This window comes from Bos mutus, chromosome 6, assembly GCF_027580195.1.
Source record: "Bos mutus isolate GX-2022 chromosome 6, NWIPB_WYAK_1.1, whole genome shotgun sequence".
Classification (NCBI taxonomy): domain Eukaryota; kingdom Metazoa; phylum Chordata; class Mammalia; order Artiodactyla; family Bovidae; genus Bos; species Bos mutus.
Genome location: NC_091622.1, coordinates 42250618 through 42394796, shown reverse-complemented (window position 1 = coordinate 42394796; position 144179 = coordinate 42250618). Strand labels below are relative to the sequence as shown.

The 144179-nt window shown below is 39.8% G+C and overlaps 1 protein-coding gene across 1 annotated transcript; it reads right to left on the bottom strand.

Moving 5' to 3' along the window:
• Positions 1 to 31929: 31929 nt before the first annotated feature.
• On the bottom strand, positions 31930 to 116149 carry LOC102274865 (cytosolic beta-glucosidase). The gene is made up of 5 exons (XM_070371887.1): positions 116095 to 116149; positions 115496 to 115723; positions 100512 to 101308; positions 99147 to 99270; positions 31930 to 32132 (listed from the first exon to the last, which is right to left on the bottom strand). Exons 1-5 carry the CDS (start codon positions 116147 to 116149, stop codon positions 31930 to 31932), a joined length of 1407 nt encoding a protein of 468 aa, XP_070227988.1.
• Between the last annotated feature and the right edge of the window lie 28030 nt (positions 116150 to 144179).

The following is a 144179-nucleotide window of genomic DNA, read 5'->3' as shown; positions in this document are numbered from 1 at the left end:
CTTCCCACTCCTTGGGATTCTCCAGGAAAGAACACTTTGCCATTTCCTTCTCTAATACATGAAAGTGAAAAGTGAAAGTGAAGTCGCTTAGTCATGTCCGACTCTTAGTGACCCCATGGACTGCAGCCTACCAGTCTCCTCCATCCATGGGATTTTCCAGGCAAGAGTACTGGAGTAGGGTGCCATTGCCTTCTCCGTTGAAAAGCCTGAACAAACACAAATGTAGTTTGGAGGAATCCAACTATTACTTAGGCCTCAAGAAATTCTCACAGATAAAGTGCCAAGGGAAATGAGCAGACCACAGCCCAAAATCACAAAATGCAAAAGTGACAGCCAGCAGGAACAAAGAGATGGCAAATTAGAACTGGAAGTCTTCAGTAATTCTAATATCAGATGCCGAGTATAAAATATACAAATTCAGTATGTTTAAAGAAATAAAAGAGAAGCTTGAAAGTAAAACAGAAGGAGATTATAAAGAGCAACTAAATCGATTTGGAAAGACCTAAATTACACTCCTAGACATGAAAATAAATTAATTAAAATTAAAAATACAATGGGTAAATTCAACAGCAAATTGGAGACAACTGACATGAGTGTTAATGAGCTGAAAGACAGATCCAAATAAGTTATCTAGAATACATCCAGAGAGAAAAATGATTGGAAACATAAAAAGGGCTAAGAGTCATAGAGAATAGAGGGGAAATGTCCAGTATAAACCTAATTAGTGGTCCAGATAGAGGATGCATTTGTCAAAATAGGCTAGTCTATGACATAGCCACCTTTTAGTGGCTTAACAAACAAGTGTATGTCTCATTCACATAAAGTCCAGTGTGAATCAGGCAGCTGTTCAGGGAAGCATTCTCCCCTGCAGAGCCCCAGGGGTACTGTGGATATTCCATCTCCATGAGTGGTCTCCACAGTTTCTGCCAAAGCAGAAGAGAAAGCTAGAAGGTCACAAAATAATCAACAGTTATAAGGTAAATGCACAGCATTATCTCTGCCTCTGTTTCCCCTTTAGTCATCAAACCATTCCATTCTTCTACCCACACAGAGAACACACTCAGCCTCAACCCAAAGTCCCATCTAGTTACTATCTTTACCTCAAAATCCTTGGATTTTGATAATCATATTAATCTCTTTAAACCTGGCCTCTGTTTTCATGACATCTGTGAACTAAAAAGTAAGCATTATGTTCCATCCAAAAAAAATCAATAATGGTGAAAGAGGAAAAAATAATGGCAATAAATATTCCCGTTCTGAAAGGAAATGAAGAGAAGACATATAATGTAATATAACATAATATAATATTCACTGAAGTCCAATGGGCAGACCGCATGCATGCTCCTTACTCGAGAGATTTTCCTCAATAAAGCCCTGATTTTTTCTTTTGGAAGAATCCTTTTCCACAGGTTTTATGCCCCGCTGGTGTTACTCTATAAAGTTATTCCTTTTTACTTACTATCCTTTGCCAAGTCTAATGGAGAAGGAAATGGCAACCCACTCCAGTACTCTTGCCTGGAAAATTCCATGGACGGAGGAGCCTGGTAGGCTGCAGTCCATTGGGTCGCTAAGGGTCGGACACGACTGAGCGACTTTACTTTTCACTTTCACACATTGGAGAAGGCAATGGCAACCCACTCCAGTGTTCTTTCCTGGAGAATCCCAGGGACTGGGAAGCCTCGTGGGCTGCCGTCTATGGGGTCGCACAGAGTTGAACATGACTAAAGTGACTTAGCAGCAGCAGCCACATCTAAAGTGGGTTTTTGGAGTCAATAACTCTTTGAAGTCAATAACAGATTTCACAACCCATTTTCTGTTCATGGAAAGTTGGAACCCAAATGTTGATTTAAATTGGAAAAGTCATATGCTTTCTAAAAAAACAAGCTAATAGTTTCTTTGTCCAAATAGGTTTCCTAAAAAATGATTAAGTTTCTGATCTACCTGCTTTCAGTCAGTTACACATGTCAGTAATGATATCAGAGGTAACCTTAGAGACATTTTTTCAGATATGATTTATCTCTTTGTTTTCTTGTCCCATATGTCCCATATACTTCTTTTTCCCTCTCAGTTTAATGACAGATATTTTAAGGCTTTTGTAATAAGCAGTGAAAGGAAAAAAAGTTATATATAATGTGTATTTATCCTGGGTCATTTTATCTGTTGATAGGTTTTGCTAGTTGCCACTTTTAGATATTTTGGCTTTCCCAACTCTGCAAGTTTTTGAATAGATTCTTGATGTTCTCTTCTACTGTGCTTGTAAACTGACCATATCTCTCTTGAACAAATCCCATTTTTATAACATTGTCACAGGTTGGGTTCTCTAGAAAGGAATTTCAATGGGAGTTTAATACACAAGATGATTATTGAGGAATGTTCTTTGAATCGACAATTGTGGGAAAAAAAGGAAAGACAGGAGAGTTAAACAGAGGGAAAAACTGAGATATGATGGAGTCCCATGAAAGCCTCAGTCTATCCCACATGGAACTCTGGAACTAAAATGGCCCAAGAAAATGTTCACATGCTGGGCTAAAATGATTGGATGTTCATATATCTGTTTTAATCGGTCATTGGATATAAGCTAGGTGGCCAAGGACAACCAGCTAAGTCAGTACCTCTTTCATGGAGGATAGTCTATTACCTATTGTATGCACCAACAGTGCATTACGTTAATGTCTTATAAAGATCTTTACACTTAGCATCGATTCCCATGTATTAACCTATGTGTCTCTCTATGCCGGATCACTTCATCACTAGTTTTCTAATCCTTTTCCTTCCAGAAGTCTGATCACCTGTTAAGAATATTCACATCTTCCCATGAATCCATATACATATTTTATCCTGAGGAGGTCACTCCTCCGGCCACACAAGTTGATAACCAGGTGTACCACTTGTATGCTTGCCAAACTTGAGAGGAACCAGCATCCCTTCCACCCACATTCCACTGTCCACATCTCCACCATATAGTCTTTACTAGATTTAAAGAAAGCTAGACAAGCTAAGTGGCACCCCACTCCAGTACTCTTACCTGGAAAATCCCATGGATGGAGGAGCCTGGTGGGCTGCAGTCCATGGGGTTGCTGAGGGTCGGACACGACTGAGCGACTTCACCTCACTTTTCACTTTCATGCATTGGAGAAGGAAATGGCAACCCACTCCAGTGTTCTTGCCTGGAGAATCCCAGGGACAGGGGACCCTGGTGGGCTGCCGTCTATGGGGTTGCACAGAGTCAGACACGACTTAGCAGCAGCAGCAGCAGACAAGCTAAGAGTATTCTGTCTGGAATGTTCAAAGCTTTGTCTCTGCCACAGAGATAATAGAAAATAAAGAAAAGTCAATGTTCAAAAATTGTTGAGAATTTTCCAGAACTATTTAAAGATATCAACATTCAGGACTAGGAGCTACAATAAATCCCAAGGGGAATAAGTAAAAAAGAAATAGATACCTCAATCATAATAATAATCCTGAAGAACACAAAAAATGAAAAGAGCACATCTTAAAACATAAATTACCTACCAAGAAATGGATATTAGACCAATTTATGATTTATTGACAACAATGAAAGCCAGATAGTATTGGAATAATATCTTTAATATTATGAGAAAAAAATTGAACTATTGTTCAAGAAAGAAGGTAATGACATTCTCAGACAAATAATATATGAGAAGCTCAGCCTAGCTTCTCCTTGGAGTTAAATCTATGGCATATAGTTTAAAGAGAAGAAAAACAATCACAGATAGAGTATCTGAGACAAAAAGATTTTAAAAAGATGAGAAATGTGGGTAAATTTTAATCAACACTGCCCATCCAGAAAAGTTTAAGAAATGTTAAATGTTGGGGGAAAATAGGAGAGAATTAAAATACAGAATAATATTAAGATTTAAATTGGAAAAAGAGGTGATTAAATTTAAAATATTTAAGGCCCTTGAATATCTTGTAGGACAATCAAGTGGTGGGGGTGGTTAAATAAATGTGTTAAGAGTGTTTGGGTAACAAAACAAAAAATACATTGAGCACATAGCATCCAAACATACAAAAGGAAAAAAAATAAAACAACGGAAAGGAAATAATATTTAGCCAAATAAGTATGTCACAGAAGATATATCAATATAGAATCATAGTATTTTACTTACATATAAATAAAAATAAAATAATATATTTTCAGGGGTACGTATAAAATCACAGAGGAAATTTAGAGCGTAATTTAGAGAAAATCTGAAGGTTGACTACTGTTTAGAGAGTGCAAAGGGAAGAAGAGTAGTAGAGGGACGCTGTGAGGGAGGGGCACATACATTCTGGTTTTTTAACCTAGAGGATGGGTACCCAGGAATTTATCTTATTATCCTTTTTCAAAAGAGTCATAAGTGTTTCAAATATTCTTCTACATGTATATTTCATCAAAAATTAAATATACGTTAGAAAATGTGGACTACTGACTCTGAGTATTCAAAGTGCCATGAGCTTTTAGTCAGTATGAGTTGTCAGCACATATGTTTTAGAGAAGGAAGGGAGAGTGCCAATTAAAGCAATAAATCAATCCAGAAAAGCTCTAAGCCAGCAGTGTGATTAAGTAGAGATCAGATAAGAGTGATTCCACTCTGGGTAAATACAACTGTTTGGATGTGCGCTCCCAGGGGAGAAGAGAAGAGGAGGGAAAACCTAGCAGAATTCATTGCTCCTGGTTTGATTTCTTGGAAATTGCTCTGCATCTTGGATGTGGATTTAACTGACTGTGATGCTTGCTTTGGTAAGACTCTATATGTGTTAACTGAATTTTATCATATGTACAGACTGAATGTCACTTCTTTCTATATCTTTCTATACTGCATATTTTTCCTCCATGAAAAGCACAACAATAGGTTACTGTTCAACAACAACAAAAAGATGATAGTTAATAAGCTTTGTATTTCTTATAAAGTTGCTTAAATAATGCCTGCTCAGCTTCCTGAAGAAACTGGGATGAAATAATAAAATGCATTTTAATAAAATATGCAGGGAGTTTGAACATTAAAACTGTCATTATCAGTATTACCATTATCAGTAGAGAAGTTGTATACCTAATTCTCCATACATTATACCAAAAAATTAAAGCATTATATCTAATACAATGTCAAAGACAACGTTAATGCAAAAATTAACTACAGGAAAGCACAAAAGCGAAAGAACAGAATTCTAAATGAACAGATTAAAGAGATGGTAGCATTAAGATGTCTCAGCTTCTAGAATTAAGACATAAAGTTTTCTAATGTAGCTCTCTGAAAAAAATTATTTCTGGAAGTTCTACCTACAGTCATTTACATTTTCATAAATGGTATGTAAAATGACTAGTTGTTAAAATGTAATATTGACTTTGGCTTGATAAAGAATCAACAACCAAGAAATGCCAGAAAATGATTTCATTCAAACTGTCATCATTGGCCAGAGACTGTGCTTTGTTCGAAACACAAAGCCAAAGTTAAAAATACAAAGCCAAAACAATCAGGATTCCTGCCTAAGGGGATGAATGAAGTGAACCAAGTCAAGAAATTCCATGCTCACATGATGAGTCTCTGGCTCCCTGTTCTCCATCTCTTAGTAGGTGCTTACTGAAATATTATTTGAATGATGGCTATGTGCTTTCAGAATACCAAAGAGTAGGTGAGGTTGGAGCTGAATCTTTAAGAAAGGACAGGGCATTTCTAAGAAGAGAAATATTCAGATGGAAGAGCCCAGTGGAAAGAAAGATTGCTTTTTTCATGCAAAATGTAAGTAATGCAGGGGTAAATGGACATGTAAGCCCTGAAAGATTCAGAGGAAGCCTGGAACAGAAGTATAAAGGTACAGATGAGATAGGGAGGTAGGCTGAGCCATATAAAAAAATGACATTTAAAAAGCTTGTACTTTCTGCTACAAAAAAGGAGACTTTAGAGGCTTTTCTGCAGGGGAGTGTACATGCAGACTTGTCCCTAGAGATCTCCTAATGCAGAACAGAGGATGGGTCAGGAGAGGAATGCCATGTCCTAGGCCCTGTGTTAGTGACCACATGAAGATAAAGATGCTGTCATTGCCTACCAGGTGGTGGATGCCTGGTGGACAAGGGAAGTGAAATCAGGGGACAAGATAATTGTTATTCAAAGGCTAAGCGCTATGATGAATTTATCCACAGTGGTGCTTTGGAATATCCAGGACTACCTAACTCATGGTGAAGTCAGGGAAGGCTTCCAGGAGGAAGTGTCAGCTGAGCTGAGGCTAGAAAATCAGGAAATAAAGGCACATAAGCTATACTTTAACTCACTGCTCAGCATACCATAAGGTTAAGACACCATAACTGATTCTTATCCCATTGTGTGTATTTTGGGGAACATGGCACAGTATAAATATAAAAGAAATTAATGTAATAAATCAATAAAATAATAAGGGTACTATTTAATCTTATTAAGCACAAAGAATGTTTCATTGATTAATCATGTGCAGAGAGTGTTTATCAAGAGTTAGGCACTAAAAAAGCTTCAGGAGAATTTTCAGAAGTACCAGAACTGTGACTAATGGGATTCTCACAATGGGAAAAACTAGATCACATTTAGAATGTGACCTTAGAATAGGTCACATTTCACGAAGTCCTTTTGAATACTGAGGTTCCATTTCTGCCACCATGAAGTTTATAACCTAATTGATGAAGCAGATTTTTTTCATGCCAGAAAAAATAAAAGTCTAAAACAAAGCTTACAAAAATGTAAGAAGAAGTGGTATAGTACAAACTGAAGCTTTCATGGGGATTTTAAGAGATGAACTGAGAAATTCCACACAGGGAGTATTCTAAACACAATGCCTGGGAATAAACAAAAACGTGGCTGTCTCTTTTTTCTTTCTTCCTTCCTTCCTTTTCTTCTTTCTTTCCTTCCCCACTTTCTTTCCTCCCACCCTTTATTCCCCCTCACTCTTTTCTCCTTTCTTTCTTTCCTTCTTCCAATAGATATTTATCTATCTAGAATTATTTTAAAAATCAAATTTTAAAAATTTCCAGTATTGCTTTGCTGTAAATTGCTTACAGTTCAGTGAAAGGACATGCAAAAAAAAGAGAAGATAGCCTGCCTTCCTTCCCCTCCTAAATCTAATTCCACCTTCCAAAGTCAGGAATAAGGGGTTGATAGGGAATACATCCCCAAAGAGGTGATGCCCAAACTAAATCACAAAGAGCCCAGAAGGTACCCAAAGCAGAAAAACAGTTCACATGGAGCAAAAGACAGAGCGTGGCATGTTCAAGGAAATACAAGGATTTCAATACAGCCAAAGGTTGGGATGTGCTGGAGAGTGATGAGGGGTGGGATCTGAGGAGCCATGCAACGATGACTCACAACACAGGACACTGACCTGGCTGGTGGTGAGGAACAGTAGGAGATGAAGATGAAGAGGTCAAATAAGGTCCTGCCAGCTAGAGAGCAGATGGACTTCACATAAAAATGCTTCTTAATAGTCCTGCAGCACTGTGTTGGTTAAGCAATTTTGCACACTTGAAAGCAATCTGGGTCCATTTAGACCTTCCAACTATAGTTTGTGTTACCTGTAATTATTATTAATTAAGGCAGAAACTGGTGTATATGAAAGGAGTGTGGAAATCTGCAGGGTTCATTTTTGTATTTGTCAACTTTTATTTGAAAACAGCAGGTGAAATTCTGATTTGAGCAACGTTTAGCCTCAAACTATCATGCAGATTGTTTTGGTATCTATGTAATTGCAAAAGACTGCTTTGGTCGAAGCTCCCAAACACTTTTTATTGCTAATTTTGGCAATAAACCTGTTAATTAGTTAATTGTAAAACATTAGTGAATCAAGCAAAAAGAATCCATCTGTTTATAAATTTCAAAGATCTCTCTGGGCATAACGTTTAAAAAGAAGAGCTGGCTTGCACTCTATTGCCTACCAACTATAGACCCTGTCTTTGGAATATTTGTACAGTCTCCTCTTAGGGCTAAGAGGGGTTATTTTAATGGAACCAATTGCTGTATTGGAAGGTAATTCTGTAGGTACATGGTACTGCATACCATTTTCTTCAGGAAAACTGGAAAATCTGGTGAAATATATATGACTTTTTCCTCTATATCCCAAACCGAACATAGAAATAATTAGCCAGACAGGAAAAAAGCAGAAGGGCATTTCACACAGAGACACGGTTATAAAAGTGGGGTGGTGGGGAGGACTGCAAAAATCCCTAAACAAAGAAAATCTTTTGTGCATTCTATGAGAAGGACCAGAGAGAAGGCTAGTGAGAAATGCAGGGACCAGACTATAAAAATATTTCCTATTGTTCAAGGTTCTGATTTGCTCATGAAGTCTTCACTTAAATATTAATCAAAGTTGATGAAGTATGATATGATGAAGTATACAGAACCAAACTAACGAAGTCAGTTATGTCAGGGACAAAATGGAGATGGTCAGTGCAGGTGTACAATGGAAGCTTAAGCTAACCCTGTGTGTTGTTCTTAGCCACTCAGTTGGGTCCAACTCTATGCGACCTCATGAACCGTAGCCTACCAGGCTCCTCTGTCCATGGGCATTCTCCAGACAAGAATACTGGAGTGGGTTGCCATGCCCTCCTCCAGGGGATCTTCCCAACCCAGGGATAGAACCCAGGTATCCCACATTGCAGGAGGATTCTTTACTGTCAAAAGGGCTTCCCAGGTGGCTCAGTGGTAAAGAATCTGCCTGCCAAATGCAGGAGACACAGGAGACCTGGGTTTGATCCCTGGGTAGGGAAGATCCTCTGTAGTAGGAAATGGCAACTCACTCCAGTATTCTTGCCTCGAAAATTCCAGACACAGAGAAGCCTGGTGAGATACAGTTCATGGGGTCTCAACTGAGGACACATGCACAGGAACTTACAGCTCTTCTCAAAATCAGCAGAGGATGTCAGCCACTCTCCAAAAGCCAAGTATGTCCATGTCATCTCAGTAGATTTCCTTGTTCCCCTGACTCAGAGTCCTTGATCCAATAGGGAAGAAGACCTCTAGGCAGCCAATATACTGAAAAAAAAAAATGACTTCTGCATTTACCCCATAAAAATCCCCCAGTCTGTGAGCAACTTGGAAGACATTGCTCCTTTCATCTTAAGTTTTCTGACTTGCTGATGGAAAGTTTTGCAACAAACTCACCATTTTGCTTTGTTTTAGTCAATGTGCAGAGTGTAGAAAGAGCACTGAGTTGGGAGCCACAAAACTTGGCCTCCAGTCTAGTCTTGAGAATTATGTGACCTTTAATAATACATGTAATTTCCTTTAGCTTCCTCAACTGTATTTCCTCCCAGCTTCCTCAACTATAAAAACAGAGTTGGATCAGGTATAATTTTAGATTACTTCCAGTTAAAACATTATGAAATTTGATTTCCCAGGCTAATTTGAGGGGCATCCATTTGCTTCCAGCCCAGCAACAAAGGCCAATGCTATTATAACCTGACAGCTGGAGAGATAGGCAAAGAATAAAAGTTTCCCTAAATGCTCCTGATCCTCCTTTTCTTATTTTTTGGTAAATAAATGAAAAAACTTTATTTTCCAGAGCAAATCTTGAGTTGCAAATGCCATTTTTTTTCCTTCATGGGGAAGTAAAAAATTAGCATTTAAAATATGCCAGCATGTAACATTCCGTTTGTTTCCCTAATGTCTGATTTAAGGATAAAGATCTTTTTTCAACACTGAAAGCAAAACCTCCTAATTTATCTGGCTTAGAGGATCATTTACATACCCAATGGAACATTTATTTTATCTGACCAGAATTGAAGATGATACAATATTCTTGACTGAGATTAAAAATATATAAGGATGGAATATTGATGGCAATATGCAGGATAGAGAAGAACAGCCCAGATGATGCACTGTGGATGATAAGAATGAAATGGTTCCTAGCTAAAGTGGAATGATAACCTCAAAAGATATAGATTAATGACAGTAGTTTCTAAGGTTGAAATGGGAGAGGCAAGGATAAAGAGGCATAAATTTAAGCATATCGACAAAGGATAGAGAAATTTAAAGGATAATGTTAATTGAATTATGTGTTGTAACCAGATAATACTCTATTATACAAAGATGAAAGCCACAGTCGTATCAAACCATCTAGTAGAAAAGACGTCAACTGAATCTGCAAGAGTTATTTTTAAAGTGGCAGTTTCTAATATGAATCCAAATTTCTGGAGTCCAAGTTTCCTTTAAGCATCTTAATTTATAATGGTAATAAACATAGTTTGATTGTTCAGGAACATATATGGCAGGTGTATGGCAACATCAAAATAACTGAATGCACTGTTATTTTTCAACCAGAATTCATTGATTAATTTCGTATACATTTATTGAGTTTTTCTATGTCCATAATCCCAGATGGCTCAAAAGATTTTATTCAATCTTCATCCATTGAACAAACCTTCCGAAGTAGCTTCTGTGTGAAAAGCACTGTGCTAAAGTTCAGAGCTTAGAAGAAATTAATGTTTTTTGAGGACAAGAGCTATGCTATTTTTACCTTTCCATGCCTAACAAGAGGACCAGGCCTGATATAAGGAGTTGATAAATGTTAAAATGACCTAAACCTTTTAGGAAGACAGATATACATAAAACTATAAGCTACAAAAAAAAAATCTTAACAATGTATATAATCATGAACTAAAAAAGTTGGAGGAAGATATGAGAGCAACCTAAGTGTGCATCAACAGATGAATGGATAGAGAAGATGTGGTACATATATAGACAGATAGATATCAATAGAGATACACACACACACAATGGAATACTACTAAACTATAAAAAAGAATGAAATTTTGTCACTTGCAGCAACATGGATGGACTTGGAAAACATTATGCTAAGTGAAATAAGTCAAATAAATGAGACAGAAATAAGACAGATAAAGACTAACATTGTATAATATCACTTACATGCAACATCTAAGACATACAAAACTAGCAAATATAGTGAATATAATAAAACTGGCGAATGTACCTAGTGAATATAACAGAAAAGAAGCAGATTCACAGATATAGAATAAACTAGTAGCAACCAGTGGGGAGAAGGAAGAGAGGAGGAGCAATGTGGGGGTAGGGAATTAAGAAGTACAAACTATCGGGTATAAAATAAGCTATAAGACTATATTATATGATGTTTATTTATAATAGCCAATATTTTATAATAACTATAAATGTAATAAAACCTATAAAAATTGTGAATCACTACATAGTATACCTGTAATATATACAATATTGTACATCAACTATACTTCAATAAAAAATAAAGATAAATGAAAATTTAAAAATAAAATTAAAAAGTTGGAAGAGATAGTATAAGTCATTTAATCTTATGTTTCCTAGGTTTGTTCTATGGAATAAAAGTAACAAATATTATTAAAATTAAAGGGGATAGGGGATTCTTGGGTCAAATAATTTCAAAGGAAACAGAAAAACACAAGTTTCTTTACTTCCCAGAGACTTTGACGTGCTAAAACTTTGTATTTCTCTCAAAATTGTAAAGACTACATATCATTTCCAACTTTATTCAATCAGGAGCTCTTTTATTGTTAAACTAATGTTCTGACTTTTGTAAGGGCTGAACTGATCCATTTTCCTTGCTTTCCCTCCCAATCCCTACCTCTCTTAACCTAGTGAGAGACAACTGTTTAACTCTGTCTAAAGAACTCAGTGAGTATGTGATTCATCCAATTTTTTGAGCAAAACCTTTCTATAATTCAGTTCAGTTCAGTTCAGTCACTCAGTCATGTCTGACTCTTTGTGAGCCCATCAACTCTTTGTGACCCCATGGACTGCAGCACGCCAGGCTTTCCTGTCCATCTATTATTGGATAGCTTTAATTATTAGAAATCTTGAGTTTTGAGCCAAAATCTATCTCAAAGTCTACTAGAGTACATCCTAGCAAACAATAGTCAGAAGGAATAATCTGCTTCATGGTCTACTTTTGTATGACCCTCAAGCTAAGAAAAATTTTATATTTTTAAAGAGTAAAAAGATGAATATACAGTGCTGATCATATTTGGCTGATGCCACCTAAACTGTTTGCAACTTGAATTTTTACAAAAGAATCTACAGACCTGTATTCTACAAAAAGGCTCCAGAATTTTTTATCACGTGCTCTGTGGTAAGTAGTCTCTAAGGCAGTTCCCCCAAATCTCTACCTCCTTGTATGTAAATCCTTATATAACAACCCACTCCAGTGCTTTTGCTGGGGAAATCCCATGGACAGATGAGCCTGGTGGGCTACAGTCCATGGGGTTGCAAAGAGTCAGATACAACTGAAGTAAAGCAAGCAAGCAAGCAAATAACCTGCTCCTGTTGAGTTGCTAGATACAGCAACTCATTTCTGTTTGACTTGATTCTATCATATTTTATTCTACTGAACAGTGGTAAAGAACAACCTGCCAGTGCAGGAGATACAGGAGACACACGTTCGATCCCTGGGTTGGTAAGATCCCCTGCAGGAAGGCATGGCAACCCACTCCAGTTTTCTTGCCTGAAGAATCCCATGAACAGAGGAGCCTGGCGGGTTACAGTCGAAAGAGTCACAAAGAGTCAGATATGACTCAGTAGTAAACTAAGCACAGAACACTGAATAGAACTTGGAATTTCAGTAAACAGAATATGGAAAAATTGATAGAATGCCTCCTCTCAGATTAAGTTGTAAAAGAGCCTGGCTTCTGACTTGGATACTTTCTCTACCTCTCTCATTCGTCTTCTCTAAGGAAAGTCAGCTGACGTTCTGTGAGCTACCCTATTAAAAGGCAAGGAAAGGAGAAAGGCCTCCAGCTAACATCCGATGAAGGACTTAAGCCTTCAAACAGTCTGACAGGGACTGAATTTTACCAATAAAATAGGTGAGTGAACCTAAAACAGAATCTCCTCTAGTTCAACCTAAAATGTGACCACAGCCCTAGTTAACAGCTTTATTTCAAATTCATAAGAGACCTTGAGCTACAGGCAGCCAGCTAAATTACACCCAGATTCCTGACCCATAAAAACTGTGAGATTGTAAATGCTTGCTGTTTTAAGATGTTATGTTATGGAATAATTGTTATACACCAATATAGATAACTAACACACTCCCATTAGTAAAAATTTTCAGAGCATGCAATCACAATATATCTATTTATGAACTATAAACATGTCCTACTGCAATTTTCTTTTTCCTACTGCAAATTTTTACTTTAAATACTAACAAAGACATTTTTTTTTAATTTTTAGATAAAAATATAGAAGAAAGTCTTAATAACTCGTTATGAGTATGGACCCTATTGGGTTGATTTATCCATCCTTTGATATGCTCACTTTTTATATTGACTTTGGAGAACACTGTTAAAAGTAAAATATAATACCATAATAACACAAACACTTCCCAAAATTATGAACTAGAAATTTATTTGTCTGATCACTACATCCTTTCGGGAGAATCAGATAATTCTCTCTAAAATACTTTATTTGTTCAGAAATGTTAGCTCTTCATTCATGTTAATCAATGGACAGCTGGGCACAGAAGTCACCTTGGAAACCTGTACTTCAGTTTGTAGGAAATTTTCAGACGTCTAAAAGAGTTTGTTCCTGTCTTAAGGGTTGCTTGGCCACTGAAGAGGAATGTTAACAGCTGTGGGAGAAGCAATTAGTGTCCATTCTATCCTGATTGACAATTCTGTAAAATGCCTGGTAGCATTTTCTATGGTTTTACAAAATGGCGACCTTCTGTTTCAGAGTGCTTGGGTAGATTGAGTTCTCAGTACAGTTATCATCATGTGGATGCCCCATGTAGCTTCCAATTAGGAAATCACAACTAATTTTACTCTCCAACCAGACTGAAATATAAAAGAGACAGATAAGACCTTCATAGTGAGGTGTGAACAGAGATTTCGGGAAAGCAGAATTCATGAATATCAACTTTGAGAAGCGTTCAATTAAAAATGCAAAGGCAGAGCTCTCTGAAAAACGGGAAGGCTCGGATGAAAGGAGAGAGATTAGTGAGAACCCCTGCAACGAATGCACTGTTTTCATACAATGTCCTAATCAAGAGACAAGAGGCAGTTGTGAAGCAGTGAGCTGGGAACAATGCCTTTCCCAGGGAAGTAGTCACTACGAAACAAGGGCTGCGGTAGTACGATACTGACTCGTATGCATGAAAAAGAATAATTACTTTCAGACATTGTGTTTGACATCTGGTGAGCTTCCTTGGTCCAAAACAAAAAACCCTAGAAACTGGAAAGTAGTGGGTTATTTTTCCCTTGGCTTTCAAAATTCCTATTTTTCTCACTGCACATTTCATATTATCCCAATTATCTAAGTTGGTGCATTAATATAGAAATACTATGATCTTCCATTTTCCCTAATTAAGACTATTAGGAAGACATTTTATGCTCTTATTTTTTTAATGAAATTCAATTTAAAGTCACTGTATCAGATCTTATTGGCTGCTACATTATAACATATAATATTTCATTGGGGGCAAAATGCCTAAATCAAAAATTAGATCCAAACTTCAAGAATACAAACTATGATAGTAACATAGTCATGGTCTTTTGCATATATTTCATCCTGTACAAGAAAAAAAAAAAAAAAACTTCCCTTGTGTCAAATTTTAATCAAGCATGTCCCTAGGAAAAAGTATGACATGGGAGACTGTGAAGACTTTTTATCATTCCATCTTTTTAATAATAGGTTGTCTAAATTAAAAGTCCCATTATTTTAAGGAGGGTGTGAGAGGTGAAGAAAGGTTGAGTCACACTAAGTAGGTCACTTTTATTCAATAAATTTATTGAAAGTATATTCAAGTATATACTTAAGAAAGTATATTTAAGTGTTAACTGCATTGTGAACATGAAGCTGACCACAGTGGGATGGGGTAACACACTGGAGAAAGACGTGACCAGCATACACTAGCTGCTCATACAGGATTTTTAAACTAGCTCTGTAAAGTCCTTATTCTTTTACCTAAAGAAACATACAATCTAATTGGGATTAACAAACATTCTCTCAACTAATGTTCAAATTATCTGTAAGGAAGGAAATATTTTTCAGCTAATTTTTTAAATGAGGAAACTGAGGTTCTGAAAAGTTAATTTGCCCAGCCAAGCTCAGAGAACTAGAAAGTGTGGAGCAAGGAATTCAGCCCTGTCTGTCTGGCTCTGGAAGCCAGGCTATCAACTAGGATCTGCATCTTTCAGCTGCTGATGTTTCACTCTTCTGAGAACTAAAGAACGCCCTCAGTGATCTCCTGCTAGTCCTTCAGTCTTGGCCTCTTTTTAGTATGCTTTCTTCCCTTATCTATGATTCTCCCTTAGAAGCATTATAGAAGGACAATTCAGCCTCATAAGGGAAATCTTCCAATATTAATTATTAAAACACAAGTAAACCCATACCCCAAAAACTTTAGGGAAAATCATTTTCAAGTAAAACCTTAGGGCTGCCTGGCAAGCCACTTTGCATGTGCCCAGAGCTCAGAACAACCACCACCAGGACAATTGATACTCCAGGATGTTTTCTTTGTCATTGCTGGACAGGAAGGAGCTTTCTCAATGATTTTCTGTCACCACTTGAAAGTGATAAGCTCTATGAACAGTTTAACGGCCAAATAAAGGATTTCTGGATACCCCACATTGGGGATTCTCAATTTTGCTGTGCTCTCAGTATATCTCATAGGTATGCTTCGAGGACACATCGACGTTCAAATTTTCACCAGGGCTCAGCATAGTCTATTTCTTTTAGAACAGCTCACACTGGTGGAGCTCAGATGAGACTAAAGATAAAGCATCTTAGGAAGTGAACAATCAATATAATACACGTCCTCAGTTTTAAGCTTATGGGAACAGAAAGGTTTTTTTTTTGTTTAAGGTCTACATTTTTTAAGCCTTAATAAATTTGAATAATAAGGACTGTACAGTGGGGAAATATGCCAGAAAATAAAAATGATGAGTGGGATTCCCTAACAGGAATGGGTTGCTTCATAGGAAGATATCTGGTTTCCTGTTTTTCTTTTGTTTACAGAATTAAATACTTAAACTATAGCATTTTTTCCTGAGACTCTATTACTCTTGAAGGAGTACAGCCACTCTTGACCGAAAGACTTCATCCATCCAGCCAGAATTGGAACTGAGAAAACCGGCAGCTCTGATTCCCCTCCAAAAATGACAGGTTACCAAAAGCCACAGAAACTGGAACTTCCAGAAACACCACAGAATTGCTCTCACCCAATTTTTCTGTAAAGTCTGATTTGTAGCCTATCAATAGACTGCACTGCGTTCTTCCTATGATTCCCATACAATTTTCCATCAGACATCGTAAGGACCATATAACATGTTCCTGCTGCTGCTGCTGCTAAGTCGCTTCAGTCGTGTCTGACTCTGTGCGACCCCATAGACAGCAGCCCACCAGGCTCCCCAGTCCCTGAGATTCTCCAGGCAAGAACACTGGAGTGGGTTGCCATTTCCTTCTCCAATGCGTGAAAGTGAAAAGTGAAAGTGAAGTCGCTCAGTCGTGTCTGACTCTTAGCGACCCCATGGACTGCAGCCTACCAGGCTCCTCTGTCTGTGGGATTCTCCAGGCAAGAGTACTGGAATGGGGTGCCATTGCCTTCTCCCTACTTCCAGTTTATTGTAAAGCCACCCCAGGAATTAGTCTTTATGTCAACAGATTTTCTATTATGCCTCCAAAAGACCTCAAAGCCACGAGGAGCAGAATGTTTAAAGTTTATCCATGCAATGCCAGTGATGCGTCCTTTACCTTTTTCCTTACCATTTGGAGATAAAGAAAATGATTTTTACTTTTTGAAGTCAAGTCCTTCAACCATTCAGTTTTGTCAGGGTAAAAAATCTTGTCCTAGCCCTGCAAATCCTTTCTCAAGGGTCTTCAATACCTTCTTAGTCTGCCCAGAACTGTGCTTTTATCCAATTCATAGGCAGTCAGTAAGAGTGATTACTTCTCTCCACCCCTTACCCACTGCAGGCGCACTGTAAACATAAACCTCAAAGGCTTGATGCCATTGTAGTTTGAAATGTGCATGTCTTAGATTTCATCAAGAAAATAGAAGGGAGGTTAGGCCCCCCGTCACATGCTCCATAGCACTCTGTGCTTCTCCTTTACCGTCCTCATCACACTTCTAATTACTTGTTCAATGTCACTATCTAATTACTTGTTCCCCACATGTTCTCAATTAAGACTTTTAGAGGCCCTAAGCTCTGACAGGATAATGGTGTCTCTTCCAACACCATATGGATTTTGAAATTAAGAAGAAAATCAAAACTTTTAAATAAGTTTAAGATGTCCAGCAAGATTTTATTTCCCATGATGACTGCTCCAACACGTTACCCCAAGTATCATATACCAAGCTTAATTTTTAAATAGGAGGGGGAGGGCACATCTCTGGTGGGTGCCTAAGCAGTAGGTCTTTCTTTGGGGAATCCAGAACCATTTCTACACAAATTGTAAGCTTCATGAGGACCAAAGCTGTATGTGTCTTGATCGAAATGTAGTCATACCATGCCTGAGCTAAAATAGGTTCTTAATACATGTCTCATGAAAGGATAAGAGAAGGACTAAGTGAACAAGTGGGTGAGTGAATAAGTGAGTAGATGATGGAGAGTTAAGAAGAGAATGAGATAGGAAAAAAATGTGAAAGGGAGAAAAGGAGGGAAGGAAAAAAGGGAGGTCGGGAGGAGGAAGAGAATGAAAGGAGACAGAAGGGCAGGAGTGAGTAAAACCAGTTGGTTACTATCTTAATTTTGCAATAATTTAGGGGAAAGATGTACCAGGAGTAGATACTGTAGTCCATTGCGAGAGCTCAAAGAATTATCTGTTTTGTTATAGGTTAATTCCAGAATAAATGTTGCCTTCATCCTTTTATAGAATTATGAACTGTGTATTTACTTACATGACATAATTTTCAAAAATGTGACAGTCTGTTGCTCACATTGTCTTTGTCATAGAATTAGAGAAATGTAGCATAAACTTTAAATCTGCAGCTGTCATCCAATCAGTGAGGAGGGCCTGCCGTGCAGACAACCCTGTGATACATGGAGTTAGCTATTCAACTGCTATAGTCCTTTGGACTTTCAATTTCTGTCACCCTGGAAAAGGAACAGCATTTGTGCTGACAGCTTTTTCTTTTTCCCAATTCACCCCTTCGTAATGAAGCTATTCCAAACAGAGGTGTGCATTTAAATAAATTTTACAAGCCATATCAAAACAGAAATATTAACAATACTCCTTGCCAAAAAAAAAAAAAAAAATCCCATGCAAATTACAGGGAACTTACAGACACAAAACATTTAGCCAAAATAGGGCTTTTAGATGACATACATCTTATAAGTGTCAACAACCAGCAATAATATTCAGAGATTTCTGTTCTTCCTTTTTCTTGATAAGAACAAAAGTACGCTTTGGCATAGCATTCAAATTTGTCAAATAAGCACCCAAGAATGGATGTATTGTCCAATCTAAAGTTTAGTAGAGAAGGCCCATATGTTGTTTAAAAAAAGCTCCTGTATCTTTAGGTCCCCAACTCCGAATGTGACAAGGATATTATTATCCACTAGAGTTATAAAGCCTTTTATAGAGATATTTCCCCCCTTAGCCCAGTTATTTTAATTTGTGCACAGATTTTAGCACAGGCAATTTCCCCCTGCAAGGGCCTTTCACTAATAGAATTATACTATCTTAGCACAAAATGGCCTTTGGTTCTTAGTCCACTGGGCTCAAAAGATTATGGTGGAGAGTTTTCCACACCACCCAGGAACCCACCATTATCGGTACTGAACACCCCAATCCACTACATCCTTCAAGAGGCTACACAGCTGGGCCCAGCATGAAAATGACAAGCATTAGGAAACTCCAAGAGTTTATTTTCCTCTAGCTGGGCATCTTGGCTTCTGGACTCCCGTCAATGCCATCACAATGCATGCCTTTCAATAAAAAGTGATCCTAACAGGATTAAATGTAATTGAGAGTCAATAAGGAGAAGTTTGCCATCGGGCAGAATTATAATAGACAGTGTGATCAGAAGGAAGAGAATCTGGAAGGTGTTCAGAGCCCATTCTACTGTAAAATGAAATACAGAAAATAGAAAAAAAAATTATTCTCAGTCAAACCCCTTCACTAATTCCATCTTGCACACGAATCAATTCACAGTCTATTAAAGTGCTAAGAGCCATGTATTGTCATTTATGGGGAGGAAAAAGAGAGAGAGAGTGGAAAACAAGTATGATTTCTACACCAGTCTTCTCTGTGGCTATGCAGATAAAATGTTTTCGGTTCTGCCTGACATGTGAACACTACCCACAAAAGGGTCATGGAGCCCAATAAAGAATCATATTTGAAGCAGTGAAAGTGTTAATTGCTCAGTTGTGTCTGACTCTTTCTGACGCCATGGATTGTAGCCCACGAGGCTCTTCCATCTATGGCATTCTCCAGGTCTATTGGAGTGGATAGCTGTTCCTTTCTCCAGGACCCAAGGACCAAACCCAGGTCTCCCATATTGCAGGCGGATTCTTTACTAGCTGAGCCACCTGGGAAGCAGTTCAGTTCAGTTCAGTTGCTCAGTTGTGTCCAACTCTTTGTGACCCAATGAACCACAGTGCATCAGGCCTTCCTGTCCATCACCAACTCCCGGAGTCCACCCAAACCCGTGTCCATCGAGTCAATGATGCCATCCAACCATCTCATCCTCTGTCGTCCCCTTCTCCTCCTGCCCTCAATCTTTCCCAGCATCGGGGTCTTTTCCAATGAGTCAGCTCTTCACATCAGGTGGCCAAAGTGTTGGAGTTTCAGCTTCAACATCAGTCCTTCCAATGAACACCTAGGACTGATCTCCCTTAGGATGGACTAGTTGGATCTCCTTGCAGTCCAAGGGACTCTCAAGAGTCTTCTCCAACACCATAGTTCAAAAGCATCAATTCTTCAGCACTCAGCTTTCTTTATAGTCCAACTCTCACATCCATACGTGACGAATGGAAAAACCATAGCCTTGACTAGATGGACCTTTGTTGGCAATGTAATGTCTCTGCTTTTTAATATGCTGTCTAGGTTGGTCATAACTTTCCTTCCAAGGAGTAAGCATCTTTTAATTTCATGGCTGCAATCACCATCTGCAGTGATTCTGGGAAGCAGGATGGTTCCCAAATCTTCACTCAGCGGGCAGCAGCTTTAGAAAGGCAAGTCATTCTCTGGAAGGCAGCCCTCCATCCCCTGGGCAGGGTGGATCTGGAAAATTAATGGAGGAATGGAGTACTGGATTGGAACTCTAGTCCAGAAAAAAATAACCCTCCATAGCCAAAGGGACGAGCTGCTGCTTTCTTAGATCTGCCAATGGATGCCCTTCACCAAATCACTGCTTTAGTACCAATGAAAGGGATAAGGAAGCAAAGTGAGCATGTAGCAAGAGGTGACTGCCTGAAATTAATTCCCTAATTTTCGAGTCTTTGCACTAATATTAATAGAAAAAAACGGTAATATCTACCCTTTAAAGGACACTGTAATTATCACTGAGTGGAGAGTGTTCTAAGTTATGTTAACTGTACGATTTCATCTAAATTTTCACTATGAGGATTTCCCTGGCAGCCCAGTGGTTAAGACTGAGCACTTGCAATATGAAGGATACAAGTTCAATCCCTGGTCAGGGAATTAAAATCCCACATACCTTGCAGGGTGGCAAAATAAATAAATAAATAAATTCTCACTATAGTCCTATAAAGTAGGACTTTTTTGTGTTAGTTTTATGGTGGGTTTTTTGTGCTTGGGATCTTGGTTCCTCTACCAGAGATAGAAACAGTGCCCCCTGAAGTAGACTCTTGAAGTCCTAACCACTGGACTGCCAGGGAATTCCCAATAGGTAGTTTTATTTTAATTCTTAAATACAGATGAGGGAAAGAAAAAATCAGAGGTCAAATGTTTAATACACAGTTATAAGTTGCTTAGTTATGCCAGATATCACACTACATACTAGAAATATTAAGACCTCAAAGTTGATTGCCATCAAGAAGGGCAAACAAAAACATTATTGTGACAGAGATAATGAATCGGTCCCAATCTGCCCACCTGTTCTCCTAAGAAGAACTGGCCTAGACCCTGCCTCCTACCCCCAGCAAAATTTATGCTTTCCACTTTCATATTTTTAATATATTATTTTTATATTACATTATTTTCCCTTGCCTATGGAGTCATACTGTTCTTTTCATACTGTTCATGGGGTTCTCAAGGCAAGAATACTGTAGTGGTTTGCCATTCCCTTCTCCAGTGGACCACATTCTGTCAAATCTCTCACCATGACCCGCACGTCTTGGGTTGCCCCACGGGCATGGCTTAGTTTCATTGAGTTAGACAAGGCTGTGGTCCTAGTGTGATTAGATTGACTAGTGAGTATGGTTTCAGTGTGTTTGCCCTCTGATGCCCTCTTGCAACACCTACCATCTTACTTGGGTTTCTCTTACCTTGGGCGTGGGGTATCTCTTCACAGCTGCTCCAGCAAAGCGCAGGCATTGCTCCTTACCTTGGACGAGGGGTATCTCCTCACCGCCGCCCTTCCTGACCTTCAATGTGGGATAGCTCCTCTAGGCCCTCCTGCGCCCTCGCAGCCATGGCTCCTTGGACATGGGGTTGCTCCTCCCCACCACCGCCCTTGGCCTCGGGCTTAGGGGTGTGGGGTAGCTCCTCCAGACCTACAAGACCTTTTAGAACTAACACCCAAAAAAGACGTCCTTTTCATTATAGGGGACTGGAATGCAAAAGTAGGAAGTCAAGAAACACCTGGAGTAACAGGCAAATTTGGCCTTGGAATACGGAATGAAGCAGGGCAAAGGCTAATAGAGTTTTGCCAAGAAAATGCACTGGTCATAACAAACACCCTCTTCCAACAACACAAGAGAAGACTCTACACATGGACATCACCAGATGGTCAACACCAAAATCAGATTGATTATATATTCTTTGCAGCCAAAGATGGAGAAGTTCTATACAATCAGCGAAAACAAGACCAGGAGCTGACTGTGGCTCAGACCATGAACTCCTTATTGTCAAATTCAGACTTAAATTGAAGAAAGTAGGGAAAACCACTAGACCATTCAGGTATGACCTAAATCAAATCCCTTATGATTATACAGTGGAAGTGAGAAATAGATTTAAGGGCCTAGATCTGATAGATAGAGTGCCTGATGAGCTATGGAATGAGGTTTGTGACATTGTACAGGAGACAGGCCCATTCCCATAGAAAAGAAATGCAAAAAAGCAAAATGGTTGTCTGGGGAGGCCTTACAAATAGCTGTGAAAAGAAGAGAAGCAAAAAGCAAAGGAGAAAAGGAAAGATATAAGCATCTGAATGCAGAGTTCCAAAGAATAGCGAGATAAGAAAGCCTTCTTCAGCGATCAATGCAAAGAAATAGAGGAAAACAACGGAATGGGAAAGACTAGGGATCTCTTCAAGAAAATCAGAGATACCAAAGGAACATTTCATGCAAAGATGAGCTTGATAAAGGACAGAAATGGTATGAACCTAACAGAAGCAGAAGATATTAAGAAGAGATGGCAAGAATACACAGAAGAACTGTACAAAAAAGATCTTCACGACCCAGATAATCACGATGGTGTGATCACGGACCTAGAGCCAGACATCCTGGAATGTGAAGTCAAGTGGGCCTTAGAAAGCATCACTATGAACAAAGCTAGTGGAGGTGATGGAATTCCAGTTGAGCTATTCCAAATCCTGAAAGATGATGCTGTGAAAGTGCTGCACTCAATATGCCAGCAAATTTGGAAAACTCAGCAGTGGCCACAGGACTGGAAAAGGTCAGTTTTCATTCCAATCCCAAAGAAAGGCAATGCCAAAAAATGCTCAAACTACCGCACAATTGCACTCATCTCACACGCTAGTAAAGTAATGCTCAAAATTCTCCAAGCCAGGCTTCAGCAATATGTGAACCATGAACTTCCTGATGTTCAAGCTGGTTTTAGAAAAGGCAGAGGAACCAGAGATCAAATTGCCAACATCCGCTGGATCATGGAAAAAGCAAGAGAGTTCCAGAAAAACATCTATTTCTACTTTATTGACTATGCCAAAGCCTTTGTGTGGATCACAATAAACTGTGGAAAATTCTGAAAGAGATGGGAATACCAGAACACCTGATCTGCCTCTTGAGAAATTTGTATGCAGGTCAGAAAGCAACAGTTAGAACTGGACATGGAACAACAGACTGGTTCCAAATAGAAAAAGGAGTTCGTCAAGGCTGTATATTGTCACCCTGTTTATTTAACTTATATGCAGAGTACATCATGAGAAATGCTGGGCTGGAAGAAACACAAGCTGGAATCAAGATTGCTGGGAGAAATATCAATAACCTCAGATATGCAGATGACACCACCCTTATGGCAGAAAGTGAAGAGGAACTCAAAAGCCTCTTGATGAAAGTCAAAGTGGAGAGTGAAAAAGTTGGCTTAAAGTTCAACATTCAGAAAACGAAGATCATGGCATCCGGTCCCACCACTTCATGGGAAATAGATGGAGAAACAGTGGAAACAGTGTCAGACTTTATTTGGGGGGGCTCCAAAATCACTGCAGATGGTGACTGCAGCCATGAAATTAAAAGATGCTTACTCCTTGGAAGAAAAGTTATGACCAACCTAGATAGCATATTCAAAAGCAGAGACATTACTTTGCCAACAAAGGTTCGTCTAGTCAAGGCTATGGTTTTTCCAGTGGTCATGTATGGATGTGAGAGTTGGATTGTGAAGAAGGCTGAGCGCCGAAGAATTGATGCTTTTGAACTGTGGTGTTGGAGAAGACTCTTGAGAGTCCCTTGGACTGCAAGGAGATCCAACCAGTCCATTCTGAAGGAGATCAGCCCTGGGATTTCTTTGGAAGGAATGATGCTAAAGCTGAAACTCCAGTACTTTGGCCACCTCATGCGAAGAGTTGACTCATTGGAAAAGACTCTGATGCTGGGAGGGATTGGGGGCAGGAGGAGAAGGGGACGACAGAGGATGAGATGGCTAGATGGCATCGCTGACTCGATGGATGTGAGTCTGAGTGAACTCCGGGAGTTGGTGATGGACAGGGAGGCCTGGCATGCTGTGATTCATGGGGTCACAAAGAGTCAGACACAACTGAGCGACTGATCTGATCTGATGGAGTCATATCTGACCACCCTACCTAGCAGAGAACTCTCTCCCCTCTTTGGTGGTGGTGTTATTCAGTCGCTCAGTCATGTCCAACTCTTTGCGACCCCATAGACTGCAGCATGCCAGGCTTCCCTGCCCTTCACTATCTCCCAGAGTTTGTTCAAACTCATGTCCATTGAGTTGATGATGCCGTCCAATCATCTCATCCTCTGTTACCCCCTTCTCCTCCTGCCCTCAATCATGCCTAGCATCAGAGTCTTTTCCAATGAGTCAGCTCTTTGCATCAGGTGGCTAAAGTATCGGAGCTTCAGCTTAAGCATCAGTCCTTCCAATGAATACTCAGGGTTGATTTCCTCCCCCTCTTAGCATCTGGAAAATTCACCCAGCATCATTTGTCATCATTTCATGTCTCTCTTCTAGTTCCCAAACCAGACCATGAGTTTCTGAGTCTTGCATCTCTACAATGCATTGCACAGTTTAGTTTGATAAATATGTACTGATTAGGCTGCTGGAAACCACTTCTAATTACTATAAAAGTAATGGCAACTTTCAGTTGCCAGTCCAATGTGTAAGGAGCTTGTAAGTCGTTGCTCCGGTTCTAAGGACAAGAAGAAAGCCAAACAAACTGAAAATGAACAATTCTTCATAGTTCTGTCAGAGAATTGAGGTCACAGGAGAAAAATGCTGTCACAAAAATTGGTGAGACAATGAATCACAAGTTTCCAGAGTAAAAACCTTTGCAGAAACCAGGAAAGGTTCCTGCAAAGAGGAAGTAAACATAATGGCTCACACTCATCATGTCCAACATCTCTGAACATGTGACATCTATCAGTTTAACCTTCACAACAGCCTTAGGATGAGCCCATTTTACAGATAGGGAAACTGAGGCTCAGGGACACTCAGTAACGTACTTCATGTCACATATCAGAAACTGAAAGTGCTAGTCACTCAGTCGTGTCTGACTCTTCACAACAATATGGACTGTAGCCCACCAGGCTCCTTTGTCTGTAGAATTTTTCAGACAGGAATACTAGAGTGAGTTGTCATCCCCTTCTTCAGGGGATCTTCCCTATGTAGGGATTGAACCCAGGTCTCCCATGTCAGAGATAGGATTTAAATGCAGGTGAATTGGTTCTTAAAGATTCTTAATGATTACACTCTATTGACCCGGTGTTTCTGTGTGTGCTCACTCTCTAAGTTATGTTTGACTTTTTGTGACCCCATGGACAGTAGCCTGCCAGGCTTCTCTGTCCATGGAATTTTCTAGGCAAGAATATTGGAGCAGGTTGCGATTTCCTACTCTAGGGTATCTTCCCAATCTAGGGGTCAAACTCACGTCTCTTGCATTGGCAGGTGAGTTCTTTACCACTGAGCCACCCGAGAAGCCCATATTGGCCTGGTATCAGGGACCAATACCACCACTCAAGCAAGGTCACATAAACCAGTTATGGGTCAGGTGTTACCTAGAGACCTTGGGAAATCCTGGAAAACTGGGCTCCATTTACTCTCCACAAGAGACATTAACTCTCACAATTGGGAATCTAACCCAGAGCTTCTGCCGTCTCCCCATCTCACCTACTCAGTTCAGTTCAGTTCAATTGCTCAGTCATGTCCTACTTTTTGTGATCACATGGACTGCAGCACGTCACACTTCCCTATCACCAACTACCGCAGCCTACACAAACTCTTGACCATTGTGTCGATAATGCGATGGTCAAGAGTTTGTGTAGGCTCCGGTAGACATCCCCCTCTCCTTCTGCCTTCAATCTTTCCCAGCATCAGGCTCTTTTCCAATGAATTGGTTCTTCGCATCAGGTGGCCAAAGTATTGGAGTTTCAGCTTCAGCATCAGTCCTTCCAGTGAATATTCAGGACTAATTGCCTTTAGGACAGACTGGTGGATCTCCTTGCAGTCCTTCTCCAACACCATAGTTCAAAAGCATCAATTCTTCAGCACTCAGCTTTCTTTATAGTTCCAACTCTTGCATCCATACATGACTATTGGAAAAAACATAGCTTTGACTAGATGGACCTTTTTTGGTAAAGTAAAGTCTCTGTTTTTTAATATGCTGCCTAGGTTGGTCATAGCTTTTCATCCAAGGAGCAAGTGTCTTTTAATTTCATGGCTGCAGTCACCATCTGCAGTGATTTTGGAGCCCCCCAAAATAAAGTCTCTCACTGTTTCCACTGTTTCCCCATCTATTTGCCATGAAATGATGGGATTGGATGCCATGATCTTAGTTTTTTGAATATTTAGCTTTACGCTAATTTTTTCACTCTCCTTTCACTTTCATCAAGAGGCTCTTTAGTTCCTCTTAGCTTTCTGCCATAAGGGTAGTGTCATCTGCCTATCTGAGGTTATTGATATTTCTCCCTGCAATCTTGATTCCAGCTTGTGCTTCCTCCAGCCCAGCATTTTGCATGATTTACGTTGCATATAAGTTAAGTAAGCAGGGTGACAATATACAGCCTTGACATACTCCTTTCCCTATTTAGAACCAGTCTGTTGTTCCATGTCCAGTTTTAACTGTTGCTTCTTGACCTGTATACAGATTTCTCAGGAGGCAGGTCAGGTGGTCTGGTATTCTCATCTCTTTCAGAATTTTCCACAGTTTGTAGTATTCCACAGTCAAAGGCTTTGGCATAGTCAATAAAGCAAAAGTAGATGTTTTTCTAGAACTCTCTTGCTTTTTCAATGAACCAGTGGATTTGGCAATTTGATCTCTGGTTCCTCTGCCTTAAATCCAGCTTGAACATCTGGAAATTCACGGTTCACATACTGTTAAAGCCTGGCTTGGAAAATTCGGAGCATTGCTTTGCCAGCATGTGAGATGAGTGCAATTATGCAGTAGTTTGTGCCAAAGAATGCTCGAACTACTGCACAGTTGCACTCATCTCACACGCTAGCAAAGCAATGCTCTCACCTATTGCCACCATCTATAAGGTTTCTTCTCCCTTCCTGCTGCCACAACCCATAACTATAAGGCCACCATGAGTGCCTCTACACCAAAACGTCTTCTAATTTCATTCTTTGCGGCTCATCATGCTTTGTGCTCTGTACTGTATCCCTCCCAGGACAACTAGAGCCTAAAATATCATGATCAGTGATGAGTATGTGTTCTCCAGGTAGGGAACACTGCTAGTAATTAAACAGTATTAATTCCATCAGCTTTGATTTATTCTGCTCTCTCAATAATGAAGCTCAATCTTCTGTTTTCTTTCTGCCTAGCACTGAGCAATAGAGTTGGTGTTTAAGGATTACCATATAAATCTACTTTTTGGTCAGCTAGTGCTGGGGAATTTTTTCAATATATTACAAATGTATTCATTATTCTCTCATTCACAAAAATAATTAAAACCTACAGGCCAAATACAAATTCCCAGACCACAAAAGCCTGACTGGCACTCTGCTGCCAAATACCAAGGTTGCAAGTGTCTTAGTTTATGGGTTTCTTAATGAGAACTTGTACTGCTCATTCAATAAAGGACTTAAGTGGACATTTCCTGGTGTTCACAGGAATGTTAAAACAAGCCCCATATAACAAAATGAAAAGGACATACTAAAACTTTCTGCATGTTTTTAGGAACTCAGAAATGAATTACCCTAAAACTATCAAAAAAAAAAAAAAACTCTAAAAGTGATCCCCAGGATGCTAATAATGTGTTCACAATCTCTTTAAAAAAAAATCAAAAAAGGAGGGTAAAGAGAAATACAAGTGGATCCAATCCATCATTGTGATATTCAAGTTTCTCCTTAGATAAAACAGACATAAAACATGTGCTTAACAAGCCTCAGATGACCTTCAAGACATCTGAAGTCCAGTATCTATGGATTTGTAAGTATAATTAACAACTCCTGTTTTTCCATCTAAAGAATCCAAGTTCTGTTTCTCTGACAGGCAAAAGCCAATCAATTTTGTTCCCAAATGCTAATACAAGCAATTTTAAAATAACATTAATTAAAATATTACCAAGGCTGTTAGGGTTTGTGCTGGGGGATTTTTTTTCCCCTCTCTTTAACCTATTGTAATTTTTATTTACAGGGCTAATGAGGGAAACACTGGTTGATCCATCTCTGGGACAAAGAGCTGGCCTTTCAAATACAGCAGAAATCTGTGGAGGCTACCACACAGCCAGGCTACATGGCCATGGCAGCTAGATTGTTTGTTTCACCTGGCAGACCAAAAGTAACAGATCATTTTATCACAGTGCGAGGAACAATTTTCTGGTTTTGGTAACGAAAATACAATGCTCATCTGTATTGTTGTAAAACTTATAAATATGTCCTGTAGGATAAGTAATATTCAAAGCAACGTCCTAATTAAAAGGAAAGCTCAGTTATCTTGCAAGATAATATAAGGAAGGCACATAAATTGTAAATAAGATACATGGTAAAAATGAAAAAGACAGGCTGGATAGGAGAGGAATAAAATAAGATTTGGAAACCTGCTGTCTAAATGAACACAAATTGTGAGATTATGTCTCATTGAACAATAAAAATAACAAACCAGTGGCAAAGATGTAATAGAATTTCCTATGTAAACCATTTTAATCTTAATATAATTTTCCCTAGCGCATCCACATTTATTGAACTACTACGACCATTTCTTTCTCGCTCTGACCAAAGTTACTGAGAGAATGTACTTTGATATAAATAATTTCCTGATTATGAACATGAAAACAGTCCAGAAATTGACCACAGTGTTTTGTTGTTATTAACTTTTTATTTTGTATTGGAGTATAGCCACTTAACAATGCTGTGGTAGTTTCAGATGAACAGCAAAGGGACTCAGCCATACATACACATGTATCCATTCTCCCCCAAACCCCTCCTTGCATGCAGGCTACCGCATAACGTAGAGCAGAGTTCCATGTGGTTATACAGTAGTAGGTCCTTGTTGGTTATACATTTTAAATATAGCAGTGACCATAGTGTTTTTTAAAAATGACAGGACATCTGTTCAGGCCTCAAGCCCTAGGAGAATCACAAAATATCTGCCATTTCCTCAAGGAAGCAGATGGAGAGTACAGAAAACCAACTTTCCCATTTCTTCCTGCATAAAGTAACTCCACACATTTGTTTCTTTTTTACTTTTTTTTTAAAAAAAATGCAGAGACGACTTCTATGATACCCTGATCTAGAGTGATGGCCACCTGATGCAAAGAACTGACTCATTGGAAAAGACCCTGATGCTGGAAGGATTGAAGGCGGGAGGAGAAGGGGACGACAGAGGATGAGATGGTTGGATGGCATCACCAGCTCAATGGACATGAGTTTGAGTAAACTCCGGGAATTGGTGATGGACAGGGAAGCCTGGCGTGCTGCAGTTCATCGGGTCGCAAAGAGTTGGACACGACTGAGCAACTGAACTGAACTGATCTAGACTGTGCTGGACAGAAACAGAGCTGATGCCAGGGAAGAGCCAGGGCCAGTAAACATTGATGTGGCTTAAGGAAGAGGACCATTGGTGTGGCCTCAGTTTCTCAGTCTGCAAAATGGGATGATAATACTTATCTCACCACTTCAGGCCTGATACATGAATGTTTAGTAAGTATTACTTGAACATGGATATGAAGGCACAAACTGTACATATGTAAAAGATTCACTGGAGTAAAGCCATGAAGTCCAGAGGGGGCCCTACATCTCCTTCAGGCTTTACTGAGGAAGCTGAGTAAAATATCCAAGTCCAACCAACCTCACATATATCTCAGACAATTCAAACACCAAGGCAACAAACTATACCCTCCTTTGCTTATGCTCATGTTAGTCAGTTAACTCATATTTATTTTCTGGTTGTCATCAATGTTCTAATGGATCCTCAATTTTTAAAAATACCCAGAAGTAGAGACCATACCCTGCTCATTCTTTTGTTTTTAATGTGGTGTCACTATTATGCCAAAGTCTTTGACAATGTAGATCAGGACAAACTGTGGAAAAATATTCAAGAGCTAGGAATACCAGACCATGTTACCTGCCTCCTGAGAAATCTGTATGCAGGTGAAGAAGCAACAGTTAGAACTGGACATGGAACAATAGACTGGTTCCAAATTGGGAAAGGAGTACTTCAAGGCTATATATTGTCACCCTGCTTATTTAACTTATATTCAGAGTACATCATGCATAATACCAGGCTGGATGAAGCACAAGTTGGAATCAAGATTACTGGGAGAAATATCAATAACCTCAGATATGCAGATGACACCACCCTTATGGCAGAAAGCTAAGAGGAACTAAAGAGCCTCTTGATGAAAGTGAAAGAAGAGAGTGAAAAAACTGGCTTAAAACTCAGCATTCAAAAAACTCAGATCATGGCATCCAGTCCCATCACTTCATGGCAAACATATGGGGAGCAATGGAAACAGTGAGAGCCTTATTTTGGGGGGCTCCAAAATCACTGCAGATGGTGACTGTAGCCATGAAATTAAAAGACGCTTGCTCCTTGGAACAAAAGCTATGACCAACCTAGACAGCATATGAAAAAGCAGAGACATTACTTTACCAAAAAAGGTCCATCTAGTCAAAGCCATGGTTTTTCCAGTAGTCATGTATGTATTTGAGAGTTGGACTATAAAGAAAGCTGAATGCCGACAAATTGACGCTTTTTAACTGTCGTGATGGAGAAGACTTTTGAGAGTATTTTGGACTGAAAAGAGATCAAACCAGTCAATCATAAAGGAAATTAGTCCTAAATATTCATTGGAAGGACTGATGCTGAAACTGAAACTCGAATACTTTGGCCACTTGATGTGAAGAACTGACTTATTGGGAAAGACCCTGATGCTAAGATAGATTGAAGGCAGGAGGAGAAGGGGACAACAGAGGATGAGATGGTTGGATGGCATCACCGACTCGATGGACATGAGTTTGAGCAAGCTCCGGGAGTTGGTGATATACAGGGAAGTCCATGGCATCGCAGAGTCGGACATGACTGAGCGACTGAACTAACTAATAGTGTAGGAATACAATTGCTATTAAATGACAATGCTCAAATACTTCTTTTGCTATTCACATTCTGGTCTGTGTTATTCATTTATTATTTTCCAAAAGTTTATCAGGCATGAGAGACATGTACTTGCTCATGTATAGCTATATGCCAAACATGAACCAATCAACTTTATTAAGTAGGTTATTAATTAATTCTTTTGGTGAACAGAATGTATAAAGATATAATGTGACTTTTTTCATGTGCCCTTTATTAATTTTTTAAAATGCTTCATCAGCTCTATCAAGTCATCTATTCATAAGTTTTCCAAATCTTCAAATACAATTTCAAGTACTCTGCCAGTTCTTTTTCTTTTCAGCTGCAGAACTCTCTCCTGAAGTTCTCTGATAATGTGACTAACTTTTAATTTTGATATCTATACTAGATTAAACAGCAGAAAGTTATGGACAGTGGACCTGCTAAGGCAAATAACAGTTTATGTAAACAAAAAAAAATAGTTTCATAAACAAGCCTTCTTAAATTAAGCGATCTGTTCTTAGAGTTGCAAATCATGAGCACACCCTATTTATTAATTTTGCATTACTTTTTCTAGAAAAAAAAATCTAAGGATTTAAATTGAAACTACCAAGTCCATCTGATTTCTTAATACAAAAATCAATTACAGTGGTTTTCTACTTATTCAAAAGCCTCATTGATCAAATACAAACAGAGTAAAAGCCATCATTAAATAATTTCCAGGCACTACATATTCAGACTTCATGATCACAGATCAGCTGGTAGGACACAGTGATTACCAAGGCAACTTGAGGATGTCTGCAGGATCACCAAAGCAGATTCCGTTTCCGAGGGCAGAGTCCTTCTCCAGGTGAAATTACCCAGCTATGTTTTCTATGGAAGCCCCTCTAGGCCATTGTTTCGGATGATCTTAGCATACTCCTTGGCTGATGTGTAAGGGACTCGGGGTCTTGCTGGATCTTCAAAATCAACATGGAAGAGACCAAACCGGCTGCTGTATCCCTGGTTCCACTCAAAGTTATCCAGGAGAGACCAGGCACAGTATACTTGAAGATTGACTTTGTCAAGTTGGATAGCTAAAATTACAAAAACAAAAATTTATCAATTACTCAAAGATTTTATGGAAACATAGACAAAATCATTGATGACTAGTATGAGTTGGTAGCCTTCTCCTGCTGAAGATCACAGTGGAAACAGAAGAAGCCTTGTTTCAATCCTCTTTTCCAATTTCCTATTTTAAACAAGCACGGGCTTCATTTAGGATGTTAGATTACACGCCTTGTTATTTGTCAGCCCCCCTGCATCATATGGGGGTGCTCTTTAATCTCTGAATTTCAGCCAAGTCCAAGTATATAAAAGACCCAATTTTTATTAAAAGTGTAAATAAATGAATAAAGAAATTATGACACTAAAAAAAGTTAAATTACATAATTCTAAACATTTGGGGACTTCCCTGGTAGCACAGTGGATAGGAGACCACCTGCAGGGTGGTGCAATGCAGGGGGTGCAGGTTCGATCCCTGGCCCAGGAGGATTCCACATGCTGGAAAGCAACGATTAATAAGCCCATGTGCCACAACTACCGAGCCTGGACTCTTGAGCCTGCTTGCTGAAGCTGGGAGGGCCTGGGTAAAGCAACAAAGACCCAGTGCAGCCAAAAATAAGTAAATAAATAAAATTAAATATTTTTTTAAATATAGTAACTTTTAAAAATTAAAAATTAAAATAAATAATTGGTTATTCACTCATTTTGAAATGCATTTTATTCATTCATCCATTTACTCAATAAATGTCTTTTCAATAACTACTATTTTTTAGATATGAAATACACATATACAGAGTTTCTCCTTAGTACCCTAGAACTGCACTCAGTAAAAACACTACTAGCTTCTAAATTCACCTCCAAGATAATCTAGAAAGCTCATTGATAAACTGGAAAAGAGTGATATCATAGCTGAGGAGGCCCCAGCTCTTACTTTGTGTCCTTATGACCAAATTAATATATATTTTATAATTCTGGAAGTAGAACCTCCAAAATGAAAAGGACCAGCACAGGGTTCTGGCCATGCTTTTACCCCAGACTAAGAAGATACAGACGAAGAAGGCAATGGCACCCCACTCCAGTACTCCTGCCTGGAAAATCCCATGGACAGAGGAGCCTGGTGGGCTGTAGTCCATGGAATCGCTGAGGGTCGGACACGACTCAGTGACTTCACTTTCACTTTTCACTTTCATGCATTGGAGAAGGAAATGGCAACCCATTCGTGTTCTTGCCTGGAGAATCCCAGGGACGGGGGACCCTGGTGGGCTGCCGTCTATGGGATCGCATAGAGTCGGGCAAGACTGAGTGACTTCACTTTCACTTTTCACTTTCATGCATTGGAGAAGGAAATGGCAACCCACTCGTGTTCTTGCCTGGAGAATCCCAGGGACAGGGGACCCTGGTGGGCTGCCGTCTATGGGGTCTCATAGAGTCGGGCAAGACTGAGCGACTTCACTTTCACTTTTCACTTTCATGCATTGGAGAAGGAAATGGCAACCCACTCCAGTGTTCTTGCCTGGAGAATCCCAGGGACGGGGGAGCCTGGTGGGCTGCCGTCTATGGGGTCACACAGAGTCGGACACGACTGAAGCGACTTAGCAGCAGCAGCAGGAAGAAGGTACAGAAATGTTAGGGCATTCTCTCTGCCCCATGTCTAAACTCAGAGTGGTGCCAAAGAACTAGACCACCTCCGCTCCAAATGCACATATGTACAAGCAAAATATCCTATATAATTTCATCTGTGGATGCTCCAGAGCCCATCTACGGACTCCATAGTAAGATACCAAAGGGTGGAGAATTCTTTAAGTACACTAATTTCTATCTTTTAGTCAGGGAATTAAGTTCATTTTTAATTGGCATCTTAAGTTTGGAAAACTCTTAGGTTATATGAATCTTTTTTTTTTTTTTTTGGTTATATGAATCTTTGCATTGAGCATTTTCTTTTCTTAAAACAATAGCAACCAAACCTTATCTGTGGGATTCACTAATATTTGTTTTATTGTGCAGAAATTAAAGGGCAGGTTTTCTTTATAAGATAGACGTATTCCTAAATAAGTTTGGAGAAGGAAATGGCAACCCACTCCAGTATTCTTGCCTGGAGAATCCCACAGACAGAGGAGCCTGGTGGGCTACAGTCCATAGGGTTGCAACAGGTTGGACACGATTGAGCTACTAACACAATTTCTTCCTAAATAAGTCAGATGAAAATGAGCATTTATATAATAAATCAAATTTTAATTTTACCAGGGATTGCTTTCTTTTTTTTTTTTTTTTTCAGTTAAGAACTAAGTAATTGTTCAGATTTTTATTTTGATGCAAAATGACAGTCAACCCAAATGACTCTTCTAACTTCAGCAAAGTAAGATCTACCTTTAATTTTTCCTGTTATGTTTCTGTATTTTTCTGGTCTCTCGAAAGTATTATACCCATGAACACGTGTTGATCTCCAAATCTTGGAATTTTTTTTTCACTGTGGATATTCCATAGACAAATGAAATTGTTTTTACTATAGATATTCCTTTGACAAAAATTTTCCGACAGGTTAACTGATGCATAACCCCTTGACCTTTATGCATGGAGGAATGCAAGGGGCTTTACCTAGAAAGCGCCCTGTGAATGTTCTCAAGGCAGGAATTAAACCAAACTGGACAGATTCCTTTGCAACGAAGTATTGTTGGAAAATGAAATATATACCATTCAAGCACAGCAAGCTTTACAGGAATTAAAACATTTACTAGGTATTCCTTTTCCTTCTACCTGTCCACCTTGCCACATGTGTCTCCTCCCCTATCAACCACAATCTGCAAATACCAAATTTTTAAATAATCTTTTTATATTTAATTTCTGGATGGAGTATATCTAAGAATGAAAATGACCAAAACCAAACACCAGGCAAGAATATAGCAATCTTTTTTGACTACTTTATAATTCAATGTGGGGACATATGAAAATCAGCACTTTTTCTTTCTCATTTGTAGAACTACTGCTCAACAAGCCAGTCTGCCAGGTATGAAGCCAGACAGTTTCTGAAAGCATGCACAGTCCCACCAATCAAGTACGAAAGGATTGATTCATGTACTAAACTGGGGGATAAAAACGATGCCCTGCCTGCTTGGAAGGGAACAAAAAGGAAATCTTGACAATTTCATCGTTATCTGCCAGGAGTTCCGCAGCAGGCACTAAACGGCCCAAGTGACACTGGTGGATATCTCTGCGTTTTCATTGCAGGAACGCTCAAGTAGAGAATTACCTAGTTAGGGCTGAGGAGCTACCCTGCTGGAATCCTTCTCATGGTGCTACCACTGGGAAAAATTACAAAACCGTACTGGAACCTACATGCCTCTCCTGTTCCAATCTCCTCAAGAACAGAAAGAAACCATCGTCGCATTTCTTGGCACTGTGATTTATGAAGTCCCAAATCTATGCAGGAAAAAAACACTCCTGTGAATCCACTCTCTTTCTTTAAGCAGAGTTTCAGGCCAAGTAAACACAGACTGACAAGAACTGCAGATGAGTACCGAGTACATGGGGATGTGAACAAGACACCCATCCCAGAATAACCAGAGTTTGATTTTGAACTAAAAGACCAGTAGGAAAGGTGTCACAGTCAGCAGGTTGAATATAAAGATGAAAGGATTTCTTATCTCATAGCATTGGGATGACGTTGAGTTATTTACAGAGATGGGGATGGACTGAGAGTGTGTCGTACAGAGTGAAGGAAGTCAGGAAAAGAAAAACAAATACCATATATTAACACACATATGCTGCTGCTGCTAAGTCGCTTCAGTCGTGTCCGACTCTGTGCAACCCCACAGACGGCAGTCCACCAGGCGCTCCCGTCCCTGGGATTCTCCAGGCAAGAACACTTATATATATAGAAGCTGAAAAATGGTATAGGTGAACCTATTTGCAGGGCAGGAATAGAGACACGGATGTAGAGAATGATGGGTGGACACCAGTGAGGCGGGGATGAGTTGGGAGACTGGGATTGATGTATATGCACTGCCATGTATAAAACAGATAGCTAATGGAAACCTGCTGCATAGTGCAGGGAGCTCAGCTCAATGCTCTGTGATGACCCAGATGGGTGGGATGTAGGGGAGGCTCAAAAGGGAAGGGACATATGTATACATGTAGCTGATTCACTGCATTGTACAGCAGAAACTAACACAATATTGTAAAATAACTATACCCCAATTTAAAAAAGAGGCAAGGAGAAAAATATCTAAGGTTTATTAATATATTATAGCCTCTGGCTGTTCTCATTATAACTCCAGTGTTATAATATGCACACACACACACACACACACATGCATGCACACACACACTCACTGCCCAGTGTTGACCAAAATGAAAAGGTTGAGGAGGCAGTCCTTCACCAGACTGCTCTCTCTGCTGACACAACTTCAAGTTCAAAGTGTTCCAAAACCACGCTCAGGTTCAGTAAGTTGCTACAAGAACTCTCCAGAACTCACACAAACCTCTTATAGTCAAGGCTGTGGTTTATTCAGCAAAGGATACATATTAATATAAGCCAAAGGAAGAGGCACACAGAGCAGAAACCGATGGGCTTCAAACAGAAAGTTTTCATTGTCTTTTTCCCTAGGAGTCAGGACAACTTGTCCTCTTGGTGCTGACATGTGACAACACACACGGAGGGCTGCCAACCAGAGAGGCTCACCTGAGCGGCAGTGTCCAGAGTTTTCACTGTAACTGTGTTATTAACATACTGGCATGACCGACTGATTGTTCATGGGAATGAACTTAGTCCCTAGGTCAAGTGACACCGTGTGACCCCCAAAGCCCCCCACTCAGGCACACAGTCGGTCTTCTAGTGAGACTAGCCCTCACCCTAAACAAAGACATTCTGTCATATAGCAATAGATTTTTCACCCAGAAGCTGAGGACAAAGTGCAATCTACTCTTTGGGCAAAATCAAATTCTTTACTACACACACACACCTATTTTAGAAGCTGATCATTTTATGGTATTGTGCAGATTCTTCTCAATTTACTGACCTAAGTGGTGCCAATATTATGCCTGTGTACTGCTGCTGTACACAGCAGAGAGAATAGAAAGGAGAGATAAAAAATTCTTCCTCAGTGATCAATGCAAAGAAATAGAGGAAAACAATAGAATGGGAAAGTCTGGAGATCTCATCAAGAAAATTAGAGATACCAAGGGAACATTTCATGCAAAGATGGGCTCGATAAAGGACAGAAATGGTATGGCCCTAACAGAAGCAGAAGATATTAAGAAGAGGTGGCAAGAATACACAGAACAACTGTACAAAAAAGATCTTCATGACCCAGATAATCACGATGGTGTGGTCACCAACCTAGAGCCAGACATTCTGGAATGCAAAGTCAAGTGGGCCTTAGGAAGCATCCTACCAATAAAGCTAGTGGAGGTGATGTAATTCCAGTTTAGCTATTTCAAATCCTAAATGATGATGCTGGTAAAGTGCTGCACTCAATATGCCAGCAAATTTGGAAAACACAGCCATGGCCACAGGACTGGAAAAGGTCAGTTTTATTTCCAATGCCAAAGAAAGGCAATGCCAAAGAATGCTCAAACTACTGCACAATTGCACTCATCTCATATGCTAGTAAAGCATGTATAGATGTGAGAGTTGGACTATAAAAAAAAGCTGAGTGCCGAAGAATTGATGCTTTTGAACTGTGGTGTTGGAGAAGACTCTTGAGAGTCCTTTGGACTGCAAGGAGATCCAACCAGTCCATTCTAAAGGAGATCAGTCCTGCGTGTTCATTGGAAGGACTGATGTTGAAGCTGAAACTCCAGTACTTTGGCCACCTGATGTGAAGAGCTGACTCATTGGAAAAGACCTGATGCTGGGAAAGATTGAGGGCAGGAGGAGAAGGGGATGACAGAGGATGAGATGGTTGGATGGCGTCACTGACTTGATAGACATGGGTTTGGGTGGGCTCCAGGAGTTGGTGGTGGACAGGGAGGCCTGGCATGCTGTGGTTCATGGGGTCACAAAGAGTCGAACATGACTGAGCGACTGAACTGGACTGAAGTGAACTGAACTGAAAGTAATGCTCAAAATTTTCCAAGCCAGGCTTCAGCAGTACATGAACCATGAACTTCCAGTTGTTCAAGCTAGATTTAGAAAAGGCAGAGGAACCAGAGATTAAATTGCCAACATCCATTGGATCATCAAAAAAGCAAGAGAGTTTGAGAAAAACATCTACTGCTTTATTGACTACACCAAAGCCTTTGACTATGTGGATCACAACAAACTGTGGAAAATTCTGAAAGAGACGGGAATACCAGACCACCTGACCTGCCTCTTGAGAAACCTGTATGCAGGTCAGGAAGCAACAGTTAGAACTGGACATGGAACAACAAACCAGTTCCAAATCAGGAAAGGAGTACGTCGAGGCTATATACTGTCACCCTGCTTATTTAACTTATATGCAGAGTACATCATGAGAAATGCTGGGCTGGATGAAATACAAGCTGGAATCAAGATTGCTGGGAGAAATATCAATAACCTCACATGTGCAGATGACATCACCCTTATGGCAGAAAGCAAAGAAGAACTAAAGAGATTCTTGATGAAAGTGGATGAGGAGAGTGAAAAAGTAGGCTTAAAACTCAACATTCAAAAAACTAAGATCATGGCATCTGGTCCCATCACTTCATGGGAAATAGATGGGGAAACCATGGAAACAGTGACAGACTTTATTTTGGGGGGCTCCAAAATCACTGCAGATGGTGATTGCAGCCATGAAATTAAAAGACCCTTGCTCCTTGGAAGAAAAATATGACCAACCTAGACAGCATATTAAAAAGCAGAGACATTATTTTGCCAACAAAGGTCCATCAGACAAAGCTACGGTTTTTCCAACAGTCATGTATGGATGTGAGAGTTGGACTATGAAGAAAGCTGAGTGCCAAAGAATTGATGCTTTTGAACTGTGGTGTTGGAGAAGACTCTTGAGAGTCCCTTGGACTGCAAGGAGATCCAACCAGTCCATCCTAAAAGAAATCAGTCCTGAATATTCATTGGAAGGACTGATGCTAAAGCTGAAACTCCAACACTTTGGCCACCTGATGGGAAGAACTGACTTACTGAAAAAGACCCTAATCCTGAGAAAGATTGAAGGCAAAAAGAGAAGGGGATGACAGAGGATGAGATGGTTGGATGGCACCACAGGTTCAAGGGACATGAGTTTGAGTAAGCTCCGGGAGTTGGCGATGGGCCAGGAGGCCTGGCATGCTGCAGTCCATGGGGTCACAAAGAGTCAGACTTGCCTGAGCGACTGAACTGAACTGCTGCTGTTGCTGTTTATTTGCTAAGTCGTGTTCAACTCTTTGTGACCCCATGGACTGTAGCTCGCCAGGCTCCTCTGTCCAGGGGATTTCCCAGGCAAGAATACTGGAGTGGGTTGCCATTTCCTTCTCCAGAGGATCTTCCCAATCCAGGGATAGAACCCGGGTCTCCTGAATTGGCCAGGCAGATTCTTCTACCTGCTGAGCCACCTGGGAAGCCCATGCCTGTGTTTCTCATGTTACAAAGGGCTAGAAATCGGGCACTCAGAATCAATGGGATTTATTTCCCCACAGTTTATAAAGAGATAATCTTTGTTTTCAAGATTGCCTAGGACTTCTATAAGACATCCATGAATGTGACACAGCTTTTAAGCTACAAAACAAACTAATCCACAGAATGAAGCTGCTAGGAAAAGAATCAGTGGACAGGTCCACAGCAGTGCAAAAGACAGCAACGTCACAGGGGAAAAAAAAAAAAAAAAGAGATAAAGCCCAAGAATGGATGAGGAGAAAAATTATAGGCTTCTAGATTTTCATGTGTCAAGTAATGGTAGACTACGCTACCCAAGAAAGTAGTGAAAATAAGTAAACATGCTGGATAAATTTTTTTTAACAAATCTTCAAAACAATTGAAAGCTGACAGTTTCATAGGGACTTACCAGGACAAAGCAGGAAGTGAGAACTGAGATTGGTGGGCATGGCAGCTACTTTTGCATGATGAAATTTTCCAATGTTAGAAAATCAGAAACTTTTTCTCTTTTCTGGAGTAAGAATAGGTGTCAAAGAATTGTAGTTTGAGAACTCACACACAGAAAGCTAAGATCCCAAAAGACTAAAACTTCAGGGTAAGGGTGAGCCAGAAGGAAACCGTCACTGAAAAATCACAAGTCACCTGGTGGTTCAGAAAATGTCAAGCAATATGACTGATGTCCTTATAAGAAGAGAGAGAGTCACCAGGGGTGCATGACCACAAAGGAAAAGCCAGAGAGGACACAGTGAGAAAGCACTTATCCAAAAGCCAAACAGAGACCTCAGGAGAAGTCATACCTGCTTATATCTGAACTTTGGACTTCCAACTTCCAGAATTGTGAGAAAACAAATTTCTGTTGTTCAAGGTGCCCAGTCTGTAGCATTTTGTTACAGCAGCTCTTAGCAAACTAATATAGGTTGAGGATGGAAAATTTCTGTTCTTAATAAATTCCCTGAGTGAATTTTTATATTTAATCAAGTTTGAGGCTCATAAACCTAGGATAAGCTCTGGTGGGCAACTACAATTTTTGAAACCCAGCTTCCAACCCCAGAGCCATCCTCTACAGGCATATGTTAGACAATCTTCATCGGCCCCTCTCCTCAACAGTCATAGCTGGAGGAGCTCTTTGCAGAGACACAGCCATGCGTGGGCCATAGCTTTCAGACATGGAGGACCATTGTGAGACAGGGGAAAATGCTGCATGCTTAGGAGCGTCAAATGCCTATTCATCCCACTGCTTAGTCCATACCTAGCCTTATCCCAGCAGACTGTGGGAAACCATCTCAATTCACCACATGGGATGGGTTGATTGTATGCTCATACAAAAAGATGTGTGCATCCAAAGCCCATGAGTGTGTCCTTATTTGGAAAAAAGGGCCTTTGCAAATGTAAATGAAGGAGCTCAAGATGAGATCATCATGCATAATGTGTCTGTGCATGCTCAGACATGTTCGACTCTGCGATCCCATGGACTGTGCCCCACCAGGTGCCTCTGTCCATGGAATTTTCCAGGCAAGAATACTGGCGTGGGTTGCCACTTCCTATTCCAGGAGATCTTCCCAACTCAGGGATTGAAGCCATGTCTCCTGGCTCTCCTGTATTTGCAGGTGGATCCCTTCCACTGAGCCACCTGGGAAGCCTCTATCATGCATAATGGTGAGTCCTAAATACAGTGACAAGTGCCCTTAAAAGAGAAACAGAGAAGTTATACAAGGAAAAAGGCAATGTGAAGAGAAGCAGAGACTCGAGGGATCTCCTGCAAGCCAAGGAACGCCAAGGCAGCCACCAGTAGAGAAGCTGGTAGAGTGGCTTGTACCCAGGGGTTTCCCAGGTGTCGCTAGTGGTAATGAATCTGCCTGCCAATGCAAGAGAGGCACAGTCCTTCACCAGACTGCTCTCTCTGCTGACACAACTTCAAGTTCAAAGTGTTCCAAAACCACGCTCAGGTTCAGTAAGTTGCTAAAGAACTCTCCAGAACTCACAAAACCTCTTATAGTCAAGGCTGTGGTTTATTCAGCAAAGGATACATATTAATATAAGCCAAAGGAAGAGGCACACAGAGCAGAAACCGATGGGCTTCAAACAGAAAGTTTTCATTGTCTTTTTCCCTAGGAGTCAGGACAACTTGTCCTCTTGGTGCTGACATGTGACAACACACACGGAGGGCTGCCAACCAGAGAGGCTCACCTGAGCGGCAGTGTCCAGAGTTTTCACTGTAACTGTGTTATTAACATACTGGCATGACCGACTGATTGTTCATGGGAATGAACTTAGTCCCTAGGTCAAGTGACACGCAGTGACCCCCAAAGCCCCACTCAGGCACACAGTCGGTCTTCTAGTGAGACTAGCCCTCACCCTAAACAAAGACATTCTGTCATATAGCAATAGATTTTTCACCCAGAAGCTGAGGACAAAGTGCAATCTACTCTTTGGGCAAAATCAAATTCTTTACTACACACACACACCTATTTTAGAAGCTGATCATTTTATGGTATTGTGCAGATTCTTCTCAATTTACTGACCTAAGTGGTGCCAATATTATGCCTGTGTACTGCTGCTGTACACAGCAGAGAGAATAGAAAGGAGAGATAAAAAATTCTTCCTCAGTGATCAATGCAAAGAAATAGAGGAAAACAATAGAATGGGAAAGTCTGGAGATCTCATCAAGAAAATTAGAGATACCAAGGGAACATTTCATGCAAAGATGGGCTCGATAAAGGACAGAAATGGTATGGCCCTAACAGAAGCAGAAGATATTAAGAAGAGGTGGCAAGAATACACAGAACAACTGTACAAAAAGATCTTCATGACCCAGATAATCACGATGGTGTGGTCACCAACCTAGAGCCAGACATTCTGGAATGCAAAGTCAAGTGGGCCTTAGGAAGCATCCTACCAATAAAGCTAGTGGAGGTGATGTAATTCCAGTTTAGCTATTTCAAATCCTAAATGATGATGCTGGTAAAGTGCTGCACTCAATATGCCAGCAAATTTGGAAAACACAGCCATGGCCACAGGACTGGAAAAGGTCAGTTTTATTTCCAATGCCAAAGAAAGGCAATGCCAAAGAATGCTCAAACTACTGCACAATTGCACTCATCTCATATGCTAGTAAAGCATGTATAGATGTGAGAGTTGGACTATAAAAAAAAGCTGAGTGCCGAAGAATTGATGCTTTTGAACTGTGGTGTTGGAGAAGACTCTTGAGAGTCCTTTGGACTGCAAGGAGATCCAACCAGTCCATTCTAAAGGAGATCAGTCCTGCGTGTTCATTGGAAGGACTGATGTTGAAGCTGAAACTCCAGTACTTTGGCCACCTGATGTGAAGAGCTGACTCATTGGAAAAGACCCTGATGCTGGGAAAGATTGAGGGCAGGAGGAGAAGGGGATGACAGAGGATGAGATGGTTGGATGGCGTCACTGACTTGATAGACATGGGTTTGGGTGGGCTCCAGGAGTTGGTGGTGGACAGGGAGGCCTGGCATGCTGTGGTTCATGGGGTCACAAAGAGTCGAACATGACTGAGCGACTGAACTGGACTGAAGTGAACTGAACTGAAAGTAATGCTCAAAATTTTCCAAGCCAGGCTTCAGCAGTACATGAACCATGAACTTCCAGTTGTTCAAGCTAGATTTAGAAAAGGCAGAGGAACCAGAGATTAAATTGCCAACATCCATTGGATCATCAAAAAAGCAAGAGAGTTTGAGAAAAACATCTACTGCTTTATTGACTACACCAAAGCCTTTGACTATGTGGATCACAACAAACTGTGGAAAATTCTGAAAAGACGGAATACCAGACCACCTGACCTGCCTCTTGAGAAACCTGTATGCAGGTCAGGAAGCAACAGTTAGAACTGGACATGGAACAACAAACCAGTTCCAAATCAGGAAAGGAGTACGTCAGGCTATATACTGTCACCCTGCTTATTTAACTTATATGCAGAGTACATCATGAGAAATGCTGGGCTGGATGAAATACAAGCTGGAATCAAGATTGCTGGGAGAAATATCAATAACCTCACATGTGCAGATGACATCACCCTTATGGCAGAAAGCAAAGAAGAACTAAAGAGATTCTTGATGAAAGTGGATGAGGAGAGTGAAAAGTAGGCTTAAAACTCAACATTCAAAAACTAAGATCATGGCATCTGGTCCCATCACTTCATGGGAAATAGATGGGGAAACCATGGAAACAGTGACAGACTTTATTTTGGGGGGCTCCAAAATCACTGCAGATGGTGATTGCAGCCATGAAATTAAAAGACCCTTGCTCCTTGGAAGAAAAATATGACCAACCTAGACAGCATATTAAAAAGCAGAGACATTATTTTGCCAACAAAGGTCCATCAGACAAAGCTACAGTTTTCCAACAGTCATGTATGGATGTGAGAGTTGGACTATGAAGAAAGCTGAGTGCCAAAGAATTGATGCTTTTGAACTGTGGTGTTGGAGAAGACTCTTGAGAGTCCCTTGGACTGCAAGGAGATCCAACCAGTCCATCCTAAAAGAAATCAGTCCTGAATATTCATTGGAAGGACTGATGCTAAAGCTGAAACTCCAACACTTTGGCCACCTGATGGGAAGAACTGACTTACTGAAAAGACCCTAATCCTGAGAAAGATTGAAGGCAAAAAGAGAAGGGGATGACAGAGGATGAGATGGTTGGATGGCACCACAGGTTCAAGGGACATGAGTTTGAGTAAGCTCCGGGAGTTGGCGATGGGCCAGGAGGCCTGGCATGCTGCAGTCCATGGGGTCACAAAGAGTCAGACTTGCCTGAGCGACTGAACTGAACTGCTGCTGTTGCTGTTTATTTGCTAAGTCGTGTTCAACTCTTTGTGACCCCATGGACTGTAGCTCGCCAGGCTCCTCTGTCCAGGGATTTCCCAGGCAAGAATACTGGAGTGGGTTGCCATTTCCTTCTCAGAGGATCTTCCCAATCCAGGATAGAACCGGGTCTCCTGAATTGGCCAGGCAGATTCTTCTACCTGCTGAGCCACCTGGGAAGCCCATGCCTGTGTTTCTCATGTTACAAAGGGCTAGAAATCGGGCACTCAGAATCAATGGGATTTATTTCCCCACAGTTTATAAAGAGATAATCTTTGTTTTCAAGATTGCCTAGGACTTCTATAAGACATCCATGAATGTGACACAGCTTTTAAGCTACAAAACAAACTAATCCACAGAATGAAGCTGCTAGGAAAAGAATCAGTGGACAGGTCCACAGCAGTGCAAAAGACAGCAACGTCACAGGGGAAAAAAAAAAAGAGAGATAAAGCCCAAGAATGGATGAGGAGAAAAATTATAGGCTTCTAGATTTTCATGTGTCAAGTAATGGTAGACTACGCTACCCAAGAAAGTAGTGAAAATAAGTAAACATGCTGGATAAATTTTTTTTAACAAATCTTCAAAACAATTGAAAGCTGACAGTTTCATAGGGACTTACCAGGACAAAGCAGGAAGTGAGAACTGAGATTGGTGGGCATGGCAGCTACTTTTGCATGATGAAATTTTCCAATGTTAGAAAATCAGAAACTTTTTCTCTTTTCTGGAGTAAGAATAGGTGTCAAAGAATTGTAGTTTGAGAACTCACACACAGAAAGCTAAGATCCCAAAAGACTAAAACTTCAGGGTAAGGGTGAGCCAGAAGGAAACCGGTCACTCGAAAATCACAAGTCACCTGGTGGTTCAGAAAATGTCAAGCAATATGACTGATGTCCTTATAAGAAGAGAGAGAGTCACCAGGGGTGCATGACCACAAAGGAAAAGCCAGAGAGGACACAGTGAGAAAGCACTTATCCAAAAGCCAAACAGAGACCTCAGGAGAAGTCATACCTGCTTATATCTGAACTTTGGACTTCCAACTTCCAGAATTGTGAGAAAACAAATTTCTGTTGTTCAAGGTGCCCAGTCTGTAGCATTTTGTTACAGCAGCTCTTAGCAAACTAATATAGGTTGAGGATGGAAAATTTCTGTTCTTAATAAATTCCCTGAGTGAATTTTTATATTTAATCAAGTTTGAGGCTCATAAACCTAGGATAAGCTCTGGTGGGCAACTACAATTTTTGAAACCCAGCTTCCAACCCCAGAGCCATCCTCTACAGGCATATGTTAGACAATCTTCATCGGCCCCTCTCCTCAACAGTCATAGCTGGAGGAGCTCTTTGCAGAGACACAGCCATGCGTGGGCCATAGCTTTCAGACATGGAGGACCATTGTGAGACAGGGGAAAATGCTGCATGCTTAGGAGCGTCAAATGCCTATTCATCCCACTGCTTAGTCCATACCTAGCCTTATCCCAGCAGACTGTGGGAAACCATCTCAATTCACCACATGGGATGGGTTGATTGTATGCTCATACAAAAAGATGTGTGCATCCAAAGCCCATGAGTGTGTCCTTATTTGGAAAAAAGGGCCTTTGCAAATGTAAATGAAGGAGCTCAAGATGAGATCATCATGCATAATGTGTCTGTGCATGCTCAGACATGTTCGACTCTGCGATCCCATGGACTGTGCCCCACCAGGTGCCTCTGTCCATGGAATTTTCCAGGCAAGAATACTGGCGTGGGTTGCCACTTCCTATTCCAGGAGATCTTCCCAACTCAGGGATTGAAGCCATGTCTCCTGGCTCTCCTGTATTTGCAGGTGGATCCCTTCCACTGAGCCACCTGGGAAGCCTCTATCATGCATAATGGTGAGTCCTAAATACAGTGACAAGTGCCCTTAAAAGAGAAACAGAGAAGTTATACAAGGAAAAAGGCAATGTGAAGAGAAGCAGAGACTCGAGGGATCTCCTGCAAGCCAAGGAACGCCAAGGCAGCCACCAGTAGAGAAGCTGGTAGAGTGGCTTGTACCCAGGGGTTTCCCAGGTGTCGCTAGTGGTAATGAATCTGCCTGCCAATGCAAGAGAGGCATGGTACCGATTCTCCCTCAGAACCTCCAGAAGTTGCTGACGTTAGTGATAAACCTTCATTTCAGACTTCTGGCCTCCAGACCTCTACTACTGCGGCTGCTGCTGCTGCTGCTGCTGCTAAGTCACTTCGGTCGTGTCCAACTCTATGCGACCCCATAGACGGCAGCCCACCAGGCTCCCCCGTCCCTGGGATTCTCCAGGCAAGAACACTGGAGTGGGTTGCCATTTCCTTCTCCAATGCATGAAAGTGAAAAGTGAAAGTGAAGTCGCTCAGTCGTGTCCGATTCCTAGCGACCCCGTGGACTGAAGCCCACCAGGCCCCTCCATCCATGGGATTTTCCAGGCAAGAGTACTGGAGTGGGGTGCCATTGACTTCTCCGTCCAGACCTCTAAGAGAAGACATTTATGCTGTTTAAGCCACCAAGTTTGTAGTAATTTGTTTCAGCAGGGACAGGAAACAGACACACCAGACTCTCTGGGGTAGATGCCAACTGGGTTCCAAGTCCCAAACCACCCACCTGATTCTGCTGAGTGCTTATGAGAATCCCTCTCAAGGCCCACAAAACTGGAAAGAGTAAGCCTTCCCGGGACACAATTCAAAGCAGATTTTCTGGCATTCGTCCCACACGCTAACTTTGAAAATGTGTCTCTCAGAGTGTGGTGGATGTGCACAAGAGCACTACAACTGGAGGACAGTTTTAGCTGTTAAACAGTTCCTGAGAGAACTGGCACACCAGCCGCTTCCCCTTTCTTCAAAAAAATAAAATAAAACAACATCAGGAAGATCTAAACATAGAAAATGCATAATAAGCCATCCCCTCCCACCCCCAACAACTCCAGGTGAGTATCAGTGGCCGGACAGCATCTGTGAAAATGCCCAAATAATCCTGAAGCTGGAGGCCCCACCTGCACACGGGAACTCTTCAAAGCAAAAACTATGACTTTCTGAAAAAACAGTCTTTGAAAAGCAAAGGCTGATTTATAAATATTTTATAGGAAAATGACAATTAACCAGAAATGAGCTTAAAGATTTCTTAATTATCGCATTTTTCCTATTACTTAGATTAGATTGGGGGGGGTGGAAGTAAATAGCAAGCAGATAAAAGGTATCATTTCAAGCTGTATTTTTATTTATTTATAAAGTTGATGGGTGGACAGGTACACGTTTGGAGTCACCTTCTGTAGCTTCTCCATCAATATTACCTTTACAGTTACCTCCGCTACAGTACGTAAATTGTAAGAACCAAAGTTCTCAGCACATAAAATTGTCTTCTATTAGAAAAGCTGCCTTCCATGTCCCACTCCCTCACTTTCTCTCTTCCTTCCTTCTTTTCTTTCTTTCTGGGATCTACTTTCCCTTTCTGTAAAATGAGGATTATAGCATCTTCTTCCAAGGATTGTGGTGGGTATTAAATCAATATAAAGCTGTATGCATAATGCCTAGTTTATAGTAAATATTCAATATACACTACTTGTTGGTACTGTTATTCTTGTTATTTTTCTCAGAGTCTGGAAGGGCAATGAATGAAATCTGTTTTTTCTCTTCCTCCCACCTGGCTCCAAACAGCTTTCAGAGCATATAGAGTCAGCACAAAACTGTTCAATGCTGAGAACCAGAGAAAGCAGGGCATCAAGGGAAGTGCAGCATCTGGGGCCGGGTTTGTGCCTGGTGGAAAGGGTCAGTTGTGGGTCACGAAAAATAAATCACTAAAGACAGGGGCCTTAGGGTGAGGCTTCCAGAAACACTAGATGTTGCTGAAGCCTCCCTGCATCAGTACACTTGGAGGTAGGAACAGCATCACTTTAGGTTTCAGGGATCCATATCCATCCTTGGGGCTTTCTCAGTTGCTCAGTGGTAAACAACCCACCTGCCAAAGCAGGAGCCGCAGGAGATGCAGGTTTGATCCTGGGTTGGGAAGATCCCGTGGAGTAGGAAATGGCAACCCACTCCAGTATTCTTGCCTGGACAATCCCATGGACAGAGGAGCCTACCGGGCTGCAGTCTGACCCGACTTAGTGATTAGATAGCAACAACACATCCATCCCACATTTATTCAATAAATATATATTGTGTTAGGAATTGGGACCATAAGAGTGAACAAAATAATCAGCCTCTCTTTTTAAAGAGCTTAACAGGCTATATGGAAGACATATCTTAATCAAATTACCACCCTGTGAGCCTTTAATTACAATCTGTGAAAAGCATTATGAAAGGAAAGACATGGGAACTATGGGAAAGACCAGCACATTAGCTAACATTTATTGAGCACTTGGGTACCACTGTAAGGGTTTCAGGTATGCATTAATTCACTTAATCTTTACAGTAAACCTGTGAGTTAGATGGATATCACCATTGTCTTCATTTTACAGAGAAGGGAAGTGATGCACAGAGAAGTTTGGTAACCTTTGCAAAATTCAAATATCAAGTAACTAGGGGAGTTGAGATTGGGACTCAGGCAAGATACCAATGGAACTATGACACTATACTGAGTCTGTGCTTGTTTTGTTTAAAATGCCAAGTTTCTTTTTTTTTTAATTTTTAAATTTGTGTATACTTTTTAAAGGATACTTTCCATTTACAGATGTTACAAAATACTGGCTCTATTTCCCGCGTTGTACAATACATCCTGGAGCCGATCTTACACCCAGTAGTTTGTACCTCCCACTCCCCCACTCTTACACTGCCCCTCCCTCACCACTGCTAACCGATAATTTGTTCCCTGTATGTCTGTGAGTCTTGTTTCTTTTTTGTTATATTCACTGGCTTGTTGTACTATTAGATTCCACATATAAATATATTATATATTTGTCTCTGTCTGAATTATTTCACTTAGTATAATGCCCTCCGAGTCCATCCATGTTGCTATAAATGGCAAAATTTCCTTCTTTCTTATGGCTAAGTAGTATTCCATTGTGTGTGTGTGTGTGTGTGTGTTATATACCACATCTTCTCCTTCCATTCATCAATTAATGGACACTAGATTGATTCCATACTTTGGTAATTCTTTGGCAATTATAAATAATGTTGCTATGACCACTGGGGTGCATGTATCTTTCCAAATTAGTGGTTTTCGTTTTTTTCTGATATATACCCAGGAGTGGAATTGCTGGGTCATATGGCAGTAAGAATGTGGATAAAAGGGAACACTCTTTCATTGTTTGTGGGAACGTATCTTGGTGCAGCCACTGTGGAAAACAGTATGGAGGCTTCTCAGAAAACTAAAAATAGAACTACTGTCCTAAGTCTTGACAATAAGCTATAGTGCAAGATCTGTCTTAGTCAGGAAGGGTGGGAGAACAGGACAGAGGGAGATGGAAACAGTTTCTTGGAATGAACCAGAGCTGAGAGCTCAAAGACTAGCCAGACTTATCAAATGCTACCAGTCACATTCTTTCTTGCTGCTGCTGCTGCTGCTAAGTCGCTTCAGTCGTGTCCGACTCTGTGCGACCCCACAGACGGCAGCCCACCAGGCTCCTCCGTCCCCGGGATTCTCCAGGCAAGAACACAGAAATGAGTTGCCATTGCCTTCTCCGAGGTTCTTTCTTACTTGTAAGCAATAGAAGCTGACCTTGACTGACAAAGCAATAAAGAGGTGAAGCGGCAGTTGAGCGGCACGGGAGGGGCGGCCGAGAGGACATACCCCACGTCCAAGGTAAGGAGCAGCGGCTGCGCTTTACTGGAGCAGCTGTGAAGAGGTGTCCACGGTAAGAGAAACCCGAAAAAAAAAAAAAAAAAGAGAAACCCGAGTTAGATGGTAGGCACTGAGAGAGGGCATCAGAGGGCAGACAGACTGAAACCACAGTCACAGACAACTAGCCAATCTGATCACATGGATCACAGCCTTGTCTAACTCAATAAAACTAAGCCATGCCATGTGGGGCCACCCAAGATGGGCGGGTCATGGTGGAGAGGTCTGACAGAATGTGGTCCACTGGAGAAGGGAATGGCAAACCACTTCAGTATTCTTGCCTTGAGAACCCCATGAACAGTATGAAAAGGCAAAAAGACAGGACACTGAAAGATGAACTCCCCAAGTTGATAGGTGTCCAATATGCTACTGGAGATCAGTGGAGAAATAACTCCAGAAAGAATGAAGATATGGAGCCAAAGCAAAAATAACAGCCAGTTGTGGATGTGACTGGTGATAGAAGCAAAGTCCGATGCTATAAAGAGCAATATTGCATAGGAACCTGGAATGTTAGGTCCATGAATCAAGGCAAATTGGAAGTGGTCAAACAGGAGATGGCAAGAGTGAATGTGGACATTGTAGGAATCACAAACTAAAATGGACTGGAATGGGTGAATTTAACTCAGATGACATTTTATCTACTACTGTGGGCAGGAATCCCTTAGAAGAAATGGAGTAGCCATTATAGTCAAGAAAAGAGTCCGAAATGCAGTACTTAGATGTAATCTAAAAAAATGACAGGATGATCTCTGTTTGTTTCCAAGGCAAACCTGTGGCTCTAGAGGTAGAAAAATAGGTAAATAAAAAATGATAAAACTGACTGTGACAGCAAAAGAAAAAAAATGTATAGTTTTGCTCTAAAACTGATTCGGGGCTTTAGAATTGTAATTTGTCAATCCTTTCTTAAATCCACAAAATATACTGTAGAGCATCTACTCTATACAAGTTACTATTTTAGGCAGAGTGATTCTCACTGGGGGTTGGGAGGAGGAATCTAATGCAGACCTTTGCCCTGGAGGTGAAGTAGAAGAGCAAAGACCTCATTAATCTCTCTGCTATGTGCATTCACTCAACACCATTCATTTCCCTTTTGTAACATGAATAAGACATGGATATAACTATTTGTTCAGTGCTATCTTCTACTCCAGACTCAGAGCTCCAAGAGGGCAGGCAGCACATAGATTTTATATTTCCAAAACCTAGCACAGTGGCTGGAGAAGGATAATTTTCTAGCGAATATCACTTAAATGAGTGAATGACTACAAATAGATAAAGAACACTGAACAAAACGTTTGCAAGGTACGAGTAGACAAAAGGTCATTCTCAAGAGGGCAAGAGTATCTTCTTGACCAAGATGGCAAATTTCAACTCCAAGTTCAGCTTATCCAAATAAAAAGGAAGAAATATCTCCTTACAATCTGATCAACTCATTTGGCATTTTGTATGCTGAAATATTTTCCTATGATCACTTGACTTCAGGAACATGTCTCTTGTCAGTTACTGGTATTCCTATACCTATACAATATATATTGAACAAATTATACTAAGTACCCCTTAAAAGGGCTTCCCTGGGGCTCAGTTGTAAATAATCCACCTGCCAATGCAAGAGATGCGATTTCAATCCCCGGGTCAGGAACATCCTCTGGAGGAGGAAATGGCAAGTCATTCCAATATTCTTGTCTGAAGAACTCCATGGACAGAGGAGTTCTTCTCTAGCACGCTATAGTCCATGGGGTCGCTAAAGAGTCAAATACAACTTAGCAACTAAACAACAACAACCCCTTAAAATGCCACTCTCAGAGGAGTTAATATCTCCTTTTGTTAATGGCAAAGGAAAAGAAAGTAAGCATTAGCCTTCTCCTCACCACAATAATACCAGAAAAACATTTCAAGTGCTTGCATTTGATGACCACTGTAATTGCACAGAGTTCAAAGATACAGGAAAGTGAGCAACAGAGAGTTGGGAAGACAAGACAGTGACATGTCTTTAAAATGCTACCATGTACGTTTTCATATCGGCACCAAGTTCAAGCTCAGGTGGGTACACCCAGACTGCCTGTCGTGGCCTACTGCACAAGTCTCGCTAGTCTGCTTTTTAAGGACAAGGAAGGACACTGCTTGGTGATGTGGCCACAAGCTGTTCAGGGAAGAGACTTTGCTCAGCACATTTCAGCTCCTGAGCAAGGCTGGGTTCATTTCAGAGAGCCACATAAAATAAATAATCATGCAAAAGCAGATTCGTTCTGATAGGGCTCTGACAGCTGCTCCGAGAGGTGGGTGCTTGCGAGCCCATCTTTCAACAATGAACTGACCCAAAGATCCAGGAAAGCTCCAGACAGGACCATATGGCCTGGAATAAAAACATATTTCAAACTCTGTTTATTATGCATATCTTTCAAAGGTTCACTACTCTGTGATGAAACATTGCACCTGCAAGGCTTTAATAAGCTTCCCTAGCAAGTACAATTATAAAACCCAGGAACCTGAAGAATTTGTCTTCTCTTACACCTAGCCATGTACTGCCCACCAATGACTGGTCTCATTCTTTTTAATTATATAGGTTTGCAGTATTTTATAAGCTGTGATCGATACTTATTCAGAAAATAAAACTTCTTATAGACCTCACAGTGAAAGCCATGAAATAGCTCTCAAAATTTTGGGGACTCTGACATTACTGTCCATAGAACCCTCTAGTCTGTCTGAAAAGAAAAGCAGCAGTTTAATCATGCACAGAAGAGCATATGACATGAATTGAGGTAGGGCTTCCTTCATCAGCAATGGCCAGGGCAGAGGAGACATGAACAGTTTCCCTTCACAAAGTGAGTCCTGTGATTCCACATTTGATCCAAACATTTGAGAAGTCCAGCTTGTTCATTATTCACTCAACAAATACGGACTGAGCAGCTCTTATGTGTCAGAATCCAGGTCAGGTATAGAGATTCAAAGATCAACAGTACATAGTTTCTGCCCTCAAGAAATAACAGGGCTTCCCTGGTGGTCCCGTGATTAAGAATCTGCCTGCCAATGCATGGGACACAGGTTCGATCCCTGGTCTGGGAAGATTCCACATGCCATTGAGAGACTAAGCCCATGTGCCATAACTACCGAGCCTGTACTCCAGAGCCCAAGCTCTGCAACAAGAGAAGCCACTGCAATGAGAAGCCCAAGCACCGCAAGACAGTAGCCCTTGCTCATCACAACTGGAGAAAGCCCACGCTCAGCAACGAAGGCCCAGCACAGCCAGAAATAAATAAATTAAAAAAAAAAGAAATGATGGTATCATTGGGAAGACAGATCCAAAAAGAACTGGCCGGAGAATATGAAGAAACACTGGTAGGACAAACCAAAAGTCTACATGAAATTCAAAACTCTTATTCCTCTACCCTAAAATAGTACACTTGAGACATTTTAGGCTTTTAGAAATGGATTTCATGTAAGATGGCTTAGCCTAATCACTTTGCAGAGTGTTAGCACGGTCGCATCTTTCTAAGATCGTATCTTATTCCCCTTGAACCCATGGGGAATGATATCATTGGATTTACATCATAGAAGTATTATATCATACAAACATCAATGTGAAGAATGTAGGACCGACAGTGGTAGCTGATACAAATACTTCACTATGCGATTATGTGGTAAACCTGGAGACATATGAAAAAAAGTAATTGTGTCTTCCTAGAGGTGTGATGATGCCATCAGTATATGAGCTTCTTGGACCAGGTGTTGTTACTTCATGGACTTCCCTCATAGCTCAGTTGGTAAAGAATCCACCTGCAATGCAGGAGATCCTGGTGAGAGAAATACACAAAAGGAGGAAGGGAGGGAGAATGAGAATAAAGGATAGAGGAGGCAAAGAAAAAAGGAAGAGGCAAGAGAAAGGGAGGGAAAGAGGGAAGGAGTCAGGAGGGCAGGAATAAACATTTACTTTCTACAATCAGTGGCATCTCTAAACTGCTTTTATCTCCAGACTCTCAAGAACGATTCACAAATATGTAGTCAGGACATTAGCTTTCAAGCCTTTTCAGAATCCAGAAGAGCAAAGGATTACCAAAGATGACACCTGATACTGTCTAGACACATAGGAAAAGGAACAGCTATGATTTATTGCTAAAAACCATGCTGTTCACAACAATTCTTAAAGACGGATGCTATTCTGTCCATTATATAGACACAGGAAATGAATCTCAAAGAAAGTAAACATGTTTAAGGTGATCAAGACAACAAGTAACAGAGAAAGGATTAAAACCCAGCTATCTACCTCCAAAACTCATGTTCTTCCCAAGATCCTATCCTGCCTTTTTCCTGATTCATCTTAATGAACATTTACATTCCTGCTTAGGAAAGTATCCATTTTTTCTCCATTTTACTTATGCTTTGAAAGACTGCTGATCAAAGCCGTGTAGGTGGCCATAACAGACAGGTGCCTGATACCAAGCATGTGACTGGCAAGGACCAGTCTAACCAGTATCTCTTCATTTGACCTTGCTATCTCTTGAGTATCAGTTAACCTTCTCTGGTTCTGAGTATTAAAAAAAAAAAAAGTCCTAAGAGACATCAGCAGAAACAGAGAAAGAGTAGAGCATGTGCATTGGGAATGGAAAACCTTTTACTGTGAACTGCATGGCAAAGAAAATCATCAAACCAAGAGAGAATGGGGTCAACAGATTTTTGTTTTTCTCATGCTTATGCCAGAATTCTACAAGTTTTTTAACTCCATTGTTTCTTTTGATGGTGTTTTTGTTTAGATGATAATAAGTCCACTCTTATTTTAGCTACTTCACTGAGGTCAAGAAAACCTATGGACCACCTCTTTCACCTAAACTTTCTTTGACTACCTCTAAGAGCAACTTTCTTGAATGAAGGATGGGGTGAATTCACTTGCATTTGGAGCTAATAAGATAGTAGTAATTCCCGTTTACTGAATACCAAGCACACTTTTAAAGTTTTATATGCATATTTAATTTACTCTTTCCAACAATACCATTATATAAGGTAGATACTCATCATTCCCACTTTACAAAATGAGAAAAATGACTTAGAGATGCTGTGTCATTTGCCCCAAGGTCATGCATCTAATAATACACATCAAGGATGATCTTTGTAAATCTCTGGTAGAGTCAAGTGGATAGCAACTTGGAGATGATTCTTAAAGGACAATTACATTATCTTATCTGCATTGGGCATAATATTTATTCTTTCATTCAAATTCTATCTTTCAATTCATTGGGTTTTTTTTTTTTTTCAAGCCAATGGGAATACAGAAACAAATATGATGAGATACTAATCCTCAAGTGTTTCTCTTTCTTTTAAGGAAGAGAAATACATAAAGGAGTAATTGGGATAGACGCAATCAGGGAAAACACTGGGCATGGTGGGGGCATAAAAGAGGAACTGTTAACACAAGGCATCAGCAAAACGATGTCAGATAAGGTTTCTTTAGACTAGCTGATGCTAGAATGAATAACCTTGAAGGGCAGATAGAATATAATGGGGAGGAAAAGGCCAGAAAGCACAAGAAAAAGACATGGACATGTTCTGGGGAGCTATATCTAATTTGATGTGACACAAGGCATCAATAAAGACAAAAGGGCAAGAGTGACCCGGGGGAGTATGTAAAAAGTATGTAAAAAGCCATGTCATGAGAACCCTTGCTCGCCATGCTAATAAATTGGAATTTTATGCTGAAGGCAATGAGAAACCACTAGGGATTTTAAAGTAGGAGAATGGGAAGAATGAATTGCACTTTAGGACAATCATTTTGGTAGTAGACCAAAGACTGGAGTCTGGGAGGCCAGGGAGGTGGCTGCTAAAGCCTTCTATTTGAGGAAATTGCAATGGCTCAGAGGGAGGGGCATGATACTAGAGATATTAAGAAAGAATCAAATCTTACAGTCAGTTCATTGAAATGAAGGGTTTAATATGACTCCCAGTTCTATAGCTGTGTCAATTGGATTTAAAAAAGAAAGAGAATTTGGGACTTCCCTGGTGGTCCAGCTGTTAAGACTCCTTGCTTCCAATGCGGGGGGGATGGATTCAATCCCTGGTCGGGGAACTAAGATTCCATATGCACTGGACTGTGCATGTAAAGCAAGTGAACTGTATGGTATACGAATTATAAATCAATTTTCTAAAAAAGAAGAATTTAAAGGAAGAATCACGTTTGGAGAATTAAACATTATAATGCACCTGAGGCTTTACAGTATAAAATAAAACTGACAATAGTGTTTTATCATTTCTTTAAACAATCCTATCAGGTTGGTCTTATCCATCCTCATCTCAGATGAGAGCCCTGAACAGAGAGATCAAGTGATTTGCTCAAGCTCCCACAATAGCAGAGGGAAGAACTAGAAGTCAAACCCTTTCTAAGTCTCATTTTCTCTCCACTGCAAAGTCTGATCCATGCAATAATAGTAGCAAAATAATAATGACGATAGGGAATGTATGTCGAATGCCCAGGCCCTCTTCTGAAAACTTCATATTTAATTTTTTAATGTTTTTAACTTCATATTTAATATTTAACTTCATAACTCATTTAATTCTCATGACAATTCCACCCAGTAGGTATTATTGTTAGCTCCATTTTTTTTTCAATTTTTACTTTGTATTGGGGTATAACCAATAATTCACAATGCTGTGATAGTTTCAGGTCAACAGCGAAGGGACTCAAGTCATACATACGCATTCTCCCTAAACTCCCCACCCACCCAGACTGCCACATAACATTGAGCAGAGTTCCATGTGCTAGCTCCATTTTATAGCTGAAGCAAATGAGGCATGAAGAAGTGTCAGTAATAAGTGGTATCAATTTGGACACAAATCTACCTGTTGCCATCTCCCCTATGAACGGGTCTTGTGCCACAGCGAACAGAACTACACAGCAGTAAGTCAGGGACCATCTTCATGTTCCTCAACAGAAACCATGGTTTTTTCAAAGCCTGTGAACTAGGAGAAAATCCAGACACAGGTCCTCATTGTTTCAATCCACATAGGAAAGTTGACAGCCATTGCTCCACTCCCTCTGCCACCAATTTCTTGAGTCTACCAGCACAAATATCCAGGCCTTCCTTGCCAGGTTGCCAGTATTGACTTTCAGAAGCCAGAGCCAGGCTCTGTTGATCCAATTTGCATCTTCAGTAGGGAACAATTTTCCAGCAGCTTTAGTGCACTGGGCTGTGCTGTCCTGGAGCGGGATTAACAACCCCAGGCTTGACTGCCCCATGCATCAAGCTGTGGAAACAGTCCTCTGGAGGACCCTGCTCACCAAAAACCCATTAGCCAATTACTCAGAGCCGGTTTCATAAATGAGCTTTCTGTGGATTAACTGGAGTGCCGTGAAAGTGAACCTGCAAGGAGAAGCTAGCTCTCTGTAGCAAGATCTCTCTCCGTGCACCCCAGATTCAGGGGTCCTAGAGAGCAGATGGTGCAGTGCCGCAGCCACACACTCTCAGCCTGGGCTGTGCTGTGTGCTCAGTTGCTTAGTCATGTCCAACTCTTTGCAACCCCATGGTCTGTAGCCCACCAATCCCTCATGGGATTCTCCAGGCAAGAGTACTGGAGTGGGTTGCTATTTCCTCCTGCAGGGGAATCTTTCCAACCCAGGGATTGAACCCTCATTTCCTGTGTCGCCTGCATTGCAGGCAGCTTCTTTACTGCTGAGCTATTGGGGAAGCAGCTCAGCCTGGGTTTCAGTTCAGTTCAGTCGCTCAGTCGTGTCCGACTCTTTGCGACCCCATGAATCTCAGCATGCCAGGCCTCCCTGTCCATCACCAACTCCCGGAGTTCACCCAGACTAACGTCCATTGAGTCAGTGATGCCATCCAGCTATCTCATCCTCTGTCGTTCCCTTCTCCTCCTGCCCACAATCCCTCCCAGCATCAGAGTCTTTTCCAATGAGTCAACTCTTCGCATGAGGTGGCCAAAATACTGGAGTTTCAGCTTCAGCATCATTCCTTCCAAAAATATCCCAGGGCTGATCTCCTTCAGAATGGACTGGTTGGATCTCCTTGCAGTCCAGGGACTCTCAAGAGTCTTCTCCAACACATTTCAAAAGCATCAATTCTTCGGCGCTCAGCCTTCTTCACAGTCCAACTCTCACATCCATACGTGACTACTGGAAAAACCATAGCCTTGACTAGACAGACCTTTGTTGGCAAAGCAATGTCTCTGCTTTTGAATATGCTATCTAGGTTGGTCATAACCTTTCTTCCAAGGAGTAAGCGTCTTTTAATTTCATGGCTGCAGTCACCATCTGCAGTGATTTTGGAGCCCAGAAAAATAAAGTCTGACACTGTTTCCACTGTTTCCCCATCTATTTCCCATGAAGTGATGGGACCAGATGCCATGATCTTAGTTTTCTGAATGTTGAGCTTTAAGCCAACTTTTTCACTCTCCACTTTGACTTTCATCAAGAGGCTTTTGAGTTCCTCTTCACTTTCTGCCATAAGGGTGGTATCATCTGCATATCTGAGGTTACTGATATTTCTCCCGGCAATCTTGATTCCAGCTTGTGCTTCTTCCAGCCCAGCGTTTCTCATGATGTACTCTGCATAGAAGTTAAATAAGCAGGGTGACAATATACAGCCTTGACGTACTCCTTTTCCTATTTGCAACCAGTCTGTTGTTCCATGTCCAGTTCTAACTGTTGCTTCCTGGCTGCTCAGAGTCAAATCCCAGGTCTGACCCAGCTGTGCCCTCCAGGAAGGTGTTCTGGTCTCAGTTTCCCCATTTGTAAAATGAGGATCTTGGGACCCATTTCAGTGGATCTGGAGCTCTCAAATGTGATGACGCCCTTGTGCTCAACACATAAAAACCATTTCAATCAATGTCAGCTGGTATTATTTATTGCACTTGTTTACTCGTGTGGGAAAAGCCCACTTTATTCCAAAGGATGCAATATTAAAAAGTGATAGGAGAGAGGATAAATTCATTTCAGTTTGATTACTCAGGTTTGAGTAACATTACTAAGGCAAAATGTGGTGTTTGCTATAGCCCTCATTTGGCAGTAAAATCTACTTGATTATTAGTTTGTATCACTGTGTTGCTAAGTGACTTTTCTTCTACCTATGTATTAATTATCTCATCAATTTGATTTTATGCTCCTTGAAGACAGGTTCTATATACTTTCATATCTGCCAGTATCATTCAAATATTCAATAGATATTTGCTTGCTGATTTATGTTCTTGAGTAAATTTCTGTCATTCCTTATGAAAAATCGAATACTGGTATGTTTGCTTTATTACCATGAATATTTAATTCTTTAAGATTGAAAGATTCCAATCAATTTAACCTCTATTCTATTTAGCCAAACCATCGTGTTTTGGTGTCAAATTAGACATGCATATAATAAGGCCCAAAGAATAAAATGGTAATAAAATAAGCCAGGGCAAGAACTTATATTTCTGAGTCACAGGTAGTTTATTTTATGAAGACTTCATATTAAAGTTCAAGTAGATGAATGCAAAAGTCTTCATGATCTTAATGCCACTGGAGCTGGACAACTGTTAGCCTAAGAAGTAGAAGACTAAAAAGTAAATTGAAGTTCTGCATGAATTAACTGTAATCGTCACTGAAGCTGTGCAAACCTGATCAAATAATTTTATTGTCTGCAAAATCTGAAGTCCATTTTAGTATACATGAAAATAATATGCTTGGTACTATTGAAACAACATTAACCCAGTAACCATTTTATGGCTTGAATACCCGATTATTACTTATTGAAAATTATAGTTGTCAAGGTAAGCATTAAAAATAATAACTTCATAATGTGGTAAAAGCCAATTATTGGTATTCAATGTCTTTTATGTTTTTAATTTAATCTCTTTTAAAAGTATACAAATACTATGCTGATTTGTTTAAAGGAAAAATAAGAAAAAGTATGTCACATCTTTTGATACATATAAGCAGCTGCTGAGTGGAAAAGTAAGAACTGTTTACCTGCAAATTTGTCATTCAGACTTAGGTAAAGAGTTAAATTACTCTTAATTATCAAGTTTCTTCGGAAATAACTTTGTACTCTAAAAAAGAGAAGAAAACCCTGAAATAGCTTCTTTTCTGTAGTACGGTCATTTTCCTGATCCCACAGCAGAAGCAAATACAATGTGACCAGCTAATTCCCAGCTGTATAGAGCTTTAAATCCATGTCTGAACATTGGACAATCAAATTATGTAGTAGCACAGTAGCCAGAAATAAACCCAACACATAAATACAGTCTATTCAACATTATTAACACAAATAAAATTTACACCTACGGTCCTGTGCATTAAAAATAACTTCTCTCATGTCAAATAGCAATATTTTGTTATGCCAATCAAATTAAACCACCAGAAACATATGGAAAGAAATCAATTCTGTAACAAACTGTTGTAAAGTATGGCATTCATCATGTTCAAGACAGGTTAATTCCAGTTCTAAACAAACTTTCTCCTTCCAAGTTGGGCTTTTGTTTTACATTCTTTTCTTTGCTGGGAATGTACACAACACGTTCTGTCAATCTCGCCACAAAATCCTCTCTCCCACCTGCATGAATTAAAAGGAGAAAACACACACACACACACACACACACACACATAGACATTAACCAAAAAAATGTAACTGTATTGATTTCAGGCAAAAGTGGGACTCAAATCCTATGCCAAGAATGAATTTGAAAATTCTGGTGAGAAGTGTTTATAGAAAAAGAAATGTTTCTTGTCAACAGCTTCAGAAACTAAGTATAAAATCACACCAGCAAATCTACCTGACTAACGAGAGAGAAGCCATTTTTAATGGCCTTTAAAATGCTGCACTCTACATAGCTCTACAGTTGGAAATGGATAGCCTCAAGCAGAGCCCTACTCCGAACAATAACTGCATATCCACATCACCTGAATAATATTCCTAAATTAGCATCCTTCACAGCCACTGATGAGCTCACATTTGAAAGACAGTCAAGACCCATCTTCCAAATCATGGACCAGAACAGCCTTACTTGCAAGCTATGAGTGGAGGAACAGCAGCCACTCTAAAGTGCAAGCAGAATGGAAAAGAAGGGAAAGAAAGGCAAAAGGTGTATATTTTAGAGCAGAAAGAGACCTTCCCAATTACCTAGTCTGGTCTTATAACTTCTATCACATGAGAGTGTGGGAATGAAAATGTGGGATGCAAAAACTTTCCCCACTGGCAAAGAAGAAATGAACATACAGTGCCAAATGCCCATAGGGCTTCTCTACATTTGTACAGGTACCTAGTTATTCTTCACGAAAATGGATACAGTCAAAACTATCGTGTCAAAATTAAGAGAGGAGTTGGCTTTTCAGCTAGGGATTTGAAATTTGCATTTAGTTAAAACCAGTCAGCTGAAACATCAAAGTACATTTCTTTATTTTGTCTCAATCTTATCTTATACATCCTAATTAATTCATTAGGCATTCACTTATTAAGTCAACAAATATTTACTGAGAGCTCCCTCACTGCCCTGGCTGCAGGGGTGGAACAATGAACCAAGCAGAGAGAGTCCCTGGGAGAGAGCTGTCAATAAACTGGTACAGGCATGTATACATCAACTGGTGATAGGTGATATAAGGAAAATGATATCAGGGTAAGACCTGAGACTGTCAGAAGACTCTATTTTATATAGAATGGTCAAGGAAAACCTCACTAATAAGGTGATATTTGAGACAAGATTTACAAAAGAAAGGAACAAATCTGAGAGTATGTAATAAGAGCATTCCAGACTAATGAAACAGCAAGTACAAGGTTCTTAGGTGAAAGCATCGACACATAAAGGAACAAGAAGACCAGGCTAGACTGGAATGTGCAGAGGGAGAGTGGAGCAGGAGGGAGAGAAGTGAAGACTGTCAGGTAGGGTCTTAGAGGCCACAATAAGGACACTGGGTCTAATCCTAAGTGAGATGGGAAGTCATCAGTGTTTTGAGGAAAGAAATGACATTATATGACTTGGCTGTTATGTGAAACTTGAACTACTAGAAAGCTAGGACAGAGCAGTTTAAAGATGCCTGTAAGCATTATCAGCCCCTTCCCCACGGAGCTGGCTTCATTCAAGGCTTCAGTTCATCACCCATGATCACAATCACTACCATCACTCCACCAGACCCAGTAGATACGAGTAGAACCAAAAGGGAAAGATGTCATCTTATTACAGTTCACAGAAAAGCAAGCATCCTCTCTTCTTAGACCTATCATCCCTTTGTATGATACTGATGGGATCCAAATGTTCTCCCTCACCCCTGGTAAGTCAGGAACTGATGACTCTTTCTTTGCTTGGGACTAAAGGCAAAGGCAAGAGCAGGATGGTAGAGGTAAGAAAGACAAGGCTGCTGGTTGGGGAGCAGCCTGCATCACCACAGTTTACCAAAGCAAAGATATAGAAAATTCCTATGGGTAGACCAGATGCCAGAAGATAGAGGAATTTAAGCACTTCTGAAAGGGCCATTCATTAAATGAGGGCACCCTGTGCAAGAGTTAATGGGGTGAGTGGCCTGTCCATGGTCTGGACTGAAGCCGGCAGGAAGACATCAAAACTAAGAAAGGTCTCCTGGGCCAGGTGACTGTATAGAGTATGACAAGTATGACAAGAGCTCTCCCATGAGCACCCGAACGAGGTAACTCTTGGGGAAACTGTCACACAGAAGACTGAAAGCCAGTTGATAAAGGAAAGCGGACTAAAGGGCTCTAAGGAAGCCTGAAAAGCCCCTTGCCCTCAAACTGTTGCCTTTTGTGTGATAATAATGTAATTCTGGTGATAACTCATTGAGGAATTTGCAAACGCATACAGTTTAAATTTTGGAAACACTCCAGTGAAAATTTTCCATATTAAAAAAATTCTATCACAAGAGACTGATTAAATAGAGCTTATACATATAGTCTCCTTTTATAGTATTAAATTCAAAACAATTCAACACAGAAAAGTTTAATAGTTCTCTCCTAAAGTGGTATTCACTAGCTCTTGAGTTTTCCAAAGTTTTGAAATTAAGTAAAAAAATCATTTGCAAAATCTGACTTTTAAAATCATGTATATGATTAAGAAGTAGCCTGGTCTGCAGGTAGAGCATTAGAATGGTGTCAGCCTGACTCTACCTTTTAAACTGTGATTCTATGGTAAGTCACTTCCTTTTGCAGAGATGACATCCTCTTTAAAGAGTTGGTATATATAAAGTGTTCTGATTGTGTACATTTTCAGCCCTTTGGAGAGGGTTCCTCCTGATATCTCTTACCTCCCATCCTGTTCTTACTGCAAGGTAGCCAGGAATCCACCATGAACTTCTTACAGTATCTGTTAGTTTTGCCAAGACTACCTTTCATCTATCACCCACCAGCCACTGGTAAGAAAACCTCACTTTTTCTGGAGAAATACTGTTGATATTCAGTGCACATGCTTCAGATGGGACTGGCCCTATCTCCTAGATCCAGGTCTGAACACAAGATCTATTTCTGGCCAGTCAACATTTTCCCAAACTGAAGTCATAGTGATTCTGGCCCACTGGTGAACTCCTGATTCAAGTTCTGTGATCAGAGATAAGCTAAGCATTGGCTAGAGAAACAGGAGGATGTCATTCTCCTCCCTTTAATCTTGAACCTATAGGATGCAAGCCTGAGTCTGCTAGCAACCACCACATGGAGAGAGCCTGGGAGTTGAAGACAGTCCACAGAAAAGCAGAGCCAAGAGATGGAGAAGAAACAGATCTCTTTAAGCCTCTAAGTCCAATTAATTTGAAAAACTATCCTTGGACCTTTCAGTCACTTGAGCAAGTAAATCCCCTTATTTCTATTAAGTTTTTTTGTAACTGAAACCAATATCTCTCTGTAACTGAGAGAGATGTATCTGATGTACATAGTCTATAAGTTGAATTATTTATCCATTCTGATTTAGTGGTATACAAATATTTTATAATATATATAGATTATGAACCAAATAAAATATAAATCAGCATAGAATCACTTTCTACATGTTTTATTACCATTTTCTCAATAAATAGTAAAGCTATGTATTAATTAATTAATTAACTAATACATAGTAAAGCTAATTCAGAAAATTTCAACAGTCCTTTTGGGTTCTAAAACCCTATAATATTTAGAAGTCTTTGCATTACATAAGTTAAAGTATAAACATTCATAAAATGATACAGGACATTAGTCCTCAGAGATTAATCAATAAGCACCTTTCCTGGTGATGTGACATGTGAGAACTTTGAGACAATGATGTTCATTGTGGATTTTGCTGATTAGACACATGGAAATAAGGTTGTGGATCCTGAGTAAGACCAAAAAATTGTTTAAATCCAAAAAGATGCCTTTTGTTTTGATCTTTCTTTTGGTGCCAGTGGAGATTTCACACTGGGTAATATAAATCACCAACGTGCTAATTAAGCTCTGTTTCTCACTTTAAGGTCTTTTTGTGTTTCCCTCAAAGTGATAACAAATGGAACATCATCATTTCCCTTAGAGCTCAGATCACAAAATGTCCACAAGCTATATCCAGTTGTAGTGATACAATAGCCAGCAAAAAATAAGGCTTTAAATATCACTCACCACAAAACCTGGAATATAAAATGTGAAATTTGCAGAGGCATGACTAATGGGGTGATTTCTATTTTTCCAGCAACTGAACACCCAGTCCATGAACTGTGCACATATAATACTTAGAAAACAGTCTTAGAGAAAACTGACAGATATATGGGGTATTTTATCTTGCATTATGTGATTTGTAGAAGTAATCTCCACTGGAAGTACTTCAAAGGAAGGCATTAAACAAGTGTAAAATAACTAATCTACAAGTATTTATTAAGTGTTTGCTATGTAGCCAGCCAAATCCAATGTGACTGAGGAGGAAATAAGGATGTGAAGTCTAAGGACCCTGTAGAGAGTAACCTGCTAACTGTGTCCCACTCTTTAAGCTTCATCCTTCCAAATCATTATACATGTGGCTCCCAGGCTGATGGACTCAAAGCACAGTCTGATTCATTTCACTGTCCAGCTCAAGGATCTTCAGTGGCTCCCAGATGCCTTTGAAATACATTCTGGATACCGCAGGTGGGCACCAAGATTAGACATCCTAATCTTCTAGCCTTATCTCTCAGTATTCCCCTTTGAGTGACTTGGACATAAATTAGCATTTTGTCTGAGAAGGAATTGGTTCTAGAAGGGCTATGATGATGAGAACAATGATGATGGAGAAGAACACGAAAAGAAAGAGGAAGGAGAGGTTGACATTCTTCGGTTGGTTACCAGGTGCTGAATACCAGCTATTGTACTAAGTATCTGTAGTCTCATTATAACCCAATGAAGGGTATATTATTTTCATCTCCAGTGTTTCTACTGAAGTGAGTTTCACATAATGTAAAATTAACCATTTTAAAGTGAAGAAGCATTTAGTACATTTACAATGTTGAACAACCACCACCTCTATTTAGTCTCAAAATATTTTCATCACCCCAAAGGGAAACTCCACTTTTATTAAGCAGTTTCTCCCCTTCCCCTCTTCCTCCCAGCCCCTGGCATTCACCAATCTTCATCTATCTCTACATCAGCCCTACTTCAGAAAAGAAAATCCAGTCTTAAAAGAAGGGAAACTACTTGTCCAAGTTCTCACTGGTAAGAATAATTGAGCTGGGATTTTTCTCTCTTGCCTGAAAACAATTAAGCTATGAGGATTTGAAACAGTTACTTGAAGAATAAACCTGCTATGAATACAGGAATTAGAGAGTGGTTAAATGGTGTGCCATGGGGACCCAAAAACTATAAAATAGACCAGATCCCCTACCTATCCTGAAGAGACCACATGCAATGAGCCAAGGAGACATCCATCACCAGCAGCTCTCAGTACCCTGAGGTTCATTTCTAACCAGCATTTGATCCCACCATTTATGTATACTATTATGCAATATGTATTGAGCACCTACTGTGAGCTCACTATATAGTGCTCAGCTACAAGCATAGTCTACTTTAAAACCCCCAGATGGGACAAGTTTCAAAACAAAATATCTTTAAGCCTGTACATGCCATCCGTGATAAAATGGACCACTGTTTTTCTCCTGTTGGGAATCCCACTTCTTTTGTATAATATAGTATGAACATTATAAAATATCTTCCATAGCAGATGTAAATATCCCAGACTATAATATGATATGCATATTGAAATATCATATTTATATAATTACATATTATAATAACTAATCCAAATCTAGATATATTATTTTACATAAGAAATCATACATATTAACTCAGTATAGTGTTGTAAGATATCTCACTTGACCCTGGTCTAGATGAACTGAAACAGGAGGGAAAGGGCAGGGTATAGTCTTCAAAAGAGTGACGTAGCCACACATCAAAACATAACCTGAAGAGAACCAAACAGATCCAGGATGGCTGACGAGTTGACTTCCACAAGACATTCAGCCTGGACATACACTCATCGTAACATATCAGCAAGCTAAATGACACATCCACCAGGCCAACCTTTAAGGTCAAAAAGCGGGTGGAGGCCCAGTTCCTAGAAATCTCCACCCCTTTCCCCAAATAGCTGGAATACTCCTCCCACTCATTAGCCTATGAAATTACCCATTCCTATAAAAAGTGACAGCTGCATACCCTGGGGCCACGCTGACCTTCTGAGATGGCCCACAACTCTGTGGAGGGCGTTTCTCTCTGAATAAATCTACTTCTTACCTATCATTTTGTCTCTCACTGAATTCTTTCTGTGATAAGACATCAAGAATCTGAGCTTCATGAGGTCCTGAGACCTCATGAAGTGTGTGATCTCAGTTAACAGATCATTGGTCCAAGTCCCAATCTGGATTTTGGATGGGTTCAAGTCCCTATAGTCATGTAAGCCAGTTCCTCCTCAAAATAAATCTGTCTCTCTACGTCCACCCTTCCTTCCAACACACACACACATCCTATTGGATCTGTTTTTCTGAGGTGTTCTAAAACAGGTCGTAGAGCTGCCAATACATGCACAAAGTCAGACAGCTATGGAAGTGGTTCTGAAGCCATGCAATTCAGATTGGGACTTGAAGGAGTCAGGGACCCAAAGAGAACAGACATCAAATTCTGTCCATGCTCTGTGCAAAACCTTACAAGGACTCCAATTTCCATCAAAGCAGAAGCCAACGCCACTAAAGACTTAACCTGTTCATGGAGGTTTCCTCTCTCCCTCAGTGACTTCTTTCTGCTCAGCCATGTCGTTCTAATCCCGTTGGCACCCGCCTTTCTGCCCCTGGGCTGTGGCTGGCCAGATCCCAGCTCAGAGATTCTATGCTGGATCTCCCTGCTGCCTGGCAGCTGTTTCTATGCTCATCTCCTCCAAGCCAGCCCTCACAAGACTCTTCCTCAATGAGACATAGACTGCAACCAGCCTTTGACCTCCGCCCCCCACCCTCTTCACAGGCAGCTTCCCAGGTAGCACTCGTGGTAAAGAACCCGTCTGCCAATGCAGGAGCCATAAGAGATGCAGGTTCGATTCCTGGGTCAGGAAGATCCCCTGGAGGATGACATGGCAACTCACTCCAGTATTCTTGCCTGGAGAATCCCATGGACATAGGAGCCTGGCAGACTACTGTCCACTGGGTCACAAAGAGTTGGACACTATGGAAGCGACTTAACACACAACACACCCCAACTTCTAGTCCCAGTGTATCTGGTCCCCCTGCCCCTGCTTTACCTCACTGATTCTCTCAGGAACTGCATGAAGTACATGCTTTTATTATTACACCCATTTTACAGATGAAGAAACTGAGAAACAGTCTCATTACTTTGCCCTTCCCATGAATCCTCAAAGTGGAGAGACCACAGAATTTGAAACCAAGCAGTCTTCCCTAACTCCAAACCCATAATCACTCAATTAGACTGTCTCTAGCTGTTTTGGAGGAGAGAAGGAAATGCCATGTTTTCCCAGCTTTGTTGAGATACAATTGATATAGACCATTGCATAACTTTAAGATGTACAGTGTGATATTATATATCTACATATTATGATATGATGACCACAGGAAACCCTGCTTTCTGAGTGGGCCATGCAACAGGCACAGCCCACAGCCCAGTGCACAGCTTTGGCACATTATTTCGTTTAACTGCCAAACAATTTCTGAAGTCAGCATGGTCCCCTTCATTGAACTGCAGGAAAGACTTTTTAGGAGACATTGGGTAACACAGCAAATGAGAGAATTCCAGTCTACTCTCCAAAATCTTTATCTCTACTATTCTATGCTCCAAGGATCTGGGTTCTCTCTATCTGTCTGTTTTGGCATCCATAATATCTGTTTCAAATTCAGGATTCCCTTGGTGCCCCCAGAGCTCCAGGCTCTACCCTTGTGAATGTAATACAACAGCCAGAACTTCCGGCCTCCTCTTCTCACACCGCAAGAGAAAGATGAAGCTGCTCCTTTAACTACTCCAATGGAAGGGACTGAAACCATCTTTTAGAAATGTCAGTCAATATCTTCCTGCATCCCTTTATCTCTGATTGGGTAACATCCTTTTCCATGTTCCAATCAGAGGGTCTCAGGAATGAGATTCTCTTATGGACTTTAACTAATTAGAGCTCTTGGTCTTCTCTGAAGCTAAGGTGGAACCATTTTCCCCAAAACTAGAGAGTTGTAATGGGAACCAAATGAACTGCTCAGAGAAACTGTGGGACAATATCAGAAGATGTAGCCTATGTCCACTAGGAAAGTGTGTGTATGCATGCTCAGTTGCTTAGTCATGTCTGACTCTTCTGTGACCCCATGGACTATAGCCCACCAGGTTCCTCTGCCCATGGGATTTCCCAGGCAAGAATACTGGACTGGGTTCACTTCCTACTCAAGGGGATCTTCCCAAGGCAGAGATTGAACCCACGTCTCCTGCATTGGCAGACAGATTCTTACCACTGAGCTGCATGGGAAACCCCTACTAGGAAAGAGTAAGCTATAAAACCATTTTAAGTTGTTAATACTTAATCAGGATATTGGTGTATTCACTGATGGTCAATTGTGGCATTTTGCCTGGTACATGGAAAGAAGAGTGTACGGGGGGTGTCAGTCTGTGTGGGAGTTAAAGGTCGAGGTAGGGGGGACAATGCATTTCATCTCCTGCAGCAGGAAACTGGCAGAGCAAGCAAATGGGAGAACCAAGTCAAACTGAGAGGATTGAGTGCCTTAGGTTAGCAGTGAGCACCAGAAGCTACAAGGCAGAGCAAGAACAGGAAGGCAGATAGGTGCAGGAAAGAAAATGAAGTTTTGCCTACTTGACAATTTTTTCCCTCTCTGTGAGGCATGAACTATTGGACAGGCAGGCTACCAAAGGAGAAGAAATTGACTCTGCAAAAACAAGCATACGTTACAGAAATTCTCAGTTGGGATGATCCTCCCGAGAATTCTGTTATGTCCCAGCTAATTAGCCAAGTAGATAATTCATTTTACTCTTGAGAATCCAGTTTTCCCTGAGGGGGGAAAATATTCAAGGTCTGCAAAAAATAGAGTCCCTTACAACTGTGAGTGTTAACAAGTACCAAGCGTTCAAACTGCAGGGTTGGAGCCCAGCAAGGACAAAGCAAAGCCAAATTATCTGGCTTTGAGTGGCAGTAGCCACGTCTCCCCTCATCCTTCCCACTATCCCCTTCCATCTAATTCTCCTGCCCCTCCCCTTGCATTTAGGCCTAGAGATATCTCATGCCGTGGGAATGCAGATCCTGGAGAGAATTCCTCCTGTTACTGCCAAAATAGACCAAAAGAACCACACAGTATGAGGTGGGCAGAACACAGAGGGAGCAAAAGGCATGCCCAGTGCTCAGTGAGCTAGAAAAGCACCACTGGGTAAACACGGGTGAGCAAAGACAGCTGCAGAAATGTTCTTGTTTTATGGACTAAAAGCGATCGTGCAATCATCCTGTCATGGACTCAAGGACCCACTTCATAGAGCCTGCCTATCTTATTTCCTCAGATTAGGTCTCTCCCCAACCCTGGTACAGAACAAGGCTGACCAAAGCCATAATGAAAGTGTGGCTACATCCAGAGAAGAAACGAACTAGTCAGAGCACAACTCCTATGACTTCATCACAAGCATGCTGCCATCTTCCTTGTGATTATGTTGATTGGTTTCCCAGCCAGGCTTAGAGTCCTCAAGAGTTATCTTCCTTTAATTTTACACTTTTGTTACTAATCTAATTGTATATGTTAATTTTGTTTTAAACCCTATCCATTCCTGTATGAAAGCAAGGAGACAAAGTAAATTACCCATTTAAAATACCTCTGATGGTTACAGAAACTCTGTGTGTGTGTGCGTGCGTGCACACACTCAGTCACTTCAGTCGTATCTGTTTGCAACCTAGGTTTCCCCTGACCATGGGATTCTCCAAGCAAGAATACTGGAGTGGGTTGCAACACCCTCTTTCAGGGGATCTTCCCGACCCAAGGATCCAAGCCTTGTCTCCTGCATCTCCTGCATTGCAGGCAGGTTCTTCATTGCTGAGCCACTGGGGAAGCCCCACAGGAGCTAACTGGTAATGCACACACTATATGTGGATATGTTAGCAACCACCTTTCTTTAAAAATATGATGCTGAACCTAACTTGGGCAGTCATGAGTCTGGAGTGTTGAAAAATAGGAAGAAGGCAAGTGTGGCTGGAGTAGAATGAGGCAGAGAGAGTAATGGGAGATGAGAACCAACAGTCTGAATAAGGTGGCTGTGTAGGAGACTGTCAATCAGTTAACTGTTTTCACCATTATTCGGTGTGATGTGGAAAGCCACTGAAGAGCTCTAAGCAGATTATTCATATGATCTGACTTACACTTTAAAAGTATAACTCTGGCTTCTGTAAGATAGAGAAATGAGAAACCAGGTAAGAGCCTGGTTCATTAGTTCAGGCAAAGAGACAGTGGTTTAAAACTAGATGTTAGGAGATTTATTGGCTAAGAGGACACAAAAAGAAGAGAGGAGACAAAAATGGCTCCACGATTTGGAGCTTAAGTCACGGGAAGCTAGGAGTTGCCACCGAACAGAATGCTGTGCCAAGGCATTGGGGATGTAGAGATGAACAAGACACAGTGGTATTGAGAATCCACAGTCTAAATGAGGAGATGGGCAAAAAAAAAAGATGTCAATAAAAGTAATCCCATATCTTAGAAACTTACTTTGTACTGGGCACTGAAGTAAACATTCTATAAATACGACATAATTCAGTCCTTTTAATGACTTCATGTGGTTGATTGTAATTGCCCCATTTTATAGATGAGAAAACTGAAACTCAGCAGAGTGAAATGAGTTCAGAGCTGAAAGATGAAGAATTGGTTTAAACCTATATCTGCTTAACCTTAAACTTACGTACTACGCATGTGTGCTACGTCGCTTCAGTCATGTCTGAATCTTTGCGACCCCATGGACAGTAGCCCGCCAGGCTCCTCTGTCCATGGGATTCTCCAGGCAAGTATATTGGAGTGGGTTGCCATGCCCTCCTCCAGGGGATCTTCCCGACCCAGGGATCAAACCTGCCTCTCTCATGTCTCCTGCAATGGCAGGCAGGTTCTTTACAACAAGCTCTACCTGGGGAGCCTCTTATGTACCTCTTATATACCTGAGCCTAATTCTGACTCGACCTAATCTGAGAAAATAAGATAGGCAGGCTATATGAAGCAAGTCCATGAGAAAAGGTAGCAGTTTACCTATGACAGAATGATTGCACAATTGCTTTTAATCCATAAAACAAGAAGGTTGGACTCAACGATTTCCATGGTTCCTCTCAGCTCTAAAAGCCTATAATTTTAAAACATAGTGATGCTTCTTTTCAGTCAAGTGAAAGTCATTTTTATTCCTTAAGATTGAACAGCATATAACATAATTCTCTTATTTACACAAACCTATTCCATGCTGGGCTGAACTGAGCCTCAAGCCTTACAGTTTGCCTATTTTTGAAATAGAAAACCATTAAGGGTAGAAGAATAGCAGTGAACACAGAAGGGTAAATGAGGAAAAGGACAAGGCACATCACGGAAATAAAGGCCTTGTCATAAAATAAGCAAGGGAAATAAAAATGAGGCTTGGAAAATTATTGTTTTCCAGAAAACGGAAGGACTTTTATATCTTTTATAGTGAGACATCTTGATTGTTGACTAAAAAGTGCAGTGACAACTAAAGAAGTATCTTGAGTATTAACAGAAACTTTAATTTTCAGAGTGTTTGTTGTGCCAAATCCTAGTTTGTAGTATCACATCTTCAATTCATCACAATAGCAAAATCATATAAGCGTATTTTTACTCAGAAGGGACATAAATCATAAACAGCCAGAAAAAGATAATGCAATATATTTAAGTTTGCCTTCAATATGAGATATATCTGTGAAATTAAACTAAAATTTTGCCTAGATTTAAGGAATCTTAAATTAAATAAACAAATTAATTAATTAATAAAAATTAATTTAAAAATAAATTAATTAATTAAAATTAATTAAATAAAATTAACTTTGGGTTTAACTGGAATGTAACAAGCAGCGTGTTTTTCTTCATCATCATCACTAAGTTCACAATGGGTGTTGATAATGTAGCAATCTCTGCAGCACAAGGAGGCTAGTGGGTATGTCACTTGATTTGCTAACACTGAAGGCAAAAGAAGTTACAGTAAAATGATACCAAAGTGTCCAATTAGCATAAACAGAAAAGGAAAATTTCTAAACTCTGCTTTGTAAAATATGCTTCATGGAACTATGGTATCACAGTCCATGGGTAAACCTCTCCTTCTCCTTCTCTCTCCCCCTCACTTTACCCTCTTTTGGACACTTTCATAGGATGTCACTAATATAATTACATTTTAAAATCTCATTTTAAGCTTTAAAAAACATGTAACATTGCATCTAAGAATATAATGAATGGATGGAATAGAATGGAATGAATGGAATATAATGAAAGTTTAAAATAAAGAAAATTGAACACTATCCCATATTTTATTTTATTTTTTATTTTTAATATAAATTTATTTACTTTAATTGGAGGCTAATTACTTTACAATATTGTAGTGGTTTTGCCATACGTTGACCTGAATCCGCCACGAGTGTACATGTGTTCCCCATCCTGAACCTCCCTTCCACCTCCCTCCCCATGCCATCGCTCTGGGTCATCCCAGTGCACCAGCCCTGAGCACCCTGTATCATGCATCAAACCTGGACTGGCGATTCATTTCACATATGATAATATACATGTTTCAATGCCATTCTCCCAAATAATCCCAGCCTCACCTTCTCCCACAGAGTCCAAAAGAGTGTTCTATACATCTGTGTCTCTTTTGCTGTCTCACATATAGGGTTATCATTACCATCTTTCTAAATTCCATATATATGCATTAGTATATTGTATTGGTGTTTTTCTTTCTGGCTTACTTCACTCTGTATAATAGGCTCCAGTTTCATCCACCTCATTAGAACTGATTCAAATGTATTCTTTTTAATGGCTGAGTAATATTCCATTGTATATATGTACCACAGCTTTCTTATCCATTCATCTGCTGATGGACATCTAGGTTGCTTCCATGTCCAGGCTATTATAAACAGTGCTGCAATGAACATTGGGGTACACGTGTCTCTTTCAATTCTGGTTTCTTTGGTGTGTATGCCCAGTAGTGGGATTGCTGTCCCAAATTTTAAAATCTTCATTCTCTATGTACTTTCTGGGGACTGTTACTGGAAATAACAATCAGCTATTATAATGGCTATTATTTTCTTAAAACATATGCTAAATGTGAAAACCACAATAAAACTTTTAGAAGACTTGATTGAACAGACACCTTACAGAAGAAATTCAGATAAGTACATAAAACATTATCTTCTCTAAAATTAAATGAATGTAGGTGAAAACAAGAGAAATATACATGCAAATGTAAACATCATATCAACTTAGCAAGCTGTATGTTGTGGGTATATGTGCACTTTAAACACAATATCTACTATTGGTGAACATGTGGCAAAATGGGAATCTTAATAAGTATCAAGAAAAAAATTAATTTCTAGAAGTCAATTTGAAAATATATATTTAAACATTTTTAAAAGTGCATACTTTTTGACTCAATTTTCCATCTAGAATTATATTTTAAGGACATAAACAGAAGTTGAATCAAAAAATTATTTCCCGGTGATTTATCATGATTTTAGGTAAAGGGTCAGTGTAAGCCCAAGTATCCAATTCTCTCAATTGCCATATTCCTATAAACATTTCAAAATATACAATAGATAAAACCTGCATTAATTCTGGAAACCATAAGGATTTGCAAAAAAATGTTAGGTCTCTGGTTTATCTGCTGTAGAGAGGGGGCAGATGGCACCAGACTGAAGGAAGAACAGAAGGTAGACAGGGGTAGATGAGAAGTAAATACAGAACAGCCCTGTGGAAGATGGACACCCAGCATGAAGACCACGGACTGGATTCCACCCAAATGAGGAGGAAAACAATTAGACCCTTGAAAAGCTACTGTCTCTCATAAGAAACACTCCTAAAAACTATAGAAAATGTCTTACTCTAAAAGAGGCTTATTTTAAGAAAAGTAGGCATGTTTAAAATGTTTCTGCCCTTTTGTCTCAAAATTATATGAGGGTTTTCTTGTATCTGTGAAACTAAAGTAAGTAGTCGTGAGATCAGGAAAGAACACTTGAAGCTACTGAGCCAAAACCAGCATGGTGGTAGAGATCAGACAGCCAAGCATGACCACAAATCAGATTAGTACAGTGGGAGACATGATCGGAAATCTGTTCAAATCTCACAGAAGGGCAAGAAGATTTAAGTATAAGACAAGAACTAAAGACTTGGAGAACAGATTCTGTAAAAATTAGAACACTCAGAGGCTACAGTACAGATGAGACACACCTAACTCTCAAAGATATAATAGCATAAAATTTTTGTGAGCTTGATAAGAAATGAAACAATTGTTGCAAATAGCTTATTGGCAGGCTAAATAAAGAAAAGACAGGAAGCATGGATTACATAATTCAAGATAAACAGCTATTCTCATAAGCATTCTTGTGGATGCTTGATCACCTACAAAGAAACAGAGACTTCACTTCCACAAGTAACATCCAGAAGAATACAGATCAAACTCTTAATTTCAAAAACAGGGTCTTCTCTGGTGGCTCAGCGGTAAAGAATCTGCCTGCCAATGCAGGAGACAAAGGTTTGATCCCTGATCCAGGAAGATCCCACCTGCCATGGAGCAACTAAGCTCGTGAGCCACAACTATTGAGCCTATGCTCTAGAGCCCAGGAACCACAACTACTGAGCCCATGTGCCTAAGAGCACAGCATACTGAAGCCTTGCCTAAGAGCACAGCATACCGAAGCCTAAGAGCCCTAGAGCCTGTGCTCTACAACAAGAGAAACCACGGCAATAAGAAGCACGCACACCACAACTGGAGGGTAGCCCCTCTTCACTGCAACTAAATGAAGACCCAGCTCAGCCAAAAATAAATGAGCAAATTTTTTAAAAATTATAATTTAAAGGAAAAGAAGAGGAGAGTTTTAGAGCAATTCACATTGCTACTTACATGCAAGAGCAACAGAAATGCACTTTCGAACATTACCTGTCAGGAAGGCTCTGAAAACATTACACCTGTATAAAACTTTTCCTGAGTATTTTTCAAAAAATCCTACCATTTCACAATAGCTCAGCATAAATAAGAACACTGGTCTAAAGTGTCTCTTAGAAACTAGGTCTTTTTAAATTCTCAGATCCACAGAGAGTCTATGTTCTATGCAAACGATGCTCCACAAATAATAACATGGAAATTTTTAGATTTCTCTTTAATATAAGGAGATCAAAGCCCCTAAATCAGTGATTCTCAGCATTATCTGCACATTAGAGTCTCCTGGAGAACTTGTAAAATCCCTAATGCCCAGGTCACACCCCCTGCATTTAAATTAGAATCTGTTTCTGCCCTCTCATGTTTATTGAAGCATTATTCACAGTAGCCTAGAAATGGAAATAACCTGTCTATAAAATTGAGTAGATTAAGAATATGTGATAAAGATACAGATAACATAATGTATGTGTATATATGTTCACTGTATATATAGAGTATGGGGCTTCCCAGGTGGCTCAGTGGTAAAGAATCCTCCTGCCAAGGCAGGATACTCAGGAGACACAAGTTCAATCCCTGGGTTGGGAAGATCCCCTAGAGGAGAAAATGGCAACCCACTCCAGTATTCTTGCCTGGGAAATCCCATGAACAGAGGCCTGGCTACAGTCCATTGGGTCGCAAAGAGTAGGATACAACTGAGCAACTGAACTTGCACATATATTGAGTGTACATATATACACATACTAATATATATATATATATATATAGGCTTCCCACGTGGTCCTAGTGCATTCCCACCAATGCAGGAGACCAACAGATAAGGGTTCGACCTGTGGGTTGGGAAGATCCCCTGAAGGAAGGCATGACAACCCACTCCAGTATTCTTACCTGGAGAACACCAGGGACAGAGGAGCTTGGCATGCCATGGTTCATACTGTTGTAAAGAGTCGGACATGACTGAGCACTGAGCATGTATATATAGAGAGTATACATATATATATGTATACACACACACTATTATTTATATATACTTACAATATAATATTATTCAACCATGAGAAAGAAGAAAATCCTGCCATTTGCAACAACATGAATGGACCTTGAGGCCATTATGCTAAGTGGAACAAGAAAGACAAAGAAAGACAATTACTATTAAGCTCTCAGTTACCTGTGGAATCTAAAAAAAGCCTAACTCATAGAAACAGAATAGAATGTTAGTTGCCAGGGGCCAAGAAGAGGGTGGGGCCTGACGGGAAAAGGAAGTTTGGTCAAAGGGCACAAACTTCCTGTTATAAGATGAATAAATTCTGGGGATTTAATGTATAGCAAGGTGACTCTTGTTAATAACACTATTGTATATTTGAACGTTGCTACAACAGTAGATCTTAAATGTTCTCACCACAAACACACAAAAAGGACAATTATATGAAGTGATGGAAGGGTTAATTAACTCTATTGTGGTAATCATTTTGCTGAATATATACACACATATAAACATCACCTTGTACACCTTAAAATTACACAATATTAAATGTCAATTATATCTCAAAAAACATGGAAAAAATAAATTGTAATTCCTAGGGGAGGACAGGGGAGAGCCCAGATAGAACCAAGTATTTTTCAAACCTTCCAGGCTATTTCAACGTGCAGCCAAGATTGAGAAGCAGTACTCCAAATGTTTGCTCTGTATACAGCAAAAATTAGAGTATTAAAGAAAGAGTAATGTCAGAATATGCAAACTTCCATATTAATTTTTTCAATTTCCCAGATTTTTTTGCTTTTCCATCTAAGATCCTTTCAAAATACTGGCATGTCAGCCTAAATGGAAACTTTAGGCCCTGTTGACTGAACATTCTTAGTGGCTCCATCACTCACTCCCTCAGTACTATAGCCCTTACTCACAGCACATTAGTCTAAACTACATTTGGAAAACATAACTTAAAACTGGATTAATTTCAAGGTCAACAAATGGAAAGGAGACACATAGAAAGGGACATGGGCCAGTAGAGGAATTAACGAGGTCCCAAAACTATATGGCAAAGGAATATTTTTAAAGGCTGCCTAAGTATCTTGCGTATTTACTAATGCAGAAATGAAAGCAAACATTAAAAATCTGGGGCTGTAATCTACGCAGGGTCAGAGTGGCTTCCAATGTTATAAGTACCCTGAAGAAGTATGTTCATCATTTAGGTCAGTGTGATACCGTGAGGACCAAGGGACTACAGGAACCATGTCAATGATATTCTAACACTCCTTTCTGAAGTGTATGAAGGACCAAAAGCCTGGATCCACACAACAGCCAAGGTCATGTCTTTGGCATAGTCCAGAGAATTCAGACCAAAATGTTAGATGCACAATGGGATATCCAAATCTAACCTACCAAACTGTTCCAACCAGACATTTACTTATTAATGTTCCTAGTGCACTGAAGGAGGTTTCCAAGTCAAACACATTCTGATTGATTGGGGCAGACTTGACTTTAAAGAATTAAGTGTGCTTACTTATAATTCTGCAAAGTCTCTACTTTATAATTCATGTTTTTACCATCAATGAGAATTCCTGAGATCCAATTCTAATGCAAAAATATTTATCTTGACAGAGTTTGATTAAATAAAGCCAACACACATCATCCTGAGCTCGGAATTCATATTAACTTAAAAGACCAGAAGAGATGTGAACCAAAGAAAGAAACTCTTTTTTATATGTTATAATCTTTCATGTCATGAAAGCAAAGCTACTAGATCTTAATTTTTCTAAAAACTTAAAAGAAATAGTTATGTAAGATGATAGAGGTGCTAATTATCACTACCATGGCAACCATAATACAATATATAAATGTATCAAATCAACATGTTGTACACATTAAATTTACACGATGTTATATGTCACACAGACTTCAATTTCCTTCATCTGGGGTACAAAAGTAGAAGTTGGCTATGAAGTGGTTTTCTGAACCATGTTCTTCCCTGCTGGGCATAAAGTTAAGTGTCACTGGTAGGTTGGCAGTGTTTTGAGACCTCATAACTTCAGACTGCTCTAATGTGGAGTTTGTGAGAATTACATCAGAGCTTTGGCTAAAACTCCCTGAGACTCATGGAATTCAGGACTGGAAGGTGATCACGTCCAGACAGCAGCTGTGCCTTATATATTTCTGTATCCCCCACAGAAACAGGCACACCATAGGTACTCAGTAAATATTAGGTGATTTCACACACTTGTGGAATGACCATCCCACATGGGCAGACATCCTCTGAACCGTGTCTTTGACAGATGGGCATCTGGCATCTGCTTCCATGCCATCTATTGACAGGTATCTAATGACCTCCTGAGGACATCCATTCCCTTCCTAAGCCCCACTAATTGTTAGAAAGCTCTGGCTTATTTTGAACTGAAACTTGCTTTCTTATAATGGGTCCCCACTGGCCTGAGCTCTGCCCTCCCCAACAACACAAAATGAGTCTTTTTAGTCTTTTGCATGATAGCTCTTCAACAACTTTAACAAAAACTACAGGCCTCTCCCTAAATGAGATTATCCTGGGTGTTGTCTTCTGGGTATGATTTAGATTATTAATGTTAATGCTTAATGGCACCATGGATAAAAGATAATATTCCAGATATAAACTGAGTGTGATGCTATTATATCTTATAATCAGGCAATCTGACACTATGTATGTAAGCAAAGCAAAGTTTTAAATGACTAAAATATACATGTTTACTTCCATGGAGTATATTCAACAATTTCTATCAAGTTTCTAGCTTGACTTCTTCCAAGTTTCATTTCTAAATCAGAAATCTGATCACATCATTGTATTGCCTAATATTTTTCAATGGCTCCCACAACTTTCTTTCAATCAGCTGAAATTTATTAAGTTCCTATTATGTGTGTATGTGCTCGTTCACTCATGCCCAACTCTTTGCGACCCCATGGACTATAGTCCATCAGGCTCCTCTGTCCGTGGAATTTTCCAGGCAAGAACACTAGAGTGGGTTGCCATTTCCTTCTCCAATTCTATTATGTACCAGGAATTATCCTATGTCCTGGGGTGCCAGAAATGAGCAGAGAAGCCCTCTGCCTTCTGTCATTCAGCTCACAGTCTAGGACAATGCATCAAGAAACCAGTTAACAATTAAGAAATACAATTTCAGATGAAGAAACAGGTAAAAATTGATTGGAAATGGGAGGCCATATGTTAGACGCACAGGCAAAACCTCTGTGAGAAGGTGAAATTTAAGCTAAGACCTACTTGATAAAAAGAAACAAACCATCACAAAAGGAGCAGCATGTTTTTGTTCTCTCCTAGTGAGATTTTTGTCATCTTTTTGATGACATTCGAAATGAATTCACTCAGCTCTTTACCCAGATCATTAGTTAAACTGTTACCTGGGGCAGGGTCACGAGGAGACAAACTCTAGGCACCTAGAAGTTTCCTGCTAGACCTTCTTGTAGCAACATCTAATTACAAAGACTTTGTGTAATAGGCTCTAGGTTCAACCACTTCATTAGAACTGACTCAAATACATTAGCTTTTTTAGCTGAGTAATATTCCATTGTGTATGTGTCCCATAACTTCCATATCCATTCATCTGTTGATGAACATCATAGGTTGCTTCCATGCCTGCTGCTGCTGCTGCTGCTAAGTCGCTTCAGTCTTGTCCGACTCTTAGCGACCCCATAGATGGCAGCCCACCAGGCTCCCCAGTCCCTGGGATTCTCCAGGCAAGAACACTGGAGTGGGTTGCCATTTCCTTCTCCAATGCATGAAAGTGAAATGTGAAAGTGAAGTCGTTCAGTCATGTCCAACTCTTAGTGACCCCATGGACTGCAGCCTACCGGGCTCCTCCATCCATGGGATTTTCTAGTGCTGCCATGAGCACTGGGGTACAAGGATCTTTTTCATTTATGGTTTCCTCAGGGTATATGCCCAGTAGTGGAGTTGCTGGGTTATATGGTAGTTTTATTCCTTGTTTTTTAAGGAATCTGTTCTCCCTAGTGGCTGCATCAATTTGCATTCCCACCAACAGTGTAGGAGGTTTCCCTTTTCTCCACAGAGTGAAGTAAGTCAGAAGGAGAAAGATAAATATCATATATTAATGCAAATATATGGAATCTAGAAAGACGGTACTGATGAACCTATTTGCAGGGCAGCAAAGGAGACACAGACAAAGAGACTTTGGGACACAGTGGGGGAAGGAGAGGGTGGGATGATTTGAGAGAATAGAGCTGAAATATACATAACCATATGTAAAATAGATAGCCAGTGGGAATCTGATGTAAGACATAGGGAACCCAAAGCCAGCGCTCTGTGACAACACAGAGTCTGGGATGGGAGGGAGGTGGGAGGGGGGTTCAAGAGGGAGAAGATATGTGTATGCTGCTGCTGCTAAGTCACGTCAGTGGTGTCCGACTCTGTGCGACCCCATAGACGGCAGCCCACCAGGCTCCCCCGTCCCTGGGATTCTCCAGGCAAGAACACTGGAGTGGGTTGCCATTTCCTTCTCCAATGCATGAAAGTGAAAAGTGAAAGTGAAGTCGCTCAGTCATGTCCAACTCCTAGCGACCCCATGGACTGCAGCGCACCAGGCTCCTCCATCCATGGGATTTTCCAGGCAAGAGTACTGGAGTGCGGTGCCATTGCCTTCTGCAGATATGTGTATACCTATGGCTGATTCATGTTGATGTACGGCAAAAACCATCACAATACTGTTAATTAGCCTCTAATTAATTTTTTTTAAAAAAGAATAATTACAAGGACTTTGCAAAGCAAATAATACACTTGCAAGGTTTCCAAAGCTGGGCAGAATTCCTCCCCTACTAAACTCCCATCAATAACAGAGGGGACATCACACTGCCTGTTGTGGGGCTGTTTTCCTCTCCAGGCAAAGCTACCTAGTGAGAACCAAAGGGACTTTAAATGAATGCATTGTAATGTATTGACACTTGTAGCACCAGCCCCAGTGGGAGGTTCACAGCTTGGTACCTTCTGCCCAATACAAGTCAAACTTCCTTTCCAGGAGCAGCCACAGATACACCTTCCCTGCACAACTTGCCTTCCTTAGTAGCATACATTTGACTTGGCAGATGAAGCCTGCACTGTATATGTGTTTACACAGAAGGGGCTTGAGGGCATTATTCTGGAAAGGGGGAAATATGGATAATGACTCCTCGCACTATCGCTTGGCCCAACCACCAGTCCAGCAAAAGCCTTGTACATCTTCCTGGTGCTCTCCATTTTCAACATATTATCTCCAAAGAGGAGAAGAAGGTGATTGAGGATGAAATGGTTGGATGGCATCACCAATTCACTGGACATGAACTTGGGCAAACTCCAGGCGATGGTAAGGGACCAGGAAGCCTGGCATGCAGCAGTCCATGGTCATGAAGAATTGGACACGACTTGGTGACTGAATAACAACAACAAAAATCTCCAAAGAAGATACAATTCCCCAGCCCCTACCTTTAGTTGGAATTACCTTAAGTAAATATCAAAGCATGAATCTATTTAGATTCCAGTTGCTAACCTGTCAAACGCATGAACTCACCCAAACTCTGTATACCCTACAGATTTTCATACCTAGAGCATCCCCAACATTCAAGACTGCTGCTTATGATTATGCAGATTGTACTTCGCACAGCTCTAGAAAACACCCTTGACAGAAAGCCACTGTATATTTGTTTAGTCTTTGTGATCAAAGTTTTCCAAAAAATGTTTTGAGGGAAGGGAGCCTCATTCTATATGGTACAAAGATACCACAGGGGCTAAATGTGGGACTGCTTCATAAACCCTCATGTAGGAAATGCCTTTCACACATATGAGCTACTCCAAAAATCAATTAATTTTTTAAAAAAATATGAGCCACTCAATGATATTCAGTGCAGCACTGTTTATAAAAGTGAGAAAAAATCCATCATTTTGACCCCAAAGATCTATCAACAAGCAAATGGACATTAAATGTGGTCTGATCACATATCAGAATATCATAGTGCCATTTAAAAGATGAATTCAAGCTAAAAGTATCAAAAAAAAAAAAAAGCTAAAAGTATCAACACGGATAAACCTTAAGAAATGTAATGTTGAAAGCAGCTATTGTGACACCATTTATACAAATACTAAGATGTACAAACAATGTACAAATGGGTTATGGGTCCATGCATTTTGTAGCAAAATGTACATCTAATGTGCAATTTGATGTCTATCATTTTCAGGATCAGGGTTATCCCAGGTGAGGTATGGAAGAAAGGCAATTTAGGAAGGGCACAGAAATGCCTCACCTGGGTCAATCATATTTTTTTCATGTAAAATATATGTGGCAAAATATTATTTGTTAAATCTAGGTCATAGTTGTATGGATACTTGTATTTTTTTCTATATGCTTGAAATATCTTTTTTTTTTTTTAAGTGAAAGAGAAAAGAAGTGAGGCTTCATTTCCCCAAAGGAGCTACTATGCTTCTTCCCCTCTGATAATGAGATCCCTATTAGTCAGTGGCTTTCCACTTTTTCTTTTTTTAGCAACAGAGTCTTCCTTTCAAATGAAAATTTTTATGGATTTCTAATATATATACCCAATGAAAGCTGAGGTGCCCCAGAGCCCTAATTTCTCACCTTCTCTCCATGCGACCTAACAGAGTCCCCAAAGATATCTCCACAGAACCCAAGGCTCCAGAGCACACAATCTGAACACTACTTATATAACGAATGGTGAATCCCCTTTAACCCTGATGTCAGAAAGCTATGGGCCAGTTTTCAAGCTTTCTAGTCAACATCTATGTTCAGAACATTTGTAGTCTCCCTTTCCCTCCTGTTTCTGACTTGCTAGCTGGCATTTCTTTTCATCAAGAACCTGAATGTAATAAAATGGCCTATCTTCAATAATTGACAAAAATTAATACCTCTCAAAAAGTTGAACTGACATCTAACTGTCCTCCCTCCCATTATTCTCTGAATAACCAAGATTTAACAGTGTTTATGTTATTCAAAAACACTTTTTAAAATAGAAATACAAAAAGAAGATGATTTTCTAAAGAAGCAAATCTCCCTTAAATAAAATGAAAGCAATGAATGACTCAGATTGAATGCAATTACCCATATTTATAAGAGAATCCAGCATTAGGAATGTCAAAATTTTAAAAATAATAGACTCATTTTCACAATATATACAAATATTAAATCATTATATTGTATACCTGGGACTAATATAATGTTATATGTCAATTATACTTGAACGGAAAAATTCTAAATTAAAGAATAAGAAACATAATATAAATTTCCCTCAACTACTGACCAATATACAGATACTCAATACCACATTTATTGGTATAAAAATCTAGTGAAGATATTTCTTCGGCTTTAACTTTTTATATTAAGATAAATTTATTTGTTCTGACAAGGAGATCTGACACTGTTCTTCTGAAGATTTCACATATTCTTAAAGAAGTCTCCTCAATAAAACATTGTAGTTGATCATTCTAATATACCAAAGTTCAAAACTGTCGCTCCCAGAAGATTCAACATAGCCCAGTCATGTAAGTATGGTTTGTCAAACATGAAACATGTTTGCAATAGTCAAAGAGATATAACTGCTGTGGCTAGAGAAACAATGACAGCATTCCAATCAAATTGCCTGCTTTTAATACATGTCTATATAACAAGGAAAAAATGTTGCCTAGTGAGAGTAGTCTCAGAGACAGCACAGGGTTAGAGTGCTAACTGTTGCTTCCTGGTTATGCACCCAGGCTCCCTGTCTTCACCCGGCATGTACCCAGACGTCATCAAGGAAGATCCTACACTTTGACAGGAGCACCTTCACCAGTCCTGGCTTTCCACCAGGGCCAAGAGTTGCCTGATCTTGGAAAACAAAATTATCTCTTCACCAGCTACCCTGTCCTCATTCCTTATTTAAAGGAAACAATCTACCACCTTCTGCAGCCGCCACTGTACTCACTAAGCCTGGGAGTGTCAGCTGGGATGTGGAGGATACTGTGGGAGAAAAAAGACTGTCAATTGGAAGGGGGAATTTCAGGGCAAGGCAGATATTTAAAGGAAGGCAGTATGAGGCCAGACAGAGGAGGACAGATGAACATTATGTTCTATGGTGATCAACTAAACCTCTAAAATCATTCTGCTTGCTTGAAAACCTACCTTACCGAGATCACAAAGAAACAATACATTGATAAATTCTTAAAGACTTTATTTCTAACACAAGACAGTTGTTAGGCCATCTTTTAAAACAGCACATGACATTACATGGGGGAAGATATAAATGGAAGAAATGTGAAAAATTCAAAGAACCACAAAAATGATTAAATGCATAGTAAAGTTTTCATCAGGAAGGTTCAGTTCAGTTCAGTTCAGTCACTCAGTCATGTCCGACTCTTTGCAAGCCCATGAACTGCAGCACACCAGGCCTTCCTGTCCATCACCATCTCCCGGAGTTCACTCAGACTCACATCCATCAAGTCGGTGATGCCATCCAGCCATCTCATCCTCTGTCGTCCCCTTTTCCTCCTGCCCGCAATCCCTCCCAGCATCAGAGTCTTTTCCAATGAGTCAACTCTTCGCATGAGGTGGCCAAAGTACTGGAGTTTCAGCTTTAGCATCATTCCTTCCAAAGAACACTCAGGACTGATCTCCTTTAGAATGGACTGGTTGGATCTCCTTGCAGTCCAAGGGACTCTCAAGAGTCTTCTCCAACACCACAGTTCAAAAGCATCAATTCTTCGGTGCTCAGCTTTCTTTATTGTCCAACTCTCACATCCATACATGACTACTGGAAAAACCATAGCCTTGACTAGACAGACTTTTGTTGGCAAAGTAATGTCTCTGCTTTTTGATATGCTATCTAGGTTGGTCATAACTTTCCTTCCAAGGAGTAAGCGTCTTTTAATTTCATGTCTGTAAGAGGGTTATGTAGCCTAAAAAAGTCAGGTGAAGATAAGCCTAAAACATAATTGGATAAAAGTAAAGGCTGATGAAACACCAAGACAGGTTGAATACTAATGTCAGTTGAGGTGCCCATCTCTAGAAATCCATAGAAAAAGAACGGACAGTCCTCCATGTGAGAAGATTTAGTTACTCATCTGCACAAAATCAGATTGGATGACCAGTATTATGAGCTTGTGATCAAAAACACACAAAGGGCCTTGTGTAGACTCAGACTATTGTTTGAGAATATTTAAAGGTTAGTTCTAGAATTTCCACTAGGGAGTAACATCAACACACTGATTTTGAGAATGGATATAAGGCCTGTGAGAAGTGAACCCACACAGCAAATGCCCAGTTGATCCATAAAGAGTTTGGGTTCCAGCAACATACAATAAATTCATTATTAGTTATATAGTCAGGAAATAGAGTGCTCCAGCTAATCAAATATTTTCCGTTAATTGTTACCACATGCAGAAGGATTACAAATTTTTAAAGAATGAGAATAAATTAAAATACACTTAACACTGAAACTAAACTGATTATAATTTAATCTTTCTCTAATTATTCAGAATGCATTTCAGGGTCATCAAGAAAAGCATAAATTATCAGTGCTTGATGACTGTGCAGGAAGTCACAGTTTTTCTAAAATCCTGGTTAATAGATGCTGGGTAAAAAGAATTCACTGCATTCATTATGATTTGGGGGAGTTATGTGCCAAGCATTTTTCTAGGATATGAAGTATATCATTAATCCTCACCAAAAATAAAATTTCACAGATGATGAACTGAAATTCATAAGAGTTAGAATAACTTGTCCAAGGGTTCACAACAGGAAAGAGTGTCAGAGCCAGGTTTTGAGGGCAGAACTGTGTCTTTAAGGAATATGCTCTTTCACTATTTCAAACAAGGTATTTCATAAAAGTATTCATAAAATTTATTGCTTGTATGCATAAAACTTAAGCATAGTCAGTGGGTCAGATTGTTCATTTTTCCAGACATGCTGAAGAATTTTTCTGAACCATTCTTGAGATTGCTACCATGTATTCATAATGGCAGAAAACTCTACGCATGAAATATTTTTGTAGATTTTTTTTTAAATAAAAGGCCAACTGCTCATTCAAAACCTCAAGAATATAGCTCAAACATCTTTGGACTAAATTAGCATAGCCTCAACCACAGAACAAAATGATTTACCAATAAATGTATATACTTAATATACATTCATTTACTCACATTTTATGCAATGACCTAATTTCTATGTTAATCCACACATATTTAACTGTGAAACATATTTGACTTGACTCAGATGGTAAAGAATCCACCTGCAATGTGAGAGACCTGGGTTTGAGCCCTGGGTTGGGAAGATTCCCTGCAGAAGGGTATGGCTACCCACTCCAGTATTCTTGCCTGGAGAATTCCATGGACAGAGGAGCCTGGCAGGCTACAGTCCATGGGGTCACAAAGAGTCAGACATGACTGAGTGACTTTCACTTTCATAAAAGAACATTTAAAATTATTTAAAGTCTTTAGGCTGAATTTACATCTATAAAGGAAATGAATTCAATCTGTGATGGAAGAAAAGAGTTATTTCATCAACAGATGTGATACATCCCTTCTCCCATCATCTACTTTTGCATCCCAAATATTCACAATTTCACCTGAGACATTTATGGCTTCTCGTTCACCTGTATTCACAAGCACTAATTAAAATTCTTCTGGGTTCAAATGCCTTGTTCCTCCACCCATAATGGTTTCACTTATCTCTAAAACAGGCAGTAACTCCCATAATGGAATTTCACAAAAAAGGGGGGAAAGTGGCTAAACTCTGGAAGGGTGGGGGGGGATCATCTCTGGCCATGATACTGTTTCATTAGCTAATCCCATTCACACCCAGGAGACTTGGCAGTTCTGAGATGACCCTCATCAAAGAGGCTGGCCTTCCTCCCCTCCTCTGCACATAGGATTTCCAGATAAGCCTTACAAGTTACTTTCTATTCCAAAAGAAACTATTTTCATCTCTAGCACCACACTGATATTTCCATCATGTTGAAGAAAATCCTACCTAAACAGTAACTTGGGGTCAGAGGATCCTGACCAGAGTTAGCTCTTTGCTCAAAAGTTCAGAATAGAAAAACAGACTTCACATATATGAAGTAGCACACAATTATGGTGGGAAGGTAATTCTGAAATTTGATCCTTCCTTCTAGTTCAGGATCTTGCCCAGAGACAAAAGTTTCATGCTCAAGTAAAATTTAAAGAAAGTTAAAATTACTGCACTGCCTAACTGAATTAAATTACACATTTATAGTGAAGCTTGAAAATCATACTTAACTGTCTTAAAACTTGATAGATTAGGTGGTGCTTGCCATGATCGTGTTTTGAAAGGTGATTTCACTGCTCGTGATTGTAACTGCCGTGGAGCTGTTCAGTTGGGAATTTTACTCTAATGCTTTGAACTGATTTGCTCATTCAATTTCCTCTCTGAGATTTTATACCCTCCACAGTAACTTTGTTAAACTTGAATCTGAGGTGACCCTTCTGATTCTGAACTCCAAGGGATAACTTTCTCAGGGGAAGTAAAGTAAGGTTCATTTTCAATATGAATGAATAAAAGAGGAAACACCCAGACTGAAGGTCAAGAAAATGTTACCTGGAACTGAATCAATATCAATAGAAACAGTTCATTGAAGAGCAAGGGCTAATTTTATGTCCAGATAAAAAAGGTGCTCACATTTCAAATTAAGTAGCTGGATAAGAAGAATGAAGAAAGTTCTTTTTAAAAGACTATTAATTATAATTCCTTAGACTTAATTTTATAGCCGAAGAAATTACCAAGAGTTCTTATAAAATATGATACTTGACATACATGCCTAGAAAGAATATTTGGAGGGTCACATAATTCTTAAACTGAAAGGATCCCAAATGAATAGCTAGTTCACCCCTTTTGTTCTTCAAATGAAGAAACTGAGGCACAGTGAGGTGAAGTGTACTTATAGAAAAGAAAGGTCAAAAAAAATTTAGCATAGATTTCAATTACTGTCACAACAAACTCAAGTTTAATATCAAAGGGGTATAATTAGCACCCATGCATAATACCAATGCATGAAAATTGTCTTAATAACAGTAAAAACAATCTATCATTTCTTTAAAATTTTCTTAAAAGACAAAATGGTGGAATAAATCTAATACTTCATTGCAATTCCCAGGAGTAATTCATTTCTCCTACTAATCTAGACTCAATCTCCTAGTCACTCATTAAATATTTACTGAGCATTTACAGAATGCTAAGTATGGAGCTCAAAACTCCAAAACTGTATTCTGGTCAGAAATTTGTCTGTAAAAAAAATGGTGACTAAAAGTTTACTACATACTATTCCTGCCTCGGAGTGTTTATACCTTTTAAAACTTCCATTTTCTTCTAAAAATGGCTTTCTTCCTTCAAGGATTATAGTAGGCACTGTCTTCAAGAATCAAAGTGTTTCTCAAGTTCTATCTATTCAATCATCTTATTTAACAAATATTTAATTGTTACATGACTATGGTTGTGCGAGGTTCCTATGAATCACTTACAGTATCAATGTTTAATATTTCTTTCATAATATTGTTGATTTTCTTACATACAGTGTCAAGCTCTCTATTGGAATATATATATATATATATATATATATATATATATATATAATGTAGTTAATCAATAATTTATCCAATTACAAGCCTGGGAAAGTTGTTAGAAACCATATTTACATCACTATAGAGCACATGTCCAGCATAAGCAATCTCAAAGTTATATAATAAATATAGAGCAACTGTCCACCATATGCTGAAGTTATAAACAAATAAGACCAGATCATAGGTGAGATTAACACTGTTTAAGGTCTAATTAGCAATGCTGCAAATCCAGAGACTCATTTTCTCAGTGTATCCAGAGTTAATACCCACTGTTGAACTCACAAGACTTTGATTTGCAAGACATAATGTCAGAATAATAATTCATAGTGAGGAATATCCTCTTCCAAGATTTGGAAAACTCCAAAAGTTCCCTGAGTAGGAATGGCTAACACCTGGCCATGCACTTCTCTCTCTTCTTTCCAAGAGCCCACAGCTGTCCAACGGAATGCGTCTTAACACAGTTACCAAAACATCCCCTGCCAGTCACACTAAGAAATTCTACTCACCATGTTCCAAAGTACGTTCTTAGATAACTAAGAAGCCAGGTAGTAATCAGGTTATTTTGCAGATCAGGAAACAAGAGCTAATGCAGGCAGACACGTGGAGGTCCACATCACCTGGGCCCCGGGGAAAACCTGAGACTTGCACCTTCTCCCACTTCCAAGACTCCGCTCAGCACCTGAGTATTCCAGCATTGCTCTCTCCCTGAACAGGTGAAAAAGTCATCATCTCTTCAAACTCATTTCCATTTCCTTTGGATATACACTCTGAAGTGGATTTTGCTGGATCATACGGGAGTTCTATTTTTAACTTTTTTAGGAACCTTCCTACTGTTTTCCATGGTGGCTGAATCAATTTACATTCCTACCAACAGTGTATAAGAGTTCTCTTATCCCCACATCCTCCCCAATACTTATCTCCTGTTTTCTTGATGATAGCCAAGAGATATATGAACTCCTATGTTTATTTGTTTGTTGCAGCATTATTCACAATAACCAAGATATGGAGACAACCTAAATGTCCATCAGAAAATGATCAACAGATGAATGAATAATAGTGAAGTTGTGGTATACACACACACACATGCACACACACACACATAATGAACTATGAGAAGAAGGAAAAGAAATCCTGCCATTTGTAACAACATGGATGGAATTTGAGGGCATGATGCTAAGTGAAAAGTTAGAAAAATACAAATATTGTATAAAATCACTTTCTTATGGAATCTAAAAAAGACAAACTTGTAAAAACAGAGAGTAGAATGGTGGTTACCAGAGTCTGGGAGTTAAGAGAGATGTTGCTTAAGGATACAAACTGCGAACTAAAAGATAAATAAGTTCTGAGGAACAAATGCACAGTATAATGATTATAGTCAACAATACAGTATTATAAACCTTAAAGTTGTTAAGAGACTAGATCTTAATTGTTTCTACTACCAAAAAAAAAGGAAATGATAATTCCGTAACATAATAGAGGTGTTAGCTAACACTAAGGTTATAATGATACTATAATATATAAGTGTATCAAATCAACGTGGTATACACCTTAAACACTGTTATATCTCAGTTATGTTTCATTTAAAGCATGTGTGTGCTCAGTCATGTCTGACTCTGAGTCCCTATAGACTGTAGTAGCCCGCCAGACTCCTGTCCACAGGATTCTCCAGGTAAGAACACTAGAGTGGCTTGCTACATTCTCCTCAAGGGGATCTTCCCAACTCAGGGATAGAACCCACATCTCCTGTGTCTCCTGCATTGCAAGCAGATTCTTTACTGCTTGAGCCACTGGGTTTTCATTTTAAAAGTATTACCAAATCCTTCCTTTTGTCCCCCTTTTTGAGATTCTATTGACTCTATTCCTTATTTTGGAAAGATAAGTCTTCTTCAAACAAATTATACTTTATTCTACAGATTTTTACAGTTATAAAGATGCAACTGAACTTCTGTTTGCTGGTACATCAGTACAAAAACTACTGGACAGACTGCCCTAACAATGGAGGGTGAGTTTAGAATCATCTAAATAAAAATTTTTAAAGACTGTATAGTAGTATAAAATTCACTAGGTATGGGGTAGTGGAGAACCTTAAGTAATCATCCCCTTGAAGCAATTGGAACTGAATTAAAAAGAAGTCCAAGGGACTTCTCTGTAGGGGCAGAGAATGCTATGGAAATAGAAGATAAAGAATGGTTTCTAATCAGGAAGCACAAGGGCAGATTCTCTGATGTGTGACTGAGCTGCTGCTCACAGGGAAACTCCTTGAAACCTGCTCCCAGGAAGCAGATGTACCAGGTTCTATGTCTCAAAGTGGGTGTGCCCGCTAGGTCGTGTATGTCCCTCATCATATCAGTATGGCCTCACTTGAGTTAAGTCTGATGAACAACGGCAGTGTGATCAACAACAGCAGTGTGTGTGTGTGTGTGTGTGTGTGTGTGTGTGTCTGTGTCTGTGTCTGTGTCTGTGTGAGTGAGTGATTTTGAACTCTGCCAAGCACTGCACCAGTCACTTGGTCGTAGAACACATTCTCTCAAACCCCTGAACTGATCCCACTATCATAGCCCTTCAGAAACATGCAAGAAAATAAAAACCATAGATTCTGAGACAGGATATGGATAATAAGCACCAAACCCTTCCCTTTGCAGTGTAGAGCACGAAGGTCCAGATTATGTATTTTGTCCAGAGTGGTTGATATCCTTAAAGGTATAAAGTAACTGTATCAAATATAAAACTAATATCTAACATTTTAAGGTGTTCTGGGAATACGAATACATAAATTTATTTTCACAACTGACTATGAGTTAGGCAGAATGGCAATCAGTATCAGTCTCATTTAACAGATGAGGAAGTTGACATTCAGAGAGTCCTAATGAGGACTTCCCCAAAGGCACACCCTAGAACACAAGACTTAGTCTTCTCTCTTCAGACTCTGCAGACTTTCTACCCTTCATATGGGAGAGGGACGACAAGCATGCTGCTGAACAGAAGGGGAGAAGCAACAGAGGACAATCATCTGCCATGTTTCTCTTCAAGGTTTACTCTATAATCTCTGGTTGTCTGGGTTGATGTGTAGTCTGAGTATGTAGGTTGGTGGTGGTTTAGTCCTTAAGTCATATCCAACTCTTGTGATCCCATGGACTGCAGCCTTCCAGGCTCCTTTGTCCATGGGATTTTCCAGGCAAGAACACTGGAGTGGGTTGTCATTTCTTTCTCCAGGGGATCTTCCCAGTCCAGGTAGCAACCCTGCATCTTCTGCATTTCAGGCAGATTCTTTACCTCTGAGTCACCAGGGAAGCCCTGTAGCCTTGTAGGTTGTTGGGATACAAATAAATTGGAAATTGTTTTCTTCATGACTTTTCAAATTCCACAAGTCTGTACACTAGTATGCTCAAACAATTCTGTGAACAGCCTTTGAATCTCATTCTTCCTTTTCTATTCTGGCCTTGACTCCTCTTCACAGGCTCAATTCAGTCCTGCCGGGAACAACAGTACCAAGTGCATCTGACAACCCAGCCTCCACGTACCCAAAGCTGTGAGTTCTCCATGAGCTATGAGATGAACTGCTCCATGGGGCTGAGTTGACAAAAGGTTTATCTTGAGAAGCAATAAAACAATAAACATGAAGTGGGACTCTATATTCAGGTAATTGAGTCTCTATTCTGAGCTTGCAATGGATTTTTAATTGGTTCGTTTTTCCAAAAGGTCAATGTGTCAAACTTTGAGCCCTTTCCTTAATTCTTAGGATATTTTTTAACACACATTTAGAAAAACACAGGTGCTTAACACATTTTGTCCAGTTAAATGGACCTCTGCAATCTGAAATTGACATAGGCAGGTGGCTGCCAGGTCTGCACCACTTTGGGAAATGGATGTATTTCTCCCTTCCCAGCTCTCCATTGGAAGGGAGGGAGGAGAATGCTGACAGACAACAGCAGGGTGATTCTGAGCTCAGCATCCTATCTTGGTGGTATACCCAAGCTGCAAGATTTATAACCTTCTTGTTACAATGCATCAGCTTCAACACTTTCAGAGAAGTCTTCAATAACTTCGATGACATCTTGCTGAGGGGTTTTGTCATTAAAAGCCTAAAGCTGGTCATTAACAAACCTTCTCTGCAATCATCTACCGCTGTGCTAACTCAGGCATGGATCTCACTGGAAAGTTAGGCTGGCTCAGAAACTTTCCAGAAGGCTGCATTTTTTTCCCATGTGGGGTATATTTCTTTAAGAAAAGGAAATACAGTTCCCAATCATTTCATTTCATCATTTATTTCTCATTATCCATTGACTCACTCTTCTCTGAAAGACACAACCAAATTCGACAAACGTGTAGAAAGCTACTTCATGACAGAAACAGTGCTCGGGGCTGAAGATATAATTATAAAAAGACACAGCTCCAATTCTCAAAGGGTGCAGAGATATCCCCCTCCCAAAATTAACTGTTATTTATGGAATCTTTCATAACATGCCAGACTCTGTATTTAGGCTTTATAAGCATTATCATGTTCATTTTTCACCATGCTTTAGAAGACAGATATTTTTATTATCCCCATTTAAAGATTAAATGACTGAAGTGTTGTTTGTTTAAGAATTCCCCCCAGAATCACTGAACATGAAGTGGAAGAACCAAGTTTCAAACCTGTATCTTGCCTGACTTCAAGCTAGCTGGTCTTCTCCAAACAACAGGATTGGGCCAGGAGTAAGGTGAAGACCATGACATTTCAGCTGAGAAAAGACTGAGAGCCAAGCCACGGGGAGGCACAGGTTCGGTAGGTGTGAGGAACAGGTTGAACTCAACTGAAATCCTCTTTTAGGAGAGTTTACATCATGGGTCACGTATCACCCATTGAGAATAACTTGCCTGGTTTCTCACACGTTCTCACCTCCTCAACATCCAGATTATTAAGGTATACCTTTATGTGTTCTTGGGCTTCCCTTGTGGCTCAGTTGGTAAAGAATCCTCCTGCAAGGCGGGAGACCTGGGTTCAATCCCTGGGTTAGGAAAATCCCCTGGAGAAGGCAAAGGCTACCCACTCCAGTATTCTGGCCTGGAGAATTCCATGGACTGTGTAGTCCATGGGGTCGCAAAGAGTTGAACAGAACTGAGTGACTTTCACTTTCATTTATGTGTGCTATATATAGACTTTATATATAAGAAATTAAAAGACACTTGCTCCTTAGAAGAAAAGCTATGACAAACCTAGACAATGTATTAAAAAGCAGAGACATCACTTTGCCAATAAAGGTCCATATAGTCAAAGCTATGATTTTTCCAGTAGTCATGTATGAATGTGACAGTTGGACCATAAAGAAGGCTGAGTGCCACCAAAGAATTGATGCTCTCAAACTATGGTGTTGGAGAAGACTCTTGAGAGTCCGTTGGAGACGGACTCTCCAGAGCAAGGAGCAAAGAGATCAAACTAGTCAATCCTAAAGAAAATTAACCCTGAATATTCATTGGAAGGACTGGTGCTGAAGCTGAAGCTCTAATACTTTGGCCACCTGATGCGAAGAGCCAACTCATTGGAAAAGACCCTGATGCTGGGAAAGATTGAAAGCAGGAGGAGAAGGGTACAACAGAGGATGAGATGGTTGGATGGCATCACTGACTCAATGGACGTGAGTTTGAGCAAACTCTGGGAGATAGTGAAGGACACGGAAGACTGGCGTGCTACAGTCCATGGGGTCACAAAGGGTCAGACACAACTAACTGAACAATAACAATATACAGACTTACACTTGCCTGCTGGCACCAGAGCAGCCAAGATTGGTGTAAATTTTATGAATATAATAAAGATTCAAATCATGTGAGAAAAGCCTAATGCTTTGAAAATCACTGCTTCTTGAGTTTTTACAAAAATCCCTGTGACAGAACAATTCCAGCTACCCAGTTGTTTGATAGTTGTTTCTGCTGCCAATTATTTGATATTTCACTTAATATGGCAACCTCTCCAAAGGAAGTAATGAATGGAGGGAGGTCCTGGCTGCTAGGTCCTCCATAGGATTCAATCGTAAATAGCCAGAGGGCCAATGCTACCAGCATTCATTAGGAAGTTTCCCAGAAAAAATGATGGAAAAATTGCAGACATGGCAGGGGACGTTCTGTCATAACTTAGAGACATGAAGGCGGATAGGAATTTTTTTTAATGTCCCGAGATTCTATTTTTTAAATAATAAGGAAAATAACCTGGGGTGATAGATATATACTTAAAGGTGCACATTTGGCAATGATAACAGTTATTACCATTGGTTGAGGGCTTACTATGTGCCAGGCAATTGCTTAGGGTGTTTAGCACAATAGCTTATTAAATGAAATTTTTACAACTCTGCCAGGGAAAGTATTACCCCGTTTTTATAAATGAACAGACTTGAGAGTTTGGGAGGTTGGGTCATGTGCCCCTTGCTGAATAACTGGACCTGGAATACAAGCCCAGTTATATATCATTTCAAGTTTTTGTATCTCCACTGTGTTGCTTTTCCCTTATCCATATCTACATTAATTAAAACAAAACCTGTTTAAAGGCATTTAAATAATGCAGTGATTAAAAAGGCATTCACTGATTTCTCCCTTTTTTTTCCTGAAATGACATTTTCCTCTTTTTTTTTTTTTTTCTCCTCTTCTCATAAGGAAATAGAAACATTAGCTTTCTTTTTACAGCTCAATTAATTGCTGTGGGATTTTACCTGATGAGATTAGTAAGGCCTTCAGGCAGACGCCATTGATCCAACCATAGTGTCATTATGTGCCTGTCCATATGCACGATGTGGGAGGGAAGGCTTTGTTCCTGAGAATCACAAAGCCATCATCCATCTGACTCCCTGGGTTCTGGTGGCCTCTCTCCTGCCGTGCTTCCCACAAATACCTTCCTGCGCTTGTTATTGCTTTTAATCGCTCACAGGGTGGTTCTTTCCAGTCAAGTGCTCGCCAGTCAAGATCATCGGCATTACCTTGGAGGAGTCTCAGCAAATTGATCAGTTACCTCAGCTCCCTTCCTCTGCTGAGACGCAGGATATGGGGCATCTGAGCTTTGTCCAAGGTCATAGGACCTGCTGGCTCCTGCAGAGGCAGCAAGCCCAGGGCACCCAAACGTGAGGCAAAGTTTCTAGAAGTGTGGTGGGACAAGCAAGTGCTCTGAGTCAGAAAGCCCTGGACTCAGGGATCCTATCAAACACCAAAATAGTGGTAGTAATAATAATACTGTACACGTTCTGCCTTGTTCCAGCAAATATTACTTAGTAACTTTGTGATCTCGAGCAAATGACTTAGCCTCTTTGAAACTCAGTTTTCTCATCTGTAAGATAGCAGCAATGACCTCATCTCACTGTCTTGAAAATAAAATAATGTGATGGCATCAATTAAGACTCTTTTTGTTCCAAGTGATAGAAATCCAATCAGAATCAGGTGAACCAGAAAGAGCACTTAATTATAAGTAAAAGTAATGTCTCTCAAAAACATATTTGCAGCTGAGTCTGAGACAAACTGGAATTAGAAGCACAACTGTCCCCCTGATCTCTCCCTGGTTTCTTGTCTCCATTTCCCTGGGGGCACTGGTAGCTGTTCCCCACCCATCTTCTCACTACCCCTAAGCTTTACATGGAAAAGCATAGCCACCAATGGCCCACAAAGTTACATCACCTTGCCAATCCATGCTATGAGACAAGCAAACTGATTGGTCCAAATTCTAAATCCCAGGGAAGAATTGGGATTGATCCACCTCACCGTCATGTGCCTACATCTAGATCAATCAATTATCTGTTGACAAAGAGCAGTTGTTTATTCTGCTTACATAACTATCTCTATGATAAGTCTAAGAATAGGGGCAAGGTGGGTACTTCCTAGAAAGAAAAGGGACTAGTTATTAGAAAAGAGTTTCACTGCAGAAGAGAGAACTGGTGTTCACTACAACAACATATGAAAAATAGCTATCACTATATCCAGTCCAGAATAGATACACTTAATATAGTGTTTCTGGTCAATGTGTAGATTTCTACACATTTTGAAAAACTATATTTTCAAAAAATACAATATTATTTGTTAATTACAAAGAATAGAAGTCATAATATTAAGAATCAGAAGAGAATGTAGATGCTGTGAATAATTAATGGTGTAAGTTCATACTTTTTACATTAATTCAACAGTACAATAGGAATTCAATAATTTCAAAAGCAGGATTTTGTTCCTAACCTTATCTTCTCTCCTATCCCTCACCAACCCAAATCTTCTCACATTTTCTTCTCTTGCCTTCAGTTACTTTTCTATCTTACCTTAGTTTGAGGGTCCACTGGTGAATTTTAGTGTTAAAGATCTCAGGCACTGTACAAAGTACTAAAAATGACTTCAGAGAACAAAGAAATGTCCTTATACATTAGCACTAAACAGAGCACCAAGATGGGAATGAAGAAAGACAATGTCTACTTTTTCTCTTTTTTCCCTAAAATACACAGAACAGTTTTGAACAAGTCCTTTGGGGTCCCTAGGGCATCCATAAATCTGATGATGATAACTAGCCTACTTGTCTCTTGAGGTGAAGTTGGGAACGTTGGTGTATTAACTATGAGCAGGGTCACTCCAGTATTCTTGCCTGGGAAACTCCATGAACAGAAGAGTTTGGCGCGCTATAGTCCATGGGGTCGCAGAGTCGTACATGACTTAATGATTAAATAGCAGTAGCAGGGTCATTTACAGGGAGAAATGGGGAAGAATCTCAGAAAACTAGAGATTTCCTTTTCTTATCAGACAGTGAATTCCCACACAGAGGATGAATCTTTTTTGTGTGTAACACAAAAGAATGATTTTGCTTGTGTAAAATTGAAGAAATCCAATTGCCCTCTGTCAATAAACCCCAGGGCTGGGTGAGGAATTGAGTCAATATATTTGAGGTTTTGGAAAGAAACCACTTTGTGTCACTTTCCAGAATTCCTTCTCACTGATTCCAGTATATTACTGATTTAGTTTGGAAAGAATAATTCCAGGACCTCTCAAACAGAATGAGGAGAAATAACTGCCTATCATGGTTTTAAAAAACAGGAAATTGAAAGTCTCATTTTCATTGAATTTTGTTGCTATGATATGATTTCTTTAGAGGGAGGAGAAATTAAATTTATGAAGCAACAGTGTTCCAAGTGGTAGCTAAAAGGGAGAAATTAACTGAGGCAGAAATATGTGTTACCAGCTAAAGATTATTCCTTCACATTTGTTTTCAAATATGAAAAGAATTCCTTTGGGTAAAAGGAGTTGCCAGAATAACAATATTGTCTTGAAATAAAATTCACAGATTCTATACGGCAAAAAGAATGTCTGCTGTTTGGTTACACTTTAAATGAAACATGCATTGATTGAAGACACACACCACTCGAAAGTTTATTACACAAATGCTTGATTTTGGTCCTTTAAGAATTCTGCCAATTCGTTTCTTGATAGTTAGGGTATTAAAATATGCAAATAAGCATGCTCTAGCTGGTCAGTGCGGATCTACGTGTAATAACTAATGCTCTCTCCCAACAGCCACCACTCCTTGTATTCATGTCACCTTCACCCAGGAGTCACAAAATGCTGAAGACTGTCGCTTTTTACTTGATTAAATTTCAGCGGGTTGAAGCTAGGCCAAAATTCTCACCTTCCTCTTTCCTAAATACTTTTTTCTCCCCCCTCTGTTAATTACATAGCTTTACACTGATTTACATGAATTTCAGCTTTCAAAATCATTGGTCTTTGCTGAATGCAAATAGGCACATGGGAAAATCATATCAAGTTTGCACAATTGATCTTTCATCATTTCAAATGGTACCTTTGAACAGTTCCTGAAATGTCTGTCTGAAATACTCCCAGCGCTGAGTGTCATCAAAAGATATGGGGTCACCCTGGGGAAACCCATTCTCAGTGATGTAAATTACAGGGTTATTATACGTATCCTGGAATGAGAAAGCAGAAGTTTTATTCCAAACAGATGTAAAAAAAAAAAAAAAAGACTCATAAAATCAGATACCCTCTATCTTCTCTAAGCTACAACCCCAAAACTAGTTTTCATCAAATTGCACTGACCCTATTAACTTAATTTTCCGCGCACTGACCTTTTATAACTAACAATGGAGAAGAAAAACTGTGCAAATATCCATGAAGACAGTCAAATGACTCTTGTTATAATGAGAAGACAGAAATATCTTTCTTCCATCAACATCTGCTGATTGTCATTGCTCCTTAACCCCTTGGTCCCCCTCTCCCCAGTAGCTATGTTCTCTATCCCCCCAATAGCTGCAGCTGCTGCTGCTGCTAAGTTGCTTCAGTAGTGTCCAACTCTGTGCGACCCCATAGACAGCAGCCCATCAGGCTCCCCTGTCCCTGGGATTCTCCAGGCAAGAACACTGGAGTGGGTTGCCATTTCCTTCTCCAATGCATGAAAGTGAAAAGTGAAAGTGAAGTCGCTCAGTCATGTCTGACTCCTAGTGACCCCATGGACTGCAGCCCACCAGGCTCCTCCATCCATGGGATTTTCCAGGCAAGAGTACTGGAGTGGGGTGCCATTGCCTTCTATCCCTCTCCACCCGACAGTGGGAATCCTAAAAAACTGATAATTTAAAATTTTCATTTCAGCTACCTAGATGCCATTCAGTGTAACAGAGATCCAGAAAGGATTCAGCTATTTCAAATCCCTATTTTGCCTTTTAGTAACTCAATTGTGACCCCAGCCTGAAAAATATGTCCAAGGTACTACTGTAGCTACAACTGAATTTAACAGCAAATCCTAAGTCTAATCATGGCTTTGAAGCCCTTTATCCCTGGTGGCTCAGACCGTAAAGAATCTGCCTGTAATGCAGGAGACCCAGATTTGATCCCTGGGTCAGGAAGAATCCCTGGAGAAGGGAATGGCAACCCCACTCCAGTATTCTTGCCTGGAGAATTCTATGGACAGAGAAGCCCGGCAGGCTACATACAGTCCATGGGGTCACAGAGTTGGCAACTGAGCAACTAACACTACTATCAGCTAATTATCCTTCATTGACTTGAATCCTAATCACCTCTTCCCAGGCCAACAAATGTATATGCTATTGCTTAAAGCATTCATTGTTCAGGTCTTTATATACATAGATATAGGCCCATCTTCCCATCTTCCCACGTTTGGGTACACAGGGATGCAAACAAATAGTGCATTTACCTTAATGTATTTCAGTAGCTTACGTATTCCCCACGGCACCACACAGACCCAATTCAAACTTATCCAAGATGGGTCTGGAAAAACTTCAACCTCCACATCCTGGAGTAAACCCAGTTCTCCTTTCCTGTTCTCCTGGTTCTTGACTAAGCGAGTTGTGTAATACTGCACAGCAAAGAAATCAGCAGTGCCTTTGATCATCCTCTTCTCTTCTTCTGTAAATTCTGGAAGCCGTGATGATGAGTAGCCCTGCTTTTTACTCATGAGGGCAACCTGAGACTTGACAACTTCAGGATAATCGCCATCAATAAATATGGGTTTAGCAAAGAAGTCCAATTGGAATGCCATGGCTCTTTTAACTGCTTCCTGGTCAGATGCTGAGTAGGGGTCTGCTGGTTCTGCCCAGCCAGCAAAAATTGATAGAGATACCATGCCCTTCTGCTCTTTTCGGAATAAGGAATCATAGCTGTGCCAGGATCTGGCATGAGCTTTAATCAAATTATGAGCTGCCTGATAAGCCTTAGTTCCAACATGAGGCACACCAGGAGGAAATACACCAAACTCATATGCTGTCACAGCAAAAATATTAGGCTCATTTACGGTGATCCACTGCTTGACTCGATCCCCAAACGTACTGAAGCAAAACCGGGCATATTTGTCGAAGGATTCGATGATTGCCTCTGAGAGCCAACCTCCTTGGTCTTCCAAGGCCTGAGGCAAGTCAAAGTGGTAGAGGGTCACGATGGGTCTGACCCCATTTGCTAACAAATCGTCAATGATCTTGTTATAATAGTCGATTCCTAGAAGAAAAATAAAAGAAAGTATGAGAAGAAAAGTCATCTTCATTATGCTGACAATAAATAAGGATTGGGAGAGGATCAGGAATAACAATTTCCTAAAAAATTTTAATCCAAAATAAGGTTCATAACTTCCTACCTATAATCAATTAAAGGTTGGAAGAAAACATGAAGTCCAAGGAAGACTGGCTGATCAGAGACAAAAGAATGTGATGGGGTGACACAATTATGGAAGCTGTTACATTCTGAAAGGGATTCATTTGGATAGGTTGCTATCACATAACTTTGTGCCAATGGGACACTTACTGAAATTATTTTATTTATTGGGTGGGGGGATAAATTTGGAGTTTGGGATTAACATATACATACTGCTGCTGCTGCTGCTAAGTCGTATCAGTCATGTCTGACTCTGTGTGACCCCATAGATGGCAGCCCACCAGGCTCCTCCATCCCTGGGATTCTCCAGGCAAGAATACTGGAGTTGCCATTGCCTTCTCTGAACATATACATACTACTCTATATAAAATAAATAACCAAAAAGGACCTACTGTAGAGTCCAGGGAAAAATGGTCTCTGAGGAAAAAGAATCTGAAAAAGAATCTATATATATTTTTATATATATATATAAAACACATATATATATTCTTATATACATATATAACACATATATGTATATGTAACTGAATCACTTTGCCATACATCTGAAACTAACATTGCATTGTAAATCAACTATACTTCAATTAAAATTTTAAAGTTACATATTCATATTTTTAAAAGAAATTATTCTTTGCTTGTTTGCATGTTTGACTTTTCGCTCAATTCCACTAGAATTGTTATTGTTGTTGTTCAGTCGCTCAGTCATGTCCAACTTTTTGCCGCCACATGGACTGCAGCACACCAGGCTTCCATGTCCTTCACCATCTCTTGAAGCTTGCTCAAACTCTTGTCCATCAAGTCGGTGATGCCATCCAACCATCTCATCCTCTGTCATACCCTTCTCCTTCTGCCTTTAATCTTTCCCAACATCAGAGTCTATTCCAGTGAGTCAACTCTTTGCATCAGGTAGCCAAAGTATTAGGGCTTCAGCTTCAGCCTCACTCTTTAAAATGAATATTCAGGATTGATTTCCTTTAGGATTGACTGGTTTGATCCCCTTGCAGTACAAGGGACTCTCAAGAGTCTTCTCCAACACCACTGTTTGGAAACATCAATTCTTCAGTGGTGCTCAACCTTCTTTATGGTCCAACTCTCACATCCATACATGACTACTAGAAAAGCCATAGCTTTGACTAGATAAGCCTTAGTCGCAAAGTGATGTCTCTGCTTTTTAATACACTGTCTAGGTTGGTCATAGCTTTTCTTCCAAGAAGCGTCTTTTAATTTAATGACTGCGGTCACCATCTGCAGTTATTTTGGAGCCCCAAAAAATAAAGTCTGTCACTGTTTCCATTGTTTCCCCATCTATTTGCCATGAAGAGATAGGACCAGATGCTGTGAACTTCATTTTTTGAATGTTGAGTTTTAAGCTAGCTTTCTCCTCTTCTCTTTCACCTTCATCAAGAGGCTCTTTAGTTCCTCTTAGCTTTCTGCCATAAGAGCGGTGTCATCTGCATATCTAAGGTTATTGATACTTCTCCCAGCAATCTTGATTCCAGTTTGTGCCTCACCTAGCCCAGCATTTCACATGATGTACTCTGCATTAAAGTTAAATAACCAGGGTTACAATAAAAAGCCTTGACGTACTCCTTTCCCAATTTTGAACCAGTCCATTGTTTCATGTCCTGTTCTAACTGTTGTTTCTTGATCTGCATACAGGTTTCTCAGGAAACAGATAAGGTGGTCTGGCATTCCCATCACTTGAAGAATTTTCCACAGTTTGTTGTGATCCACATAGTCAAAGGCTTTAGCATAGTCAATAAAGCAAAAGTAGACGTTTTTCTGGAACTCTCTTGCTTTTTCAGTGATCCAGCAGATGTTGGCAATTTGATCTCTGGTTTCTCTGCCTTTTCTCAATCCAGCTTGAACATCTGGAAGTTCTCAGTTCACGTACTATTGAAGCTTGGCTTGGAAAATTTTGATCATTACTTTGCTACCATGTGAAATGAGTGCAATTGTGTGATAGTTTGAACATTCTTTGGCACTGCCTTTCTTTGGGGCTGGAATGAAAACTGACCTTTTCCAGTCCTGTGGCCACTGCTGTGTTTTCCAAATTTGCTGGCCTATTGAGTGCAGCACTTTCACAGCATCATCTTTTAGGATTTGAAATAGCTCAGCTGGAATTCCATCACTTCCACTAGCTTTGTTGGTAGTGATGCTTCCTAAGGCCCACTTGACTGCACTCCAAGATGTCTGGCTCTAGTGATCACACCGTCGTGTGAGCGTATGACCTATCATTATCTGGGTCATTAAAATCTTTTTTGTATAGTTCTTCTGTGTATTCTTGCCACCTCTTCTTAATATCTTCTGCTTCGGTTAGGTCATGAGCCTTGTCTAATTTACCTCTGGATCCCCCAAATCCTGGGACAATAGCAGAAACCTAGTAGAGACTCAATAAATAGCTCTTGAGTGAATGAATAGATTTCAACAATATTCAACATAAAGTAAAGAAGATGAATGCAATGACTGCCTTGGTGCTTCTCCAAACAGGTGAGTCTTACAAGTCTAAGAAAAGAGACTCATTGAACATGGACAAGGGCTCAGCGTCAGTCCCAGGGTGTGAGTTACAAAGACAGAACTAGGGGTTTGACACATTAAAGAACTTTCCATTGGACAGTTTGCTCTAAAGTTCTGACATAATCCATAGAAATACCTGGGCTTCCCTGTTGGCTCACATGGTAAGGAATCTGGCTGCAATGCAGGACACCCAGGTTCGATCCTTGGGTTGGGAAGATCCCCTGGAGAAGAGAATGGCAACCCACTCCAGTATTCTTGCCTGGAGAATTCCATGAACAGAGGAGACTGGTGGGCTACAGTCCATGGGGTCACAAAGAGTCAGACATGATTGAGTGACTAAGCACAGCACAGAACATGATTATATGTGTAAGAGTATGGAGGGAAAAAGAGGAGATATATGTATACGTATAGCTGATTCACTTTCCTGTACAGTAGAAACTAAGAAAACATTGCAAAGCAACTATTTCCTGATGGCTGTGCCTGCAATGCAGGAGATCCAGGTTCAATGACTGGGTTGTGAAGATCCCCTGAAAAGGCTACTTACTCCCGTATACTTGCCTGGAGAATACCAATGGACAGAGGAGCCTGTTGGGCTACAGTCCATGGGGTCACAAAGAGTCACACATGACTGAGCAACTAATGCTTTTACACTTACACTCCAGTAAACACTTAAAACAATTTTAAAAATTTAATTAAAAAAAAATAAGAGTTTGGAAAGAAACTAAGCAAAGAGGAGAGAAGCATTCCTGTTTTGAGAGATGATTTCCTGAATAATAATTGTAAATTCATAAGCAGAACTTGTGTTGCATTCAAAGTTTGCATAGAAGCAGGGTCCCTTTACCTCTTCTTAAAGTTATTATCTTCCAATTTTAAATAATAATTGAGACTTTTGTGTACATTTCATTTATTCAATCATTAATTTGTCCATTCCTCAAATACGCATTTACAGAGACACTACTATATGCTTGATTACAAACATTATAAACACTCTCCTTGTACTAAGAAAACTTTAATTGTAGTAGTAACCAGGCATGTTTAGTTGCTCAGTAGTGCCCGACCGTTTATGACTCTTTGGACTGTAGCCTGCCAAGGCTCCTCTCTGCATGGGATTTCCCAGGCAAGAATACTGGAGTGGGTTGCCATTTGCTTCTCCAGGGATCTTCCCAACCCAGGGATAAAACCTGCATCTCCTGTGCCTCCTGCTTTGCAGGCAGATTCTTTACACATTGAGCCATCGGGGAAGCCCCTTAAATATTAATTCAGTTCAGTCGCTCAGTCATGTCCTACTCTTTGCGACCCCATGAATCACAGCATGCCAGGCCTCCCTGTCCATCACCAATTCCCGGAGTTCACCCAGACTCACGTCCATCGAGTCAGTGATGCCATCCAGCCATCTCATCCTCTGTCGTCCCCTTCTCCTCCTGCCCCCAATCCCTCCCAGCATCAGACTCTTTTCCAATGAGTCAACTCTTCGCATGAGGTGGCCAAAGTACTGGAGTTTCAGCTTCAGCATCATTCCCTCCAAAGAAATCCCAGGGCTGATCTCCTTCAGAATGGACTGGTTGGATCTCCTTGCAGTCCAAGGGACTCTCAAGAGTCTTCTCAACACCACAGTTCAAAAGCATCAATTCTTCGGCACTCAGCCTTCTTCACAGTCCAACTCTCACATCCATACATGACCACAGGAAAAACCATAGCCTTGACTAGACGAACCTTTGTTGGCAAAGTAATGTCTCTGCTTTTCAATATGCTATCTAGGTTGGTCATAACTTTCCTTCCAAGGAGTAAGCGTCTTTTAATTTCATGGCTGCAGTCACCATCTGAAATGATTTTGGAGCCCAGAAAAATAAAGTCTGACACTGTTTCCACTGTTTCCCCATCTATTTCCCATAAAGTTAGTAGGGACTACAAATAAATTCATAAATAATTATCATACAGTATTATTATTAAAGGTAAGTGCCCATCCCAAACTGAGGGCATATGAAAATCTACTTTGAAAGCAGAGTAGCAGCATGGTTTCAAAAGTGAACTATGGTGACAGGCTACCTAAGTTCTATCCCAAAACCTTCACCTACTAGTTCAGTGACCTCAGGAGACTTACTTTATCTCTCTGAGTTATCTTTTCTTGTCTGTAAAATGTAAGCAATAATAGAAACCTATTTCAGTAATTGTTCTGAGAGTTTAATGAGTTGATAAATTGAACATGCTTGGAACAGTTCTTGGCACAGTTAACTATGATTCTAATAATGATTATTATTGTTATTGTTGTCATGAGCGACATCTAAACTGATCCTTAAAAGATGGATACAAATGACCCACATAAGGCAAGGAGGACAGATCCAGGAAGAGAAAAAAGGGAAACAAATGTGCAAAAGGCCAAAAGAAGAATGGAAATCAACAAAGACCTCCCAAATGTGAACAGTCTGCTTATTCCAAGTTTGCAACAAGGAGCCAGCCATTATCACTAGCATTTGGCAGATACTCAAAGGCTATCAGGGAGGCAGGAAAGTTTCACAATAAAGACAATGAGGGGAGGATCCAGGTACCTTTTGACTGAAAGCTGTTGGCACAGGGAGGCTGGAGGTGGGCTAACTGGAACCAGGGCATCTTGGGCAATTGGGTTGGGAAGCAAATTTGCCTTTTTCTGATTGGTCCTAAGTTCAAAGAGGACAGAGGAGCAAAAACAAAGAAGGGGCAGTTCTTGACCATATTCTGACTTTTCTGGGTCAACTGATACAGAAATTGTGGTTTGGCTGCCTGAACTTTTTATGAGGGTCAGAGTTTTACCATCATTTATGGCATGGCCATCATTTGTAAATTCATTCTCTTAGAACAATATGGCTCTTTCTGGTAACTGAAAACTCACAATAAGGAGAATGTATAGCTCAGCAGAAGGGGAATAAGAATAGTGAGAGGTAAGCAGCATAAGCAGAAGCCAAATTATGCAAGGCATTGGGTTATCTGTTTGTCTGTAAGAATGGGTAATTTTTAATAACAGCTCACTTATTTTGCAAGCATGAACATCATGTGGGTCATGCATAGCAACTCCATACTTGGAAGCCCCGTTTGCATGCCATTACTCACTGGGTGGACATAAGTTACACCACCCAGAAGATGTCCAAGTTGTAATCCACAGATCATGTGAATATGTTACTTTACTTTTTATGTTACTTCAAAGGGACTTTGCAGATATCATTCTGATTAAGGATCCTGAGTTAGGAAGATGTTTCTAGATTGTTCAGGTGGACCCACACTGCCACATGAGTCCTTAGAAGTGAAAGAGGATGGCAGAAGAGTGGGTCAAAAAGATACAACAACAGAAAAAAGAGGCACAAGAGGTGGCTGCATGAGAGGGATTCAACCAACTATTGCTGGTTTTGAAGATGGAGGAAGGGAGCCAGCAGCTGAGGAATGCAGGTGGCCTATAGAGGCTGAAAACGGTCCTCAGCTCAGTCATCAAAGAAAAGGAGACTCCAGTCCTACAGCCACAAGAAACTGAATTCTGCTAACAACCTGAATGAACTAAGAAACCGAGTCTCCCTTAGATCTTTGTAAAAGACATGCAGCCTGTAAGCACAGAGGTATTTATTCTGGAGAGACCTGTGTCAGACTTCTAACCCACATAATTCTAAGGTAGTAAATTTGTGTGATTTTAAGCAAGTAAGCTTGTAATAATTTGTTGTAGCAGCCATGGAATACTAACACTCACCAAAGTTTATAAAGCTTTCCTCTCTCTGTAAAAGATCATTCCACCATTCCATCTCTGGGCCTCTGTAAGCCCATATTTCCTCCTTTGTAAAAGGGAATATCCAAAGATCTGTATGATGGAATCATCTTGATATTGGACTGTGTTAAGGTTTTCATAGTCAATGCCTTCCACTGGCTTTGAATATAAAAATAATATCAGTTTTTGTGTTTTGTATTCATACTATACATACATGATGTCACACATTTTGTTTAATCCCTGCACTAAGTCCAAGAGGTAGGCATTTTTAGTTTCAATAAATATATGAAAAAATGGAGATTCAGAAAGTGAGTTCCAGATTTCAAGTGACAATGTTTACAGATAGCAAAGCCAACATTTAAAGCCAGTCTGTCTCACTATAAAGACTGAGCTGTTCCCACTGTGACATTCCCCTTCTTACACTAACGTTTCTGAACCAAAATCAGAGTGATACTGTTTTCCTAGCCTTAATAATCACCTACTTTGGATCTGACTCATAATATCATGGGTTTTCTTATTTCTGGAGGAATCAATGATTTATAAGCATCATTTAATATGATGCAATCATTAATGATGGCAATCAATGTAACTCAAACAACATGATGATGTGCAATTGAATTGAAGATTTAAAAAATTTAAGTAAAACTTTTTCTAACTCATCAACATGGCAGAGCAACAAAGCATTGCATACTTAATATTTATCATCCCAGAACTTTACTTCTGGATTATTCAGCTTATTCAGTACTCCAGTGAAACCTTTCCATGATGAAATGGAGTGAAGCATTGAAGACCAGAGCTCCAGAGTCAAACAATTAAGACAAGGGATCATGGACAAATTACATGACTGCCTCTCTACACCCACATCTCCTCATCTCTAAAAGAGGAATAGTAATAGCGTCACCGCAGGAGTATTTAAGCATTGAGAACAAATAGAGAGTTCTCTAGCTTTACCAAACTCATACAATTCAGGGTAACTCATTCTATCCATAAATACGTATTTTTGTTTTTTTTGTTTTTTTTTTTTTATTTCTTGGTTGCATGGCATGTAGGCTCTTAGTTCCCAAACCAGGGATTGAACCCTCTGCGTTGAAAGCAGAAGTCTTAACCACTGGACTGCCAGGGAAGTCCACATAAATATGTATTTTTAAATGATCATCAGTTACCAACCTGAAACCCCAAGAAGTCAAATGGACCCTGTTCTACATCTTGATATTTAGGGCAGGGTTATTGTAAGTATTAAAACTTTCATAGCCTTCTTTCACAGTTACTACCATCACCTTTGCTTTAATTAAACCCATTCCTTCTTATTTGATCTTTGAAAATATGAAGCATGTTTAAGTCAAAGTCTTTTGGAAATAGGGAAAAGAAGCCCAATCAGATTAACTCAAATGTAAAGGTGGCATTAGAGGCAGGAGGCTGACTGGTAGGGAATGCAGTGACCATTATTTGAAATGACAGAGAGATATCAGATACCAAATGACAGGAAATAATCACAACTGGAACTTAAAGCTGGGAGCTGAGAAAATCTTAACCTCTCAAAATAGACTGATGTCTCCCACCTTAACTTCCCTCAACACATCTACTCCATTCCTCTCCTGCTCAAAAAACCAGTTTCCTTTGTGTAGCCAATTTGTTACGGTCTCAAAATGGGCATCCTATCTGCCAAGACTACCTCACAGCCTTAGGGCCAACCACCCACCAAATCAGGCTTCAACTCCTCAATTCCAAACATCCCTGAGACAGGGAGGCAGTTGAACAGGATTATCTTTTCTAATGAAGTTACAAAATTTATATGTCACAGGGAAATAAGTTTTCCTCCATCCAGTCAGCTGTGGCCAAGAGCGGAACAGGGTTATATAGAACAAAGAAATGGGAAAATTCCCTTAAAAGAGCATGCGGCTGAAACTTTCGAAGATAACGTCTCAGTTCATAAAATAACTATCCTGAAATTCTTCTAGTCAAACTGTAAATGTCTTAATGAAGGATGAACTTTGACCTAGTGCCTACCTGTGTCAGACATATAATTCTCTAGGTTCACTCCTCCTTAGACCCAACCACCAATTTCTGTTGGCATAGTCTCTGTGTTAGTTTCCTATTGCTGCTGTAACAAATTACTACAAACTTGGTGGCTTAAACCAACACCGAGTTATTATCTTACAGTTCTAGCCATCAGATGTCCAATATGGTTCTCAACTGGGCTAAAATCAGGATGTCAGCAGAGCTTCATTCCTTCTGGGAGTTCGCAAAGAGAATCCATTTCCTTGCCTTTTCCAGCTTCTAGAGGCTCATGACCTCTTCCTCCATCATCAGAGCCAGCACTGAAACTCCTTGTTTCCTGTCTGACCTCTGCCTCAGTTCTTATACCTTCTCTCTCTGACTATGATCCTCTTACTTACTTTTTTAAGGATCTGTGTGATGACACCTATCCAGATAAACCAGGATAATCTCCCCATCTAAAGATCCTTAACTTAAGCACATCTATAAAGTCCCTTTTATCATGTAAGATAATATATTCAGTTTCTAAGAATGAAGACATGGACATCTTTGAGGGGGCATCATTCAGTCTACCACGCTGCCCAGTATAGAGTAGGAGATTAATAAATACTCCTTTAGTTTACTTAACTACCATCCCTCTAAGTGTGCTAATATTTTAAATCTTAAAGTGTGAAAGAAATTCTACATAACCATTCCTTTTCCTTTTCCCTTTCTATTTCCAATAATTGGGTCTTCAGCTAATCACTTGAAACTTACATTTGTGGCAGATATGAAAATGCACTTGAACAGTTGAGAAATACAGAAATATGTGATTTCAGTTGCCAGCTCAATCTCTTCTTGTTAAGCCTCAAAAACTTGACATTTGAAAGAGAAAAGCCATGTAATAATTCCACTTTATAAAATATTCTTCCAATTTGGGAACACGGGATTTTATTTACACATTTCCAAATGTCCTCTCATTAAGCTTTAAAATAGGAAGTCAAATACAAAAACTCGAGTTTCTTGGAAAAGACAGTGACAAGGATTCTCTAATTCTTTACATGCTCTTTGAGAAAATGTTTAAACAGAAAAAACAAATGATGGCCTTTCTGAGTTAAAATAGTTCCAACTGCTTCAACAGATCACTGCACAAGAATGAGCAACCACTTATTGAAATTCTGCCTACTGGAAGCACCTCCAGTGCCCTCTTGCTCATGGAAAAGTCTGTAATATTAATCAGCTTTGGCTTTACAAAAGCTAGTGCCAAACATAAAAAGCTCAGTGCTGAGACAATGTGATCCCCAAGTGAGAACTGCACCAGTGAATCCCTCACATTGTCTGGGTGGCCCCAGTGACTCCAGCCCCCTTCCACCACCACTCTCTACCTTCTCTGCTGCTCTGTTCTTGGACATCTAATCTACAGTGAGCTCCATGAACCTCTGTGTATCTGGAGTTGGTGTTAAGTAACTAGACATGTTAAGGTATTGCCACAGGTCCATAATCCTTTATCTGAAAATCTTGGCAGCCATGTTTTCAGAATTTGAGGATTTTTAGAAAAGAAACACAGTAAATATTGTATATTAAGTTTAACACCCCCAATAGGGATAGGTCAGTATCCCTTAATATTTCTGCAGTAAAACAGATAAATATTCTAAGCAAAATAAACTGAGATAATGTTAAAACTTTGCCATCAACTCAGGTCAGCTTTTGCTGCCTACTTTGTTTTAGAATTAAACTTAGTAAAAAACGATTCAATATTCAGAACCTTTTGGATTTTAGAATTTCAGATAAAGAATTATGGATCTACATTAAGGTGGTGGGTTTTTTGTTGTTGTTGTTTACCACCCAAATGGAAACTTAGTAAAAACTCCAAACTCCTAGAATCATAGGCTAGAGCAGTGGCATGAGTTTTAGTAATGTAGTGCCTCTACCTCATGTTACTATCAGGGAAATTGTAGCACAAAGCATGTGTGTGTGTGTGTGTGTGTGTGTTAGTCGTTCAGTCATATCCGACTGTTTGCGACCCCATGGACTGTAGCCTTCCACGTTGCTCTGCCCATGGGATTCTCCAAGCAAGAATACTAGAGTGGGTTGCCATGCCCTTCTCCAGGGGATCTTCCCAACCCAGGGATTGAACCCAGGTCTCCTGCATTGCAGGTAGATTCTTTACCATCTCAGCCACCAGGGAAGCCCAGCACAAAGCGTACAAGTGGTTTCATGTTGTAAATGTCTCTGGAACCTTATGTTTTTGACATGAGACAGAACTAGGTTGAACTCAGCTCTAACTAAAATTGTTGTCTTGGCAAATTTATGCCCAGTCTTACACCTCAGATTACCATGATTCCCTCTGTTTAGGGAAAGCCCTCCTCACTCACAAGGCTGTTAGGAGCATTGACTCAGCAAAAGCAGGTGCAGTGCTTGGCACAGGGAGCTGCACACACTATATACTCAAGAAAAGTCAACCACTACAATGGCAACCCACTCCAGTACTTTTGCCTGTAGAATTCCAAAGACAGAGGAGCCTGGTGGGCTACAGTCCATGGGATCACAAAGAGTCAGACACGACTGTGCAACTAACTAACTACCCTTAGAGTGACCTTTATGATGGTTATTGATCTAATTCAGTTAAGTGTTTCCTGAATTCCTCCCTGCAGGGCACTGTACTAGGTCACAGGAGTAAACAAGGCAGACCTATCTGCCCATTACCCTGTAAACAATTTCAGGGATTCTCTCATATTTCTGTTAAGAGTATGGAGCACTGTCCCTGACACAAAGTAGACACTTGATGTATGTTTGCTGGGTTGAATTAAACACAAAGTGTTCACAATCAAGCAGGGGATTTAATAATGCCAGGAGTGTAGAATGTAAGAAATATTTTAAGAGTTTTTCAAACCACTATGAGAATTTAAAGAAAAAAAATATTTTTTGTCCTGAAATGGGGACTCTAGGGAAGAGAACACATTCGTGCTAGACCTTGCACTGTGTGCTGTCCTTAGTCCTTTAGTCGTGTCCGACTCTTTGCAACCCCATGGACTGTGGCCCACCAGGCTCCTCTGTCCATGGGGATTCTCCAGGCAAGAATATAGGAGTGGGTTGCCATGCTCTCCTCCAGGGATCTGCCCAATCCAGGGATCGAACCCGGGTCTCCCGCACTGCAGGCAGATCCTTTATCATCTGAACCACCAGTGCTAGACCTGAAAAGTATACAAAACATTTCACAGGTGTAATTGGGAACTTTTTTTAAAAAGCCATTCCAGGCAGGAGGAAAAACTTAAAAGTTTTTCTTCAAAAGTGGAAAATTACATAGCATGTTTAATAAGTAGTGGGTTATGTGCTTAGGGCATTGTGTGGAGGAATTGCATAGACCACATGCATGGGGGGATTTCAGCCCGGAATGCCTCAGAGGTGAGTCAAGACTAAGTCAAGTAAAACCTGAAATGATATATGAAGGAGTTTAGATGACTAAAAAAATTTTATGTTGCTTTGTTTTAGCAGGAGATGATGCAAGCCAGCATGTCTTGGGCCAAGCTTTCGGAAAATTGCTGTGGTGGCATTTTGCACGAAGGATTAAAGGACAAAGAAAGAGAGTGAGAGTAGGTATATCCATCAAGGGCATATCAAAAAGCCCTTGATGAGGATGAAAAACATCTAAACCAGGGCAGGGAGAGAGAAGATGACTGGAGCGGGCAGGGGGAAGAAGTTAAAGAGGCATAAGAAGAATGGATCAGATTTGGCAACTAGTTAGATGTAAGAAGAAAAGAAAAGAGAAAACTCAGAGATTACTCGTAGCTTTTAATCCTTGAAGGTTATGAGGGTGCCAAAGAAAAGAGAGGGTACAGATGATGGATTAAGACGGTGGAAAATTATAAGTTAATTTTTAAACTGAGCCACAAATTACCTCCTGTTCAAAGTCAAAAAATAAAACTGGCCGCTGATGCCAAGAAAGGAAACCTTTAACCAAGAGCAGTTAAAAACAGGGCCTAATGTCTTTAGAATCAAGTCATGGGCCTGCTAAACTTGTATTTTTCTTATCTGGGGGAAGCCATGGTGTGGTGCATCCATAGATGGTGCTTCCATTTCACAGTGCAGAGGTTTCCCCCACCTCTACACTGAAAGCAAGCGCACAAGTCCACCGAGGAGCTGTTATCACAGGTTGTTCTCACTACATCTGTTGTTGTTGTTTTGTACAGGAAAGCAGATAACTTAATCAAGGAGAACCTCTCCGTTTCAATGCTGTCTTTTTGAAGTGCAGGTGTGGTGAGGCAACCTCGCAGTTGTAAGATGCTGAGAGAACACGCCTCCCAAATCCTGCACATTAAGCACCCCCTTGCCTCACCCTGTCCCAGCCCTAAAAGTCATGGGAAATCTTATCCAGAACAAAGGAGCAATAAAGGTTCTTTATGAAGAAGTCATTACATTGTCATGCAGGGGTTACAAAACTTTTTCTATAAAGGACCATGAGGTAAACATTTCAGGCTTTGCAGGCTGTACAGTCTTTGCCCCAACTATTCAATGCTACCATAGTAGTGGGAAAGCAACCTCCAACTACACATAATGAAGGGGTACCGTTGTACTACAGATAAAACTTTATTTATACAAATAGGGATCAGGGCAAGTTTAGGTCTCAGGTCATAGTTTGCCAACTCACATTGTGTGGAAGGAGTTAGCCAAACCTTAGGCTTAAATTCCAGATCCACCCAAAAATACAAATTTACAAAATATCTGGGTTTGAACATGCACCTCTGTAAAATGTGATACTTATACCTTCCTCGTTGATTTGTGAGGTTTAGAGAAAATATATGCAAAATGCTTCATAAATAATAGGCTTTCAAATAGGGCAATGCTGCTAAGTCACTTCAGTCGTGTCCGACTCTGTGCAACCCCATAGACGGCAGCCTACCAGGCTCTGCCATCCCTGGGATTCTCCAGGCAAGAACACTGGAGTGGGTTGCCATTTCCTTCTCCAATGCGTGAAAGTGAAAAGTGAAAGAGAAGTCGCTCAGTCATGTCTGACTCTTCGCGACCCCATGGACTGAAGCCTATCAGACTCCTCCGTCCATGGGATTTTCCAGGCAAGAGTACTGGAGTGGGGTGCCATTACCTTCTCCAAAATAGGGCAACAGTCTTTTTCATTACAAGGCATAAGAAGAATAATAACTAACACTTATTGAATGCTTTCACGCTATACCAGCTACTGTGTAAAGCACTTTAAAAGACTGTTTCATTTACTCTTCCAACAACACTTGGAAGTAGGAGCTATTACAGTATCCCTTTCTCCTCATGGGGAAACTGAGGCACCAAGCGAGGTCCACGAGATGCTCACAAAGATAGTAAGTGAAATCTCTGGCACTTAATCCAAAGAGAACAGATTCCAGGGCCTTTGGGGCCAACCTCTGTGCTAGCTAATTAACTCCACTAATTCAGCTCCAGTTGAAATGCTCGGAATCTTCTCAAGTTCTACAGGGCTTTTCATGACTTATCATAGCATAACACAACTGAAAATAGATTATGCACAACCTTTGGAAATTCACCTTCAGGTCAATACTCAAGTAACATTTTACATAAATAAAACACTTATTCCAACCCACTTCATGTCCATCTATTTCCACCCCTCCCAACAAAGATCTCCAGTCGAGGGAAACCAGAATAATACTGGAAAAGTTAATGGAAACCCATTTCAAAAAATTTATCCCATAATCGCTCTAAAAACTTGCAATCTCAAAGCTATACTGCAGAATAGCATCCTGGATTAATTATGCCAGACTGCAGCAATAACCTTGAATTAAAGCTGCAACCTTCTATTTTTAAGAAACACTTGCCTTTCTGGTTGATGAAACCTGTCGTCCCATCAGGTAACAGACGTGACCAGGAAAGAGAGAAGCGGTAATGAGTCAATCCAAGCTGTTTGATACATTTCAAATCTTCCTCCCACAGAGTGTAGCTGCCACAAGCTACATCACCAGTCTGGTTCTTGAAAACTCTCTCTCCTCCCTGATGGGTGAATGTGTCCCAGACACAAGGGCCTTTTCCATCTGCATCCCAGCCTCCTGAGAAAAACGAAGAAAATGAAACCGTTACACTCTTGACATCAAGAGGCATATGTGGAATGTAAATATTTGTCACCAAAAGAACATCCCTCATTAACTCAATGTACCATATTGATAACTTTAAAATATGTCTTTAAAATAACATGCATGAGTGGGTTATGTGTTCAGCTGTCCTTGATCCCTGAAGCTGACTGGTGGCAAGTGAAAAATTATTGCATAATGCCGCAGCATAGCAGGCTTTCACGGTTCATTATCTGAAGATCTCCCAGCTGGTAGACAGAGGCAGGGCTCAGCTTATGAGCGTCTGAGTTGAAAGCATCTCCTTCTTGTGAACATTTCTCCTGGCCCTGACAGACACACCTTGTCCTCACTGTGCATAAAGCGGTCTCTGGACTCTATCTTTGACCCTTGACACCTGAACTCCATCTTCCTGTCCTCTAACCATGGAGCCTGAGAAGGTCCAGTCAGCGATTGTGGGAAGGGTGTTAGTTCCTGCCATTTTTGAGATGATAAAAGTATCCTACATTCATTTATTCACTCCTCCCTTAATTCAACACATGCTCTGTATCAGGCTCCAAGCTAAGCTTAGTGGATACCAGGGTGAACTCTGCTGCAATTCTTGTCCTTGTCAATTACATGAAGTTATAAAACAGCCAACGTAATGGTTCCTGCAAGAAAGACAGGGAGAGGTGTTTATCCAGGTGTGGGCAAGAGTCAGAAAATTCTTAGAGAAGACACTCCTAGACTGAATTCTAGAGGAGATGTTGACTCACCAAAGTGAACTGCTAGGAGGTAGGGGTGAGTGAAAATAGAAAAAAAGAGGAGCTAGGATCAGAATAAGCCCAGAGGTAAGAGAGAATATCACACATTAGAGGGACAGAAAGCAACAATTACATTAGATTTGAAATATCTGTTCACACAGAAATTTTTTCTAAAATGGTAGTTAGAATCCATTTTATGGTACAAACGATTAATTTTTTAAAATCTCATGACTCTTTAATTCCACTTCTAAGGGCATACCCTGAAAGTGTGCTCATATATTTTCACAAAAAGATTATATGAGATTATTGAGGCAGAGTTTTCTGTCACAGCAAAATCCTGGAAACAACCTATATCCTACCAACAGAACAGATAATTAACTTTAGGTATATTCATAGAGAGGAAACACAAATAAGTTGTTACAGTGAATGAATCAGAGCATAGATAACCCTTCTACTCTCCTCTGACTGTTTGTGTCCCCCCAAATTCAGAGGTGGAAATCCTAACACCCAGTGTGAGGATATGGGGAGGAGCTTAAGTCAGGAGAATGGAGCATTCATGAATGAGATTACTGCTTCTAAAAAGAGACCCCACAGCACTCCCTACCTCCTCTGCTCATGAGGATACAAGAAGCCTGTAATGAGGAAGAGGGTCCTCACCTGGCCATGCTGGCACCCTAACCCCAACTTACAGCACCGAGAACTGTGAGGGATAAATGTGTGTTGCTTACAAATCCCCTGGTTTATGGTGTTTTGTTAGAGCAGTCCAAATGGGCTAAGACACCCTCAAAACTATAATGTTAAACTAAAGAAAAAAATCAAGATTTAAAATACATATACAGGAATGAATACATGGAGCACAGGAGATTTTTATGGCAGTGAAACTACTAAAATTATGCATGCCTTTTCCTCTGGGCAGTGGGTCTGTTCCCCTAACCCCATGTTGTTCAAGGGTGGACTCTATTCTGTATGATACTATAATAGTGGGTACATGACATTATACATTTGTCAAAACCCACACACTGTGAACTTCATTGAATAATAATGTGTCAATATTCACCCACCATTTGTAACTAACGACCCACACTAATGCTAGGTAGGGGAAATTGGGGGAATGGGATACATGACAATTCTGTACTTTGTGCTCAATTTTTCTATAACTCTAAAATTGCTCTAAAGTATAAAGGTTATTAATTTTTAAAAAATTATATACAGTACTGTATCATTTTATACAAAATATATAAAACTAAAGATGGATTTTCTGAACATATACATATGAGGTAAACACATAACACTATGCCTGGAGATGATCAGGTCGAGCTGGTGGCTGCCTTTGGGTAGAAAAGGCAGGGAAATGGAAACAAGCAGGAGCCTGAGGGCCCTTTGTATCTCTTATGTTTCACTCCTTAAGCTGGCTAACAGGTATCTAAGAGGCTGATGATTACATTATCCACAACCATTTTTATATACCTAAAATAGTTCAAAATGACTTTCACGCAAGAAAGGAAGTCACAGCTAGAGTAAATAGACTAAAACAATTATAGGAAGTTTTTTAGGCCTACATTTAGCATTAACTTTCTCATATTTTGTGCACAATTCTGATAGGATTAGACATAGTCTCCAGACCAACAAAAAGACAACATGTGCTATAATTAACAGGAGAGAACCATGGGGACACAGGAAGATGGCTAAAAGAAGGAGCTCTGACAATAGCAAAAATGACAGTTGATATAAAGGCAGGGTACTAAAGATCTATACAAAGAAATTATGAATATTATAGATTATTATACTTTAGGGCCATATCATATAGAGGCAAAAAGCTTTATACATCCCAATGGCTCTCAAGTTATGTCTATACTGATATTCAATCTTAGAATGAAATAGGTATGAATACTAAAATATAACTTCAGTCAAGCATGGTATTCATAGTTTGAATAATTGATTTACAATAAATGAAGGAGCTTAATCTCAGACAGTTTAGGCAGTTGTCTGCTGGTAAATATTAACAACTGGTTGTATATTAAAAAATGTATGTACCATTATGTATACATATTTATTACAAATTATATTGGTATAGAGGTATATTGGGATAAAGGACATATAATACACAATTTCCAAATAACAGTATGCAATGCTGTTTACTGTATATTCCTTATAGCCCGTTGATTCTCATAGAATACTTGTTTAGATTTTTGACAAACTCTTATATGGGGAGCCAATCTACAATATACAACCTGACAAATGTGAGTAGTTCTCATGTGACTGTTGACTGGTATCTTTGCTTAAATTAATGGGTACAGTGAAAGGAAAACAATAATATATCAGAATTTCACTTGTTCATCAGTGACATGAGCAATTTTCTTGCTAAATTGGTAATAGTTTTCAAACACTGGAAGAATATTCCCTTGATTTTTTTTGTCCTACTCACAATGTAACAGTTACAGGTATACTACACATACATTTACTCTGCATTATTTATATTTTACCTGTCATTTTCTTGAGTCCAAGCAACCAACAAAACAATAAATCAAATGCTGACTTGTAGCACTTGCCAATTTCTGTGGTGTAAATACTTGCTGCTAAGTCACTTCAGTCGTGTCTGACTCTGTGTGACCCCATAGACAGCAGCCCACCAGGCTCCCCTGTCCCTGGGATTCTCCAGGCAAGAACACTGGAGTGGGTTGCCATTTCCTTTTCCAATGCATGAAAGTGAAAAGTGAAAGTGAAGTCAGTCGTGTCTGACTCTTAGCGACCCCATGGACTGCAGCCCACCAGGCTCCTCCAATCATGGGATTTTCCAGGCGAGAGTACTGGAGTGGGGTGCCATTGCCTTCTCTGGTGTAAATACTTACACATGACCAATTTCAGGCACCCCACAGGATAGCACTGAAGGCAGAGTTGCAAGGTGAACAATGGCACATCATTAGACAGTATTTCTTCTGTACAGGTACAAGAGCCTCAAGGGCACAGCTAATAATAAAATGTGTTAAAATAATTAGGAGATAAGGATTTGAATATTTATTATCTTTGTTTTTAATATAAATTATTTATTTATGTTTATGTAATTGAATCTTTAATACTGGCTATATATCTAAGAATCAGCTCATAAGGGATTTTCCTGGTCATCCAGTGGTTAAGAATGGGACATGGCAAGGGACATGGGTTCAATCCTCGGTCAGGGAAATAAGATTCCACATGCTGCAAGGCAACTAAACCTGAGCACTGCAACTGCTTAGCCTGTGTATTCTAGAGGCTCAGAGCCACTGGAGAGAAGCCCATGCACTGCAATAAAGAACCCATACACTGCAACAAAAGATCCTACATGCCACAACAAAAATCCTATGTGCTGCAACTAAGACCTCATGCAGCCAAATAAATACACATTAAAAAAGAATCAGTTTGTAAAATTAATGAAAATTTAACAGTAGGCACTGGTGAGCCAGTACAAGCTGGCCTCACATATCACCAATAAGTGACTTACCTAAGACAACACTTTTCATTAAGTGGTAGAACCAAGATATGGGGACTTCTCTGGTGGCTCAGTGATAAAGAATCCACCTGCAATGCAGGAGCTGCAAGAATTGCAGGTTTGATCCCTAGGTTGGGAAGATCCCCTGGAGGAGGGCATGGCAACCCACTCTAGTATTCTTGCCTGGAGAATCCCACAGACAGAGGAGTCTGGCAGGCTACAGTCCATAGGGTCACAAAGAGTTGAACATGACTGAAGCAACTTAGCATGCACAGAACCAAGATGTGTTTCAGAGCTGTCTGATACTGAAGTTCAAGTCCTTCCACTGGACCACACTGCTGTTAGTAATAAAGCCTGACTGATGAGTCAACTGACACCCATGCTACTCAATGTTAGAAGCATTAGAAATGAATAACTTGACATGCATTTTGGAACACAGTCCTCCTTAAGTGCTTACAATAAATTTTGCAATTTTAAGAGGTCAATGTCAGCAGGAAAATGCACTTATGTGGTGTAGTTTATTCTAGGTGTATACTAGATGAAGCATGTATAAGCAACATTGTTCTTATGAGAACCAGAATGTGAATAAAAAATTAACCATTATAGTTGAAATTTTGATAAAAGAAAATATGTATAGTGGCCTTTTAAAAATATATATAGTATACTAACAATGAAAAATCAGAAAGAGAAATTAAGGAATCAATTCCATTCACCATGCATCTGCCTGCAATGCAGGAGACTCAGGTTCAATCCCTGGGTCCAGAAGATTCCCTGGTGAAGGAAATGTCAACCCACTCCAGCACTCTTGCCTGGAAAATTCCATGGACAGAGGAGCCTGGTAGGCTACAGTCCTTGTGGTCACAAAGAGTCGGACATGACTGAGGAACTTCACTTTCTTTCACTTTCCATTCATCATTGCAACAAAAAGAATTAAATGTCTAGGAATAAGCTCACCTAAGGAGACAAAAGAACTGTACACAGAAAATTATAAGATGCTGATGAAAGAAATCAAAGACAATATAAACAGATGGAGAGATATTCCATGTTCCTGGGTAGGAAGAATCAATATTGTGAAAATGACTATACTACCAAATGCAATCTACAGATTCAATGTGATCCCTATCAAATTACCAATGGCATTTTTCACAGAACTAGGACAAAAAATTTCACAATTTATATGGAAACACAAAAGACCCCAAATAGCCAAAGCAGTCTTGAGAAAGAAGAATGGAGCTGGAGCAATCAACCTTCCTGACTTCAGAGTATACTACAGTCATCAAGACAGTATGGTACTGGCACAAAAACAGAAATATGGACCAATGGAACAAGATAGAAAGCCCAGAAATAAACCCATGCACCTATGGGTACCTTATTTTTGACAAAGGAGGCAAGAATATACAATGGGGGAAAGATAGCCTCTTCAATAAATGGTGCTGGGAAAATTGGACAACTACATGTAAAAGAATGAAATTAGAACACTTCCTAACATCATACACAAAGATAAACTCAAAATGGATTAAAGACCTAAATGTAAGACCAGAAACTATAAAACTCTTAGAGGAAAACATATGCAGAACACTCGATGACATAAATCAAAGCAAGATCCTCTATGACCCACCTCCTAGAGTAACGGAAATAAAAACAGAAATAGACAAGTGGGACCTGATTAAACTTAAAACCTTTTGCACAACAAAGAAACTGTAAGGAAGGTGAAAAGACAATCATCAAAATGGGAGAAAACAATAGCAAATGAAACAACTGACAAAGGATTAATTTCCAAAATATACAAGCAGCTCATACAACTCAATGTCAGAAAAACAAATAACCCAATCAAAAAGTGGGAAAAAGATCTAAACAGACATTTCTCCAATGAAAACATACAGATGGCTAACAAACACTTGAAAGATGCTCAACATCGCTCATTATTAAAGAATCGCAAATTAAAACTACAATGAGATATCACCTCACACCGGTCAAATGGCCATCATCAAAAAGTCTACAAACAATAAATGCTGGAGAGGGTGTGGAGAAAAGGGAACTCTTGCACTGTTGGTGGGAATGTAAATTGATACAGCCCCTATGGAAGACGGTATGGAGATTCCTTAAAAAACTAGGAATAAAACCACCATATGACTCAGAAATCCCACTCCTAGGCATATACCCTGGGGGAAACCAAAACTGAAAAAGATACATGTATCTAATTGTTCACTGCAGCACTATTTACAATAGCTAGAACATGGAAGCAACCTAGATGTCCATAGACAGATGAATGGATAAAGAAGTTGTGGTACATATACACAATAGAATATTACTCAGCCATAAAAAGGAACACATTTGAGTCAGTTCTGATGAGGTGGATGAACCTAGAACCTATTATACAGAGTGAAGGGAGTCAGAAAGAGAAAGATAAGTATTGTATTCTAATGCATATATATGGAATCTAAGAAAATGGTACTGAAGAATTTATTTACAGGGCAGCAATGGAAAAACAGACAGAGAACAGACTTATGGACATGGGGAGAGGGGAGGAGAGGGTGAGATGTATGGAAAGAGTAACATGGAAACTTACATTATCATATGTAAAATAGATCGCCAACAGGAATTTGCTGTATGGCTCAGGAAACTCAAACAGGGGTTCTGTATCAATCTAGAGGGGTGGGATGGGGCGGGAGATGGGAGGAAGGTTCAAACGGGAGGGGATACATGTATACCTATGGCTGATTCATGTTGAGGTTCGACAGAAAACAACAAAATTTTGTAAAGCAATTATCCTTCAATAAAAGAAAATAAATTAAAAGGAAAAAAATAATATATATATATATATATATATATATATATATATATATATAGTAGCCAGTATTCATTAGTGTGCTCAGTGTTCAGTCACTCAGTCATGTCCAACTCTGTTACCCCATGGACCATAGCTCACTAGGTTCCTCTGTCCATGGAATTTTCCAGGCAAGAATATTAGAGTGGGTTGCCATTTTCTACTCCAGGGGACCTTCCTGACCCAGGGATCAAATCCACATCTCCTGCATTGGCAGGTGGATTCTTTACCACTGAGCCACCTGGGAAGTCCACTCACTAGTACTTGAATGTAAATTTTCCTGAATGAATGATATTAATAATTCATTTCTTCATCAGGCATTTTCTCAAGATGTGATTATGCCTAATCTTTAAAAGTTCTGACCATTCTTTATGAGGAACAAGACTACTGTTTCCAGGCAGATTACATATTGAGCTCTCCTTCAAACAACAAGTGCCTGATAGAATATGGAAAATGTATTGTTAAATGTGCCATCCATCTTGCAAGATGTTAGGCAACACAAAATCAAAGTGAGAGAAATTCTGAAGCATAAATGAGTAGTGATGCAGGATTTTGTCTTCAGAGCATCTGAGAAGCCCAGATGTTGTGAGCTTCCATTTTAATGGCCTGTGGGACAAGGGAATAAAAAAAATTCTAAAGCTCACCAAAGATGGGAAACTGATGATAAGACGTTCACACAAGTCTGATGATGCAAGGACTCCACACACTGGGCCAGAATAAACAAGAAACAAGTTCTGCCTAAGAAAGAGACAACAAAGCAACTAGCCTGTGGGGGAGAAATTACTCCTCAACTGAGTGACTGAACATGAGCACATTTGTAACCACAACTCATCTCTCCATTAATTAAGAGTGAGAATGAAAAAAAAAAAAAAAGTGAGAATGGAGAAAGATTTTAGCAGACATATAAGCTCTCACAGGATATTGGAAAAAAAAATTTATCTCTCATTGGATATTGCTAGAGGATAAATTTCTCTAAAACAATGATGTTAACCAAGAAAGAGAAAGATCTAGGATCCAGGAAATGAAAAATTCAGCAGGATAAATCTCCAGAATGATGTAGCTGTGCAGCAAATTCAAGGAGTAACTGGACAATTTGCGCATGTCATAGGCTATGGGAAATACTTCTTTAAGAATATTAATCTACTAGAACATTTAGTTTGATATTCTTCAAATTTTAAAATATTTCCTACTGAATTGCCAACATGCACAAAAGTAGGCAGAATAGTACATCGAAGTCCCACACATGTACATGGGGCTTCACAGTTTCCCACCTTTTCCTAATCTTGTTTCATATCTAACCCACCCATGCTTTTCATTTAATCTGTAAACATTTCAGTGTACTCTCTGATAATATTTTAAATTGGGGTAAAATACACATAATATAAAGCTTGCCACTTCACTTTGTTTAAGTAAACTCCTTAACTATGTTTAAGGAGGACAGTTGAGTGGCACAGAGTGCACTCACATTGTTGAACTCCCTTTATTGTTCCAAAGTGAAGCTTTGTACCAACTCAGCAACGATTCCCATTCTCCACAGTACTGGGATTTTGTTGGGGGTGGAGAAATTGAGAAGGGAGAGGGAGAGAAAGTGGACAGATGGGTAAATCTTCATCTTTCACAGGGAGAGGTCAATAGCTTATGCCTACAACAGGCAAACAACTCAAAACCTAGGAATATAAGCATGCCATTTAAGATACAGAAGTCAATGCCAAAAGGATTAACCAACAGAATTTAAAGAGGTTTCCTCTAAAGAAGTACATGGAAGAGAACAGGGGGTCGATAGTTTCTAAAACAGTTTTGTTTTGACTCTTCAAATTATTTTATTATTTTAACTTTGATTAGCTTGAAAATGAATTTACGTACTAGTAAACATGAGAAAATATGGCATTGCAAATATACTATTAAATATGGATATATTAAATATAGACTATGTGGATAATCTAAACAAGCTATTAACATGCAGAACAATAACAAAATGTCTGTTTTGTGGGAATTAAAAAGATTAACTAGATAGAATTAAAATCCTGGACCAAAGACTATAAATATATGTATGTATAGATATATATTGGAGAAGGACATGGCAACCCATTCCAGTATTCTTGCCTGGAAAATCCCCTGGACAGAGGAGCCTGGCAGTCCACGGGGTTGCAAGAGTCAGATACAACTTAGCCACTAAACCACCACTATATATATATATATATATATATAGTATTCAAATTAAAATTTCTAAGGTAAGCACTTAAGGAAAAAATGTAATTTATAGTTTTAAAGATAAATCCAACACATCTATAGCAAGTCTGTGCCAGGCTCTACTCTAATCAGTTTATATATATTTAGTTCAGTTCAGTTCAGTTCAGTTTAGTCGCTCAGTCATGTCCGACTTTTTGCGACCCCATGAATCGCAGCATGCCAGGCCTCCCTGTCCATCACCAACTCCCGGAGTTCACTCAGACTTACGTCCATCGAGTCAACTCCTTACAATAAAATTATTAAGTAACTGCCATTATTAGCCTCATTTTCAGGAAAGGAAACTGAGAAATGAAGAGGTTAATTAAATTTCCCATTTCGGTTTGTACTAAAGCTAAGAGATGAATTCCAGAGCCCATGCTCTTAATCATTATGCTAAATAGGAAAAACTAAATAAATTTAAAAGAGGACAAGAAAATAATTTTTAAAAATACATAGAAGTGATAAAGGGAAAAAAACATAAAGTTAAGTGGCATGACAAGATATAAATGATCACTTATAAGAATATGTCAATGGACTAAATTCCCCAGATAAAAGACAAAGATCATCAGACTGTAAATTTTTTTTAAAATCCTGGGGTACACTGTTTACCAACATACCTAAGACTATGTTAAAAATAGAAAGTCAAAATATAGAGGGAGAGATTCCTCCTTCCCTAAAAAAAAAAAAAAAAAAAAAGAGAGGATTTCAAGGAGGGAAAAACAGCATTACTTGAGATACCATGGGTCACCAAGTAGTGACGACACTGCTGCATGCATCTAAGAATCTAGTTTCCAAATATGTGAAGCAAAAATTGATACGACTTAAATGTAAAGTTGACAAATCCACCTCCATAATGAGAGATTTTAATTACCCAAGTTTTATCAAACATTTACAAAATAAAACCAAAAAACTCCACACATAGGAATTATTCCAAAAAATAAGAAAAAATTACTCATTTTATGTGCCTAGAATAACCTTAATACTAACACCTCTCTCAGCAATTGAAACAGGAGAAAGTAAGGATAGCAGATATTAACAAGCTTGATCTGATTGATATATATGACACTGCATGATAATAAATGCTTCAATTTTAAAAATATACATTCTTTTCATGCAGACAGAAACATTATGAAAGTTGAGCGCAAATTGGTTCATAAATAAAGTGACCATAAATTCCAAAGGATTGGAGAAATACAGATGGAAATCCCTGATCAATCATGTTAGAATGATTGAACTACAGTACATTAGTTCATTCTTTCAGAAATCTGAAAAGGAACATCTGAATAGTTTGGGAGTAAAGAAGGCATAATAGTGGTCACCAGAAAATATTAAAAACTAAATAACAAAAAAATCAAAACATTGATATCTGGCTTAAGTGGTATTTAGAGAAAAAGCCTTAATGAAGAAAAAACAAGAGTTACAGCTAATAAATTAATATGTGACTTATAGCTAATAAGCCAAAAGAATATATAATAGAATTATTTTAAAAATAATTAATCTGAAAAAGACATAAAAAGAGGGGAAAGAGAATAAAGACAGATGGAACAAAGAGAAAACAAATAGCACAATGGTATATTTAAACCTAACTATATGAATATCACTAAATGTAAATGAGTCTAAATGACCCAGTTGAACTGCCATGGCAGATCTTATCAGAATGGTAAAAACACCAGACTCAGCTATATAGTACCTAAAAGAAACCCTTTTAAAATATAAAGACAAAGAAGCTTAAAAGTGACAGAATGGAAAAGAGATACCATGCTAACACTAATCAAAGAAAACCAAAGTAGCTTTATGAATAACTATAGATTTCAGAGCAAGAACATTACCAAGTATAAGGGAAGACATTTCATACGTAAAAGGGGGCCAATCTATCCAGAGGATTTATAACTGTAAATATTTATTTACCTAATAACAGAGTCAAAATACATGTAGCAAAAACTGACAGGATAGACTGCAAAAAAGTAGGCAAAAAATTGCAAAAAATAGACAAATCCACATTTGTTTTTGGATATTCCAATTATTCATAAAAGGCCAACAAGACTATAAAAAATGGACAAAATGTATGAATAGTTCATTCACAGAAGGAGAAACAGTGCTAGTAAACATTTAAAAACACATAGGAGATCATTAAAAAAAAAAAAAAAAAGGGAAATGCAAATAAAAGCCACAATGAGATACCACTCGACAACCACACAGGTGCACAAATTTAAAAGCTGGATAATATCAAGCATCAGAGAAATTGTTACAAAGCAGGAATGTTTACACACTGCTGGTAGGAGAACAATAGGAAATATCTAGCAAAGCTGAAGAAGTACATGTATCAAAACCCCATAATTTACATACCATCATATACCCTGTTTCTACAAACATAGACCTGGACACGTATATAATCATGATTGCAACAATAAAAACTCTCACTGGAAACAGCCTAAATTTCCTTTGTCAGGACAATAAATCAATGAAGGAATAAAATAAACCACAGAATAGTCATACAGTGAAAGACTACAAAAAGTAAAAACAAATGAACTAATTCTGTACGGACCCACATGCATAAATTTCCCAAATATAACATTGAGAGGGAAGAAGCAAATTGTTAAAAAAAAAAAAGAAAAATACACACAATGTTATTTCCATTTATATAATGTCCAAAATATGTAAAGTTAAATAAGAAACTGTTTAGCTATACAGTGCCAAATGCTAAAATCATAAAGAAAAGCAGGAAATGAACAAATGCAAAATTCATCTTAGTGGGTACCTTTGGGAAAAGAGATAAGAAGACAGTACTGGGAAGGGGTCCTAGAAATATGGTGAGTATATAGCTATTTTATAGCTATTTTTATTTGATAGGTAAATTATAAATGTTTTATCTATTGCTTTTAAAGATTGTAATACATTTTATTGTTCATAGTAAAGGCAAGCCATTTACTGAGCATTAGCTCTCTGTCTCTCTTCTATACCAGCAACTTACATCAACCAACCTATTCTTACCCTCACAATAACCCTTAGGTGTACTATGATTATTAATAAGAATAAATGTATAAAGATTGAATAACTTTCCAAGATCATTTAACTAATGACTGTGACTATCAAACATGATACCCCAGTCCTACCATTATTAAAATCAACTTAGATGAGTCTTGCACAAAAGGAAATCTTTTTTTATGAAGTCATGTTTCATTCCACCTTTCTAATTTCTCAAATAATAATTGCAATATCCACTTTCCTTTGAGGACCTCACAGTCTGAGTGATATCAGACAAGTAAAGTCTTAGACTATGTTAAGGTAAGCGCTGTATTAAAATCATGGAAAAACACTACAGGAGAACCAAGAAACAAGAACTCAAGAGTGACTCTATCACTGGGAGGCAGATAGACTTGCCCATGAGAAAACATTTTTAAGGCAGGTGTTGAAAGATGAGTAGGAGTTATGACAGTGGCTCTGATAAGGGAAAAGCAAATGCATAATTCAGTGGAATTGCCAGGGTGAATTGAAGACAGAAGGCACCAGAAGTCCATAAACCAGTTAACAGTTTACTGCAATGTTTTTGGCAAGAAATTATAAACTCCTGTATTTTTTTAGTAATTTGGAAGAAAATAACAATGTTTCTGAAATTCTTACCGTATGAGGACATAGAAGGGAATGCCATAAAAATGTAAAATATTAATATTACCTACAAAAACTAAACATCAGAAACTTCTAAGGCTGCAAAGGATTATGGAAAGAGCACAAGTTCTAAAGCTGGCATAGAAGAATTTCAGTTCCATCTCTACCCATTACTTGACTTCTCTGTATGTAAAAAATCAGAGGATAATATCCACTTTGTAGGGTTCTCACAAAGTCAACTGAGTCAAAGCAAACATGTCTAGCAGGGCATGTGGCAGGCAGTATGTATCCAGTGAGTGTTAGTTTTCTCCTCTTCTAGGAGAAGGCACTGGTACCCCACTCCAGTACTCTTGCTTGGAAAATCCCATGGACGGAGGAGCCAGGTGGGCTGCAGTCCATGGGGTCACTGAGGGTCGGACACGACTGAGCAACTTCACTTTCACTTTCCTGCACTGGAGAAGGAAATGGCAACCCACTCCAGTGTTCTTTCCTGGAGAATCCCAGGGATGGGGGAGCCTGGTGGGCTGCCGTCTATGGGGTCGCACAGAGTCGGACAAGACTGAAGTGACTTAGCAGCAGCAGCAGCAGCAGGCTCAATGCAATAGTGAGGGGAAAAAAGTCAAAGTATTAGTCTGACAAAGTGAAAGAGTCTGACTCTGCAACCCCGTGGACTGTAGCCCCCCAGTTTCCTCTGTCCATGGAATTTTCCAGGCAAGAATACTAGAGTAGGTAATCACTCCCTTCTCCAGAGGTTCTTCCAGACCCAGGAATCAATCCTGTGTCTCCTGCATTGCAGGCAGATTATTTACCACTGAGCCACCAGAGAAACCATAAATACTAAGTAAATACATACACAAAAAGTGACCAGTTGCTCTCTTTTCTTCTTTCTGTGACCATCTCTTGACGCCAGAGTGCACATGTAGGAAGGACTCTAACTCGTAATATTTGTAAACTTGCCTGTGATGAAGATTCAGTGTCTGGACCTGCATGCTTGGGCCTATGGGGTCTTCAGCTTCCTGGTTTAGAAGTCATCATTATAAACAGAATCACGTCAGTTTCACTTTCATCATGACAATGCCCTTAGTGAGGGCACAGATCTATAGGCCTCAGTTTCTGCACAAAGGAAATCATGTCAAGTAAATGCTAAGTAAGAGTGTGAATGTGTATGTATGTATATATACTTTTCCTTCAAAACCCCCAAATGATGTTACTTCACAACCTCTTCTCAGTAACACTCTAACTCTCCACCATGACCACACCCTCCTCAGTGTACACACTGGACAAATAACACAAAGCACAGAGTCATTAAAAGTATCTTTTCTCTTTCTGACTGATATTCCATTGTATACATGAACTACATCTTTATCCATTCATATGCTGATGGACATCTAGGTTGCTTCCAGTATATGCATATATATGGAATCTAGAAAAATGGTTCTGCTGAACCTATTTGTAGGGAAGGAAAGAAGATGCAGACATAGAAAATGGACCTGTGGACACAGCAGGGGAAGGAGGGGCAAGTATGAATTGAGAAGGTAGCACTGGATATTTATACACTACCATGTATAAAATAGATAGCTAGTGGGAAGCTGCTGCATAGCACAGGAAGCCCAGCCTGGTACCCGGTAATGACCTAAAGGGGTGGGATGGGAGGAGGAAAGGAGGCTCAAGAGGGAAGGGGGCACATGTATACTTATGGTTGATTCACATTCGTGTATGGCAGAAACCAACACAACATTGTAAAGAAATTATCCTCCAATTTAAACATTAAAAAAATAAAAACCTTTTGCATCCTTTGTACTTTGAACTCTGTCAAGGCAGAGTCCAGGTCTCACTCACTTATCTGTGTTTCTTGGATATCAAGAATGGCACATGGAAACAGTATGTATTAAGTAAAATGATTTTGTGTGGCATGGGTAACATAAAATAGGAATACTGACATCTGCTGTGTCATTGCTTCACAGAAATATAGAAAAGCTATCTCTGTGCTTGTAAATGACTGCAAATTCTTTACTTGAAAGAGGAAAAAATTCAAGTAATTTCCATTTATAAATTATGTTCTGATGTGTTTTCAAATGAAAACATTTATTTTTACAGCTAACATTCATTAAGCATATTAGATGTAACTATTCTATGTGAAACACTGAGGTTGTGAAGAGCAAAGATTCCTTGATCCAGAAACAGTGCCCTGTGCCAGAAGCTAATCCAGAAGGGATGAGGGCCCCAAAAGCGATAAGAAAAACCACCATACCACATTTCACTATCACAGCACAGGAGGATGGAGCGATCCAGAAGGGATGTCTTCAAGAAAACAAAAACAAAAGAAATGGAGGAAGTATGTGATATGCTTGAACACATCAGAAGTAATTTACATTTTTAGTAGAGCATGTGAAGATGAATTAGTGAATCACAAAAAAGGAAGCCAGTAACAACAAAGTCAAGTATTAACTCTCAAGCAAAATAAAAACCATGCAAGAAAAGAAAATCATAAGATGTTAGACTCACTTGTGCACAATATTTACATAAAACTGTAAATATTTTTTGTGATGCAAAAACTAAATGATAATTTAAACAAAATTGATTAAATATCCAAATACCCACATTGGAAAATGGGGAAGAGAAAGTTTGCTTTGTGAGCAGATACCATAAGGAAGACTGAAAAAAAAAAAATCTAATCTAACATAACAGAATGTCAATATGTTATATTTCCAACTAGAACATCAAATAAAAGCCATATGGGCATGCTCTTTAGAAACACAGAAGTAAAACCTAGAAAGACTAAAAAATCTCAAAAGTGTTGGATTTGGGTAAAATAAACAAGATCTCCTAGAACTAACACCAAAAAATGATGTCCTTTTCATCACAGGGGACTGGAATGCAAAAGCAGGGAGTCAAGAGATACCTGGAATAATAGGCAAGTTTGGCCTTGGAGTACAAAATGAAGCAGGGAAAGGGCTTACAGAGTTTTTCGAAGAGAATGCACTGGTCATAGCAAACACCCTCTTCCTCTATACATGGACATCACCAGATGGTCGGTTCTGAAATCAGATTGATTATATTCTTTGCAGCTGAAGATGGAGAAGCTCTATACAGTCAACAAAAACAAGACCTGGAGCTGACTGTGGCTCAGATCATCAGCTCCTTATTGCAAAACTCAGGCTCAACTGAAGAAAGTAGAGAAAACCAGTAGGCCATTCAGTTCAGTTCAGTCACTCAGTCACGTCTGACTCTTTGCGACCCCATGGACTGCAGCACGCCAGGCTTCCCTGTCCATCACCAACTTCTGGAGCCTACTCAAACTCATGTCCATTGAGTCAGTGATAACATCCAATCATCTCATCTTCTGTTGATCCCTTCTTCTCCCACCTTCAATCATTCCCAGCATCAGGGTCTTTTCCAAGGAGTCAGTTCTTTGCATCAGGTGGCCAAAGTATTGGAGTTTCAGCTTCAATATCAGTCCTTCCAATGAACATTCAGGACTGATTTCCTTTAGGATTGACGAGTTGGATCTCCTTGCTGTCCAAGGGACTCTCAAGAGTCTTCTCCAACACCACAGTTCAAAAGCATCAATTCTGTGCTCAGCTTTCTTTATAGTCCAACTCTCACATCCATACATGACTACTGGAAAAATGATAGCTTTGACTAGATGGGCTTTTGTTGGCAAAGTAATGTCTCTGCTTTTTAATATGCTATCTAGGTGGGTCATAGCTTTTCTTCCAAGGAGCAAGTGTCTTTTAATTTCATGGCTGCAGTCACCATCTGCAGTGATTTTGGAGCCCCAAAAATAAAGTCAGCCACTGTTTCCACTGTTTCCCCATCTATTTGCCATAAAGTGATGGGACCTGATACGATGATCTTAGTTTTCTGAATGTTGAATTTTAAGCCAACTTTTTCACACTCCTCTTTCACCTTCATCAAGAAGCTCTTTAGTTCTTCTCCACTTTCTGCCATAAGGGTGGTGTCATCTGCATATCTGAGGTTATTGATACTTCTCCTGGCAATCTTAAGTCCAGCTTGTGCTTCATCCAGCCCAGCATTTCACATGATGCACTCTGCATATTAGTTAAATAAGCCATTCAGGTATGACCTAAATCAAACCCATTATGATTATACAATAGAGGTGATGAATAGATTCAAGGGACTAGATCTGGTAGACACAGTGCCTAAAGAACTATGGCTGGAGGTTCATAACATTGTACAGGAGGTGATGACCAAAACCATACCCAAGAAAAAGAAGTGGAACAAGGCAAAGTGGTTGTTTGAGGAGGCCTTACAAATAACTGAGAAAAGAAAAGCAAAAGGCAAAGGAGAAAGGGAAGGATATACCCAATTGAATGCAGAGTTACAGAGAATATCAAGGAGAGATAAGAAAGACTTCTTAAGAGACCAGTCCAAAGGAATAGTGGAAAACAAAGAATGGGAAGGAATAGAGATCTCTTCAAGAAAATTAGAGATACCAACGAAACATTTCATGCAAAGATGGGCACAATAAAGAACAAAAGTGGCAAGGACCTAACAAAAACAGAAAAGATTAAGTAAAGATGGCAAGAATACATAGAAGAACCGTACCAAAAAAAAAGCTCTTAATAACCCAGATAACCACAATCCTGTAATCATTCACGTAGACCAGACATACTAGAGTGTGAAGTCAAGTGGGCCTTAGGAAGCATCACTACAAAAAAAGCTAGTGGAGGTGATGGAATTCCAGCTTAGCTATTTCAAATCTTAAAAGATGATGCTGTTATGGAGAAGGAAATGGTGACCCACTCCAGTATTCTTGCCTGGAGAATCCCATGGACAGAGGAGCCTGGCAGGCTATAGTCCATGGGGTCACAGAGTTGGACACAACGTAGCAAGTCAACAACAAAAACAACAGCATGTTGATGATTCTCCAGAGGAATGACCACGTCATGAACCTATTGCAAAATGCGGCGTGGGGCTCACTTTTCTTGCGGACAGAATTCTGACAACATCCTAACAGCTATACAACCCGCTGCCTAGGAGAGATTTTAAATCAGAGGAGGAATGAGAGCTCCCTTGTCAACAGGCTGGCGTCCATGTGCCTCATGTTGGCATAGGTAAGAGATGACATAAGGAAACTAGATCACTTTCTAACACCATACACAAAAATGAACTCAAAATGGATTAAAGATCTAAACGTAAGACCAGAAACTATAAAACTCCTAGAGGAGAACATAGGCAAAACACTCTCCGACATACATCACAGCAGGATCCTCTATGACCCACCTCCCAGAATATTGGAAATAAAAGCAAAAATAAACAAATGGGACCTAATTAAAACTAAAAGCTTCTGCACAACAAAGGAAACTATAAGCAAGGTGAAAAGACAGCCTTCAGAATGGGAGAAAATAATAGCAAATGAAGCAACTGACAAACAACTAATCTCAAAAATATACAAGCAACTCCTACAGCTCAACTCCAGAAAAATAAATTACCCAATCAAAAAATGGGCCAAAGAACTAAATAGACATTTCTCCAAAGAAGACATACAGATGGCTAACAAACACATGAAAAGATGCTCAACATCACTCATTATCAGAGAAATGCAAATCAAAACCACAATGAGGTACCATTTCACACCAGTCAGAATGGCTGGGATCCAAAAGTCTACAAGCAATAAATGCTGGAGAGGGTGTGGAGAAAAGGGAACCCTCTTACACTGTTGGTGGGAATGCAAATTAGTACAGCCACTATGGAGAAGAGTGTGGAGATTCCTTAAAAAACTGGAACTAGAACTGCCTTATGACCCAGCAATCCCACTGCTGGGCATACACACTGAGGAAACCAGAATTGAAAGAGACATATGTACCCCAATGTTCATCACAGCACTGTTTATAATAGCCAGGACATGGAAGCAACCTAGATGTCCATCAGCAGATGAATGGATAAGAAAGCAGGGGTACATATACACAATGGAGTATTACTCAGCCATTAAAAAGAATACATTTGAATCAGTTCTAATGAGGTGGATGAAACTAGAGCCTATTATACAGAGTGAAGTAAGCCAGAAAGAAAAACACAGATACAGTATACTAACGCATATATATGGAATTTAGAAAGATAGTAACGATAACCCTGTGTACGAGACAGCAAAAAAAACACAATGTATAGAACAGTATTTGGACTCTGTGGGAGAGGGAGAGGGGAGGATGATTTGGGAGAATGGCATTCAAACATGTATAATATCATATAAGAATCGAATTGCCAATCCAGGTTCGATGCAGGATACAGGATGCTTGGGGTTGGTGCACTGGGATGACCCAGAGGGAGGGGTCATCGGGGAGGGAGGTGGGAGGGGGGTTCAGGATGGGGAACACGTGTACACCTGTGGTGGATTCATGTTGATGTATGGCAAAACCAATACAATATTGTAAAGTAATTAGCCTCCAATTAAAATAAATAAATTTAAATTTAAAAAAATTGTTTAAGATGATGCTGTTAAAGTGCTGCTTGCATTATACCATCAAATTTGGAAAACTCAGCAGTGGCCATAGGACTGAAAAAGGTCAATTTTCATTCCAATCTCAAAGAAAGGTAATATCAAGGAATGTTCAAATTACTATACGATTGTACTCATTTCACAGCAAGACTATGCTCAAAATCCTTCAAGCCAGGCTTCAGGAATATGTGAACTGAGAACTTTCAGATGTACAAGCTGGATTTAGAAAAGACAGAGGAATCAGAGATCAAATTGTCAACATACGTTGGACCATAGGAAAAGCAAGGAAATTCCAAAAAAACTCTACTTCTGCTTCATTGACTACACTGAAGCCTTTGACTGTGTGGATCACAACAAACTGTGGAATATTCTTAAAGAGATGGGAATACAAGACCACATTACCTGCCTCCTAAGAAACCTGTATACAGGACAAGAAGCAACAGTTAGAACTGGACACAGAACAACAGACTGGTTCAAAATTTGGAAAGGTGTATGTCAAGGCTGTTTATTGTCACTCTGCTGACTTACATGCAGAGTAGATAATGTGAAATGTTGGGCTAGATGAAGCACAAGCTAGAATTAAGATTGCTGAGTGAAATATCAACAATCTCAGATATGCAAATGATACCACTTTAATGGCTGAAAGTGAAGAGGAACTAAAGAACCTCTTGATGAATGTGAAAGAGAAGAGTGAAAAAGCCAACTTAAAACTCAAGATTCAAAAAACTAAGATCATGACATCTGGTCCTATCACTTCATGGCAAGTAGATGGGGAAAATGTGGAAACAGTGTCAGATTTCATTTTGTTGGGCTTCAAATTCAATGCAGACCATGACTGCAGCCACTAAATTAAAAGACATTTTCTCCTTGGAAGAAAAGCTATGACAAACCTAGATAACATATTAAAAAGCAAAGATATCACTTTGCCAACAAAGGTCTGTCTAGTCAAAGCTTCAGTTTTTCCAATAGTCATGTATGGATGTTAGAGTTGGACCATAAAGAAGGCTGAACACCAAAGAATTGATGCTCTCGAAATGTGGTGTTGGAGAAGACTCTTGAGAGTTCCTTGGACAGCAAGGAGATCAAAGCAGTCAATTCTAAAGAAATCAATCCTGAAATTCATTGGAAGGACTGATGGTGAAGCTGAAGTTTCAATACTTTGGCCACCTGATGTGAAGAGCTGACTCATTGGAAAAGACCCTGATGTTGAGAAAGATTGAGGCCAAAAGAAGGGGGCAGCAGAGGATCTAATGGTTGGATAGCATCACTGACTCAGTGGACATCCATTTGAGCATGCATTTGAGCAAATTCAGAGAGATAGGGAAGGACAGAGAAGCCTGGCATGATGCAGCTCACAGGGTTGCAAATAGTTAAACACAACTTAGTGTCTGAACAACAACAAACAAGAAGCAAAGAGAAGTGATATAAAACACCTTTTTTGTTGTTGAGTATTATAACTCTTCAGGCTTTCCAGGTGGATCAGTAGTAAAGAATCCATCTGCCAATGCTGGAGTTGCAGGATACGTGGGTTCCATCCCTGGGTTGGGAAGATCCCCTGGAGGAGTGCATGGCGACCCACTCCAGTATTCTGGCCTGGAGAATTCCATGGACAGAGGAGCCTGGCAAGCTACAGTCCATAAGGTCACAAAGAGTCAGATATGACAGAGGGTCTAAGCACAAGAACATTATAACTCTCACAGTATTGTTTTTGTACTATGCATATATTTTACTAAAATAAATCTAAAAGTTATGTTAGAAATAAAGATAACCACAAGAGAAGGAAAATGGTAGATGTAGGTCCCAAACTAGTCAGCACTGGTTCGAAGGTAGGAGGGTGTACAACAGAAGGAAGCAGGCAGAAACATGCACGCGTGTTTTTGATTGTCCCAGAGACTGCTGCTGCTGCTAAGTTGCTTCAGTCGTGTCCGACTCTGTGCAACCCCATAGACAGCAGCCCACTAGGCTCCTCTGTCCCTGGGATTCTCCAGGCAATAATACTGGAGTGGGTTGCCATTTCCTTCTCCAATGCATGAAAATGAAAAGTGAAAGTGAAGTCGCTCAGTCATGCCCGACTCTTAGCGACCCCATGGACTGCAACCTACCAGGCTCCTCCATCCATGGGATTTTCCAGGCAAGAGTACTGGAGTGGGGTGCCATTGCCTTCTCCGGTCCCAGGGACTCAGATGCTGCTAATATTTAGTGACAAGACCAGTAAGAGGTTTCCAAGTACAGAGTAACCACACATGCCAAGGAATGTCCAGATCAACTGCTAACAGCATCTCCGCTGGGATACACTGCAGTAGATGGGAAAAGGGGCTTCCCAGATGGCATTAGTGGTAAAGAACCTGCCTGCTAATACAGGAGACACAAGAGATGCAGGTTCAATCCCTGGGTCAGGAAGATCCACTGGAGTAGGAAATGGCATCTCACTGTAGTATTCTTTCCTGGAAAATCCCATGGGCAGAAGAGCCTGGCAGGCTACAGTTCATGGGGATTGCAAAGAGTCATGACACCTAAGCAATTGAGCATGTACACACATACACACACACACGGAAGAGGAAAATAGTGAAGAAAATTATACTGAGAAGGGAAAAAGGACAGAAGAGAGGGAGTACAGAGCAAAAAGAAACTATCACATTAGAATATATAAAATAATAAAATGGCAGAAAAAAGTTGAAATGTATTGGCAATTATTGTTCAATCCGCACATTCGTACATGACTACTAGAAAAACCACCATAGCTGTCACTATATGGACCTTTGTCAGCAAAGTGATGTCTCTGCTTTTTAATATACTGTCTAGGTTTGTCAGGGGTTTCCTTCCAAGAAGCAAGCATCTTTTAATTTCATGGCTGTAGTCACTATCCACAGTGATTTTGGAGCCCACAAAAAGAAAATCTGTCACTGTTTCCAATTTTTCCCCTTCTATTTGCCATGAAGTAATGTTACTGGAATCAGCGAACTGAAATGGACTGGAATGGGTGAATTTAACTCAGATGACCATTATATCTACTACTGTGGGCAGGAATCCCTCAGAAGAAATGGAGTAGCCATCATGGTCAAGAAAAGAGTCCGAAATGCAGTACTTGGATGCAATCTCAAAAACGATAGAGAGATCTCTGTTCGTTTCCAAGGCAAACCATTCAATATCACAGTAATCCAAGTCTATGCCCCAACCAGTAATGCTGAAGAAGCTGAAGTTGAACGGTTCTATGAAGACCTACAAGACCTTTTAAAACTAACACCCAAAAAAGATGTCCTTTTCATTATAGGGGACTGGAATGCAAAAGTAGGGTGTCAAGAAACACTTGGAGTAACAGGCAAATTTGGCCTTGGAATACGGAATGAAGCAGGGCAAAGACTAATAGAGTTTTGCCAAGAAAATGCACTGGTCATAGCAAACACCCTCTTCCAACAACACAAAAGAAGACTCTACACATTGACATCACCAGATGGTCAACACCGAAATCAGATTGATTATATTCTTTGCAGCCAAAGAGGGAGAAGCTCTATACAGTCAGCAAAAACAAGACCAGGAGCTGACTGTGGCTCAGATCACGAACTCCTTATTGCCAAATTCAGACTGAAATTGAAGAAAGTAGGGAAAACCACTAGACCATTCAGGTATGACCTAAATCAAATCCCTTATACAGTGGAAGTGAGAAATAGATTTAAGAGCCTAGATCTGATAGATAGAGTGCCTGATGAACTATGGAATGCGGTTCGTGACATTGTACAGGAGACAGGGATCAAGACCATCCCCATGGAAAAGAAATGCAAAAAAAGCAAAATGGCTGTCTGGGGAGGCCTTACAAATAGCTGTGAAAAGAAGAGAAGCAAAAAGCAAAGGAGAAAAGGAAAGATATAAGCAACTGAATGCAGAGTTCCAAAGAATATTAAGAAGAGATAAGAAAGCCTTCCTCAGCGATCAATGCAAAGAAATAGAGCAAAACAACAGAATGGGAAAGACTAGAGATCTCTTCAAGAAAATTAGAGAGACCAAGGGAACATTTCATGCAAAGATAGGCTGGATAAAGGACAGAAATGGTATGGACCTAACAGAAGCAGAAGATATCAAGAAGAGGTGGCAGGAATACACAGAAGAACTGTAAAAAAAGATCTTCATGTCCCAGATAATCACAATAGTGTGATCACTGACCTAGAGCCAGACATCCTGGAATGTGAAGTCAAGTGGGACTTAGAAAGCATCACTAGGAACAAAGCTAGTGGAGGTGATGGCATTCCAGTTGAGCTATTTCAAATCCTGAAAGATGATGCTGTGAAAGTGCTGCACTCAATATGCCAGCAAATTTGGAAAACTCAGCAGTGGCCACAGGACTGGAAAAGGTCAGTTTTCATTCCAATCCCTAAGAAAGGCAATGCCAAAGAATGCTCAAACTACTGCACAATTGCATTCATCTCACACACTAGTAAAGTAATGCTCAAAATTCTCCAAGCCAGGCTTCAGCAATACGTGAACCGTGAACTTCCCGATGTTCAAGCTGGTTTTAGAAAAGGCAGAGGAACCAGAGATCAAATTGCCAACATCTGCTGGATCATGGAAAAAGCAAGAGAGTTCCAGAAAAACATCTATTTCTGCTTTACTGACTATGCCAAAGCCTTTGACTGTGTGGATCATAAGAAACTGTGGAAAATTCTGAAAGAGATGGGAATACCAGACCACCTGATATGCCTCTTGAGAAATATGTATGCAGGTCAGGAAGCAACAGTTAGAACTGGACATGGAACAACAGTCTGGTTCCAAATAGGAAAAGGAGTACATCAAGGCTGTATATTGTCACCCTGCTTATTTAACTTATATGCAGAGTACATCATGAGAAACGCTGGACTGGAAGAAACACAAGCTGGAATCAAGATTGCTGGGAGAAATATCAATCACCTCAAATATGCAGATGACACCACCCTTATGGCAGAAAGTGAAGAGGAACTCAAAAGCCTCTTGATGAAAGTGAAAGTGGAGAGTAAAAAAGTTGGCTTAAAGCTCAACATTCAGAAAACGAAGATCATGGCATCCGGTCCCATCACTTCATGGGAAATAGATGGGGAAACAGTGGAAACAGTGTCAGACTTTATTTTTTTGGGCTTCCAAAATCACTGCAGATGGTGACTGCAGCCATGAAATTAAAAGACGCTTACTCCTTGGAAGGAAAGTTATGACCAACCTAGATAGCATATTCAAAAAGCAGAGACATTACTTTGCCAACAAAGGTCCGTCTAGTCAAGGCTATGGTTTTTCCTGTGGTCATGTATGGATGTGAGAGTTGGACTGTGAAGAAGGCTGAGCACCGAAGAATTGATGCTTTTGAACTGTGGTGTTCAATCTTGAGAGTCCCTTGGACTGCAAGAAGATCCAACCAGTCCATTCTGAAGGAGATCAGCCCTGGGATTTCTTTGGAAGGAATGATGCTAAAGCTGAAACTCCAGTACTTTGGCCACCTCATGTGAAGAGTTGACTCATTGGAAAAGACTCTGATGCTGGGAGGGATTGGGGGCAAGAGGAGAAGGGGACGACAGATGCCGGGAGCCGGCATATTGCATATTGAGTGCATATTGCATATTGAGTGCAGCACTTTCCACAGCATCATCTTTCAGGATCTGGAATAGCTCAACTGGAATTCTATCACTGCCGGGAGCCAGCGTGAGGAACCCCGCCCATGACAAAGGTCATGAGGAAGGAGGCTCGGCATACGCAAAGGCGGGATTGAGCTTCAGGAGTCCCCCTGGAAATTCTCGAGCATCTAGCCCCCAAACCAGAGTCTGCCTACTTTCTGCTTTGTGCTTTCACCTACACCTCTGACTTTACGGGGGGCTGTCCCCCACTACCTCTCTCTGAAAAAAGAGTTAGCTTACAGCTCCAGTTAATAATTCCTGGGTGTGACAGTGTTTAACCTACAAACTCCTTTGGAAATCCTCTAGCCTGCCTGAATAGGTTTTTCCAGCCACATGTGATTATTCAGAGCCTCCCAACTGTGAGAGGCAGGAGATGTTCTAAACTGTCTAAACACAGATTCTTTTGAGTAGTTAAAAGATTGATTAGAAATTGTATTGGTGAAGGGATTTTCACTTGTTGGGCCAATGTTTGCTGCTAAGTTTCCATATCCCTTACCTGCTGTGTCCCTGGCAGTGTATTGATTAATATAATTGGTGTAAGTAGTAGCTTTAATGTTTGTAACCTGGGACCCTTGAGTTAATTCTTTTTCTTGTTATAGCCCACCACACCTTTGCTCTGTAGGAATGCAACTTTATCTAATGCTTTTGGAGGGTGGCTCCTGACCAATCACCTTTAGAGAAAAATAAGTTTTCTGAAGAAAGGGTCTTAAAATGTTAACAGGCTTCCGGGCCAGAAGATGATGCAAATCACCTAAGCTTTTGCATATGATAAGTTTGCAGGAAGAAAGCCTGGCTTGCTGCATGACTCTACCCCTTCCCCCATTATCCTCTATGCATAACTCAAGGTATAAAAAGTACTTTGGAAAATAAAGTGCGGGCCTTGTTCACCGAAACTTGGTCTCACCATGTCGTTCTTTCTCTTACCTTCTGGCTGACCTTCTGGAATTTCCTCACTGAATTATTTCAGCCTCTTTTCTCCACTGAATTTCCTCACTGAGCTATCCTTATTTCAGCCTCTTTTCTCCACTGAATTTCCTCACTGAGCTATCCTTATTCTATTACTCTTTATATCCTTAATTAATGTTTAATTAAGCAATTGTTTCCTGGTCCTCGCCTACGCCGTCTCTCCTTCGAATACCCGGGATCAGCCGGGGCTGGTCCCCGGCAGACAGAGGATGAGATGGCTGGATGGCATCACTGACTCGATGGACATGAGTCTGAGTGAACTCTGGGAGTTGGTGAACGCCAGGGAGGCCTGGCGTGCTGTGATTCATTGGGTCACAAGGAGTCGGACACGACTGACTGACTGAACTGAACTGAATGGTACTGGATCCCATGATGTTAGTTTTCTGAATGTTGAGTTTCAAGCCAGCTTTTTCACTGTCTTCTTTCACCTTCATCAAGAGTCTCTTTAGCTTCTCTTCACTTTCTACCCTTAGAGTGGTATCATCTGCATATCTGAGGTGCTTGATATTTCTAGCAGAAATCTTCATTCCAGCTTGTGATTCATTCAGCCTGGCACTTCACATGATGCAGCCTGCATATCAGTTAAAGAGCAGGGTGACAATATATAGCCTTGTCATACTCCTTTCCTGATTTTGAACCGGTCCATTGTTCCATATCCAGTTCTAACTGTTGCTTCTAGACCCACACAGCTGTTTCTTAGGAGACAGGTAAGATGGTCTGGTAGTCCCATCTCTTCAAGAATTTTCCAGTTTGTTGTGATCCACAAAATCAAGGCCTTTAGTGTAGTCATTGCAGCAGAAGTAGATGTTTTTCTGGAACACATTTGGTTTTTCCATGATCCAACAAATCTTGCCCTTCTTTGGGACTGGAAGAAAAACTGACTTTTCCAGTCCTGTGGCCCCTGCTGAGTTTTCCAAATTTGCTGATATATTGAGTGCAGCACTTTAACAGCATCATCTTTTAGGATTTTCAATAACTGGGATTTGTAAAAATTATACATCCATTAAATAGTCCTGTTTCAACAAAGGTAAATATGAATAGGAAAAGCATATTTACATGAAAGTATTGATAAAAATAAAACATATATAGTAATATTAATATAATAAAAATGAATACAAATTTAAAAATCAAATAAGACTAAGAATAATAAGCTCATGTTAATAAAACTTATGTAACCCACCAAAACTGTATAGCAGTTATGAATCTATGTGTATCTAATGTAGATTTTTTTTTAATATACAAGAAAAAAATCTATTACAAATGCAAGGATATGCTGTAAACTTAATTAAGAGAGTGAGAAACTCCCTCAGAAATTGACAAAGCGAGAATTTGGTTAACATAGTTTATAAGCTTATTCTCTTATGGATAGAAGTCCTTACACATATAGGCACATATTATACTTATAAAGTAAGTAAGTAAAGTCACTCAGTCGTGTCCCGACTCTTTGCGACCCCATAGACTATAGCCTACAGGGCTTCTCAGTCCATGGAATTTTCCAGGCAAGAATACTGGAGTAAGTTGCCATTTCCTTCTCCAGGGGATCTTCCCAACCCAGGGATCGAACCCAGGTCTCCCCCACTGCAGGCAGATGCTTTACCCCTCTGAGCCACTGAATTCTATTATTTGTGAGTACTTCAAGGGTATTTCAAAGACTGATACTCAACAATAGAAAATATTTTCAAATACCCTTGAAGTACTCACAAATAATAGAATTCATGAAGGCTACATTCTCTGACAATTAAAAAAAAAAGGAAAGGATGGAAGGGAGGGAGGGAGGGAAGGAGAGAGGAAGGAAGGGAGGAAGGTTTTTAACAACCAAAGAATAAGCCAATCTATCCACTTGGACTTTATTTAAAATTCTAACTAAATCTTTGCGTAAACATAAACTAAAGCAGAATGATTTTTGAGGGAAAAATGTGTTATTAAAATTATCTTAAGAAAAGGGAAAACCTGAAAACAAACATCTTTAATGTAGCTTTCAAACAGACTTTTCCTCAACAGATGGGAGCTGAGACTGAATAGAGAAAGTGATGGGCTGGGGAGACAGCTTCACATGCATCTGGGGTGCTCAGATACTGCCTGGCATGGGGTCTCTGGAAGCCACAGACACATCCATAAAAAAAGACTCAGCTCTAAATATCTGCCAACATCAGATGTTGCGAAACCAACTTCAGAACTTTCCTTTTCATTGCCTTGCCTTCAACCAGGTCAACCGGGCTCAACCCGGTCAGAAGCTTTGGTAAACAATTGGAAATCATTTGTTTGATTGATTGAGAAGAGAAGCAGGCAAAAAAAGTAGATGACCACATCCTCTTTTCCAATAGAGCTAAGAGAGACTTAACCTTAAATCCCATTTGGAGTTTTAACTATTTCATAGATTAATTACGCTAAATACCAAAATGAGACTATGTATTGCAAATGAAGTGGGCACAGGAATTAGCCAAGGTCCTAGCAAGAAACAGATGGCACTCAAACTGGGTAACAGAGGAGAGTTTCCCACAAGGGCTGTTT

Excerpts from the sequence above, each read along its gene's own strand:
- LOC102274865 (XM_070371887.1), bottom strand. The coding sequence starts at position 116,149 with ATGGAGTTCAGGTGTCAAGGGTCAAAGATAGAGTCCAGAGACCGCTTT. Across the intron at positions 101,309-115,495 it reads AGGTTTCATCAACCAGAAAG|GAATCGACTATTATAACAAG; the intron begins GCAAGTGTTTCT and ends TTTTTCTTCTAG. Across the intron at positions 99,271-100,511 it reads AGCTACTGAAATACATTAAG|GATACGTATAATAACCCTGT; the intron begins GTAAATGCACTA and ends TTCTCATTCCAG.